General features: G+C 34.0%; 1 protein-coding gene across 2 annotated transcripts; it reads left to right on the forward strand.

Annotated features, from left to right (window-relative positions):
• The first annotated feature begins 18,711 nt into the window (after positions 1-18,711).
• On the forward strand, positions 18,712-66,056 carry TMEM170B (transmembrane protein 170B). 2 transcript variants are annotated; one of them, XM_074271714.1, is made up of 4 exons: positions 18,712-18,755; positions 18,980-19,583; positions 52,138-52,308; positions 58,438-66,056. In XM_074271714.1, the coding sequence occupies exons 2-4, from the start codon at positions 19,226-19,228 to the stop codon at positions 58,566-58,568; spliced, it is 660 nt and encodes a 219-aa protein (XP_074127815.1). In that variant the 5' UTR covers positions 18,712-18,755; positions 18,980-19,225; the 3' UTR covers positions 58,569-66,056. The 2 variants fall into 2 exon arrangements, with proteins under 2 accessions (XP_074127815.1, XP_074127804.1); XM_074271703.1 differs by lacking the exon at positions 18,712-18,755 and having other exon boundaries at positions 18,873-19,583.
• Positions 66,057-144,179: the final 78,123 nt, after the last annotated feature.

The raw sequence follows: 144,179 nt of genomic DNA on the forward strand, positions 1-144,179 counted from the left end.
AATAAATAAATAAAGAAGAGGGGAAATGACCCACATGTGCAAAAATGTAGCAGTTCTTTTTGTGGTGGCAAAGAATTGGAAAATCAATAGATATCCTTTAATTGGGGAATGGCTAAATAAATTATGGTATATGAAAATAATGGAATATTATTGTTCTATAAAAAAAAATAAACAGCCTGATTTTGGAAAGGCCTGTAAAGATTTACATGAACTAATGTAAAACAAAACAAGCAGAAGCAGAAAAATATTATACACAGTAACAATAAGAGTGGGAGATTGTCATCTAATGATAGACTTGCTTCTACTGAGCAGTTCAATGATATAAGGCAATCCCAATAAACTGTGGATGGAAAATGCCAATTCTAGGTTTTTTTTGTTTTTTTTGTTTTTTTTTTCTACTAATTCCAACTCTAATATTCCATTGTTCTGTGTAGAGATAGGATTCTCCTCTTATATTAATGGCAAATTAAATATTCTCAGTGCTAGTTTTAGTTTCTCCATTGATTAGTTATGATCATTTAAAATGACCTTAAATCCCATCATTAATCATAAAATGACCATAAATCCCATAAAAATCATAAAATCAAAAAATTAATCATAAAAATAAATTATAAAATCTAGTTAGGAAAATGAATTTGGAAAGCAAAATTTTCACCAATGACTTCATTTTTTTGGTGGGAACCAAAATCTTTTTCACAGATTTTAGAATTTACCATCAAGTTTAGTTGTGATATTAATTTGAGTACCTAATTCAATTTAAAATACCTAATTTTGTATGTAATTTTCAGAAAAATAGTTGATAATGAGATGACCTTTGGCATAATCTTTATATCACAAGGTAAATGACTGATTCTTCAAAACTTTAAAAAGCTGTGATTCTATTTGTTTTGTATGGATCCTTCTTCTACTGATACTGATTGATATAGAACCGTCAATAATTGCTGCAGCTGAAAATAAGGATTATCTTGTAATCAAACCTCTGGTAATCTGTGACGTAAGTAGGCAGATCCTCAAAAAATAAAATTAAATATCAGTTTCATCAGTGGATTTCTGTGGGTGAATGGGCAGACCTCTATCAACATGAATAATTAATATTCAAATATTTGTAAAACAACCAGAGAGCAGAATCCATATAGGAAACACTTTGGAGTTTTACAATGCTCATTTTAAATTTAAAACAAACCAACATTTATTTTGTAAATTTTGTAAAATTTTGAGTTGCAAATTCTCTCCTTCCTTCCACACTTTCCCCCTTCCACTGAGAAGTTAAGAAAAATGATATCCATTATACATGTGAAATCATGCAAAACATATCTGCATATTAACATGTTGCCCAAAAAGTATGGAAAAATAATGAAAAAATGTACTTCAATTTTTCACTTAGAGTTCATCAATTCTCTTTCTACAATGGTTTTTAACCTCCTATACAGAACTTTTAGATTTATAGAACGTTAAACTGGAGAAATAATGTACTGTGACAGAAAGATGACTAGGCTTAAAATTGGGAGAGATTTGAGTTCAAATTCTGTCTCCAATTTTAATAGCTGTTTATTAAGCTTATTAGGCTATTTATTAATTTCTAAAATGAAATAATTATATCTGCAGCACTTAAATCAAATGATATAACATATGAAAAATGCATGGCCAATCTTAATGTGCTATTTGAAATTATCAGGATAATTATATATATTATCCTTATACTGTAATAATTCTATTAAGTTGATTCTAGGGTCACACATATAGTAAGGGCTTGAGGTCAGATTTGAACTTAGAAAGATAAGCCTCCTTGACTCCAGATCCAACACTCTATTCTCCCTGATTATTTTTATTAATGTGCTTTGTAAAACTTTAAGCTATAGCTAATTATTAAGTAATTTAAAGACTTCCCAAGTGCTTTATATATAAATATATATAAATATATATTATTGCCTAGAGTCTAGAAGGCAGAATCACTAGAAACCTTAAATATAGGAGTGAGCATTACAACACAAAGGCATTTCAGATGGAACAATCAAGTCTTCATACATAGATCAACTGGCATTTTTTTTTTTTCTTTTGAACATTTTAAAATGTGAACCATAGATAATGAGTATGACGCACCCTCTGCTGGACGTGTAATGTAACTTCATTCAAAGAAATGAATTTAGTGTTTCTCTGCATGACAGAATAAAGTTTGAGAGAAGAGTCATGGAAAACGCCAGGAAATTTTGAGACGTTGCTGAGGATACCACATCGGAACAGTTCTCTATCAACAAGCTTTTTGGCTATCTTTTTTAAAATTATATTTTGTCATTTTTCTCAAATGAAGATTTATCTTCTCTCTTTTCCATCTCTCTTCCCCCTCTCCCTCAACTGAAAAAGCAAGAAAAACAAAACTCCTCTTACAAATATGTATAGTCAAATAAAATTAATTCCCACATCTGCCATGTCCAAGAAATTATGTCTCAATTTGTAAGCTGAGTCCATCACTTCTCTGTCAGGAGCTGGGTAATCTTGTTTCAACATAAGTTTTCTGGAAATTTCATTTGATCATTGTGATTATCAGAGTTCCTAAATTTTTAAAGTTGAATGTCTTTACAATCTTGGTGTAATTGCATACATTTTTCTTCTTTCTGCTTATTTTACATCATTTCATACAAGTTTTCCAAGATTTCTCTGAAACCATCCCCTTTGTCATTTCTTACAGTACAATAATATTACATTGCATTCACATACCAAAATTCCTCAACTGAGGAGTACCACTTTTTTTGCTTCCTTAAAAGAGCTACTATAAATATTTTTGTATGTGTATGTATGTGTATATATATTATTTTTCTCTTTCTTTGATCTCCTTGAGGTAAAGATATAAAGCACGTACAATTTAATAGTTTTGGGGTTATGGTTTCAAATTGCTTTTCAGAATGGCTGGAGCAGTTCACAGTTCCACCAACCATGCATTAATATAATCATTTTTCCATAGTCCCTCTAGCATTTGTCATTTTCCTTTTTTGTAAGTTTTGTAAGATGTCTGTTTGTCCAGACTCTTGGAAAAACTTAGCAATATTGAACCTATCCTGGGTGCTTTTTACCACTCCCATTTGAGAAATTACATATAATGTTAGAGCTATTAAGGATCTTAGGCATCTTCTAGCTTCTTATGAAGAATCTGATATCTAAAGAAATAAGTTCAAGCTGATAGAGATAAATAATGAAATATAATTATCAATACTACCCAGCTACTGCCTTACCATAGCCCAAACACACACAGACATACAATACAGAGTCACACCAGAAAGACTATCATAAAAGGAAACAATACATTTTAGAATAGTCATTATATGAAAAAACTTAAGAACAAATAGTATCCTACTTTCTTTTCCTCACTTTTGTCTACTACTGCTCTCCCACTTCCAATCCTACATATTAAATTGTGTGTGCCTGGGATTTTCTTAAACTTACAACAAAATACTGTTCCTTAAATTCCCTAAGTATCTGCTCCATTCCAACCACCAGTAATACAACTTAAGTATTAATATCTGAACCTGCTTTATGAGACCACAGACCACACTTGGGGAAAGATGTCTTTTAGCAAACACAGGGTGAGCATTGTTGGGGTGTTTTGGTATTCTTAATCAGCTACAGGTTTGACTAAAGAATTTCTCAGGTGTTTTACAATTTTGAGATTTCTTCATCATAGAAATTCCTATAATGTTCCTAATATATACCATGCTAGGGATTACTCTAATCTGGTTTTGATTAGAGTAATATGGGAAACTGAGGCTCGAGATTCCAGGTGAAAAACGTTTTTGCCCTCCTGTGACTACAAAATCAATCTTTATGCCCAACGTGGTACACTAAATAACTAAATTTTTCATCCAGATATTTCTTCTACTCTGTAAAGGCCAGAAGGAATAGTGGGCTCTTCTTGCTTTCCTCTATCTCTTATAGGTCATACTTCTATTATTCCTCCTTTGATGAACTTTTCTGAAATCCATGCTGTCTGCTTCTATCTAATGACTTTCAATGATTTTAGCAACTAACTCAATCTCCTGCCCCACTCCATATAATATTTCTGTCAGTGACTTCTATTCATTTCGATGACTCTCCAAACAAACCAATACCTCAATTCCTCAAGCAATTTAACTCTAATGTTGTTATTTATTCCACTATAGTCTCAAACATGTTTTAAACTTTACTGTCTCTAAGAATTAACAAAGATATTAAAAAACCTGTAATAAACTCATTTCACCATTGACAGCAGCTGACACATTTGGACTCAAACATCATTGTGCTGGATATCCTGCATGAGGAAGTACAACTAACACTGAAGAAACTAGAATGGCAAAGTCAGACTAGATCCACTGTGGTGCATGCCTGGTGCTGGGCCAAGCTAACCTAGCACCTTCTGGTGATATGTGTTCTAGCTCAGTATTGAATGACATACACTTTGGGATGATGAAAAATTTCCTTTACTGGTCCCTACTCTGAATCTGCTACTGTTCTAGGAAGCTTTGTATGCATTTCAATACCTCTATCATAATATATTTCAACAACTTTGTCACCTACTTCTTAAAAAACAAAAAAGATTGTTCTATATCTAAAATATTCAACAAAACCAATAGTGCTTATTTGAGCAATAAACATCAATAGCACAATATTCAAAACTGTATGCTATTGATACATTGCAAATACACTGTAAGCAAATATACAAGTTGATATCACTACAACAAATTCAAATTTTGAACAATATCAATAATACTTTTTCCCCTGCACCAAAAAAGGCAACTTTTCTAACAGCGTGTAGTTAATAAAATGCTTCTTTATGCCCATAACCATCTCATTTTAACATCTCATTAATATAGTACATCAACGAATAGATGTATTTTAACATTTTGTATAGAAATATTTTATATGGCAATGCACTGATGAGGGAGGAAGGAGGGAAGGATTGTTCTTGAACCAAAATAAAATTGAACATAAAATTGAAAAAGTAGAACTTTCCTAAAATCAAAACTATAAAAATTAAAATAGTAACCAGAAAGTATAAAATAAGTGTATCTAGGAAATGAAAACCAAAAATAAAAAAATATTTTAAAAATATTCTAGAATAGCCTTGTCAAAATATAAAGAAAAAAATAAAAAGTTCAGAAAGAGGTGGTAAAGAGACATAAGAAAGTTAAAAATAAAAGACTAAGACAAAATTTAAATATCAAAATAAAAAAAGATCAGTGAATAGGCACTGAAATATTCAAAGTTGTATAGCTGAGTTATGTAGGCACAAGAAAGATGAATGCAACAAGTTTCTTCCAACCAGCAGCAATAAAAACTAGGCTAAAAATCAGCTCAAAACTCAAAAATATCATTAACAATTCCAGTTGTAAGAGGATTAAAATAACTTTTCAAAAATGAACAAACAAACCAAAAACTTACCAAAAGGAGAGAAAATAACAGAAAAAAACTGGAATAACACTTCTAAAAATTATCTGTCACCCTGTGAGTATCCCATCACTACTATCACGAGGACCAAGGGACCAATAAAAGGATACTTCATCTTCTCAAAGTTAAAGTCCCTCAGTCATAAACTAGAGCATATCTGGCACAGAGTTACTAGGGGAGCCTACACATTCTTCATGAGATAGTTAAACATGGTTCTATCTCCATGCATAATCCATGAAATATTCTATACTTGAAACCTTTCATTACACAAGGATACAGAAAAGTGATCTATCATAGAGGTAAAATGCTTTGTAGGGCATTGAAGGATAAATTCTTAAAGTATTTGGAAAAAGGGAAGATACCAAAAATGTGGCAGACAGCTTAGGCTTTATTTCCATTTTTAAAAGGTAATCAAGAGGCCAGAAATAACTATGAATACATATCTCCATTTTTTCATCTTTACAAAATTTTAATGAGAGTAATCTATTATACCCATTAAATACATTGTTCTCTGGTATGACTGTTCCTTCTAAGGTTCCTTTACTATATTAACCATAACCAACCTCCAAGTATAGATTGTTTTTGAGCCCTCTTCTCCTTTCTTAGTTATCTCATAAGGATTCATGGATTATCTAATTATCTAACACAAATTCTTGTGACAAAACTTCATTTATGCTCAATATTTCATTTACTCTACTTTTAGTATCTCTCTATCTCATCTCCCGCAGTAACTTCTAAATCTTTTTTCTTTCCTCAAACCATGATATCTTTCCATACTCCATACTATAGCAAAAAATCTAGATGAATCCTTCAGAATGTCTTCCTCATTTTCATTACAATTATCCCTTCCATATAGTGACATCATGGTGTCAATATATCACAGGTTAGCATAAGAAATTAAATGGGAATTTTGGGGGAGTTTTGTGGAAGTTGCAGATAAGGCTGGTAGATGACACAGAAAAAGTTTAGAAACTCAAAAATGCACTATATACATGTATAATATTATATAATATCAACATATTTTATCTTTTGATACCATAACAATTAAGACGTCTTCTCTGGTACAAAATTGGGGGGGGGTGTCAAAATTTTTTATGTAGACTTTCCAGATCACAGGAGTGCTGAGTTCTATAGAATATGGGAAGGATATCTATATACTTTATGCTATATTCTGATAAACTACTTCGGTAGATGGGCTAAATCAGATTAAGAGTAGCCAATTGGCTTTAAACCCATTGGTGAGTTAAGGGGATGCATATTTCAAGTATGTGAAGACTTCTCCTGGCAGAATGGGCAGTCAAGAACAGTTTGTTCTAATGGTTATCAAGGTGCTGGAGCAAGATTGTGGAGCACTTAGAGCAAGACAATGAAGATGCTAAGATTAACCATTGCATCCTGGGCTGTCCCCAGTCCTCCTGACTTCTGTCTTCTTAGTGGACTTTGTTGACTCTGGAAGAGAGAGTGAGGCTGATGATTTGCACAACTCTGCCTTATTTAAATTCAATTCATACACAAGTCAAGACATTACTCATTTGTGATGTCACTAGTCTTCAAAAAATGAAGGATGAACAACAATATGAAGTCCCCTTAGATGAAGCTTTCTTCTGGCTTTCAATTGACTGACACCTTTATGGAATCCAAAGCTATCACTTTTTTTTTTTTTTTTTTTTTTTTCTGCTGTAAAGGTTCAGAATGCCTGATGATTCCTTTTCCTAAACTATTGATACTCCTAATTGAATGTATTATTTCCTGTTTGTCTAACCTCTCTTAGTCTAGCTGTATGCACTATCTGCTACTGGTTCGACTCTTATCTTATAACATAGGTAATGGGAGGGGGAGGAAAGAAGAGATAAATTTTCTTTCCCTCATCCCTTTCTCCAAGACAATTTCTTCTCAGAGATCTAACTCCAACTCTAGGCCTGGAATCCTCCAAAAATGGAATCCCCCATCCCTTAATTGATTTACTATTCCCTGGGAAACTCCAAATTTGCTGGGGGTTTTGTTTGTTGTTTGTTTGTTTGTTGGTTTTGTAGTACATAACCCAAAAGTCATAATTTGATCTTCTCAACCAAATACAAGATATTTTCTGTTTAACATCTTTTTTAAAAAGTCATTCATAATGTCACTAAAGACTGGTTCACACCTACTTAACACTTTTTATCGGTTAATTAAATGACAGTCTGGACTGTCTATGATGACATTAATTGGGTTGAAGATAAAACCCTATCCTTACAACAGTATTGTAAATATAACATGAGTCATTCAACGATTATTTTTGACTATTGAAATTTTTTTTAAAAATTGGTCTGATAAAATTATTTTCAAACCAGGATCTATTTATCAATATCATCTTTTCTTTTCCATCGTTACTTGTATGACATCTGATTAAACTAAATAGACATTTCTTAAACATTTATCACATGTAAGATATATTATTGCTAGAGTATGGGACCCTGCCAAGAGGGAGTATAGAGGCCACCTCGACCTTTGGTGCATAATAAGTTTTCTGCCATGTTGAAGAAATGCTCTTGTTGAGCAAGGAGCAGGGATGCATGGCATAGGAACAGGTTTTGACCTGAGGGTCACAGCTAGTTGCTCATGAACAGGGATGCTTTAATAAGGCCTCTCACCTGTGAGCAAGTTGCTAAATTGCTGGATTGGCTCTCCTCCCATTGGCAGATACCATGCATACACAAAGCCCACAAGCTGCTTCTCTGAATGGTGATTGGGGATTGCCTATTGTCCACAAGCTGATCATGCTTGCAAAAATGTACGTCAAAAAGGCTGTAGGGCATAGTAAACTGGAGCTCTTTTCACACTCTATGAATCTCCTGCCTTATTCATTTCTTCTCTGAGATCAAAGGGGTCATATACTTTGATCTCTTAAGATTGCCATAACATATTATTAGATCCTGTGGATAGGAAACAATAAAAATAAAACAGCCTTTTTGCCCACAAGAAGCTTACTATCTATTAAGGGGAATCAAGATACACAAAGAATAAATTTAGGTTTAACTTGTAAGGAAAATATTACCACTGGAGCTATCAAAAGGTGAATAGACTATCTCAGTGAAACAATTAATTTCTTCTCACTAAAGATCATTAAACAAAAAAGATGACTAGTTGTGGGGTACTTCTAGAGGGGATTGATTTTCAAATATGGGTTATACCTTATGGATTTCAAAGTTCTTTTCTAATTAAAAATTTGTGAAATAAGTATAAATTAATTTAAATAATTATTATACCTAATAGCACTAAAAAAATAGAGTAATAAGGGAAGACTTCACAGACTAATTAGCTCATGAATTAAGTTTTGAAAGGGCACAATTAAGGAAGAAAGTATGTCCCAGGAATGAGAAAACAGCTAGTGTGAATATATGGAAGTAAGATATGGACCACTTAGTTCAAAGAGCAGATGGGAATTCCAATTTGCCTGGAACATTAAAAAAATGAATATGAAGAGGGAAAATGAAATATATGTGGAAAAATAAGTTATAGAGAGAATTGAGGGCTTTTAAATGTAAAACTGAAGAATTTATATTTTATCCAAAAAGGAATAGGGAGCTATTGAAAGTTTTTAATGAGAGAAGCAACATGATCAGGCATGTACTTTAGGAGTTTGGTTTTGTATGCAATATGTGGGAAACAGATTGGAAAGAGAAGAAGCAGATTAATTAGGAAGTTTTGATAGTCTAAATAAGAGATGATGAAAATTTGAGGTAGAGCACTGGTTTTCTAAGTGGAAAGAAAGGAGGAGTGCAACAGATGTTACTGAAGTAGAACTGACAAGACTTGGCAATTCCTTGGATATGGGTTTAAAGAAAACATAAGGGGGCAGCTAGGTGGCGCAGTGGATTAGTGAATTCAGGAGGACGGGAGCACCCGAGTTCAAATCTAGTCTCAGACACTTAACACTTCCTAGCTGGGTGACCCTGGGCAAGTCACTTAACCCCAGCCTCAGAAAACAAAACAAAACAAAACAAAAATCCATAAGAATCAAAGCTAAGTCTGAGGTTACAAATTTAGATGGTAATATCCTTGAATGAAATATGGAAGTTTCAATATAAAGATTTATAGGAAATATTGAGTTGTAGTTTAGATATGAGGAGTTTCAGATACTAGAGATTCTGACACAACATGAGGTAGAAAGGTCTAGCAGGAAGTGGATGATATATAACTAGAGTTTAGGAGAAGGATTTAGAATGGAATTATATATGTGTGTGTGTGTTTGTGTGTGTGTGTGTGTGTGTGTGTGTTTTACGTATGTTCCTATATTAGCATGAGAGATCGACAGAGACACAGAAAAGGATTAAAGGGGCAAGCTATGAGAGAAGATAGGGATCATTAGTAGTTTTGTCAAGAAGGCTGCTTCTTCCTCAGAAATTGAAAAGGAGATCTTAAAACTTCTTATTACAGATAATACTTTCTCTTGGCTTTAGTTAAATAGTACTTATCATTTTAAGAAAAGCTCCATTTATACCTGTGCTTTTCTAGTGTTTTAATAGGAATAAGTATTAGATTTTGCTAAAATCTTTTTCTGTATTTATTGATATAATTATATGATTATGGCCATTTATACTTATAGTTTTCCCAATATCAAACACGCTCAGGATTCCTCATATAAATTCAGTCTGATTATAGGATATGATCTTTATGATACATCTTGTAATGTCCTTGTTAGCTAGGGAAATTGACCTATCATTTTCTGAGTTTCTAATCTCCCTAGTTTAAATATCAAAACATTTATGTCATGGAAGGAATTTGGAAGTATTTATTCTTTACCTATTTTTTCAAGCAATTTATATTATATTGGAATTAATTGTTCTTTAAATATTTGTTAGAATTTGTTTGTAAATCCATCTGGTAATGGATTTACATCCAATCTCTACCACTCATTTTATTTATTTATTTTGTCATTTCAAGGCAATTGGGGTAATGTAATTTGGCCAAAGTCACATAGCTAGTAAGTACTAAGTGTCTGAGGTCATATTTGAATTCAGGTCCTCTTGACTCCAGGGCCAATGCTCTATCCACTGCATAATCTAGCCACCCTGCCTAGGTTTTTTTTTTTTTTTTTTTAATAACTTTTTTTGCTCCCTTTAAAATTTTTTTTTTAATTTTTTTTATTTTTCTAGGAATTCTTGTTGGGCTTTTCTAATATGCACTTTTTTCTTTGAGCTTTTGATTTTAGGTATTTTCAAGTCAAGTCTTCACATCATTTTCTTCTGAGGTTGTGTCTTGAGCTTCCATGTCAACATAGTGGATTTTTGTGGTCAGGTTTTGTTGTTGTTTTCTCATTTTTTCAGACTACTTCTTGACTTAAGGGTTTATATGAGAGCAGATTTCTGCTCACCTCTAGGGGTAGGGATCAGGGCTGCTTTCTGAGCTGCTTTCTTCTGTGAACTTATGCTATTTATAAACTTCCAAAATGGTGTGATTTAGGGGAAGATCTGGTAATTTCTCTCCATTCTGCTCTATGGTCCTTGCCAGATAGGGTCCTGTTCCATTATGATTGTGACCACTCCTCTCTACCTTGAAACTGTGACTTGAAATTGAGTAAAGGTGACAGAGCTGCAAATGGCAGCTTGTGCCTTAGGATCTTTTCTGTTTTTCACCAGATGTTCAATTTCCATATTTGTTTCTAGGGCACTACTACTGCCCCACAGCTGGTATCACTTCTGCTCAGCTACACTTTATTCTCAGCCAACCCCCACATTAGTTTCTGCAGACCTCACTTTCTCTCTTCCTAAACCATCCTGGACCAGAAAAAATAATTCAATCATGACTTTTTGTTCATTTTCCTGCTAAGAATTTTTTTTTTATTCATTTTTCCAAATTATCCCCTCCCTCCCTCCACTCCCTCCCCCCGATGGCAGGTAATCCATACATTTTACATGTGTTACAATATAACCTAGATACAATATATGTGTGTAAGTACCATTTTCTTGTTGCACATTAATTATTACCTGCTAAGAATTTGATATGACATACTTTTAAAGTTGATGTAGAAGGATATGTTGGGAGTACTTGGAAAAAATGCTGACTTGAGATGCCATCTTGGCTCTGCTGATCCAAGATGGTCTTCTAAGTTACTTTCCAATTTTAGAATTCTATGAGTTTATCAGTCAAATGTATTTGTTTTAATTAATTTGTAATAATACCATGAGCAAATGGACTCTTAGATGATGTTAAGGACAGCTCCTGCATCACACTAAGAGATTCAGAGAATCCAAGCAGTAGTTTTAAGCAGATTATTATCAGAAATTATGCATGGCACTATGTTAAACTCTATAGAGATAGATGTATCATTTCCCTTCCCAATTTTCAGCTTCCTACCCCTAAATTCCAAAGATTGCATGAAAACCAAATAAAATGTAATTAAAAAGAAAAGACAGAATATTTAAATTTTCTCACTTTGCCACCTGTCATATTTCTTTTAAATTTTATACATATGGCCCAGTAGCTAATTTAATTTCTTTTATTAGAGACATGGTATCATTTTTTCCATCCTCACTGATAATATATAAATTCAAATAAATCAGAGTTCCTTATTTAGTTTTGAACTAAACAAGATTGTGTAGAAATCAGAGGTGGGGAGATGCCTATTTTGTGTGCAGATATTCATGGAAAAAGTAGGACTATGAAGATACAGGGGATGAAAGTCCAATAAATCACAAATATGCTTACATGAAACTTCAATTCCTACAATAAGGATATGTCAACATCACAAAAGGAACAAGATAAAGATGGAACACATTTGTAGATCTGTAAGCAGTTACCTTCTTTTTCATCTGAAACCAGTATTTCATCTAGCCTGGAAGGAAATCACTAGCTCATTTATGGTTGGTCTTTCAACTTGGTAACTTGTTACCTACTAGGGAGATGGAAATTTTGCAAATTTTTTTTTTACCTGAGAATTTTCAAATTATTAAATCTCTAGCATTAGCAATCAAAAAAGATTATCTTTTCTTTTGTAACTATTTAAGCAATTTCCATTTTCTCTTTAAAGAATACGTATTCCCACTTACTCTTATAGTTTCTTTGTAGAAAGCATATTTTCAGTACAATGAAATTTTATTTTCTCTCTTTAGTTCACTGTAGAGAAATCTCTTGACTGAGGAATATGCTTTATATATATATAAGATCTCTATAGAGATGAAAGGTAATTGTGAGATTTTTCTTCTATTTCTAACATTTGTCCTACTTGAATTTGTTTTTATTCTAGAGAAACAGCTGGCATAACATTTGTTTTTGTGGATTTAAAAAATTATGTACTTGTGTGATGGCAAAAACAAACAAAAAAAGAAATTGGTAAATGACTATCTTGAAGTTTTTAAAGATAGGAGGATAATATTAAGAAGTTGGGTTCTATACCTGGATGTTTGCTTACAGAAGAGTCTCTTTCACTAAGTATTATTTTTAGCATGTTGGACGTGACAAATTATAATATTGGCCTTTTTCTTTTAGTAATAGTTTTAATTTCCTTCCCTTTCCAAATAGGTGGAAACTACTTCCATACTCTATATAGTTCCTTCTCCCTCATCTTCTCTTATTTCTTTGGGAAAAAAAAGACTTATTCCAATTCTTTTTTTTCCCTCAGATCATAAACTCTAATTTTCATAGATTTACGATGCCAGTGTATTCTAGCACTACTGATTATGTAAGTCCATCCATTTATATAATGGAGGTAAACCAAGAAAACATTTTAAGTTAGTTGTTTAAAATTTGGAATGAATACATTTCCAACAACAATTCATATTTCCATAGCATTTGGGGGTTTATAAAATATATTCTTCAAGATAAGTCTATAAGGTAGATAATAAAACATTATTCCAATTTTTCATGAGGAAACTGAAACACAGACTGTTTGTTAATCCCTAATATACTTGAATATTTCTGGAACATTTATGTGAAGCTAAAGGCCCAGGATGTCTCACTTAAAAAAAAAAAAAAAAAAAAAAAAGACTTAAGAGACTTTAAGACTTCTATGATGCTGATTGCAAGAGAGGAATATGAGATTGGGAGTAAAAAGAAGTTTAACCAGGATTTGTTTGAAATTAGTGGGACAGTTGAGGCACTCACCATTCAAGGGGAGGGGAAAGTAAGGCTGACATTTAAATTCTATAATCCTAAATATGCTAGTTGGTAGGATGTGTTAGCCAAAGAGAAATCTATACTACATGCCTTAAATGCTTTAGCTTTTTAAGGGAACTCATAATTAAATCTTTGATGCTGTCAATTCTTAATTTAAAGTTGGTAAATGTAGATCTGGCCCTAATACTACTTTCATGACTTTGAGAAAATCAATTAACTTTTCACAGCCCCAAGTCTTCCATCAGTAAAATCAGCTTTCTATCCCTTTTATTACTAAAATTCTATTAATGGATTTCATTGAAATCTCAAAGTATTAAATATATATATATATATATATATATATATATATATACATATATATATATACACACACATGCATATATATATACACACACACACACTATATAAAATATGTTAACATATTGGCTTATATGGAATAAAGAAGATGGTAAAAAAAGTTTGGCAGATGTTAGATTAATAAATGTATTCTTTAGGGTTGGAGCCATCCTTGTGAGTAGTTTATGATGCAGGGACAAATGAAATATAATGATAGATGCCATGGTTATATAGAGCACCCTTAAAAAACTGGATAGAGTAGGAAATAGATTTGAAAATTATGCTTGTCTTGATACCATAGTATTCTCTGTGTATGTTTTAAAAGCTTTTCTAATGAGCTTATTGTAGTAAAATTAGCAAGAAGAATACTTAATAATATGTGTGTTTTTCTATTTACATGCAAGTATATTTGGAAGGGGTTGTATATATTGGTTAGATAATATATGAAATCACAGGGCTGAAACAATCCTAGAGAAATCACTTGCTCTCTCACTTACTTCCTTACATGAGTGTGTCAAATCCACCCACACTGAAAAGATGTGTATTATTTCAGAGAAAGAAATTCCAAGATTTTCATTTATAGGGATGGGTTTTAAGAAGGGACACTGAGATGTAGATTTGAAGTCCAGAGCAACTCATTTCACTTTCTAGTGCTTTTCTCATTTTCTCAATCAATATAATTAGGGAGTTGGACTAAATGATGTCTAAGATTTCTTTGACCTCTGACAGTCTCTGGTTCTATGATGGATTTTTTTGGCATCTCATAAGCCTTGCTTTTGAAGACAATTATAATTAACTTGAGATGAGATAGTTTTTCATGATGTAGCCTTTAAAATGGTTATGTTAAAAGGTTTCTAGACATAAATAAAATGCCATAAATATATTTACTAAACATAGGTCTGTCTTATTTCTAGAGAGAAATGATGAGTTGCCAGAAAGCATTTATTGTTTTGATATCTTCTTTCATGTTCAGATTTTAAGATTTAAGTGCTATTTCTTTGTGTTTTTTAAAAATACTTGTGAACAATTTTAAAAGTGTGAAGCAAGTAAAATCTAACTGGTTTGGATTTTTTTAAGTACACAAGTACACCCTCTAGGTTATGTGTTTTGAATGAGAATGAGCTATAATGAAAATTTCAAATAAACTACTTAAAAAACATCCTTGACATAAATGAAAAAGTAAATGAAATCTTGCTGGGTTTTCTGTACTATATGTAATCCTGAGTTCTTAGTGTCTTCTACCCCAGATCAATTTATATTTATTTTGTGTATATCCTGTATTTATTGACTGAGAACTTTTACATTCTTTCTCTTCCCTACCTCAACTCCTATAGAATGTAAAATTATCAGCCAAGACCATCTATATGCCTACTACCTAGAATACTATCTGCCACACAGAGGAGCTTAGGATGCCTGTTAATTTATTGATACAGTGCTGTAAAATCATGGATCATATGGATATAGAGGCACCATGGAGTAGTTGTAGAAAGCTTGTCTTGGAGGTAGGAAAATTATTTTTCTCTCTCTGACAAATTTTAGCTATTAGAACCTAGATAAATACCTAACCAAAGGATCTGACTATTGATTGCTCTAGGAAAGTCTTTTAATATTATCAATTAGAGGAAGTATCCATCTATGAAGGGAGAAGGTGAGGAGGTTGGAGGTGAAAAGAATTTCTCAAAAATTTCCAAATCAGTAATTACAAGTTGAGACCAAAATCCAAATAGATATACTGAACATAGATTTGTACAAGACTCAAAACAATCAGCCAAGTTGAGCTGGCTTTCTAGTCTCCTTTCCTCTCCCTCCAAGATCTGAAGAAGATGGTAATAGGACAATGAGAGGCAGTGTGATAAGGTAGAAAGCTCTACAATAGGAGTTGAGTTAACAAAGTTTCAGGTCCTACTTTTGCAGTTATTTGAATGAACTCACCTAAGTCATTTATTTCACACCTATAGGTTTCTGGTTCCTTCTTTTGTAAAATGAGGGAATTAGACTAAATGATCTCTTAAGATCCCTTTGCAAACATTTCAGTTTGATGGCATGAGATTTTAGAGATGGGAGGGAACTTAAAAGTTCATCTGATCTGATTAGCTTATTGTACAAAGGGGAAACTGAGTCCCAGAATAAATAGCAGAACTGACATTTGAACTCTTCTCTTCAGACTCTAGATCTAGTGTTATTAAATTTAGTTTCTTTGAGGCTAGATCATCAAGCAACCCTGCATAGAATTAATTTCAATCATTCTTTTTTTTAGGGCATAGCCACAACTTTTAAGTTATCAGTTCATAAGCGATATGGTTACTTAAACTGCTGTTTTCTAACAAAGATATTGTGACATTTTGTTATATTGCTACAATCTGGGTTTCTTCACTTCCCTAACATCTATTTTGATCAACAGAATGAAGTGTGGAAGTATGGTAAACACATTAGAAATAGGAGAGAAAATGATTGATGTGTGTTAATGTAATGTTCAATACACTTGATTACGGGCTGATGTCTAAGAGGATATCTGATGTTCAGTGTTAAATGTAAGCCCCCAAAGTTATATAAACACACACACATTCAAATACTGTTATCTTGGATAAGTCACTTCATCTGCTCTGTCCTTAGTTTCTTTATCTGTAATTTTAGACATTCAATGATTTCTGAGATACCCTCTTTCTTTAACTTCCAGTGGAGTACCTATGAGAATACATAATAGTGAATAAAATCATAGTTTCTATGGTCCAGTAGTTAGAGCATGATAATTAAAAGTAAAAAATCAAATTGAAAATACATTATATCATTATACTCCTATCTGTTGGTCACTAGGGTAATATCTAATTACTCTTTTGAAAATCAAAGAATATTGCAAATTGGGTAACCTGTAAGGCAAATTTCAATGTGGTAGTGGTGGGGGAAATGAAAGTATAATTTGTTTACGTGATTGTGTGTGTGTGTGTGTGTGTGTGTGTGTGTGTGTGTGTGTGTACTAGTAGGCTGGAGCTGGGGTAAAAATAATAGCCCAGAAGTATCTAGGCAGGATGCAAGAAACTTTTAGGAAAAAAGAGAGGCAATTTCTGAATGATTGTGAGAAGGAAAGTCTGATGAGAAGGAAGAGGGATGAAGGACTGTGCAGATTCTTTTTCTTAGTCTATGTTTTGGGAAACAGAGAATAAGCACAGGAGCACAGAACTGGAGTTGAAAGGAACCTTAGAGACAACCTAGTTCAATCCATTTGGATACAGTCCAAAATAGCATCAGGGGTGATTTGAATTCTGTTACTCTGTAGCTAGAGGGAATACTCTTGCTTTTCTCCAGAACAAAAGAGATCATATGGTAAAGTTCTTAACATAGTGCTTGGCACAGAGCTGGTACTTAATAAATAACTGCTATTCCTTCCCTCTCCTTCATGTTATCTTGATCAGGGTGTCAAAATGATGAATTCCCTTCAGGAGAAAATTAGATTTCTATGAAGACCAGCAAGGAAGGAACATGAATGAAAGAGTTCTATGATCCTAGGTTTAGAAATGGAAGTAACTTTAGAATGTCATGTAGTCCAATCCCATAATGTGACAGATGAAGAAATTAATTTTTTAAAATTTAAGTTATATTTAGTTTTCTCAGATTCATGATTCCTGACAACTTGAAGGAAATTTTAAAGGCCTCATAAAAAAGAAAGTAATAAAATAGTAATGTCTTTTCTAATTTTCTAAAAAAAATCAGATTATCTAGCTGACTGTTTTCCTTTTCTATGAAATTTGATGCAAGCGATTGTTTCCCATCTTGCAATGAAGACATGGCAATGGAATGTATGTAGATTTCACTGCAGAATTGACATGAGAAGACAATTTCATCACTTGCAGTTGATACTTGAATTCATCAGACTTACATTGGTAAGAGTAGAAGTAATAGTTACTTGTAAGAAATTCTCAAATATCTTGTATACTCATGTATCTTTGGAAAACTACACCGAATAACATTAACGTACATATTTAAAATGCTGGTCACTTGTGTTAGATACGTGACAAAATCCATTCATTGTCATGTCCAACCTGAAAGAAAAAGGAATCACTGGAAATGGTTTTTAAAAATAGGACAAAAAATATATTTGTCCAGTGATGCTAGTAGGAAGAAAAAAAAGTTAAATATGTAAAAAAAATGTTATTTTATACTTTTTTGAGTTGTCTTATGTAAAAATATGCTAAAAGCCCTCTGCGGAAAAGTATATGCTATGGTGGCAAGTGAGTATTTTATGAAATTTTGCTTTATTTGGAAGGGAAGCAGGGAAACGAGATCTTCACATTTAGTTGTTAAGGAAAAGAGGTCTTGGATAAACGTTTCTGCTGCTCCTTTAGTATAAAAACACGCTCCTTTTCAGGTAAGGATTCCTATGAAACACTCACGGCACCTCGCCCTCCCACAAACAGAAGGGCGGAAAAAATCCAGCACGGCTCAGATCGTCCGCATTCCCCTCCCCCTCCCCCTCCCCTCAGAACGCCACGGGAAAATCTTTAAACACATCCTTTTTGGGCGATGGGGGAAACCCGAATACATTTTCACAAGGCTCCGGACTGAGGAGGTTTCTTCAAAATGGGAATCCGCTCACCCCAAAGTCTCCGCTGCCGCTTCCCACTTCTGTTCCACTCAGCGTCCATGTCCACCCCCCCGCCACCTGCTTCCTCCGAAGGAGGAGGGATAAGTGTCAAAGGCTCAGGGTGTGTGTGAGCGTGTGTGTGGTGAACAGGAGGCGGAGTTTTCTTCCAACTCCCAATCAGGGCGGAGATCAAACCGGTGGCGCTGCTGACGCTTACCCCAGCCCCTCCCCTACCCCACCTTCCTCCACACACGCTCTGTGGAGCTCGCTTAAGAGAAAAGAGGCGAGCGAGCCGTGGGGGAGAACTGAGTGAGCATGCGCAACAGCTTGAGTAAGGCGGGGTTGGTGGCGCTAGAAATCCTTACGCGCGGGCGCGCAGGTGCGCGCGTGTGCGGGAGGGGGGGCGGCAGGGGGCTGTCGCCGGCCCCGGGTGGAGGGGGCGGTTCCTCGAGTGTCAAGGGCCGGCGGGCGGGCAGGGCGGGTGGCAGGTGCCGCCGCCGCCGCCGCCGCGGCCACCGGGTCCACCTTCTCCTTTGCCTCCTCCTCCTCTTCTAGCCTCCTCCTCCACGTCGTCTTCTGGCTCCCACGGCGATGAGCGGGATCCCGGCGGCCAGCGCACCTGCTTGCCGCTTGCTGTCACCCCGAGCTTCGCGGTCCGAGTCCGGCCTCCTCCTCGTCCCGCAGGGCCCCGCGGTACGCCGCTGCCTCTGAAGAGAAGCGGCGGCCTCCTGGCCTCTCCCCGGTCCTCCAGGGCCTGCGCTCGGGGGCCCCTTCCCTCCCCCGGCCCGCCCGCTGTCCTCAATGTCTTCCCGGCGGGAAGGGGGCTGCCTTGGAGACGCGCTGAGCAGCCCCCCCCGGCGGCCCCGCCGCAGCAGCAGCAGCAGCAGTAGCAGTAGCCGCCCCGGCAGCAGCAGCAGCGGCCCCCGCGGCGCCCCGCCCCCGGCCCCGGCCCCGGCGGCGGTGGCGGCCTGGAGGAGCCGACCCCCGGCCGCTGATCCCCGAGCCTCGCAGCCCCCGCCGCCCCGGAGCCGCGGAGAGAGCGGCGGGCGCCCCCCGGGGAAGATGAAGGCGGAGGGGGCAGATAATTCCATGATCAACCTGTCGGTGCAGCAAGTCCTGAGTCTCTGGGCCCATGGGACGGTGCTGAGGAACCTAACGGGTAAAGTCAGCGACCCCTGCCCCCCGGGGAGCCGGGCTGGGCCAATCCAGAGGGTGGGGACGGCCCCCGGGCAGCGATGTCCCGCCTCTGGGCTGGTGGTGACCCTTCTCTCTCACCCCGTTTGCCGTTTTGGGTCTTTACCTGCCCTCTCAGATGACCTTTTAAAAAATTCTTCCTGATAGAATTCCTTTGTGTTTCATTTTGTGCCTGTAAAAGCATCCAGAGAGAGGTCCATAGACTTTAACAGATTGCCATAGGCATCTATGAAACAAAAAAGAATCCGAACTTCTTAGGGTAAAAAGGAATACCCACTCCCACCCCTCATCTCTCACCCCCTTCTCCCCAGGTCCGTGAAAGATTTCCAATCTTGGAGAATAATAATGATAGTAACAGGAGCATGATAGTTCTCCAGGGTTTGAAGGGCGCTTTGTATTTATCATCTATTTGGTCCTCAATACAGTCTGTGAAGTAAGTTCTCTTTATTATTCTCATTTATAGAATTGAAAATATTGGCAAATAAAGGTTAAGTGAGGGCACAAAAACTAGTAACTATCTGAGACAGGATTTGAACTCTCGGCTTTCTGACACCCAAGTTGAGCAGTTTCTTCATTTCTAGCTAGATGTATTAATTCTATCTGGTCTTTCCTTTGGAGAATCTTAATATTATCTATCTCCCGCAGTCCCATTTACTCACTTCTTTGAGGTACCTTAAGAGTGTTTAGTCTCTGTTCCTCCTAGAGTTTTTGCTGTATGTAGGAATTATGATGAATGACGGAAGTTGTTTTTTTCCTAGGACATCTTTTCTTGGTCATTGTTAGCATTTGGGGGTAGGAAAGATTTTTAAAAAGAGATCAGATTTTTTTTTTTCTTCACATCTCAAGTAGTATAATGGAACTTAAATTGAGTGTAAAAAGTTGTCCAATTACTTCACCAATGTACCTTGCTCATGATGTAGATATTTGATTAATTATATTACAGTGGAAACAGTGCTGGGCCCAGGAGCTAATGAATGTGCTCATTATCTAGAAAGGGAAATGACTTAACTGCCTGTGATTTTGGTATATAATTTTCTGTAGAATTATATTTTGAGTTCACATCTAAGACAAGGAAGTTTGAACCCATATTTTAAAGCATAATAACTTAAATTAGAAACTTTTGCATTTCAGTCTAAGAGTAGTGTTTGGAGGGTCTTCCCTTCTCCCTTAGAAATTTTTATATTACCACATCATTGTTCCTTTATGCATCCACAGTTTTTAGAAATTAGTTTGATAATCGAATAAAGAAAATAATTATGATATACATATTATACATGGGAACTCACTTGGTTTTGTTTTATGAAGTATTTCATATGCAAGTCATGTTGCTTTTTTGTTAATATGCACATCTTTAAAAGCATATTTTTGATTACAAAAGGAAGAAATAACCATAACTATATGCATAGCTCTATAAAATGATTTTAGGTTTAAGAAGTTCAGTTGCTCTTTATGGCTACTCTATCACCAATTCAAAGAATAAACTTGAAAATATAGGATTTAATTATTGGAAATATCTTCGGTGCATTCTATTTTTTTGTAGAATGTGAGAAAAGGTAGTATAAAGAGTGCTTTTCTGATTCTTGAACATAAAATAAATTAATAAATTTAATATTTGATAGCATGTGGAATTAATTTATTCCAGAGAGTGGATAGAAGAATTTAAAGTGAATTATAGATAAGCATGCCTTAAAGGAAGTTATCCATCTTCAATTTGAAATTAACAAATTATTTTGGCTTTTAGGTTACTGATTGAGTTTTGAAACTATGTTATTAAAGATTGTCTTTGGACAAATTAGCATAAAGCTAATAATAGCTTGTAGTCTTAAGCTACGTACACCTTAAGAACTGGATGCTATTTGATGATTTAACTTTTAGTAAGAGCTGCAACCTAAAGAGAATCATATAAATCAAACTATTGCAGATTTCTCTTGTTTCTCCATGATTTGTTATGATTGTCAAATGTAATATCTTCTTCCACAGTTTAGCTAGAAGTAACTTCATTTTTCTGAAAATTAACTGAGGAACTACAAGGAAAAGAAAAAATAGACGTCTGAACAACCAAAATATATGGTCAGTCCTTCATTGGCCTTCAACTCAGAATCTTTTAAATCTTTCTTTACATACGGTTTTAACAAACTGTATTTCACCAACCTAAAAACAGCATATGAGATGGCTTAGGGGAAAACCTCCCATAGGCCCACCTACCACCAGCAGTATGAAGTGGTGAGTTTACTAGGTAGAGAACACAAGATTATAAATTTAGAGCTAGAAAGGTCTTCAAAAATCAGCTAATTCAATCCTCTTATTTTACAAGGGAAGAAACTTCTGAAGTCCAGGGAGGGCAAATAACTTGTCCAAGACCACATAAAAGAGCCACAGAGATATCATTCCAGTCCAGATCCTCTTATTCCAAACTCTGTATTTTTCCCCACAACACTTTGTTACCTCATGATTTAGAACCATTAACTGTGGATAAATAGACATACAGATTTCAGTAGGTTCTGAAAGTATATTTATGCAGTACATTGATCATTATTTAAAATGACCTGAAGTCATCAAAGAAAGGTTGTTAGATTTAACATACTCTGCTTAAGAAGACAAAATAGTATATATAACATTTTAAGAAAGATATTTATCCCCTAAAGTTAAAAAACAAGCTAATGAAATTGCTTTTTCTTTAAAGATTTAGATTTGGATTGAGAGGAAGAATTTACTAAGAGTATATATTTATAATCCTTCTTGTCTGTGAGTTGTTAGTATATCTGAAGTAGTTTAAATATTTTTACAAAATAGTAAATTAATTATTGTATTATTTTCAATGAATTAAAATATTATTCTTCATTAATAGTTCATATTTGTGGAACATTTTCCTTACAATAATGCTGTTATGCAGGAAGGCAAGTATTTATAACTTTTTTAATACAAGAGGAAGCTGAGTTTCATAGAAGTAAAATACTTTGACCAAAGCACCAAGATTCAAACTTGGTTCTAGCACTCTTAATACTGCTTTCCAACTTGTGAGTTTGTGTATTCTGGTGAAACTAGGGTATCCATTCTCTGCCATGTCTTTTTTTTTTTTTCCCAATCCTTGGCTATTTATATTATAATTACTGTCATACAAAGCTGAAAAATTAAAAGATTTAAAGAGGTTGAGAACCGTTGGATTTTATCATGTTGAGTATAGTAATCTTCAGTAATATAAAATGGTTTTATTTGAAGGCTGATGAATATCAGTTCATGAATCAAATACAAACAGTGGCAACAGTAAATATTCAAAATACTGAATTAAGAAGTTCTAACTTAAAATATTCACATAGGCTCAGAATGAATGATGGAAAAAGCATTTTATTAAGCACTGGGAATATAAATAGAAAAGCAAGAGAAACACTGTATTCAGTGTAGATATAGTTAGAACTCTAGCTGTAAGTAAGGAAATCAGAGATTAAAACAGTTTTTTACATTGTTACTTGAAATACTCCTCCTTAAAACATACAACTAATCTGGTTAAATTGTAATATTCATTGTATAATTGTGATCCTGTAATAATTCTTAGATTTAATCCCTGACAATAAAAAATTATATGCAACTCCAGGTCTCAGGACTCTGAAGAACAACTTTCTAGTTCCTAGTTCATAGGAGGGAGTAGCTTTCAAACTGTGGAATTAGGGTTTTTCTTAAATCAATTGTAAATCAAGATTTTTTTTTTAAAGTAAAGCTCTTAGTTTGATATGTCTTGAGTTACCGTTTAACAGGTCTTAAAATTAGGGTCTTCAAATAAATATAATTCAATAGCATTATTTTAATGATTACTAAGTCTCAAAGGTTATCAGTGAGTTGCTATTTGAGTTGTTAGTGGAACTGTCCACACTAATGAAAATATAGTTCTTGGAAATATATTACCAAAAAATGTCATCAGTTACGTTTTGAAATTTTAATAATAATATGATCTATTAAATATTCTGGTTAACATCTGGACACTGTATGTTAATATATAATCTCATCCGTCAGTACAAGTTGTTGTAACTCATTCATGTGTTCTCACTTTGTTGTGATTTATATTCATGTTCTTGCATAGAGAATCTACTCAACAAAAGTAGAAAATTTCTAGTATAGCCCTTGGCTTGTCCATTGGTTCTTTTTCGTTCTACGTGACTAATTCAAGTTTTTAGTTCATATATGGCTTTGATGGATGTTTATGTCACTTTGTGTGTGCAAACATGTTTGGTAACATGTTATCACTGCCTTATAAACTAGTCTTTTTTTTTATCAGGCAACTAAATACTATAGTAGTTAGAATGTTGGGCCTGGATTAAATTATAATTCACCTTCAAAATAGCTATGTGACCCTGGGCAAGTCACTTAACACATATTTCTTTTTTTTTTTTTTCCATTTGAAATCATTTTTTATTTTGTAAAGAATTTTAATATATTTAAATGTTCTGGTTTGGGGATTTTCTTTTTTTTTTTTATTTTAATTAAAGCTTTTTATTTACAAAGCATATGCATGGGTAATTTTTCCAACATTGACACTTGCATAACCTTTTCTTCCAAATTTTCCCCTCCTTCTCCCCACTCCCTCCCCTAGCTGGCAAGTAATTCAATACATGTTAAATATGTTGAAATACATGTTAGATCCAATATATGTATATTTATACAGTTATCTGTTGCACAAGAAACATCGGATCAAGAAGGAAAAAAAAAAGAAAAACGAGAAAGAAAACAAAATGCAAATGAATAAGAACAGAGAGAGTGAGAATGCTATGTCGTGTTCCATACTGTTGCCATGATTCTCTCTCTGGGTGTAGATGGCTCTCTTGATCACTGCACAAGTGGAACTGGTTTGAATCATCTCAGTGTTGAAGAGAGCCATGCCCATCAGAATTGATCGTTGTATATATCTTGTTGCCGTGTATTCATTTCATTTAGCATCAGTTCATGTAGGTCTCTCCAAGCCTCTCTGAAATCATCCTGCTGGTTGTTTCTTACAGAACAATAGTATTCCATAGCATCCATATACCATAATTTATTCAGCCATTCTCCAGTTGATGGGCATCCACTCAATTTCTAGTTTCTTGCCACTACAAAAAGGGCTGCCACAAACATTTTTGCACATGTGGGTCTCTTTCTCTCCTTCAAGATTTCTTTGGGATATAATCCCAGTAGAAATGCTGCTGGATCAATTTGATAACTTTTTGAGGATAGTTCCAAATACTTAGCATGAATTTAGTTAGTTTGCCCATTTGTAAAAAGTGGCTAGAAAATAATAGTTAGAAAATAACTACCTCCCAACAGTATTATGGAGATAAAATGAGATATTTGTAAGCATTTTGAATGTTATCTAAATACTGATTATCTTTTCCATTGCCCTTTGTGTCTCTTGTAATTTTGATTCTTCTGAGATTGTAGTTTTATTATTCTTAAAACACTTGAAAGAAATGAATGCTAGTAGCAGGGAGCAATTTGGGACTGAAATCTCATCTTCATATTTTTTTTTTAGTTATGTAGTTAATCAGTCAACTAAAACTGAACCTCAGTTTTTTTTTTTTTTTTTTTTTTTTCTTGTCAACAGAATGACAAAGTTAATATCCAAAAACATCTGGACTAGATTGCTTTCTGCCTCTTATTCAGTTCTCTGCTGAACTCAGTGTTCTTCAAAAATCATTGTAAAGTGATTTTATTTTTAAAAACTTTCAGTAAGAAAAAAATCTATTTTCTCTTCTTCCTATGTAACTCTTCAGTGGGGAAAAACAATAACAAAACAAAACTCCAGTAACAAGTGTACATAGGCAAAAGTAATTCTTGTCTTGATTATCCCAAAAAACTATCTCACTCTGCAACCTAGAGTCCATGTCTTCTCAACTAGGAGGTAAGTAGCAAATTTCGTCATTATCCTCAACAATGATAGTTAGACCTTGATTACAATTGGCTAAGTGATTTTTCAGAATATATTTACTGATTGACTAAATCAGGGGTCAGAAAACTAAGTCTAAGGACCAAATCTGAAGAAACCAGTTTTTGTGTAATCCTTGAGCTAAGAACAATTTTTACATTTTTGAATACACTAAAGCTTTATTTAAAAATATAATAAAAACATTTTTAGCTTCCTGGACCTTATAAAAACAAGTATAGTTTCCTACCTCCTGGGGTAAATCATTTAACTTTCTATTTAGATGCATTTTATAATATAAGAAATATCATTTTTCACCTCTACTGTTTTTCCAACATGTAAAATGGTCATTCTTTTTTTATGTGATTATGGGGTTAATTAAGGAAGTCAAGTCATGTGCCAGGATATGATACAATCAACACAATGTTATTTGCAGTCAGAAATATCTGGGGAGCTTACCATCCATATATGTGATACACATTTTATAAACTATGCTGAATATCTTTCATGGTAGTGGCAAATACCCTTCATTGTGTCTTCCTGTTTTTATGCCTCACTTTATATAGAAAAATATAGTTTCATGATTCTGGACAATTCTGGAGCAGCTCAGAAAGCAACTCATGTATAACCTCAGGAATAGTCTTTGAGAATAGGTATGGCTAAAATATATAATGCTACTGAACCATATTGATTTGAAAAATCATGATTTTAAGATCTGTTAAATTGTAGTTTATGGAACATTAAAGTAAGTACTTTGATTTAAATTTAATATATCGTGTTTTATAATAGAGGCTTTCAAATTTCTGACTTATTCAGACTGTCTAGCTGAACCACCCAGTGTGAAAGCTACAGTTTTCAAGTAACAATGGGAAGCATCTTAAAGATGCCCAGGAGACCTAGAGTCTTTACATAGTTTGATTTAAAAAATCAAGAGATTTTAAGCATAGGGCATCTTGCATTCTTTATATCTTTTTTTTCTAGTTATATAACTAAAATGTGTTCTGTTTAAAAAATATGTAAAAATATGTTTTCTTCTCATGTGTTAAGCATACAGCAAATATGAGTATATAGATCATTCCATAAATATTTTACAGAGATATAAGAGAATGTATTTCAGTAGTTCCTCATATAATTGAAAGAACTAGCATATTTACTGAGACTCTATCACCGATCCTTAAAAGTCAGTAGTTAAATTAATAAGAATTTTTAAAGAGTCTGCTATGGACTAGACCCTATATTAAGCACTGGTCACTAAAAATGAAGCAAAAGGCAGCCCTTGCCCTTAAGGACACCAAATGTAATGAAAATGTCACTATTTAATGAGAGAATAGGAAAAGTGCTATAGAACTAAAACTAGGCAGAGTGTTGTTGTTGTTGTTGTTGTTGTTTTTTCCTTAAGGACATGAGTCTGAGGTGCTTGTTTTTGAGTTTTAAGAAAATTCTACAATATATTATTAAAACACTGGTGTGTTAACATCTGGAAAGGGAAATGAATTGCTACATGGCTTAAGAAGAGTCAAATCCAGACTAACATAATTTCCCTTTCTTTCTTTCTTTCTTTCTTTCTTTCTTTCTTTCTTTCTTTCTTTCTTTCTTTCTTTCTTTCTTTCTTTCTTTCTTTCTTTCTCTCTCTCTCTCTCTCTTTCTTTTCTTTTCTTTCTTTCTTTCTTTCTTTCTTTCTTTCTTTCTTTCTTTCTTTCTTTCTTTCTTTCTTTCTTTCTTTCTTTCTTTCTTTCTTTCTTTCTTTCTTTCTTTCTTTCTTTCTTTCTTTCTTTCTTTCTTTCTCTCTCTCTCTCTCTCTTTCTCTCTCTTTCTCTTTCTCTCTCTTTCTCCCTGTCTTTCTCCCTCTCTCTCTTTCTCTCTCTCTTTCTCCCTGTCTTTCTCCCTCTCTCTCTTTCTCTCTCTCTTTCTCCCTCTCTCTCTTTCTCCCTCTCTTTCTCCCTCTATTTCTCTCTTTCTTTCTCTCTCTTTCTTTCTTTCTCTCTCTCTCTCTCTCCCTTCCTTCCTTCCTTCCTTCCTTCCTTCCTTCCTTCCTTCCTTCCTTCCTTCCTTCCTTCCTTCCTTCCTTCCTTCCTTCCTTCCTTCCTTCCTTCCTTCCTTCCTTCCTTCCTTTTTTTCTTTCTTCTTGACAAAGCTATTATATTTGTAGATCCGGGGGATATTGTTATAAACATACTTTACTTATATTTGAACAAGGCATTTGACTGTCTTTTTTTGTGGATAAATTGGAAATACATGGTTTAGATGATGGCATAGGTAGATTCAAAGCATGATTAAAAACAGGCTCTAAAGATTAATTATTAATAGACCTAATGCTACCCTGCTGGAAGAGCTGTACTAGAGTAATGCTGGGAAAGAGCTTTGATCCTATATTGTTCAACACAGTGATTTGATTGAAGAAGTGGATGGCATCCTTATCCAATTTTCAGGTGTCATAAAGCTGGTAGATGTATTAGTAACAGCGTGAGTGACAAAGTTAACATCCAAAAAGCATCTGGACAGTCTAAAATGATGGTCTAAATTAGCAAGTGTACTAAGAGGTCATTATTTTTGAGAGAAAGCCCTGCATAACAATAGTTCCCTATCTGCTACTGGGGAAGCAGATTTTTTAAAAATTTAAATTTCTGACTATATATTAATAAAATTTAATCTTGGTGGTTTCAATCCATCTTCTGGATTGTCCAGGTGCTTTTTGGATTTTAACTATGTTACTCACTGTGTTAACTGATACATCTGTCAGCTTCATGGCACCTGAAAATTTCCCAGAATTTTGGTTGGACATGTATACAAGTCATATTCTATGAGGCGTTATCATCATTTTGTTTTATAGTTATTTTCTTCTTGGTTTATTTCTTGAGCTTCCATGTCATCATAAAACTGTTTATATGATAAGTTTCTTTTGTCATTTGTTTGTTTGCTCATGCTCCTAACCTACTTGGCTTTTGTACACTTTTAAGGAGAATATCTGATCTGGGTTTTGGTCCTTTTATCTCCTAATCTATTTTCATAGTTAAAATTGGGTCCTGCAGCCTATTTGTCAGTGCTCCTAAAGTGATGTATGTAATAGGGATGAAGTTTGCTAGCTCCTTTTCTAGTTTAAGTTCTACAAGTTTTTGATCCAGATTTGAGTCTGTCAGATTTTCCTTGGTTTGATATTTTAATAATTCTTGCTAGACTCAGCAATGATAGATCCTTCAAGACATTGAAGGTTCATACTGACAAAACTGCAGGCTCCCTTTTTGTCTGAGACTACTACAACTCTGGTAATTCTGGCTAGAACCATGTCCTCCTAAGATTAGAGCCACACAGCTTCTGTTTGATTCTGAATTTGTTCTTTGATCCGTACATAGGTAGGGCTCCATAGTGATCCTCTCAGGTGTCCTGTTTGCAGATCCCATCCCCCTACTCCTCAGTTCAGTTAGCTACTAAGGTGCCAGATTTTCCCATGCCTGCTAGTTCCTGTATCCTGTGTTTGTTCAAGTATTTCTTGTGATCTTTTAATGTCAAAGTGCACTCCTTCTTGGTGCACATCTTTAGATCTCTTTACATTCCTGGCCAGATCCCATCTTTGGTGTCTACAGACCTGGTGTCTGTCTCTTAAAGTCTCCATGTTCTAAAAAATAATGACTGATAAGTTTTTCCTTGGCTTTCCCAGATAAAAGTTAGTCTGGCGTGTCTTCTAGTTATTTATGTAGAAAGTTTGGTAGGGGAGCTACACTGCAGTTCTTTGCCTCTTACTTGACCATATTGACTCTCTCACCCCTTTTTACTCTCTGTAGAAGAAAATTCAACCTCTTCCACTTTTGTCACAAAACTATGCATAAAAGCCTTCTTCATTTTTTAAAAGGCATTTTATTTTGTATGGACAGCTATAGATACGTCTGTTACTGGCAACTTTATAGAACATATATCTACTGAAAAATGATGAGAATTGACTATATTTATAGTGGCAAATGACAAATATTACACATATATCATTTAATCCTAAAAACTCAGAGGTAAACACTACAATCGTTGCAAAGCCTAAATGCTGCACTAGTATCTGCAAACTATTAAAAGAGCCAGAGGATGACCTCAATGGAAAGAAACTGATAAGAATCATACTGAATGAGGATGGATGGATGGGCTATGAGCTCCATCTTTATAAGTTTCACTGATGGTATAACTGGAAAAAAAGAAAGGTAGAGTCAAGATGGTCAAGTAGGGTCTGAAGAACCTTTTTTCATTGACTAGTTAATAAGTAATATATCATAGTCTTAAAAAAGAGGAATTCTTCATTAACAGCTTTTTCATGTGGATGATTTGGTTGAACTCTTTGAATGATTGCATGTTTCATTTAGAAGTATTTGTAGTTTTTTACGACACAATTCTTTCCATAAACAGGGACATGTAGAGAACCTCTTTATCTATAGATAATCCCTTTTTCATTTAAACATTGCGTTGGCCACAGTAACAACTGTAACAAATTGGAACAGTACACTCAAGTCCTATATTTTAGACTCAAGAGAATAGATTTCACAGAATTCCTGAGTCTTCCTATCCCTATCTCAAAATACTTTTTGTATAAAAATACTCTGTCATTTAATTATCTTGTATATGTTTGTGTTAACTTTATATTTATGTATATTTGTGCTTATTATATGTACTTATGTCTTCCATTAGAATATAAGTTCATTGTAAGTAAAGATTTTTACTTGTATCTCCAAAATTTAATGGTGTTTAGCATGTAGTAGTTTACAAAATACTTGCTGGCTAGTTGATTGAGCTACATCTTTAAAAAAAGAGAGTAACTCTCTATTAGAAGTTAGGGAAGAACCCATTCTAGTTATGGAGAACAACCAGTACCAAGATGTAGACTGAGGAAATGGAATGAGGAGGTCATTTTAGGTATGGGGAGTAGTGTTCACTGAAGCTGGAAAGGTAGATTCGAGCCATGTTGTATAGAATTTCAAAAGCCAAACAAAGGAATTTATATTTTATCTAAGAGGCAATAAAAAGCCACAGAAGTTGATTAAATAAAGGAGTCACATGGTTAGATTTGAATATGGAAAATTACTTTGGCAGTATTTTGTAAAATAGATTCAAGTGAGAGATTTGAGAGACCACTTCGGAAGCTGTTATAATAATCTAGGTTAAAGGTGATGAGAGCTGGAACTAAAGTGTTAACTGAATAAAGAGCACAGGGTTGGGCTGGAAGAAATGTGGAGGTAGAAAAAAAGCAAGATTTGGTAACTGATTAGATATATAAGTTGTCGAGATTGAGAAATTGAGGATAATGCTGAGGTTATGAACCTAGGAGAATAAAAGGGTGGTGGTATCTTCAGTTGTAATAGGAAAATTTGGAAGAAGGAGAAGGTTTTTGGGAAAAGATAGTTAAATTTTGGAGTTACTGATTATGTAGATATGGTTTATCTACCTTAAAATATCCAATAGACAGTTGCCAATGTGGAACTAACTTAGAGAGACTGAAGTTGGATATATATTTCTTCATCTTCATAGTTAAACCCATACTGAGGAGATATGGAGATATGGAGAGAGAAGAGAAGAGGACCTTATATAGATCTTTGGGAAACACTTTTTAATTAAATGATGTGGTAGGAATGATGGGTCAGCAAAGGAGACTTGAAGAAATTGGTAACTTTGGAGAGAGCAGTTTCAGATAAGTGATTTAAGTCAAAAGTCAGGTTACAAAGGCTTGAGGAGTAAGAGAATAAGTGGAGGTTTCATATATAGATAGCTTTTTCTAATTAAGTGAGGAGATACTGGATGATAGCTTGAGATAATGCTAGAATCTGGTGAAGATCTTTTTTAGTATGGGGAAGATTTGGACATGTTTGAAGGCAGAGGGGAAAAAACTGATTCTTAAAAAGAGATTAAAGATTTGAAAGGGGAGGATAATTGAGTTTGCAATTTGCTGGAGAAAATTGGAGGGTTCAGATGAAGTGCACATATTGATGAATTGGTATTTGCAAGTAAAAGGGCCATCTCTTTGTAAAAGATTGAGAGAAAAGAGAGGCATGTGAGAAATGAAGCTCGGGAATTTTGTGATAAAGAGAAGGGAAGAAGAAAGATCTCAAGTTTTGTAATCTCAGTTTTCTCAATATGGAGACAAATTCCTTAGCTGAGAAGAGAAAGTAAAGGCTTTATGAAGGAAAAGTTTTGAAATAGAGTGTATGGGGAATGAGATAAAGAATCACTTAAGGAATATTTAAAATTCTGCTTTGTTACAACCATAGGTGAGGATGAATAATGTGAATCCATGTAGAAGGTAGGTGGCACAATGAATAGAAACCTAGCCTGGAATCAGGAAGACTTATCTTCTTGAGTTCGAATTTGACTTCAGATACTTATTAGCTGTGTCACTCCGGGCAAGTTGCTAAATTCAGTTTCCTCATCTGTAAAATGAACTGGAGAAGGAAATGGCAAACCACTCTAAAATTGTTGTCAAGAAAACTCCAAATGAAGTAATGAAGAGTTGGACACAATTGAAACTACTGAACAACATGCAATAACGATGTGAATTAATGTAACCAATAGGCATTGTTGTGATATTTCCTCCAGTTATAGGGACCCTTGAGTAGTAATAGGGGAAATAAACAGCAGAAGTAATCTAAGGCTGGTGTTTGGCTAGAGATGAGTGGCAAATAGAATAAGAAGGCAAGATGTACGAGAACAGAAAATATTGTAGAATTGAGATATCTAATTATTGAGCTAAGGTTAGAGATGGATGAGAATGAAATCTGAGCAGTGGTAATACCCTAAGAATGTACTAGGAGATTAGAGATTTTGATGAAAGTGAAGAATAGGTTTAAGTGGAATAAAGCAGGGGTAGAATGATAGGAGTTTATGTTTATACAGGAGAATATCAGACTTTTAAATTAGGGAAATATAATATTTATGGTAATAGTGACCTCTCATTTGTAAACATTTTTTTGTGTGTGTGGTTGTGTGACGAAAGGAAGTTAAATCATGGGATTTGAGGAAACTGAAGAATTAAAATTATCAAGGAGCTTGAAAAAAAGCATTAAAATGAATATTAAAGCTTCCCCAGAGTAAGAGCATGGGACATACCCAGTACAAAATTACAGAGATAGGAGATAGTGCTATCTGTAAAGAACCATAAGGTCAGTAATGCTGAACTGTAGAATTTGGAAAAGAAAGAATTGTGTGATGGACCTAGAAAGATAAGTTGTGAAAAGCTTTAAAAGCTAACCAGGTGTGTATCATTTGATCCTAGCATCAATAAAGTCTACGGAGTTGAGTTGGCAAATGTCACATTTATAACTGTGCCTGGAGAAAATCCATTTGACAGCTATGTAGAAGATATATTGGAATGGAGAGAGATATGAATCAGAAAGATCAGTTAACAGAATATTTCACTAGTCTTTGTGAAAGGTAATGAAGGAAGGCTTGAATTAAGAATGGTCTTTGTGAGTAGAGTGAAAGGGCCATATGTCAGAGAAGTTTCAAAGTTATGGAAATAGCAAAATTTGGCTCACCATTTGGAATATGAGATGAAAGAATATGAAAAGAAAGGGATTACACCCAGATTATGAATCTGGGGGGTTGGAAGAATAGGAATGCCCTTGACAGAAAGAGAGAAGTTTGGTAAGAAGTGGATTTTGGGAGAAGAAAGTGAAATCTGTTTTAGACAGAATAAATTTTAAGATGTTTTCTGGATGTCCAGTTTCAAATATTCAACAGACAATTGTAAATGTATAAAAATTTCTTTTAGCATAATATAACAATAAGTTTATTACAAAGTAATAGAACAATTATAGAAAACAAAACTTTTATTTGTTTATTTAAGTTTTCCCCAATTACATTCAAAACAATTTTTTACATTTGTTTTTAAGATTTTTGAATTCTAGATTCTCTCCTTTATCTCTACCCACAATTAAGAAAACACACATGAAGTTATTTCCATAGAAGTCAAGTTGTAAAAAGTAAACCCCAGATCTCCTACCCTAATGAAAATAAAAACCCTCAAGAAAATTAAGTTAAAAATAGAGAAATAGAGACAGTAATAGAGCATGCTTTGATCTATATTCAGACTCCATCAGTTCCTTCTCGGGAATATGGATAGAATTTTTCATCGTAAGTCCCACAGAATAGGTGTGGATGATTGTATTATTGAGAATAATAAAGTCATTTTCAGTTGGTCATCCAAAAATATTGCTCTTATTTTGTGAATGAAAAATTTGATATTTCTTCAAAAGGAAAACTATAAATTAACTAAGCTATGGGATCAGGTTCCTGTTTTCCCTTGCCTTTTCTCATTGACAAGCACTTCCCAGGATATGAGTGGATGAAACAATTCTGGGAAGGTGTAGAGCAGACTGACTCACCCAGTCCATAAGTTGAAAGAACATGTCTCAGGGTCAATAAAAGGTATGTCTTTGTTTAAATTTGAATTTATGTACTGCTCCTCCATTAAATAAAGTTTTTGTCCTTAGAATGTAAATTCTCAGTCAATGAGGATGAGCCAGAGGGGTAGGGGTGGGTGGAGGGGGGGGTTAATGTTGCATCAGGGAGCATATATATTGCTTCTGGTGCCTGTACTCAAGGCCTTACTTTCACTTCTCATATGGTAAGAGTGACTGCCTGCTTCTCATGAGAAATGAATAAATTTTCTCTCTATACCTTGAGAGATCTTTAAGATTTATTGGGTGGGTTGCATACCATACATTTGTATACATATAGTTCACTTTGTTTATGGAGGATTTTCCAGATTTTTTTTTTTTTTTCCTGAGAGCATCCTGCTCATCATTTTTCAGAGAACAATAATATTCCATCAGAGAAACTTGCCTCTTCAAAAAGTGCTTTGCTACTGACAACTCCCTCCCTCAATATTCCCTCTCTTTTATCATCCTCCCCCTTTCCCACATCCCATTCTCCTCTTATTTTCCTGCAGGGTAAGATAGATTTCTATACCTCTATTGAATGTGTGTTATTTCCTATTTGAACCTATTGTGATGAGGGTAAGGTGGATTACTCCTTCTCTCCCTTCCTCCTCCCCTCCCCTCTCCTCGCCTTCCCTTCCATTGTAAAAGTTTTTTCTTGTTTCTTTCTTTCTTTCTTTTTTTTTTTTTTTAAATGGCAGATAATTTGCACTCTTCTACTTCTCCCTTTCCCTTTCTCTTAGTATTTAAAGTATGAGCTAGCTCTCTGGAGGGCCCCAAGATCAGTCAGAGTCAGGATATGTCAAAATCTTTGGTCTTTAGGAGGAGAAGTGAAGAAGTGGCCATGTAACTTGCCAAATATGATTGCTGGATTCTGGAGAATGGAGCCTGAAGTCGTCTCTCCTCAGCATACTGTGGCAGAGAGGCTCTGATCCTTTCCTTCAGCTCTCCAATCCTTGCTTCTGATTTCCTCACAGCACCTTTCCTGAGAAGAGCCATCACATCACCATATGTTTATAGAACCATAATCACATTTTGAGTAGGTAATTAGTCTTAAGTGATCTGCTGTCTGAGATTCAAATATACCCTTTCAGAGTTCCAGCCCTCTACATCAGTACATTCCTCTCTCACCCCTTAATTTCATTATGTTTAAAAAAGATTTTATCTCTTCATATTCAACTTATATCCATGCCTTCTGTCTATACTTACTCCTTTTCTAACTGTCATAATAATGAGAATGTTCTAATGAATTACAAGTATCATCCTCTCATGTAAGAATGTAAACAGATAAACCTTATTAAGTTCCTTATGATATCACTTTCCTGATTACTTCTTTATAGAAAGAAAAATTGAAAAAAATACTATATTCTGTATCAATCACAAAATAGTTTAAAATGATTCCACAGTATTGTTTAAATCATTTCATAAACTATCATAGAGGTTCCTGCCTTCCCTTTCTTTAAATCGTTATAAATTTCCGATAAATAAGCCATATCTACTAGGCATAATTGTATGCTCACATTCTCATACAAAACTAGTATAGTTTGGTGACTTGGAATAGTATCTAAAATTATTCTTTAAACAAAATAACAATAACAGACAAGGGCATAAAGACAAACAACTTTAAAAGACTTAAGAATTCGTATGGACATAGTCACCAACCATAGTTCCAATAAACTAATGATGACATCATCTTGCCTATCTTCTGATTGATAGAGAATTGATGGACTCATTGAATATTGAAACAACATTTTTTTTTTTTTTCCCAGACATGGCCAGTGTAGGATTTTATTTTGCTTAGCTATACATATTTGTAGCAGGGGTTTTGTTTTTCTTGCTTTCTCAATAGGCCTGGAGGACAGAGTGAAGTTTAAGAGGAGGAAGAAAAAAAGGCTAATCTTTCTTTGGGGATGAGGAGAAGAACTAAGATTTAAAAATTTTTCTAGATTCCTAAAGCTAGACAGAAAATATATAGAGGTAATCTGAAAGGGGAAAGCATTAGCAACTGGAGGGACCAAGTAAGGTGAGATTATTTAAATCTTCAAGGAAGCCAGGGAAATCGGGCACAGGGGATAACCATTGTAAAAGGAATTGAGATGAAGTATCATATTTGAGGTATTGCAAATTAGGCCAGTGTAGCAGTAGGCAATCTGTGACAAGAACATTTTCCTTTTCTAAATGCTCCTTTAATAACGCATTCTGGTATTTTTTTCAGAAATCAATGTCAAGTTTACTCCCCTATAGTTTGAATAACCTATATTCTTTCTTCTTTGAAGAGTGACATTTGTCCATATGAAGCCTAGAAAGGTGAGCGACAGCAATGAATCTGAAATATTAAGAACAGCCAGGTCAATAGCTATTGGTTTTGGACTTAATTATTTTATTTATTTTTTGCCTCAGGAGACAGGAGACAGCATAAAATATATCCTAAGAAAAACTGATTTTATTCTCTCAAAATAACAATTATAACCAAGTGCTCAATTATCAAAGGACTCAACATCATATAAATCAACTACAACAGTATCAAAAAAGCAAAACTTTAAACATGTCTGGGATCACTTAAAACTTTTTTTAAAACATAAATTATTTACAATTGAGAAATTCAGTAGTATATGATTATACAATTCACCCCAACATACTATATTAAACAATTTCCATTTCAAAAAAAGAATACTATGCAAAAGGCATAAATAGAATAATATAGACATAATGTAATACAGAAAAATATAAACAAGTGATAAAGACCTATAAGAATAAAGACCCAAATGATGATAGGATTATATATTTAAAATTGAAAAGGACATAAAAGTCAACATACAGATGAGAAAAATAGTCCCAAAGAGTTTAAATGATTAGCCCAAAGTCATACAGGTTGTAGAGGTAAGAAGAAAGCTGGACTTGAGGAAAATAAAACAATAAAATGCATTTTAAAAGCTATCTTTAGTTGAAGAAGTGAAACAAAGAATGGGCTCATTGTACTGTTTGTGGCAGATGGTGTAATGTTAAACAGATGACAGAGAAAGCAGAACCACACAAATAATATTCTACTCTCTAATACCTAGAAATATGATTTTAAAACTTGAAATGATAAAATAAACATAGTTAAGAAGAAGTTATGATGGAAGGAACACTGACAACCATGGACTTTATGGGATTCTTGATTTTACTGTGTAAGTACTCTTTGCATCCATGCATATTGAAATTTCTCCATACTCAATTGCCTGTCATCTAGGGGAGGGAGTAGAGGGAAGGAGGGGAAAATTTGGAAAAATGAAAACAAGGGATAATGTTATAAAAAATTACTCATGCATATGTATTGTCAAAATTTTTTTTTATAATTATAAAATTAATAAAAAAAAGAAATTTCTCCATACTCTTCCATTTTTTGTGAATTATACTTGAGTCTATGTTTTTCCACAAGCTGTCCACAGAAGAGACAATTTATTGTAAGGCTTCTTCTGTCTCTTTTGGTATCTAAATGTTATCAATGTAAAACTAAGGCTATCTATTTCTAATCTCTTATTCTTATGGTATGCCCAACCTATCTCCTTTACTAGTCTTGAATAAGAGATCTTCATAATGCATTTGAAGTGGCAGCAAAGTAGTCTTTGTTATTTAGCATATCACAATCCATTTGTATCCAATTGTGCATTTTTCTACTACAATTTTAGTTACTTTTAATTTTAATTTTCCAAGATTATGATTCTGTGATTGGTAATCATATGGCATCCATGAGAAAACATTGATATTAAAGAAATGAGCTATTCCAGGAGTGAACAATTAAAGATCATTGAAAGTACCATGTACATTCCTCAGTGAGAACCAGTTTGATGTCTTCCTAATTATGAACTCTAAGTCAAGCCTACTGTTATCTTTGTTGTCCAAAATACATACATTAATGAACTATTTTGGCAGACTGTCCCAGAAAGTACCTAGTCTTTTAAATTTTCTTCCTTTATTTTTTCAATGAAGATCAAACTTTTCTTCTGTCTTCTGTTTCCCTCCATCCCTCAGACCTACTGAGAAAGCAGGATGGAAACAAACCCAAAAAACAAAACCTCTGTTACAAACATGTATAGCCAAGGAAAATAAAGTCCTGATCTCTTTGGAATATAGATCTACTAGTGGTATTGTGTGGCCAAAGGGCATAGCAGTTTAATAACTTTTGGGGTATAGTTTCCAATTGCTTTACAGAATGGCTAGAACAGTTCATAATTCTAGCAATAGTGCATTAATTTCTTTTCCATAACACTTTTAGCATTTATTATTTTTTTTTTTTTTGTCAACTTTGTGGTACCATTTTTTAAAAATTTAATTTACATTTATCTAATTATTAATGATTTAGATTATTTTGGTGACTTGATGATTTGCATTTTTTTCTCTGAAACTGTCTATTCATATCATTCACCACTTATTAATTAAGGAATATGTCTAGATATTTACATATTTTCTCCTGTTAGAATGTACGCTCCTTCAGAGTAGGGTCTTTGGGATTTTTTGTTTTTGTTTTTTATATACCCAATATTTATCACATGGTAAGCATTAGATATATGCTTATTAATTTGAGTATATTTTTGCTATAGCCTCTACTATAACATATATTAAATATATTACAGTTGAACTCCCTTCTTCAGTTGAATTTCATTTCTTTTTCCTCTTCAAAATTTCTTTCACACAGCTGCCAAACTGATTTCCAAAAACCCAAATATGACTCTCAGTATATTTCACATTATTTCTATTATTCCCTTAGCCCAGTCAATTGGTCTTCTTGCTGTTCTTTGTAGATTATACTGCATATTCTTCTCCATGCCTTTTCACCCACCATCCTTCATGCTTCTAATATATTCTCTCTTCTCCAATTTCTCTTATAATCCTAGGTATTCTTCAATAGTTCAAGGTTCAATTTTTACATGAGGCCCTTCTGATCCTTTTCCCCCAATATTCAAATATCTCCAGTCCTACCTTCACCCATCACTTAGCTTCTGTCTATACAGATACAAAACTTCCTTAGCTAGATTATAAACTAATTGAGGGGAGTGACTTTTCATTTCTCTTTTTGATTTGAAAAAGATAGCTCATCATTAGCAAAAACAATTAGCATAGTCAAAAATATAAATAGAACTTTCATGATTATTATTTCAAATTATGCAGAAAAGATTGGTAAAATTGTAACATTTTATGTCATTGTAACATTTATGTCAACCCCCCCCCCAAATCTCACTAAACCAAAAGCATATTTGTCATATGGATCACTAGAAGCTTTCCAAGTACAAACAAGAACAAAGCAAGGATGCTCTCTCTTCTTAATCTTTTTGACATATTTCTAGAAAGAATAGTTGTAAAAATTAGGCAAAAAACCAAAAGTAAAGTTATAAGGATTAGCAAGAAGACAGAATTATTACTATTTACAGAGGATGCTATGCTATACTTTGAAAATCTTGTAAGGAAGACTTCTAAGAAGTTTTTTAAGGAACTAATTGAGATAGAAAAAATGATAGAGAATTTTATTTTGAATTCCTCTGAAGTATATAAAATATTTTTGGAAGCTAGCATATCTGAAGACACAATATTTACAGCTATAAAACATTATTATAGAAACAAAAGAAGGCTTAAATAAAAAAAAAAAACTATTCTTGCTTAAATTGGGCCATTATAAAAACAGCAATACAAATTAAGTTAACTTGAATTTTAATGCTGTATTAGTAATATTTTGAAAGGAACACCTCACAGAGTTATACACAACATTAAAATTAATTTAGAGGAACAAAAAAAGTTCTAAGAAAAATTCAACAATGTATGAAGGAGACATTCTCAGACCTCAAATAAAACTGATATTGTTTAAAAACAGAAAAGTAAATCATTGGAACAGACAAGAAAAAGAAAGAAACAAAAACAAAAGCCTATTGTTTCATAAAGTCAGAAATAACCACTAAGAAAAAGATTGACTTTTTGACAAGAACCCATAGAGAAACTAGAAATCATTTCCAGGGAGGGATGCTTGACTTAGGGTCTATGCACTTATTTTTTGTTTCTTTGTAATTCTGTATATTTTTATTTGAAGCATTTAAAAGCAATCTTAAGAAATGGTCCATAAATTTCATTCCACTATCAAAGAGGAACCAAAATACAAAAAAGATTTAGATCAAAGGTAAACAACATTTGTCTTAGACCAGTGTCTTCTTTTTAACTATGTTTTGATCTGTATTTATATTCCACCAGTTCTTTCAATGGGAATGATAGAAGTTTTCATGCTAAATCCTTCAGCATTGTGGATTATTGTATTGTTGAAAATAATCAAGTCGTTCACAATTGATGATCTTACAATATTGCTATTACTGTGTACAATATTCTTCTCATTATGCACATTTCACTTTGCATCAGTTCATCAAGTTTTTAAGAATATTCTGCTCATCATTTCTTTTTTTTTATAGTTTTTTATTTAAAGATATATTCATGGGTAATTTTTCAGCATTGACCCTTGTGAAACCTTCTGTTTCAACTTTTCCTCTCCTTCTCCCTACCGCTTCCCCAGATGGCAGGTTGACCATTACATGTTAAGTATGTTAAGGTATATATTAGACACAATATATGTATATATATCCATACAGTTATTTTGCTGTATAAGAAAAATTGGACTTAGAAATAAAGTAAAAATAACCTGAGAAGAAAAACAAAAATTCAAGTGGACAAAAACAGAAGGAGTGGAAATGCTATGTTGTGGTTCATTCATTTGCCGTAGTTCTTTCTCTAGGTGTAGCTGGTTCTCTACATTATTGAACAATTGGAACTAATTTGGTTCATCTTGTTGAAGAGAGCCATGTACATCAGAATTGATCATCATATAGTATTGTTGTTGAAGTTTATAATGATTTCCTGGTTCTGTTCATTTCACTCAGCATCAGTTCATGTATGTCTCCCCAGGCATTTCTGAAATCATCCTATTGGCCATTTCTTACAGAACAATAATATACCATAATATCCATATACCACAACTTATTCAGCCATTCTCCAATTGATGGGAATCCATTCAATTTCCAGTTTCTAGCCACTACAAAAAAGGCTGCTACAAACATTTTTGCACCTGTGGGTCCTTTTCCCTTCTTTAAGATCTCTTGGGGATATAAGCCCAGTAGTAACACTGCTGGTTAGACAAATCTATTATTCCCTTTACCACATTGAGCTGAAAATGGATTCATAACTTGAATTTTAAAAAAGATTAAAAATCATAATATGATCCTGTGACTAGGAATTGATAGGTCCAATTCTTTTTTAATTAAAGTTTTTTTTTTATTTTCAACATATGCATAGATAATTTTCAACATTCACCTTTATAAAACCTTGTGTTGCAATTTTTTTCCTTCTCTTCTCTCAACTTACTTCCCTAAGTGGCAAGTAATCTAATATGTTAAATGTGCAATTCTTGTATACATACTTCCACAATTACCATGCTGCACAAGAAAAATCAGATAAGAAAGAAAAATGAGAAAGAAAATAAAACACAAGGAAATAACAATAAAAAGATGAAAATATTATGTTGTGATCCACACAGTCCCCACAGTCCTCTCTTTGGGAGCAGATGGCTCTCTTCATCACAAGACCATTGGAACTGGACTGAGTCACCTCATTGTTGAAAAGAGACATGTCCATCAGAATTGATCATCATATAATCTTGCTGTTGCTGTGTACCGTGTTCTTCTGGTTCTACTCACTTCACTTACTATCAGTTCTTGTAAGTCTCTCTCAGCTTCCCTGAAATCATCCTACTAATCATTTCTTATAGAATAATAATATTCCATAAAATTCATACATCACAACTTATTCAACCATTCTCCAACTGATGGGCATCTACTCAGTTTCCAATTTCTTGCCACTACAAAAAGGCCTTGCTACAAAGATTTTTGGCACATAGAGGTCCTTTTTCCTTTTTTTGTGATATCTTTAGAATACAAGCTTAGTAGAGACACTTGGATCAAAGGGCATGCAGTTTGATAGCCCTTTGGGCATACTCCAACAGAACGTTGGATCAGTTCACAACTTCACCATCAATGTATTAATGTCCCAGTTTTCCTACATCCCCTCCAACTTTCATCATTATCTTTTTAATCATCTTAACCAATTTGAGAGTTGTCTTAATTTGCATTTCTCTGATCAATAATGATTTAGAGTATTTTTTTCATATGACTATAAATGGTTTTAATTTCTTCATCTGAAAATTATCTGTTATATCATTTGACTATTGATCAATTGGAGAATGGCTTGAATTCCTATAAATTTGATTCAATTCTCTACATATTTTAGAAATGAGACCTTTATCAGAACCCTTAAATGTAAAAATTTTTCCCTAGTTTATTGCTTCCCTTTTATTCTTGTCTGCATTGGTTTTGTTTGTATAAAACCTTTTAACTTAATGTAATCAAAATTATCCATTTTGATTCTAGAATATACTCTAATTCTTCTTTGGCCACAAATTTCTTCCTTTTCCACAGATCTGAGAGATAGACTATCCTTTGTTCTTCTATTTTGCTTACAGTATCACCCTTTATGTCTAAATCATGAGCCTATTTTGACCTAATCTTGGTAATGGGGCGTTAAGTGTGGGCCAATGCCTAGTTTCTGCCATATGATTCCCAGCAAATTTTGTCAAATAATGAATTCTTATTCCATAAACTGGGTCTTTGAGTTTATGAAACACTAGATACTATTATCATTGACTATTGTGTCTTGTGAACCTATTCCATTGATCAACTACTCAATTTCTTAGCCAATACCAAATGGTTTTGATAACTGCTGCTTTATACTTTTTTCTCAGTGGTGTTAGGTGTTACAAGGTAATAATTAAATAAATAATTAAAGGATTATAATTAAAGAGACTGCAGGACCTTTACAACATAGAACCTACATAAAAATTGACCATAAATTAGAGCATAAAAACCTCAAAATCAAAAGCAGAAAGGTAGAAATAGTAAATGTATCTTTTTCAGATCATGATGCAATAAAAAATTATATGTACTAAAGAAGCAGGAAAAAATAGATAAAAATTTTTAGAACTGATACAGCTAGACCACCGTCATTATTTGCATTTTTTATTAATACCCTTGAAATTTTTGACCTTTTATTCTTTCAGATGAACTTTGTTTTTATTATTTCTAGCTCTGTAAAATAATTTCTTGGAAGTTTGGTATGGCACTGAATAAATAGATTAATATTGTCATTTTTATTATATTAGCTCAGCCTATCCATGAGTACTTGCTAGTTTTCCAATAGATTAGACCTGAGTTTATTTGTGTGGAAAGTGTTTTGTATTTGTGTTTATATAGTTCCTAACTTTGCCTTGGTAGGTAGACTCCCAAAGATTTTATATATCTACAGTTAATTTTTTTATTAAAACTTTTTATTTTTCAAAACATATTCAAGGACTATTCTTTAACATTAGCCCTTGCAAGACCTTGTGTTCTAATTTTCCCTTTCTTCAACCCCATGCCCTCCCTTAAATGGCAAGTAGTCCATTATATGTTAAACATTGTAGAAATATATGTTAAATCCAATATATGTATACTTATTTATACAATTATTGTGCTACACAAGAAAAATCGAAGAAGAAGAAGAAGAAGGAGAAGGAGAAGAAGAAACAACAAACAAGCAACAATGAAAAGAGTGAAAATGCTATGTTGTGAACCCCATTCAGTTCCCATGGTCCTCTCTCTGGGTGTACATGGCTCTCCTCATCACAAAACCATTGGAACTGGCCTAAATCACCTTATTGTTGAAGAGAGACACGTCCATCAGAATTGATCATCACATAATGTTGCCGTGTATAATGATCTCCTGCTTCTGCTCATTTCACTTAGCATCAGTGCATGCAAATCTCTCCAGGCCGCTTTGAAATCATCCTGCTGGTCATTTCATACATCACAACAATATTACATAACATTCATATACTGTAATTTGTTCAGCCATTCTCCAGTTGATGGCCATCCATTTAATTTCCAGTTTCTTGCCACTACAAAAAGGACTGCACAAACATTTTTGCACATGTGGGTCCCTTTCCCTCCTTCAAGATCTCTTGGGGATATAAGCCCAGTAGAAACACTGCTGGATATGCACAGTTTGATAACTACAGTTATTTTAAATGGAATTTTTCTTTCTATCACTTGCTGCTAAACTTTGTTGTTAACATATAAAAATGTTGATGATTTATGTAGGTTTATTTTATATCCTGCAGCTTTGCTGAAGTTGTGAGTTGTCTAGTAGTTTTAAAATTTATTCTCTAGGATTCCCTCAGTCTGCCATCATATCTTCTGCAAAAAGTGATAATTTGGCTTCCTCTTTAACTACTCTTTAATTCCTTTAATTTTTTTTCTTCTTATTGCCAAAGCTTACATTTCTAATACAATATTGAATGATGATACTGGGCAACTTTATTTCATCTCCTTGAAATGATCTTATTATGTATTAAATAAATGCTATTGATCATTTCAAAGAAAACTCCATTTATTCCTATACTCTCTAATGTTTTTGATAGGAATTGGTGTTGGATTTGGTCAAATGTTTTTTTCTGCATCTATTGAGATAATCATATGGTTTTTGTTAGTTTAGTTATTGATATAGTCAATTATACTAATAGTTATCTTAATACTGAACCAGCTCTGCATTCCTGGTACAAATTCTACTTGGTCATGGTGTATAATCCTGGGGATAACTTATAGTCATCTTTTTGCTAATATTTTATTTAAGATTTCGGCATCAAGATTCACTAGGGATATTGGTCTATAATTTCCCTTCTCTATTTTGACCCTACCTGATTTAGGCATCAGCACCATATCTGTGTCATAAAAGGAATTTTTGGTAGGACTCCTTCTTTCCTAATTTTTTCAAATGGTTTGCATAGCATTGGACTTAATATTTAAGTGTTTGGTAGAATTTATGGGTAAATCCATCTAGCCCTGGAGATTTTTTTTTCTAAAATAGGATTATTTAAGTAATTTATTTCCTGTTCTGTTAATTTGGGCAATCTATATTTTTTGTACGTATTCATCCATTTCACTTAGATTATCAGATTTATTCATATAGTTGGGTAAAATAGCTCCTAATTATTTCTCTGATTTTCTTTTCATTGGTGGAACATTAACCCTTTTAATTTTTTATATTGGTAATTTGGCTTTCTTTAATTTTTATAATCAAATTAACTAAAGGTTTATTTTGTTGGTTTTTTCATAAAATCAATTCTTAGTTTGGTTTACTAGTTCAATGGTTTTCTTACTTTCAATTTTATTAATCTCCCCTTTTATGTTCAGAATTTAAATTTGGTATTTAATGGAGGAGTTTTAATTTGTTGTTTTTTAATTGCACGCCCAATCCATTTATCTTCTCTTTATTTTATGCAAGTAGATATGAAACTTCCCCAAGAACTTCTTTGGCTGAATACCATAAATTTTGGGATATAGTCTCATTATTGGCATTCTTTTGGATGGAATTATTGATTGTGTCTATGATTTGTTGTTATTCTTTAGGATTAGATTATCTAATTTCCAATTAATTTTTAATATATTTTTCCCTGCTTCTTTATTACATATACTTTTTATTATCATGATCTGAAAAAGATACATTTGCTATTTCTACCTTTCTACTTTTGATTTTGAGGTTTTTATGCTCTAATTCATGGTCAATTTTTGTGTAGGTTCCATGTACCACTGAGAAAAAAGCATATTCCTTTTTGTCTCCATTGGATTTTCTCTAAATGTTTATCATACCTAACTTTTCTAAAATTCTTAACTTCTTTTTTGTTTATCTTGTGATTCAGTTTATCTAGTTCTGATGGAGCAAGGTTGAGAATCCTCTACTGGTGTAGTTTTTTTTGCTGTCTAATTTTTGCAGCTCTCTTCTCTACAAATTTGGATGCTGTACCACTTGGTGGTACAAATGATATTACTTCATTATCTATGGTATCCTTTAGCAAAATGTAGTTTCCTAACTTTTAAAATTATGTCTACTTTTGCTTTTGCTTTATCTGAGATCAAAATTGCTACCTTTCCTTTTTTTGCTTGAGCTGAAACAAAATAAATTCTGCTCCAGCCTTTTACCTTTGCTCTGTATCACTCTGTCTTGAATGTATTTCTTGTAAACAACATATTGTAGAAATCTGGCTTTTAATCCAATCTGCTATCCGCTTCTGTTTTATGAGAGAATTCATCCCATTCATATTCACAGTTTAAATTACTAACTCTGTATTTCCCGCCATTTTATTTTACCCAAATTATATTTTTCTCTTTCCTTTTCTCCTTTCCCTTCTCCTCTTATTTTGCTTCTGAATATCATCTTCCTCAAATAATTCCCCTCTTACAGCTCCTTCCCCTTTCTTATCCTTTTCCTCTTTTACTTTTGTTCTTTCTTCTGTTAGTTTTCCCCTTTCCTTTCCTATTTTATTACAGGATGAGACAAGTTTCTCTGTGAGCTAAATATGTCTGATAGTCTTTCTTGAGCCAAATCTGATGAGAATAAGATTCACACGATATTCATCCCCCTTTCTTCTTTTCCTCAATTGTAATAAGTCCTTTTTGCCTCTTCATGAGATATAATTTATCCCATTTTTTCCTCCCCTTTCCATTTCTAGGTTCTTTTTTATATCATCACAATAAAATCTAGTTATATCTACACCCTCTAAGTATACCCATAACAGAGATACAGTTCTCAAGAATTAAATATATCATCTTCCCATATAGGGAAGTGAACTTTTTAACTTTTAAAAGTAACAATTATTTTTTCTTTGATCTTTAACTTTTTATGCTTCTCTTGAGTTCTGTATTTGAAGATCAGATTTTCAGTCTAGCTCTGGTCTTTTCATCAGAAATAATGAAATTCACCTATTTCATTAATGTCCATCTTTTCCCCTTACAAGATAATGCTTAAAGTTGCTGGATAGTTGATTCTTGGCTGCAATCCAAGTTCCTTTGCCCTTCAGAATATCATATTCCAGATTCTTCAATCCTTTAAAGTGGAAGCTGGCTGGTCCTGGGGAATCCTGATTATATGGCTCCTCAATAACAATATGAATTGTTTTTTTCTGGTGGCTTGCAATATTTTCTCCTTGATCTGATAATTCTGAAATATTCCTTAGAGTTTTCATTTTGGGGTCTCTTTCAGTTGATGATTGATGAATTCTTTCAATGGCTGTATTATCCTTTGGTTCTAAGACATCAGGGCAGTTTTTCTTTAGTGATTTCCTGAAAATCTAGACTCTTTTTTCATTGTGCTTTTCAAGATGTCCAATAATTTTTAGATTTTCTCCCCTAGATTATTTTCCTGGTCAATTGTTTTTCCAGTGAGGTATTTTACATTTTCTTTTATTTTTTATTTTTTTTGGTTTTGTCTTACTTAATCTTGATGTCTCAATGAGAGATTCACTTCCATTTGTTCAATTCTAATTTTTAGTGAATTATTTTCTTCAGTTAGCTTTTTTATCTCCTTTTGCATTTGGCCAACTGAAATTTTAAATGAGTTGTTTTGTTCGTTAGGTTTTTTTTTCCATTTCACAAATTCTGTTTTTCAACAGGTCAGTTTCTTTTTCCGTTTCATGAGATGTATTTTGTAAGAAGTTATATTTGTTATTTTATTTATTTATTAAGGAGATTTTTTAATTTTTAAAGGAGTTTTCTTCAGATAATTTTTGTTTCCTTTTCCAAATTCTCCTGCAAAGTTCTCATTTCCTCTCTCTCTCTCTCTCTCTCTCTCTCTCTCTCTCTCTCTCTCTCTCTCTCTCTCTCTTTCTCTCTCTCTCTCTCTCTCACTCTCTCTCTCTCTCTCTCTCTCTCACTCTCTCTCACAATTGGGGTTAAGTGACTTGCCCAGGGTCACACAGCTAAAAAGTGTTAAGTGTCTGAGACCAGATTTGAACTCAGGTCCTCCTGACTTCAAAGCTGGTGCTCTATCCACTGTGCCACCTAATTGCCCCCATTCTAACTCTCTTTTAAGATCCTTTTTGAATTCTTCCAAGTGAGCCTTTTGAGATGGAGATCATCTTATATCACTCTTTGGGACTTCATTTGGAGACATTTGCCTTTAGGATCCTTATGGTTAGAGGTCTTCTCTTTATCTCCACGAAAAAACCCAAAAAAACAAAAACAAAAAAAAACTATCTAATGTCACAGCTCTTTTTGCTTTTTTGCTTATTTTTAAGATTGAGGTCTGCTTTCAAACTTCCTCTATAGACTACAGGGGCCTCAGGTGGTGCTGCTGGCTTCCTTCTTGTGCTAGGTGGACATGGCCAATTCATACCTTATTGTGAGGTTCAGAGGTTCCCTATTTGCCTTTTGTATTTGCATTGGATGTTTCACAGCTAGTCTGCTGATCCACTAACTTCTGAACCAGGACAGAGTATCCAACACTGCTGTATTTTGTCTAAGAGCCTCCTGGTAGATTCCTTGGCTCAGAAGCCATACTGCCCTGAATCCTTGCACTCATTTGTCTCCCCCTTCCCCATGCTGACTGAAACAGACCTTTCCTGAAGTTCTTCCAAAAATATATTCTGCTGGAAATTTGTTATACTACATATATTTGTGGGTTGCGTCACTTCAAAACCTGTTCAGAGACTTGATCTGATATTGCTCTGAGGGGTACTAGTAAGAGTTCAGATAAAGACTTAGTTACTTTCTGCCATCTTGGCTTTGCCCCTTCCCAGTTCTATTGTTTTGCAGAATAAGAAACTGAGGCCTCAAATCTTTGTGACTTGCTAATCATTACACAGATAATAGATAGTAGGGCTAAAATTTGAGTCTAGTCTTCCGACTCCATTTCTCTGACTTAAAAAAAAAGCTTCCTACCTTTCCTGACTGTGCTTGCTTTTTTTTAAAGCATGAATACAATTAATGAAGACAAAAAACAATCTGTGCAGTTAGGAAAATAGTTACATTATCACTTATAAAATCATGAAATTAAAAGTATATGGGGATTTAACACAAATATCTAATAATAATGACAAGTAACAGTTAAGCACTTTGCGCTTTTTTTTTTTTTTTTTTTTTTTTTTTTTTTTTTTTTTTTGTGAACAAAGCAGAATTGCTAAAGCTCAAATGAAATGTGAGATGTGCCAAGTTAGAGCCATCGGCACTGCAAATATTCATGTGGAATATTTGTGCCTGACCTGTGGTAGTGCCTTCAAAGCTTTGATTGGTCTGATCAGCCACAGTTGGACACACTGTACCTTTACCATAATCTAGTGAGATCACTTTGGTCCTTTTTGTTCAGGAAGGACAACCACTAAACATCTTTAAAGTTATGATATCAATTGTTCCTCAGAAAAACCTTGGGAAGTAGGCACTATGTTATTGTTATTCCTATTTTGCAGATGAAGAAACTGAGGCAAAGAATAAGTGACATGACATGCCTAGCTTCAGTATAGTTATCAAGTGTCTGAAATCAAATTTTAATTCAGATCTTCCTGATTGTCAAAATATAAGATCAAAAAGCTATTCCCCTCCCTGATAAAGGGTTCCAGGAATGTGAACAAATGTCTTTCTAAAGAAATTCATATTATATTTGAGCATTTGAAAACATATTCCAAATCATTAAAAGAAATGAAGTTAAAATCACTCTTAATGAGTGTATGTACTTAAAAATCATGCATAATGCATGATGAAGACTAGTGGAAAATTATTAAAGGGAACTTGATAGACCTTTTAATAAACCTTTGAAGGAATGGTTGCTGATGTAATTTTTGTTATAGGAATTTAATACCTTGGGAATTGGCAAATAATATAAATTAGACCTTCATTTATTGGATGTTTTTGATTTTCTGAGCATTGGTATCAAATTCAAATAAAAGCAGATCACTAAGTTCATGGGTAAATCACATATCCCTATTATCTATATTGTGTTACATATTTATTGAGTTGATCATTTTCATATAGGCATACTCACTTAAAATTATTGCATTTGTTCTAGTGGCATAAATAAAATACAATAAATAAAATAGCAATAAGAAGTAAAAACTGCAATTGGTAGAAATAGATCAAGTGCCAAAAACTTCTTATAATGATAAATCCAAAATATTTAATACAATCTTATACAATTCTTAGAGTAGTGAAAATATATAGGAGTAGGATGCCATTGGTAAGGCAATCATTCTTAAAGTCTAAATGATAGTGATCATTCACAATTTTATAGTGCTTTATAATTTGCCAAAGTACTTTCCTCACAATATTCCTTTGAGGAAAATAGCATAAATATTATTCTCATTTTACAGATGAGGAAAAAAGGTCCCAGAGAAGATGTGGCTTGACCATGATCACATGAATAGTAAATGGACTGCAGCCAAATCCAGATCTTTTGACCCATGTCTAGTACTTTTGCCACTGTTGACTTTTTTTTTTTCCTCAAGAGAAACAGGTTGAAGACAGTGTCAGGAGTTATTTGAAATAAGTCATGTGAGTAAATAAATCCATAATGACTTTTAAAGGGAAGATTATGGTTTCATCCAATCTTTTTTTTTTTTTTTTTTTTTTTTTTTAAAGGGGCATTTGAGGCAAAGGCAAGAAGGGCAGTTTCAAACAAATTTCCTTTGGTATTTTGGTACTCCTAATGGTACTTTGAGTTATTTTCTCATTTTATGTTGTCTTAGGTTCCTTAAAATTTTAGAACATTGAACTGAATCAAATTAACTGGCTTTAATTTTAACTCATGCTTAATCTCTTCACCTTTTTGTATATCATCATTTGGCTTAAAAAATCAAATACATTTTTCATGTTTGTTCAGCAATGTAATGTTATTTAAGAATTATATACATAAGAAAAACCATCATAATCTGAAAACTGTCTTTATAATATATCAAATAATGAAGTTTTCTTTCCCCTTATTCCTTGAAAAGGTACTCTTTTATAAAACCCCTATTTTACTTGAATATTTTAATAAAAGTTTAACATTGACATCACTACCAGTTTAATTTGCTTAACAATGACATTTAAATTAATGAAGTTGACCGTTTCCCAAATGTTTATTGATAATTTTTTTTAAATTTCATTTTTATGCCACTTATTCATTTGGCATTTGTATTGCAAATTAATTTATGGAATTATGAAATGGGGTAGGCACAGTTGTTTTTCAAGTACTTTCTGGGAAAGATCATGAGCATTCATGCTTCATTCATGTTTTAATAAAACACAGAGAAAGTTGCAGGCTGCACCGCACAAAAAGTAGATATAAGTCACTCCCTAGCTATGTGACCCTGGGTAAGGCACTTAACCCCAATTGTCTCAGCAAAACAAAACAAAAGAACAAAAACAAAGTAGAGATAAATGCCAAAAAAGTGGGGAGTACTGAAGCAGATAGTGTCTTGAAAGATAGGATTGTGGAGTGAGGCCAAGTGTTGTGGGGAAGAGAATGAGAAAGAGGGAAGTCACTTAAGTTGGGAGCCCTGGAACAGCTTGGCCCTTAGGAAATGGTAGAGTGCTCAAAGGAAAGGAATTTGGGGTCTCATTTTTTAGGGTTTTGGTAGGATACAGATTTGACTCATGTTACCTTGGGGTTAGTTCATTAACATAAGTACATAATCTCAAAATTATCAGCAATCTTGGAGTACTGTTTGTCTTATTGCAGAGATCTGGAGTTTATCCAAAGTTTATATCTCATAGGACCAAAAAAAAAAAAAAGTCCTAATAGGTATATAATCGAGGATGTAATTTTGGGGAATTTGGAATTTTTGGGAAATCCTTTCCCCAATTATTATTTTCTTAGGTTTACCAAACATTAATCTTTTGATTCATTTGTTTGGATGAAGGGCACTTCTATTTCGTTAATCTATTTCTCTACTTTTCCCATTTCTAGATAGCTTTGATAATTATTCCTCTGTAATTCATTTTAACGTGTATGTTTTAAACTCATCAACTTTTCTTTTCAATAAGTCTTATGTTATTCTTGTGAATTTGTTTTTCCATATATAAAGTTTATTAAGATTGTTTTCCAGTTTATGGAAAACTCTTTTTACAATAAGAGAAGAGAAAATAATTTTTAAATTTTATTTTTACAATAATAGAAATTAATAAATAAGCATGCAGATAGTAATAACATAAATGTGTATATATATGTATATATACATATATATCACTTTAAAGTTTTAAAAGCACTTTACATATATTTTTGCTTTTAAGTTCATTTTGTGTCTTGCAATTATGCTTCAGATAGATACCTGTTTTATATCAGAAATTTAGCAAAATTAACAGTGCTTTGATTTTTCTTTTCAGAGATGTGGTACTGGATTTTTCTGTGGGCTCTCTTCTCTTCTCTCTTTGTCCATGGTGCTGCAGGAGTGTTGATGTTTGTCATGCTACAGAGACATAGGCAGGGAAGAGTCATCTCGGTCATTGTGGTCAGCATCGGATTTTTGGCTTCTATAACAGGAGCAATGATAACCAGTAAGTTGGTTTGTATAAAAATACAATTTAACACTACAATTTTTCAAAAAATTTGAAAAGAGTATAATGTTCAATTGTAACATCCTTCTAATAGTATAACTTTTTTTAAACAAAAATTTTATTTTTTAGCTGTATTTTATAGCTATTGTTAATATCCCAATAAACTTTTGATTCTAGGGGAAATAGGAGAATTGAGCTGGGAATTTGTTCTTTCTCAAAACCTGAAACTTTGAAGAGAACTCAAACTCAGTAAATAGTTATGCTTCTGAGAGAAATGTTAGATCTAAAATTCAAGGATTTGTGCAACTTTGTAGCTAAGATTGAATCACCTGTCTATGTGAAGGATGCAAATGCATATAAAATTCTTCTCCTTAAAATTTTTGTCTTAAAAATTAAAGTTTCATGGAAGAGAGAAATTAGCTTGCTGAATTTTAGGGACTATTAAAAGCCTTTATTTTTCTCATTTCTTCATTTATTTAATATCTTTTCTTTGCAACACATTATATTAAATAATATCAAGGGTGCAAAAATAATAAAAGACACAATTCCCACCCTAAAGGAATTTAAAAAAAGGAAGTGCATGTGTACAAAAAACTACAGTGTTAGAATATAGTTATAGCTGTATGTTGAAATCGTTGAGGGCAGTAAGGTATATCCTACTGGGGGCAATCAGGAAAGGCTTCATTAATTTGAGATGTACCCAGAAGGATGAGTTAGTGTTCTGTAAGTGGAAATGGGGGAGTAATGCTCCTCTAGGTAAGGGAAACAGCATCTTCATTGCCTCAGACGCAGGAAAACATATTTGAAAATGGTTGAGTTAGGTCAGTATATGGTATATTTTGGCATAGGCAGAATAGTCAAAGTTTGATTGGGGCTATATTCATTGTTATATTCATTAAAGAGTTGAGACTTAATTGAATAAATAGTAGAGAATTGTATTCACATATTTTAAACTTGTGTAAAATTAAACTGTAAGTTTTGTTATATCATTTCACCATAGAATCCTAGATTCCCTAAGCTGTTAGACGCTTCATTGAGGTTTTAAAAACATGCTGAATTTTATATTTTTTACTGAATTATTTTTGAGTTTGTACTAATGCTTGAACCATTTCTAGACAGTGAGACACCTTTAATAAACAAATCTTTGGAAAAGTGAAAACTACTCAATTAAATCCTTATTCTCCAAAACCCAATTTCTTAAACTAATTTGCAACCTCATATGGTATCTCATAACTGAATGTGGGAATTGTGAAATTATGATTTATTATCAGCAAAGGTTTAATTTGTATCCTCATTTTATATACCTACATATACCTGTTGTAAATAAATTTGTCAAGCATAAACGGCTTGGGAGTGGAAAAAATTTAAGAAGCCCTGGTCTAAAGGAGCCGCATCTTGTTTTTGTTTTAAAGAGGCTAGAAATAAGCTTTTACCAGTTGTTCTAAGTCTTTGTTGGTTTAAAAAAATAAACAATATATTGTTTTCAGACAGAATTTGATACTTAGGAAATTTTAATATAGTAATCATTCGTTACATATGTCAGTGGTCCTCAAACTTTTTAAATAGAGGGCCAATTAATTCACTGTCCTTCAGACTGTTGGAGGGCCAGACTATAGTGAAAACAAAAACTCACACTCCGCCCCTCAGCCCATTTACCATAATCCCGCAGCTGTATAAACGTCCTCAGCTGGCTGCATCTGGCTGGTGGGCTGTAGTTTGAGAACCCCTGATATATGTTGTTTGGAGACATGAAATGGTTTGTTTTAGCATATAGGCCAAAGTCAGTGGCAGTAGTAGGACTAGCAACAACCTAGGAAATTTGATTTAGGTTTTGACTATTAACTTTAATTATTCAAGGATGATAATTTTAATAATTCCAGTAAAAGTGACAATTTAATATGTTTAAATTAATGCTAGCAAATGGCTGGTATTAATATACATTATAAATACATTAAATCACTTGAACCTCATGACAACACTGTCAGGTAGTATAATTACAATTATTATCATTTTACAGATGATGAAATGGACTCATAAAGGTTTGTTAATTTTCCTGTGTCACATAATTAGTAATTGTTTTTTGTTTTGGTTTGTTTTATATATTTAATCTTTCCCCAGTTATATTCAAAACAAATTTTTTTACATTTGTTTTTAAAATGTTTGAGTTCTATATTATCTCCTTTATCCACCGACGATTAAGAAACCATATGTGGAGTTATGCAAAACATTTCCATAAAATTTAGTTTGTGAAAGAAAACATATCTGCTGCCCTAGTAAAAAAATAATTATATCCCTCAAGAAAAATTAAGTTAAAAGAAAGAAGAGATATAGAAATAGAGAATGCTTTGATCTGTATTCAGACACAATTAGTTCCTTCTATGGATGAAATTTTTCATCCTAAGTCCTTCAGAGTTGTTGTGGATAATTATACTTTTGAAAGTAGCAAAGTAATTTACAGCTGGTAATTCCAGAACTTTATCACTTTGTATGTAGAACATTTCACTTTACTTGGGTTCATAGAGGACTTTCCAATTTGGTTTGTTTGTTTTTTCTTCTGAGAACATCCTGCTCATCATTTCCCATAGAACAATATTATTCCATCACTATGATAGTTTATCAAGCCATTTCCCAGTTTATGGCCATCACCTCAATTTCTAATTTCTTTTTGACCTGGGAAGAGTGCTGCTATGAATATTTTTTGTACTTATAAATCTTTTTATTTTATTTTATTTTATTTTTTATTTTTTTTTTTTTTTTGCTTTTTCCTGAATCTCTTTTGATACTTATGACTAGTAGTGGTGAAGTCAAAGTATATACATGAATTTATATTAATTGGGGAATGGCTCTTATTCTTCATAAATTTGGCTTAGTTCCCTGTTTGAGAAATGAGGTTTTATCAGAGAAACTTGCTTTGAAATTTTTTTTTTAAAATTACAATTGCCAACTGTATTTTCCTCTCATTTATTCTCTTTCTCTTTTCACCCTGTCCTTCCTCAAAAGTACTGACTATTCTGTTCTCCAATATGCCCTCTCTTTTATCATCCTTCCCCCCCATTCCATATTCCCTTCCTCTCTTATTTTCCTGCAGGGTAAGATAGATTTCTTCACCCCTATTGAGTATGTATGTTTCCTTTTTGAGCCATTTCTGATGAAAGTTAACTCCTCCTCTTCTCCCACCCTTCTCCTCCACTATAAAAGCTTTTTCTTGCCTCTTTTTTTGTGGTAAATAATTTGCATCATTCCACTTCTGCTTTTCCCACTCTTCCATTACATTCCTTTCTCACCCCTTAATTTTATAATTAAAAAAGTATTATCAATTTATATTTAACTCACACCTTACCCTCTGTCTGTATATACTTCTTTTAACTGCCTTAATAATGAGAAAATTCTGATAAGTTACAAGTATTATCCTTCCATGTGGGAAGGTAAACAGACAAACCTTAAGTCCCTTATGATCATACTTTCCTGATTACCTCCTTATGCTTCTCCAGAGTCATATATTTGAAAATCAAATTTTCCATTTAGCTCTAGTCTTTTCATCACAAATGCTTGAAAATCCTCTGTTTCATTGAATTATGATCTTTTTCCTCTGAGGGATTACTCAGTTTTGCTGGGTAGGTGATTTTTGGTTCTAATACTAGCTCCATTGCTCTCTGGAATATCTTATACCAAATCCTTCAGTCCTTTAACATAGTAGCTGCTAAATCTTGTGTTATCCTGACTGTGGCTCCATTATACTTGAATTATTTCTTTCCTGGGTGCTTATAGTATTTTCTCCTTGATCTGGGAGTGCCAGAATTTGGCCATAATATTCCTGAGAATTTTTATTTTGGACTTTAACTTTCAAGAGATGATCAGTGGGGCTTTTAAATTTCTATTTTTTCCCTTTGATTTTAGAATAGTAGGACAGTTTTCCTTGATGATTTCTTGAAAGATGATGTCCAGGTTCTTTTTTTGATCATTACTTAAACCAATAATTTTTAATTACCTCCTTTGAATCTATGTTGGATCTAGGTCAGTTGTTTCTCCAATGAGATACTTCACATTTTTAAAATTTTTTCATTTTTTTGTTTTGCTTTATTGTATTTTGATTTCTTTTTGTTTGTTTTGCTTTATTATATCTTGATTTTTTATGATGTCATTAGCTTCCATTTGCTCAATTCTAATTTTTAAGGAATTATTTTCCTCAGTGAGCTTTTGTACCTCTTGATTTTCAAAATCTCTTTTGAGATCTTCCATGACCATTGCCCAATTCTTATTTTTCTTGAAGGTTTTGTATGCAAGAGCTTTGACTTTGTTATTATCTTCTGAGTGTGTGTTTTGATCTTGTCATCAAAATAACTTTAGATCAGAAATTTTTTCTGTTGTCTGCTCATTTTCCTAGCCTATTGCTTGTTTGGTTTTTTTTTAAACTTTTTGTTAAAGTAGGGTTCTGTTTTCAGGATGAAGGATGCACTGGCCCATGCTTTAGGGTGTGCTGCTGTTTTCAGAGATCCTTCTAGGGGACTTGACTATAAGTGCTCTTTTCTGCCTTAGAACTATTAGGAGTTTATGGGCTCCATAGTAGCTGTAGGATCTAAGCTCTTGTGTGCTAAAGTACTGCTAGGGTTGGGGCTGGGACTGTACTGATATGGCCTGGGCTGGGACTGCACACCAGACTTCTACCTTGGTGCCACAGACTGTCTCCACTGACCTTCTGAGTCCTCCCTGGTGTTCCCAAGCTGAGAAACCTTCAGCATTGCATTGCCACTGATTCAGAGGTTGGGCTGGGACTAGATTCAGGACTCCCATCCTGGTGTCACAGACCTTTTCTGCTGAGTTTCTAAGTTGTCTTTGGATGGAAAATATTATACTCCATATTTTTGGGTGTTCTGATGCTCCATAATTTGTTTAGTATCATTATTTAAAGACATATGGAGGAGAACTTGGGCAAGTTCCTGCCTTTACCCTGCCTTGGTCATTTGATTCTTAATTCAGTGAGTTGATATAATAGTTCTTGTATATGAAACTCTTTGAGTACATTACTTCAGTAGGCCTTAGAACACTTTTCAAGAATTAGAATCCCATTTTTTCATTGAGCAAACTTAGGATCAGATGGCTTTTCTTGTTGAAGGTCATACATATCCATCAAGTAAATCACAGAGTAGGTATTTGAACCAAAACCAAAATCTAGTGCTCTCACTGTGACAGTAATGTGATTAATGGAATGGATGTTATAGTTAACTGTCATAGCGTATATAAATTATTTACTTTTAGAGAAATGTGATATGAAAAATTATAATAGTTACAGCTTATTCATCTCTGAATTAAAGTGAACTTGAGGTACTTTGTCAGATGAATTCAAAGTTTAGCAAATCCACTTAAACTAAAAAATGTACTAATAACAAACCCTGCAGTAAATTGTTATTCGTTCTACCATTTCTTTCTCCAGTGTACCTCCCTCAAGGAACCACTTAAGTTCAGAGATCTATTGCCAGAACTTTGGTCATCAGATAGACTTTTTTTTTTTTTTTTTTGACAGAGAAATTCATGAAGACTTTATAAAGGCATTGATATTAGTAGGTATCAGTAGAGGGATTATCCCAAATCAATTAAATCATAGGTTCTTTTAAAGTAAATGAATTTTAAAATGACTTGAACATTGTCTTTTATAATGCAACATTCATTTAGGTTTTTTTTTTTTTTTTTTTTTTTTCCGTAATGACAATCCAAAACTACCACATCAACTGTTATTAAAAAGATAGTGTAGTTTAGTTTTAAAAGCACTAAACTCTGGGAGTAAAGACCGGAGTTCAGATCTGCTGGCCACTTTGTAGCTCTGTGACGATGGGCATATTAATTAGACTCATTGGGCCTCAGTTATAAAATTAGGGTGCTATACTATATTGTCTCCAGTCCTTTCCAATTAGTTTTGTAATATAGATCTTGAAGTCTAGGACGAAACTTGTCTCTTAAACCTTAGGGTTCAAACATTAGAAACTTTTGCTAGTTATATACCATTTAAATTCCACAAAATTGCAAACTAATGTCTTGTTCCATGAGTAAATAAAATTTAATTATAATTGGATCTGCAGATATCACTAATTAATAAATTAACATGTCGTTTTACTTCTCTCCTTTGTCTTATAGGTGCAGCAGTCGCTGGCATTTATAGAGTAGCAGGGAAAAACATGGCTCCTTTGGAAGCATTGGTATTAGGGGTTGGACAAACTGTACTGACATTAATCATCTCTTTTTCAAGAATCCTTGCAACACTTTGAACTTTTTAATTGTTATAAGGAAATGCACATGCAGATTTCCATGAAGTAGTTCCAGTGGCAAGTGGATAAGAAATTGTTTAAGAATGTGAACTGTGCCCTTCCCTCTAGAGGCCTTGAGCTGTGGGAAAAGACTGCCCTCTAGTGTCCAAATTGTGGCACTACTTACTGCATCGCACCTTATGTGCCTCTGTCCCAGGCAAGGTGCAGCTGTTCCACTGGATGTGAAGGAAGCTACAAAAAAACAGCACCTTGTTTAGCTGCCAATCAGGGTAACATGGGTGATGATCATTATTCTTAACAGTGTTGTGATGAAGTACAGGGACATTTCTGAAGAACTGATATGTGCCAAACTTGAATTTTTTTTTCTTTTTCTTTTCTTTTCTTTTTTTTTTTTTAAATATTAATGATGTGGATGATTTCCAAGTGTAGAAGTAGGATTGCTGTGAACACATTTCACATGAATTCAGGTAAAATAGTAAGATTAACTTTTCTAATGCTAAATCCCAGTAAGAATGCTGAATACCCATTCAGTATGGGTATATATGTTACTTGATTTTTAATGTTGACCATTACAGAGATGTAGGGATCTAGTATAATTGTGTAGGAATAATTGTGATTTGCTTTACTTTATGTGGAAAAAATATTTCATGGAAAGCTCTAAACCACTTTGAAGACTTATAAAGTAGATCTGTATGATATGGTTTTCATTAAGTGAAATAAATCTCTTTTAATGATTTTCCCTCACAAAAAAAAAATATATATATATATACATACATGTATCCTATCCATTTATATTCAGAAGTCGGAGACTTTGTTAGTCAGACATGGATTACAGTTTTGTGTATGCACAAAAAAAATAGAATTTGAACTATTTCTTATAAATTTTGTAAAAAAAATCTGAAATGCATGTTGCATACTTTAACCCTTCTGAAGAAAGTATTTGCTATGTATCTCATAGGAAAGCTTTTCTTTCCTAATATTGCAGTGGGATTACGCTATTTGTTGCACTTAAATCTTGATTTTTGACAATATTTCAAAAGTTTTACATTCAGAAGCATTAACTGTAAAATGTGGCCTAAATTAGGCAATGAGGGAAAACAAAGACCACATTGTAGATGAGTAAAACTATAGCCGTGTGTGTGTATGTGGGGAGAATCATGTTTGGACTATATGATAGCATTATAATTCTGCTGAATACAATATCTGAAATATAGTTCATCAATACTACAATTGGAAATTGTATGATTTCTGTCTGCTGAATCCATTATTGAATTGAGCTTGTACTTTCAGTATAATTGTCAGGTGTTTTAAGATTTGTTTTTTCAAGTTCAAGGATTAAGGTGGTATGCATGTGAAACATGTCTTTAGTATAAAACAAAGGGCTTTAGAATTTGTTATTGTTTATAGGGGGTTAGAAAATAAGGAAAAATGGGAAGATGACAGAATTTAAATCTGCCTCCTACTGAAATATTCTGTACCATTTGTACTTTATAGATGACTGATAATTTGTGCTAATGGGAAGAGAGGTAAATTGCAGAAGATACAAAAAAGGTAGACAATCTTCCAAATTATTTATGCACCACAGGCTAGCCATAATGTAGTTCAAATTGGTGTTAAGCTTGCTTTACATACAGATTTTATAAAAGACTGAAAAAAATGTTCTTCATTCTAACCCTCTTCAAAGTTCAAGTCATCAGAAATCTGAACAAAAGGAATATTAAAATAGAAATTTAATACTTTATGTGAACATAAGAGCTGTTGAGGTCTTAACCCTGTAGTTTAGGAATGTGTAGAAATGGAACATATGAGTTTGATCTATAAATAGAAATATTTAAGCATACTAGTAAATGTAAATTTATTTTAATAGATTATTAGATATATAAAAGAATTTATTGATCATCTAGACAAACCTCAATTATTACAGATGAAAAAATAAAGTGATTTGTTCTTGGTTGTATTTACCATTCATGATAAAGCCAGAACTAACCCCGGTCTCTGGACCCCCAATCCAGTGTCCTCTGCTGCCTCCTCTTATATTCTCTTAATTATAGAGATATGTTCTTTTAGGCACACTAATCTAAAATAATTTTTCTAAGTCCATAAGAAAGGATTTTTCTTCTATTTAACATAGTATATATTTTCTTTATGTTTGTTATTCTAAACATTAATGAAAATTGATCCCCATTTTTGATAGATATCACCAGTCACATTTTGAAGGGTATTTTTTATAAACATAATACTGAAAATTAACTTGTTTTAATGCATTTTCATTTTTAATTTAAAGATGATCACATTAAAATATGTTCATTAAGGGCATATGCTCTATAATGTAAAATTTAACCTAGTTGAATTTATGAAACAGACCAAAGAGGTTTTCAATTCCTGTTTTTATTGTAGTATAAATATATAATTGGATATGTTCAGTAATAGTGCATAAGGATATTATGGTCATCTCATTATCAACATGTTTTAGGTATGCTTTTTTCCCCATTTCGGTTATGTTTATTTTACTAGATCATCAGTTGTGATTTCTACTGTGATTTTGTGAAGCTTATGTTTTAATTTTTTTTAAATAAATGATTAGTGTAAGTTTGTCAATTATTCCAATAGTCACTTTCTCTATGGTGACAGTTTTTAGCTTAGTTTGTCTCCCATAGAGGTTACATAAACAATTAAAGCTGCTATAATTGAAATGTCATTTAAAAATTGTTTCTTAAACAAAAGAACATATTCTAGTGGATTATTTGACTAGTGAATCAGTTGAGTTAAATGTTTCACAATTGCTTGAATTTAGTTTGTAATTTCAAAACATTTCCTAGATTAACAGTGGCAAGATGTTTTCACGATAGAGCAAAATGTCATTAATTTATTTGGTCACATCTTCATTATCTTATAGTTTATACCTTTTTAAAATGACTGTGTTTCCCTTTTCCCCACACCTCAGAAATCCTTCAATATAAATTATATTTCTTGCACTTTTCACCCCATTTTACAAATCTTTGGGAAATCTTGTTTACTATTAAGAGGATTTCCTATCTAAGCAGTTGATGAATACTGAGTATTAAATCAGTCTTTTTTCTGTCCCATAGAATTCATGATATAAACTACAAATTGTTTGGTTTATTATTGTCCATTAGGATGGATGACCAAGTTAACTTTGAATAGTTTTAAATAACTCACTCCTTATGAAATTTTAAAAAAAATTTCCAATGATAAGAAAAGGCCAACGTGTTTGTAATAGTTATTCTTTTTTTTTTTTTTTTTTTATTCTTTATGGCAGACACATTTTTTTTCTTTATTCCAGTAACTTATTCTTCTTATGTCCAGAATATGTAAAGAAAGGGATAAGTTATTCTATTTTAAAGTCAAAATCTACTTATTCTGAGTTTTCTTCATGATTTAAAGTGAGAATTAAGGAAATGAAATAAAGTTGTGAGGATAAAATGATATGGTTTATATAAAGCACTTAAAAAAGATACATAACTGTTAGTCATAATTGTTATTTTAAAATTTGAAAAGAAAAGAAATAGGATGATTTATTAACCAATACATTCTTTTTAAAAGGATAAATCAAATGAAAATATAATAAGATAGTTCCAAGTTCAAAAAAGATATGGATGCTATCTTGGAATCCCACTTCTTTTTGTGTCCAAATTAGAATTTTTTCAGCTTATTCGGTATGAAATATAATTCCATATTTTCATTTTAAGTGAATAAGCTAATAATTAATGATCATTTGTAATTTCTAAGAGATATCATTTGGGTTTGTTGCAATTTTTCCAGATTTATTCACTCACTTCCTTTTTTTCCTTTTGGCATCTCCCACAAGCTTCTTGAGAAGAATCTATTTATTTATTGGTATCTTTCCATTGTAACCTTTAACACCTTTTTGAAGGACCAATCATTATAAGCAAACACTTCAGTAGAACGCCCTCTTCCCCCCCCCCCCCCCCCCCCCAGAATAGACAAATAAGGGAAATAAGGATTTGGCTAGAGTGAAAAGATGACAAAACTAATGAATCCTCAGTCTTATCATCCCTCCAGGGTATTTTTTGTATTATTATCATCTTATCTCTGTTGCCCTCCTTCCTTCTCATTGAAGGTACTGGGTTTTTGTAAAAGCACCTTAGTATATACTGCCAATTATGAAATCATGAGCAGTGAATTAAAAAGACAGCGGCGGCTACTTCCCTTTACTGAATTAAAGGTACTTCAGTCCTAAGTTTGACACTTGAAATAATTTTTTTTTTTTGCACATACAATGTAAATTAAAAAAAATTTAAGTCCTAAAAATAAACATAATTTTGCAAATTTCTTTTACTTTGCTTTTTTGACTCATTTTATTTAAAGCAGTATTTTGTCCTAAGCACAAAGGAATGATGAAAAAATGTTGAGGGAACTATATCACAAATAACTGTAATATTTAATTACTATTTAACTGTGAGTGAATAAATCTATGTTTAATATAAGAGAGTAAGAATTTTAGACTGAAAATTAATGACAGTAGCAGTGAATCAGACCTCAAGCGTTCACAGAATTCCTGTCCCCCCCAAATTCTTAACTCCCTCGAAATTTTAGAGTGAAATTGGAAAGAAATTATGTGAGTAAATAAACTACTATAAAGATTTTTAAATATTTTATACTAATTTACAGTAAAACAAATCATGTTATTGTTTTTCATTATGTTACACACATGCACCTAATATATCGTATATCAGTAGTTAAATTTATTCAGCCTTTCCAGTGAATCAATACTAAAGACTTGGACTGAGATTATAGTCTTATAAAATTTAAGCAACAGGAGAGATCATAGGTTATCTAGTCCTACCTTCTAAGGATGTCAACTGTTACATTTCTCTTTGATGGTCTCTATTTGTAGAGAATACAATATTTTTATTATTATCAAGATTGAATACTGATACTAATTAAATTACTTGATCTATTATCAACTTGCTATTGGAGAATGATATTTAGTTTGTGTTATGTTTTCACTATACCTTAGATATACCAATAAATTTTATATTAACTTAGTAGAAACACTGAAGTCGATTTAATGACTATAATTTTCTTTTGCTTTGAAATTAAGGAAGTCATTTTACTATTTATATAAGTTTACACAGGTTCAACTTTTGTATCTTATGGCTATGTATTTATTGTTTTTAGGGCAAAACAAATATTGTGGGGAAGTCAGTTTTGTGAACCATTTATATGTGTATATATATATATATATATATATATATATATATATATATATATATATATATATACATACATACACACATATATGTATGTATACATATATATAAACCTTTTACATATTAACCCAGTACATTCTTGATGTCAAAGTGACTGCATCCTTTTCAGGAAATATGTACATAAGTAAAATAAAGAATATAATGCCTAAGCATCGAGCTATTGCTTGTAATTTACAATTATCCAAATCCCTTAATTGTTCAGCCCTTTATTTCATCATTTTACATTTTAATTTCCTAATTATTACTCTATATTGGTTATTTTCTATCAAATTATGATTTGACATCAGTCATTGGACATACAATAATGTTAGTTCGAAAACACTACTGTTAAATAGTAGTATTTTCATTTTCTGTGTAAATGAAATTGTTAGTAGTCCATTGTCATGTGTCTTTGGAATGAAATATTTTCAAGATAAAATCAAAATATATTGACTTCCCTGAATAAAAAAAAAAGATTTTCTTTTTAAGTTGAAAGTTTTTTGAATGATGCTTTTACAGTGGCATTTGTTTATTTTTTTAAATGCTATTCTAAGAAAGTGATTATTGGAAAAAACTTTTTAGAACTGGATTTTTTGTAGTTGATGAATATGCCATGTAGAATTAAAAATAACTCTCTCCATTATTAATCGCTGTGTAAACATGCATGTAGTCATCATTTAACATTATTAAAGTGTTTGGATTTGTATACAATATTCATTTAGTAACATGGTTGAATTCAAATTATTGTAACAGTAAATCTAGTTTCAGATTTAATCATTCTAGGAAAAAATTAAACCTTAAATAGTTTCAGTAAAAATCAGTATACTTAAATTGCAACAGTAGGATCAGTAAAAGGCTCACTTTAAAATTGTATTAATTCTGAGGCCACTTAAGAATCATTTAGCAAATTATTGTTCTGTTTTTAGTGCTAAATGGTGTCTTAGTACCTTCTAAGAGTTTACATATTTGCAAAGTGAATTTATTGGATTCAGGACCAAGAAGGGATAATAGGACTTGCTTGAGTTACTTGTACTATCTTAAAGATAGGATGATGAGGTATGATATCAAGAAATTAAATTAAATTTGTAGAGAATAAAATCCTTGACAAAATGATTCATATACTTCTACCAATCTGATTTGGAGGTTATTAGTTATCTCTGCCATTGTCCATTATAAGGACCATGATAGTTGAGAAATACTTTCTTTGAATTTTTTTTTTTGTGTGTGTGTGTGTGTGTGTTTTTGTTGTTTGTTTGTTTGTTTGTTTTTTGGTCTTTGTGCTTTCCTCTACCAGGCTGATGTGTAATGGGGAAGAATGTAGCCGAGAAATTCAAATGTAGATTCTTATTTTATTCTTATTGCCAATGAGAGAATCTAGCGTGGCAGTGTTAGTTTTATATTGAACTCCTGGGGCAGACATTTTATGTAACCTGTAGAAATAATTTTATCATCAGGGATTTATTTTGTTATAAAGATTTTTAATGTACTGTGAAGCTTAAAAATAGGGACAATACAAGCTAGGAAGTAATTCAATGCTGTAAAAATAAATACATCTTTGGAAATACCCTATATTATGTGAAAATGGTTTTCCCCTACAGTTAAGAATATAACCTACACTATGAGTGTATGTATACTGCATGTTTACATATACAGTTTAAATTAATTTGAACGATGGTAAAAGTTTATGTTTATAATACATAACTGAAGTTGTAAATATTGTATACTATTGATTTTTAATTTTATAAAAACAATTTTTTAATTTCCCTATTCATGTATAAACCTCATTATGTATATAGTGTAATTTCTTGGACAATAAAAGTTTTGCAGTGAATTTTATGTATTTTAATTTCAGTAAACATGTTAGTATGGTCTTAGATGTTTATTTTAAGTTCTTTGCACTCCCATTTTCTTCAAAGGGCAGCAATAAACATATGCAAATTATTTTGGTTATAGAAAGTTGGTCTGCAAAGATAGGTTACAGGTTCCTCTTTATTGCTTTAAAGCAAAGATGCACAATTTGTATCACCCAGTGTCTGAACATAAGACTATTTCTGGGATCCATATATGGTACTTGTCATTTGTAATATACATGGTGAATTCTTTAATAACATGGACAAACAACTGTTATAAATGAATCCAGCAGTTAAATGTCATTACAGATTTATTGGATTAAAACTTTGTAATATACAGTATTTTAATAAACTTTGGGTATTCAATTTCATGCACTTATAAATAAACCTGTCTTTAAAAGCCTTATTTAGTGCTTCTATTTTCATGATGTGAGCGAAGGGAGCAAAACTTTACTGATAATACTGCATTGGAGCTTCATTTTTCTGTCCCTGCTATTTTCTGAGTTTTATAAAATAAGATATTTTGACTGGGTTGGTGATAAAATAAGGAGAAGTAGGGGTAGTTATGCTACATATATTGGCTTCAAGTAAAATTATAAAGTAGTCCAAACTGATATTTACCTAAGATTTTATTAAACACACTATACAATTAAAGATTTCTACAGCAGCAGAGGCTTTGTTACCTTGTGGTTGTTTAGTCTATTCCAGTTGTGTCCAACTCTTCATGATACCATTTGGGGTTTTCTTAGCAAAGATACTGGAGTGATTTGCCATTTTCTTCACATTTTACTTATAAGGAAACCGAGGTAAACAAGGTTGAGTAATTTCCCAAAATCACAACTAATTAGTATCTGAGGCCATATTTTAATTCAGGACTCTATACAGCATTACATCCACTGTGTTACCTAACTGCTCTACATTGTTAACTAGCCCTAAAAATAAAATGGTTATACACCCCCGCACCAATAACTGAGTGTCAGATAAGGAATGTAAAGTCAACTTAATAGTTTGTCATGTAATAGATGTTTGTATGTTGGAATATTTATATTAATATACCAATATAATTCCTGGGCACAGATTATAGCTCAATATAAGACCATAGAAATAGACTACGATTTGAGATTTTTTATTTACAAACATTCTGGAAATGCTTTTATCCTTCATGTATGCATATAAGTTTTATATCTATATGTGTGTATTTTTTAAAGTAGGCTTTCAAGATGTAGAATATATTTTAAGTATCTAGAATTGGAAAGAATATTAGAAGACATTTATATTTTGTCAGTGATTAAACAGCTCTTTTACTTGACCAAGTAATAGATAAAACCAAGAGTACAATCCATTTCTCCTGATCAGTCCATTGCTAATTTCCTCTAGGAATTTATAGAAAGTTCTGATAGTACATGAAGCCTTTATTAGATAAATTTTAGATTAGACTGAATTTAAAAAACAATTGAAAAAAGTATTGAATATTGCCATCTAAAGGATTGAAACCGTTTTTAAGATCTACTTGGAGTCTTGCTTCTTTGTTCCTCCTAAAAGAAATGAAAACAGCAAATCAAGTCATCACGTGGAATTCACTGCACATGGTAAGAATGTGGAAGAGTGGATTAGTTAGGTACATATGCAATGACAATACAATTTGGTCTGTAGAAAAGAAGATTTGATGGGATAGTATTGAAGTAAAAAATGAAAAGATGGTGGAAAACCAAAAGGTAGAAGACAAGTTGAAGAAAGCAAAAAGGAAAGTAGATGTAAAAGGCATTAAAATAAAAAATAAAGGTCAGAGGATCATAGATTTCGAATTGGAAGAAGTCAGAAACACTGAAAGGAAGGAATCTGAAGTTATTTTATAATTGTAAAGTGTATTCTCCAAGGCCCTATGAGAATGGACATGCAAGATAAATCTTACCTGGATGCTTTCTCACTTGCTCTTCAAGTTCCTTAAAGAGCTGATATATATATATATATATATATATATATATATATATATATATATATATATATATATTTTTTTTTTTTTTTTTTTTTTTAGAGGCTACAAATTTTATTTGGGCTGTGGCAATTCTTTGTACCACACCAACCGAACAGGCCAAATCAGATATTATATTTATGTCTCCTGGATAACAAATAAGAGCTAGAATGATTGCATACAATTCATTCTTCTGAGTGGATTGAAAAGGAGTTCTGATTACTCTCTTTATAGTTAAGTCACGAGAATATGCAGCGCAAATATTATGTTTGGATGAATCTGTAAAGATAGTTGGTCCTTTAAGAGGAACTTTAGAAACCTTTTCTTCAAGAATCCATTGCCAATTATGTAATAGTCTGGTTATCTTTAATGGAGACCCATGTGTAAAATTTGGAGCCATGGCTAATAAAATTTGCCACTCTGGGATGGTTTCACAGCATACATTAATTTGTGCATTAGTATAAAAAGTGAATATCTTGTCAGGTCTTATCCCAGATAATTGTACTGCTTGCTTAATGGCCTTCAATAAAATTCTAGCCACAAGCACTGGATAAGGAATAAAGCTTTGTTCTGGTTGTGCTCTATCACACTGTCTCCTCCTTGATGAAGGACTGCAGTGGGTGCCTCTTGTGTAGCAAAAACTGATATTTCCAAGGGTTTTTGAGTGATTCAACCACATTGGATAAAGCCAGTTCAACTTGTCTCAAAGACTTTACAGGAATGAAATGGACCTTAGAGACTAGTTAATTTCATCACTTCTTTCTTACAGATGAAATATTTTTAGAGTAGGGTATGGTTTGTCCTGAGCCTCATAGGTAAATAGAATCAGAATTTGAAGCCATACCCTCTAATTGTCATGTGTTCTTTCCATTACACTATGTTGTTGTAAGGAGAAAAAGAGATGACAAGGTAATGGGTCCCCTAGATGGCAGGTTGACCAATACATGCTAAATATGTTAAAGTATAAGTTAAATACAATATATGTATACATGTCCAAACAGTTGTTTTGCTGTACAAAAAGAATCAGACTTTGAAATAGTGTACAATTAGCCTGTGAAGGAAATTTAAAATGCAGGCGGACAAAAATAGAGGGATTGGGAATTCTATGTAGTGGTTCATAGTCATCTCCCAGAGTTCTTTTGCTGGGTGTAGCTGGTTCAGTTCATTACTGCTCTATTGGAACTGATTTGATTCATCTCATTGTTGAAAATGGCCACGTCGATCAGAATTGATCATCATATAGTATTGTTGAAATATATAATGATCTCCTGGTCCTGCTCATTTCACTCAGTATCAGATCATGTAAGTCTCTCCAGGCTTTTCTGAAATCATCCTGCTGGTCATTTCTCACAGAATAATAATATTCCATAATATTCATACACCACAATTTATTCAGCCAATTGATGGGCATCCACTCAGTTTCCAGTTTCTGGACACTACAAAGACGACTGCCACATCTGCATATTCTCCTAATTCTGAGAACAGATGAAAAATAATTCTTTATGACTAAGGAAAATATTTTATTTCCCTACATTGACAGATCTTGAAAGGAAAGTATATCAATAATTTTTCTTTCTGAAATGTTCCCAATTCAATATATGGTTAAAAGATGTGGACCACATTCAAAGTAAGAATTGTAGACTATCAATCACATAAAGGAACATATAAAAGACAACAACCACATAAAAGTGATTTCAATTAATCTTAAGGTGTTAATATATATCCATAAAATTAGCAAAAAAAAATGGTGTTAGGAGAAATCAGATGCACCAAACTGGTCATACATTTTTACCCAGCAAAGAGAATTTGAAACAGCTTGCTTTTTAAAATTGGTTCTAAAATGTTCTTTTTCATGAATCCAGTAATCCCACTGCTGAGTTTATATCCCAGAGAAGGTAGTGCCTTAAAGGTCCTACATATATATCAAAATACTTATTACAGCATAATTTGTATTAGCAAAAAGATAGAATTATTGGCCTAAAGATTGAGATGTGACTGAACAAACTGTGGTATGAATATAATGGAATATTACTGCACCACAATAATTGAGGAATTCATTGAATTATGGGGAAAACGTGTATGACTTGATGCAGAGCAAAGAAAACTATAATGTCATACAAAATGAAGATAAAAATCCACTTACTCTACATTAAATATACATACATATATAATATATGAGTGAAAATTTATGTGTTATTTGATTACATAGATGGTTTTATTTGTTATGGGAAAGAACTGTAGAAAGGTGGTTTATTAAAAAGTGATATGTCAAAACAAAATAATTCCTTGATTAATTAAAAAATAATAAAACAGCTTTTCCTTTGTTCCTCCCTTTTTCACATCTTTCTCAGCCAGAGGTTTAAGTCTTAATTTTCACTGAGTTTGGGAACAAATATGCAACCTTGCCCATAAAATTAGTAATTGTTTAGGACAGAGTGACTTACAAGTTCCATTAAAGCATGGTGTTAATTACTTATGAGATCAACTTTTCAATTCTCTTTAAAATAGAATGAAGGGATACTGAATTCATTACTTGCCTCAGATTAGACAGTAACTAACGTATGAATTTTTACCCCTGTATGAAGTTCTATAGTTCAGACTGACATCATGAAATTAGGTTCTCTTATCATCTGGCATTACTAAGTCAAAGCAGATTAATATAGATTCAAGGTCCCAAAGAAATTAGGCTTTATCTATTTTTTAAATCTGTGGGTTAATAATTTATATAATGGGGCAGCTAGGTGGTGCAGTGGATAGAGCACCAGCCCTGAATTCAGGAGGATTTAAGTTCAAATCTGGTCTCAGACACTTAACACTTCCTAGCTGTGTGACCCTGGGCAAGTCACAACCCCAGCCTCAGGAGAAAAAAATAAAATAAAATAATTTATATAATGAAAAATACAATTTTCATCATCATCTTATAAAAATGCATTAGTAACTTAAAATTGTATGATAAAAATCACCAAATTTCATATTTGATGTACTCATCACACTTGGATTACATATCCAAAAGATACCCAAGACCTAAAGAAAGTCCATTTATATATCAAAATAGTCATCCTATATCTTTGACAAAGAGAAGATCTAATTCAGTTCCAATTGATCAATGATGGAGAGAATCAGCTACACCTAGAGAAGGAACACTGGGAAATGAGTGTAAACTGTTTGCATTTTTGTTTTTCTTCCCAGATTATTTTTACTTCTTCCTGTGCAACAAGAAATTTGGTTCTGCACACGTATTGTATCTGGATATACTATAACATATTTAACATGTATAAGACTTTGCCATCGAGGGCAAGGGGTGGAGAAAAGGAAGGGAAAAATTGGAACAGAAGTGAGTGCAAGGGAGAATGTTGTAAAAAAATTACTCATGCATATATACTGTCTAAAACAAGTTATAATTGTAAAATAAAGAAAAAATTAAAAAATTAGTCATCCTAGCTGTTTTTGTTGCAGGAAAAAGAACTGGAAGCAAAGTAGGTATTATTTAGGAAATTAGGCAATGACTAAACAAATTATAAGAATATTCTGTATTCTTATACTATAAGAAATAATAGATAAAATGAATTCAGAGAAGCCTGAAAGGATTTGTATGAATTGATGCAGAGATCAGAAGATATACAATAACTGCTATTATTTAAATCACTAAAAGGCATTGTAAATCTCCTACCAAATGTTGTGAACACTATCCCAAACAGCTGTAACATCCCAAGGAACTGTAACATAGTTCCTTCTACTAAGTAAGAGTTGTGGATCTACATATGTTTGATGTGATATATAAATTGTTAGAAGTGGTTACTGTGTCTGTTGGTTTTGCCTAAGTAATTTTTTTTTTTTTTTTTTTTTTTTTTTTTTTTTTTGCTTTAGGGGAGGACCGAAGAAGGGAGAGAGGAAAGGTGTTTAAGGAGAAATGACAAATAAAAACAAGAGACATTAATAAAGCTTTAAAAATGCTTTTAATATGTATTATTTATTGATTAGAGAAATACAAATTAAAATAACCTCATACTATCAGATTGGCTATAAGACAGAAAAGGAAAATGACAAATGCTTGAGGGGAAGTGGAAAAGTAGGGATACTAATATATTGTTGATGAAGTTGTGAACTGGTTCAATTATTCTGGAGAACAATTTGGAACTATGCTCAAAGAGCTATCAAACTGTGTATACCCTTTAACCCAGCAATATACCTCTATTAGGTCTGAATTCCAAAGAGATCAAAAAAAAGGATAGGGGGGAGTTCTTAATTTGTGTGTGTATACACACATACACACACACATGATTCCATTAGTTGTGATATATGATTGTGATGGAAGGCTATTGTGCTATAAGAAGTGATAGGACAGCTGGATAGAGCAATGGATAGAGCAGTGGATAGAGTGCTTAGCCTTGAATCAGGAACACTAATTTTCTTGAGTTCAAATCTGGCCTCAGACAGTTACTACCTATATGATCCTGATCAAGTCACTTAATCTTGTTTGCTTCAGTTTCTCACGTAAAATGAGTTAGAAAGGGAAATGGCAAATCACTCCAGTATCTCTGTCAAGAATACCCCAAATAGGGTCACAGCTTGTCAGATATGACTGAAATGATTGAATAACAAGAAAAAAAACACAAATAAAAATCAAGATGATTTCAGAAAAACTTGTTTAGACTTAAGTGAACTGACTCAAGGTAAAGTGAAAAGGACAGGGAGAATACTATAACAACAGTATTGTAAGGATGATTGATTATGAAAGGCTTAGCTATTCTGATCAAGACAATGATCCAAGGCAATTCCAAAGCATTCATGATGAAAAATATCAACATCAAGAAAAAGAACTGATGAAGTCTAAGTGAAGATTGAAGCATATTCTTTTCTCTTTCTGTATGTTTCTTGCCTTTTATTATTTTAATTTTTTCTTTTCTGCAACATGGTTAATATGGAAATATGTTTTCATGACTTTATATGTATATTTGTTATGTGTATATTTGTTTATATGTATAATTGATGACACATTTCTTGGCCTTCACAAGGGATAGGGGAAGGGTAGGAATGAAGGATGAAATTTAGAACTCAGAATTTTAAAAAATAATTTCAAAATTCAATTAATTATTTTTAAAAGATGTATCAGTATTTTTTGTATTAAGGCTTACAAACAGATGTGATGCCCTCTACTATACCTTTATAGTATAATGTAAGAGAGGAGAAGATAAATAATAATCATACATAGAATTCTAGAGTTGGAAAGAACCTCAATGGTCATATAGCTTAAGTAATTTTAAAAAATGAATTATATTTATGATATAAGAATTAATGTAATATCTGGGATAGCTTCCTGGAGGCCTCGGGATCAGCTAGAGTAAGGATAAGTAAAAGTTCTTGGTCTTTCAGGGGAGAAGTGAAGGAGACAGACAAACTGCCACAATGCTTGCCACCAACTTCTCTTCTCCTTGTCCTGCTGCAAAGTGAGTCTCACTTGTCTCAGTCCACTCTCTAATCCTTGCCAATTATTGTATACACCAAACATTGAGCCAGCACTGAAAAACAGTGAGAAGGGCCATTTTTCCAAACATATGCTAGTAGAGTCATTGTGGAATAGATAATTAGTCTTAAGCGCTCGGTTGTCTGACTCAAGCACAACTTTTAAAAGTTTCAGCCCTTTACAAATTAACATCCTTTGCTTGAAGATTTCTAAGAAGGAGACCATTACTTGCTATGACTTTTGCAATTCACTAAAAAAAAATGTTCTCAAAGTATGATCTTTAGACTTTTTCAAGGGATTCATTAGAAATTTTTTTAAAAAATAATACCACCAAGCAATTATTTTCTAAAATATCCTTCTATGTAAGGCTAGATTTTCTTCACATATTTCAACCGCAACAACATGTCACAAGGGATTGAGTACAGGAGCAAATGTGAGAATTTATCAGTCATATTAAATCTGACATTAAACACATTTGAAATAAAAAGGAAGGCAATGCCCATTATAATTAAAAAAATCTTTTTATAGAAATATGTTAACATTTAATGGGCTTATTTTTAAATAAAATAAGTATTTTTGAAATGTGTCATTTTTTATTTCAAATGAGTCAAGATATGTAAAAAATAACCTACATAAACAAAAACTTTATTTAGAATATAAAAGGGTTAGACCAAAAAGTTTGAGAACTATTGCTCTAAAATAATTGCATCATTGAGAAAATTGAGCTTGGAATTATGTATAATAACTTTAAAGACATTATGGAAAAATAGCAATATAAAGACTGCTTGAAATTTTTTTTGAAGTTGGAGCATGTATTCCCCAATATGTGCATTATATTCACATCCTGAGATTATGATAAGGTGGGTAGAAAACTGACCCTAGAGTCAGAAAGGACTGAATGGTAATCTTTCTTACACACACACATAATGGATGTATGAACCTGGGCAAGTCACTTAAACTCTTAGTACTTTTGACAGATGTCAGATTCAAATAGAAATGAAATCATTAAATCATACATGATGATCCCTTTAGGTGACATATAGACTTAGAAAAGAACATATTATTATCGTCTATGTTATAATTTTATTTATTTATTTTGGAAATATTTAAATATTTCAAAATTATATTGTACTCTGGTTCAGGCTGCACTTGGGATGGTTGTGGGCTGTATATAGCCATCAATTACATGTTTGACACATGATCTAGGCAACTCTATAAGACTATACAATACAGAAAAGAGAGTAGACTTGATTGATGAAGGGAGTTTGCTCACCTAGGAATTCTCCTTATCAATGAACTAGAGGCCCAATTCCTATCCATGAAGTGCTATCCTAAAAATTATATAAATTACAAAAATTATATGAAAATATAATTTTAAGAAGAATGAAATAAAGATGAAATAATATTTAATCTTAGAATAGGGGGTCCCTGACATTTGAGTAGGGGATTGTCAATCCTGAACTTTTAGAAAACCACTTTGACATCTGTGTGGAAGACTAAATTGGAGAGGAGAGACTGGTGATAGAGGCAAGAAAATCGATTAGGAGGCTACTGAATTAACTCAAGTGAGAAAAATGTGGTGGCTGTGTGAGCAGAGAAAAGGGGTGAATGTGAGAGTGGTAAGGGTAGAACTAAGAAGATTTGTCAACTAATGTAATATATAGATATAGGCTGAAGAAAAAAGTGTTGAAGGTAACACTAAGATCTGAAAAACTTTGGTGACTATAAGAATGGTGGTGGTCTAATAAGAAAATTTGGAAGATGGGTCTATTTTTTTTCCAAAGAGAAACATAATGTAATAATATCTACAATCCATCCATGCATACTTATCCTATGTAGCTCTTTTTTGCCCCTCATGAAAATAAAGGAAGCTGAGGTCCTTAGCAGTAATTAAAAGCAGAGCAAGAATCATGCAGAGTCAAACCACTCCTTTTGCTGAAATTTCAAGTAATCTTGGAAAATTAGATGAGACTTTGGATGAAGTATAACTTTCCTAATAGCACTTACAACAATTCCTGTGGGTATCAGTTTAATATTGGCTAGAATTACCCTAAGGGGCTAAAACTTATCTCAGGAGCTTGGTAGTTTTCATAGAAGAAGGAAAGGGTACAAAGGAGGACTTTTGGAAGAAAAAGATGTGACTGTTTTGGAGACAACTATCACAGCAAGGATAGGATGAAAAATATATTCCTAATATTCTACTGGTGGAACAGACACCATTTGGAGTCTGGGAAAGTGCGTTTGGGGTGACTTTGGACCCACTGAACCTATATGTTCATATTTATCCTTTCCAGATCTGTCTATGATCATGATGCTATGACAGATTATAAAGACTTATGGCAATGAGATTAATGCTGAATAAGTAAAATAGTAAAAGAAAAAAAAAAGCAGGATCTAAGAGAAATGGACAATGAAGGTATAATTTAGGAGATCTTTAAAAGGTTTATTAAAAACCTAAGAAGTATTTCAAAAGGGGAAAATCAAGTGATTGCCTCTGAAAAGTGTTTCTATTGCTTAAAATCTGAATAGATTGCAAAAATTACAGAGGATAATTATAGCAACTCATTTTGGCAAATCTGAATTGGTGCTCAAATTTAAAAGATGATGATGTTGATTTAAAGATACATAGAGCTGAAGAGGAAGGGCATTCAAACTATTATGAGTAGATTTTTATATTATCTTTCTGGGCCTTACCCTGAGTCCAGGGTAGAGTTATCAAATATTGCAATCTGCAACATTCCTGATTGTGTCCCAAACCAGATTAAAATATAATTGGGAACAATTTAACAAAGTAAATCAAATATAATATGTGGGTAATGTTAATCAATGGTTAAATTGATAAGTATGATTTAATGGCCCTGTTGTTTTTTTTTTTTTTTTTTTTTTTGAGTTTTGACACAATTAATCTAAAAGAACAAGGGGAGCCATAGTAGAATTTGGGGGAATGGAAAGTGAGAATGAAAAAGAGGCTTCCTTGAAGCATTTTTATCTCTCAAACTATAGATTTCATTTGATTCTTGTTACTAAACTATGTATTGATATAACCCTAATCATAAAACCCATTGGCATAGGCCTTTTCTCTCAAGAATGGAGAAGAATGTCTTGCCCATTATGAGGGTTGTTAGAATTAAGAAAGCAGGAATGTTTTAGCCTTGTTCAGTCTTCTTTGAGCTTTGAGTCACTCTGGACATTTCTGGATTTTAGCTTAAAGAAGGAATGTGGAAGATGCTAACCCCATTTCAGGAAAAGACTCTGCGAAGATATAAGGTGAGCTGGCAGTCTCCCTTATGTGCCTATCTCCAGTTTGCTACACCAGAAACTATGAAGAATTTCCTTTTGGGTGAGATCTAGAATTCTGTCTTGGTTGAGTTGAATTATCTCATGCCCAGGAGGAAACCTACATTCACTCTGTATTATTTAGTATAGATCCTCTAATATAGACCTTCTCTGAGTTGTTTTTAATATGTTTTGGATAAATGGATTTCTTTGCTTATACACTATGTGTATATATCTTGTGGAGCTGGCATTTGATGGGAAAGAGATTAAGTCTTGCATATAAAGTTCTGTTTCTTTCCAATAATGGTACACTAATCAGAAGATATATTGACCCAATTAACTGACAACTCTAAAAGAGATAGGAATCAAGCTTGATTACTCCTCTCTTAGGAGAGCAAAGGAACTTCTAATCCCAACCTCCTATTTTTCTTCCTGGCAAGAATAGAAGTCCCCCTTAGGGAAGAGTGAGGACATGCTACACAGGGGATAGTAAAGTGAGGACTTCTGAATATTCTGTCGACTCACAATTTTGTGCTGTGATCTGCAAAGCATTACAATATTCAGAATATGGGGCTGAGTCTGGGAAGAACAAAAATCTCTTATATTACCCCTAGGTATGATAAAGTTTTGACTTGCTTTGGGCAATTCTGGCCTGGAATTTTAAGAAGGAAGATAGAAACATACTTCAGATTGTTAAAAGAAAAGATTCTGGGAAGAATCTGATGTGAAAGGACCAGGCAATGTCCCTGTTCCCATCTAACTACTTTAAAGACTTTGGGGAATTTCCAAGCTGAGTTACCTCTATTCCAATAAAAGATATCCTTCACTCTGTATTGTATGGTATATATTCTCTTATGTATATATTCTTTATGTATAAATTCTCAGATTTCTGTTTTGCACTGGATGTTGAGTTAAGTTAAATTCTAGCACCATAGCTCTGTAGCTGAATGGGCCCTCAGAGATCAACTAGACCAGTTCTCTCCTTTCTTGAATCCTGTCCTATATCCCCAGCCTCAGTTTGCTAAGGACAAAAGAGAAGGAGTAGGATGAGGTGATGTCCAAAATTCCTTCCTTTTTTGGGGGGGGGGGCGCTTTTCTTTTTAAATACATTCCTCTAGAAGTAGATGTCAAGGTGATTATTTATCTTAAATAATTTCTTTGCAGAATGCCAGATTTGCCACTAGATGGCAGAGTAGATCTTTCTTTAAAATTTTTTTCTTTCCCCCCCCCCCCAATTTTTTTTTTTTTTTTGAACATTTTTCATAGCCTGAAAACTCAGTTTGTACATCACACTATCCCTAGTGGAAGAAGAATGTGTTGATGGCAATGCACACTCTTTAAAGAAATAAAACTAAATTAATAAATCAGGAGTAGCTTGTAAATACAAAGGTTACTGACTTTCCAAGGAGTATTTGCAAATCCAACTTGAACGGTAGTTTGCTATTGTATATCTTTCATTGGTAGGTACTCTTGAGGGGCATTTCAGAGGGAAATATTCATATTGTATAGGGATACTAGAGCATTTCTGGATTAGATATTGTTAAAAGAGATTCACTGCTATGGTAGAAATGGCTGGACTCTAGAAAGTCAGTCTAGATTAGATTCAATGACTGTGACTTTGGACAAAATTCATTTCACCTTTCTTGGCCTCTATTTTTTTTAATTCTGAAAAATTAAGAGATCGGTCTTCTAACTTACTTGAAAGAGGATTGGATTTGAAGTCACAAAACTTGGGTTCGGATCTCTAATTTTACCAGCTTAGCACCTAGGTGACCTTAGGGAACTCTGTTTTCTCCTGTATAAAATGAGGAGGGTGGATTAAATGATAGTTATTGTCTCTTTCCCTAATAAATCTAAGTGTAAATGATCTTGCAAATAGTTTTTTCTTTCTTTCTTTTTTTTAATTAAGTTCCGTTAAAAAAGAGTTGTGGGTTTGTTTTTTTTTTACCCTGAAGGATTAGAAAACAATAATTTTTAAAAATTGATTACTATATTTCGATATAATGGTTTCCTTTGTAATGCTATGTTTTTAAATTTTGTTTATTTAAAAACTTTATTATGAGAAAGTTTCCATTGGCTTCACCAGATTGCCAAAGGGGGTCCAGGACATGTAGAAAGCTTAAGAGCCCCTTTTCAAAATGTTATCATTCTATTCCCACAAATGTGGTAATCTTTATTTTACTGTTATTATTATTTTGGTGTGTAAGTTTTGGAAACAAATCACAAAGTGATCGTTTGCATTTATACTGACCTATTTCAGTACACAGTCAAGACATCTTCTTTGTAATGCATGTTTGCCATCACTTAAAAGGAAGTAGACAGAGCATTCTACCTTAATGCTGTCTGGCCCATCAGTGTACCTAGTGACATTACATGATGGCACTTGGCACTTTCAAATGTGGTCTTTTAGGAGTCAGGGCCAGAGTCTTTTAAATGTGCACAGTGAAATTCATGCCTACAGAGAGTTTAATTCAAATTTAAATAGGCTTCTGGAATTTTGTATCTTTGGGGTCATGCTCACTGATGGAATTTTCCTTTTAAAAAAACTTTGTAAAAATAAAAAAAAATATGCATTAGTGGAAAAGGGCCTAGAGACAAAGAGAAAAGAGAATGAATAAATTTGCTCAGCAAGCAAATTCCCTGCATTCCCTAAACCAATATGTACAGGCTCAGGAAGCCAAACCAGCCAACATAAATCAAATCCCTTGAAAGATAATTGTGACTTGCCTATCAGCTAAGCACATGGTCAACACTCATTTCAGGTGCTATTGCCAGTGGGCTCCCCTTCTTTGCTTATTGTCCTGCACAAAAGCCAGCTATAGTCCAATCACAAGAGAAGAAAGTTTGATCTTCTTTTAAATTATAAAGGGCATGACTTTTAAACTTGGCAAAATTCAGAAAATGTAGAGTGTTACAGCTGTGGAAATAAGCATCAATCCATGAACTGCAAAAAAATAAATGAAGACCAAGCTGAGAATTGGTATTTGACCCCAGAGAACTGGCCTACATTAAATTTTTCCTTCCTCTTTTCTCTCATTCAGCAAACTTTTTTTAAAAGTACTTTCTGTGTTTAGAGGGTACTCCTGAGCTTGGGGAAGAAAACATTTTTTCCAGTAACTTTGATAAAGGCATAGATGATAAGTTTATCAAATTTGCAGATGATACAAAAATAGGAAAAAATGGATAATAATGATGAGATAACATTTATGTAACATTTAAGGTTTTGCAAAATAATTTTATAAATTTTTTCCCACATTAACCATGAGATAGCTTTTATTATCTTCGGGTAAAGAAACTGAGGCTGGGATAGGTCAGATGACTTGATCAGGGTCACACAATAAGAGTCTGAGGCTGAATTTTATAAGGTGTTAGATGACAATGTCAAGATCCAAAAAAATATCTTCAAAGGCTAAATATAGAACTTACTCTAACAAGATGAAATTTTTATGGGGAAAATTACTCTTTATCCACTCTGATACCTCATATTAACTTATGTGTGATTCCAAGATCTTGAAAGTTATGCCAACAGAAACTCCTGAAGGATCCCATATGATAAAAAGTGATCATCTGAGGACAAGGATCTCTAAATTCAAAGAGGCTCATTATCAAGTTAGTCAGAAGTTGATTAATATTAAGCCAAAGAACCCCTCAATAGATTTTTTCACAATTTAATTAAGTAGCAGATGAGTTAGAATCTACATTGTTGTAGAAAATAGCCATAATGAAAAATTACATAAATTATTTACGTATTGAAATGGAAGTTTTCTTTGGGCCTTGAAATCATTTTTACAGGTATAAGATGTAGATTATATTGTTATATATTATTGTTATTCAGTTGTTTTTTAGTCATATCTGACTCTATTGGAATGGTTTGCCAATTTCCTTTCTCCCAGTTCATTTTGCAGATGAGAAAACTGAGGCAAACCAAGTAAAGTTATTTACCCAGGGCCACAAAGCTAGTGAATGGAGCCAGATTTAAACTTGAGGAGAGTCTTTCTGACTCTAGGCCCATCATTCTATGCATTATGCAATCTAGTTGCCCCCTGGCTATCTATTAGTTTATTTGAAAAAAATCAATGAGTCAATAGGGCAATATTGTAGCTCTCCCCCCCCCATAGAGGAAAAAAAAATGATTGGATCATAGGCCATATAAATAGATTAACAGTGTGTAGGGTGATAGATCCATTGCTCTCTGCTTGGAGCAGACCAAACCTTAAAAAGGATATTCTTTGAGAGCTACTACATTTTAGGAAGGACAGTAATAAATTAGAGGGTATCCCAAAAAGGAGTATTTAGGATAATGGAGGGGACTACAAGCTCATGTTAAGGAAGAATGATGGAAGGAAGTGGGGATATTGGACCTGAGAAAAAGTGACTTGACAGCTCTCATGTTTTCTCCAAGTACAGGAAAGATTATCAAGTAGAAACAAAGAATTGACTTGTTCTTGGTTGCAGAAGGCAGAATTATGAGCAATGTGTAAAAGTTATGCAAATGTAGAATCAAAAGAAAAAAAAATCCCAAAGACAAAAGCTATCTGATAGTAAAATAAGCTTTTTTTTTTTTAAAACAAGATGTATGCATGTGTGTGTGTAATTCATTTGATGAATTCAAGTGAATTATATAATTCATATCTAGAAAGATGACCCTCTAAAACTTTGGATTGTAGAATATTGCCCATCTGTTTTAGAAGAAGTTTCCTCCCTGGGATTTTCTCACACTGCTGATATAACAAGTATACACAAAAACTAAGCCAAACCAAATCCCACATTTTAAAGCATGCAAAACACTTTCCATGCCACAACTCTATTGAAAATATTATTGTCCCCCATTTTACAAATGAGGAAACTGAGACTCAAGTACACTGTGACTTAAAGTCAAAGAACTAGTGTCAGAGAAAAAGCTTGAACCTAAGTCTTTATGTCAGTGTAATATCATACAAGTAGCCTGGATTTAAAATAGAGCATTTTTATTTGAATGCCAATTCAATCATTGTAATGTGAGACAAGTACTTTCATTTCTTTGGTCTTCATTTATGATAGTCTATGAATTCCATTACCCTAAAAAAGGTAATTAGACTAAGGTCATATAGTTGTGACTATTTTGTTTGTTTGATTTTTGACCTTGGAAAAGAAAAAGGTAGCAGAGGTGGGTAGGAGGTAGGAAATCCAGAAATCTTTTTTAGGGAAGATTGGAGCTCAGTTGTAGAAATTCTTGAATACCAATAACATGACTTCAGTTTTTTTGGGGGGGGAGGGAGGCAATTAATGGGGAGCCTATGAAACTTCTTCAGGAAGGGAGTGATGTGACCTCATTAGCTTTGATGAGGACATTTTTTAGCTATGATGAGGACACATTTGAAGGTAACAAGTTAGGGTAGCTAGCCTCTGTGATCCATTCCAATTCTTGAGTTTTTCTGATTCTGAGATATCACCTTTAAATAAGATAACTATTCTTCCCTTAAGAGAGCTTACATGTGATACAGCATAACCAACAATTCAGGCATGTAGTGTGATGCCATAAACATATCCTGGATTTATAATCAGAGCACTTTGGAGCACCTCAGTCATTGTAATGTGAGACAAATCATATAATTTCTCTAATCTTCATTTCTGATAATTTATGAATCCCACAATCCTAAAAAGGTGATTAGGTTAAACTCATTACAGTTGTGATTATTTTTGTTTGTTTTTTGGCCTGGGAAATAGAGAAAGATGACCAAGGTGAGAGATAGGAGCTTTGATAAATGGGGATGTGGCTCATGCAAATTTAGAATAAAGGTAGAATTTTGTCAGATTTAATATATTTTGGAAGGGACCTAAAGAACTTACTTACTGAGCTAGGCAGATCTGTGACAGCAGAATTCTCTTCTCAGGATACTCAGGTATCCCTATGAGACTAGGTCAAGTCCCAAATTATACCCTTCAGTTTCTGTTCCAGTAAATGAAAAAAAAATTATCTTTTTTTCCTCTTTTCCTTAAAAGAAATTTGTGAATATGAATGAAAGCTATTATCCTTAGAAACTTTTCTGGATGAGGATGGATTTGGCTGTACCATTAGTTACTCTGTCAAACAAGCAACAAAATAAACTGAGTGTCTACTGCATTTGTTGTTCTTGTCTGCTGGTGTCTTTGTCCATTTCCAAATTTGCTATCATTTGAACTTTAATTATCCTACTAAGGGAACTAAAAGATAAAAAAAAATCCAAGTCTAGACAATAAGTACAGGTTTCTTTGTTTATACCATCAGTTGTCTGCATTTGCAGAAGTATCCAAGGAAAACGATGTTCAAGCCCCAATATCAGTAGAATAGAAATAATTGGCATTCTCCCATAGAGTTGTACAGCATTTTACTTTCAAAGCTTTTTCCAATCTATAATCTCACTTTATCCTTCCAACCAGATAGCTATTCTCATTCTTGGTTTAAATTAAAGTGCCTGTTATCAGAGTTATTCATTTGGTAAGACAAAAGCCCTTTCTGAGACACAGACTATGCTTTTGGGCAGGGGCCAGTAAAGCTTTCTGGCAAACTTAAAATGGCCTCTGGAGTCTGTTTGGCTGCAAGTAGGTATTGCCCAGGGGGCTCAGATGTTCAGTCTGGGACCAGGGCACATTCCTGGTGTACCCAAATTCCCAAAGTGCACACTCATTCTTACTTGCAGAAACAGGCAACTTCTGAGCCACAAAGAGGGGAAATAAGGAGCTCAAATGTATTTGCAGAAAATTTTTTTTGGGAATGCTCATTAGTGTTTTATTTCTCTTAGAAGCATCTAACAAGGATAGAATCATTGGATTATAAATTTCAGACTGGAAAGGGCTTTACAATTCATCAATGCTTTCATCTTAATGGATGAGGAACTGAGATCTATAGAAATCATTTACTTGACTAAGGTCACATATTACTAAGAATCTAGATTTGAATCCAAGTGCCTTGGATGTCAAATTCAGTACCCTTTTCTGCTATACCTTGCACTTAAAAAATTTTATTAGATGGAACAGGATGGAAGCTCCTAAGTCTAAGAGACCCAAATCAGTATCCTGTATACTAGAATCACTAGTGCTTTATTAGGACAGATGGTACAAGCAAAAACTGTTTCCTTGGGAAGTCAAAAGGTTTGCTTTTCAGACTTTTGAAGTACCATAAACTTGTCCAAACCACAGCACTAATTATCTGGGCAGGAAAAACCAACCAAGTCAAAACAGAAAACATTGTTAAGGCTTCCTGACATGCTGAGCCCCTGTACTACAAAACTGAACAACAGGAAAAAAGGAGTGTGGCCCCTTGCATCATGAAAGTAGGAAGCAAATGGCAAATGTTTGGAGATCACTGTTGAGCAGAAGTTTGACATTCTCCTTGCTGTCAAATGATACGTGGAGGAATTGCAGCAGCAGGTTCATTGTTTAGGATGGAAAAAATGAGCATTCTACTACTGATTAAATTGAGAATCAATGCCAAGTATAGCTCTAGAAATCCATGACATAAAGAATCAGATGTGAACAAAATTAGAAACTTCTGATCTCCCCTAATTCAAGACTAAATTTGAAATTTAGATGATATTAATAGATACAAATTAGTATTAAATTAATTTGAAATTACAATTAGTTCTCAATATTCTGTACAAAGGGAGGACACTAAGGAGGTAGGAATCATTCAAAATGACAAGTAATAATGAGAGAAATTCCCTTTGGCTTTAGAATGTGTTTTTGACTCAGGTTTGAATGTGGGTGTGTCTGAGGTTTTGGGAATACATTTCAATCAAAACACTTGTGACTCAGACTCAGGAGTAGGGGAACCCAAGACCTTTCGTGAGCCATTTCAGAGGCATGAAAGAATACTAGTTTTGAAGGCAGAAAATAGGGGTTCAAATTCTCATTCTGTTGGTTACTACCTTGCAGTAATCATTGGAACTCTCTGGGCCTCCATTTATGCATTTATAAAATAAAAGGGTTTGTTTGAATAATATTCCTTTTGGCCCTAAAACCATGATTTTTTTAAAGTTTACCTCTCTTAAACCTTCCCCTAAAAGAGGGAGTAGGTACTTAGCCACATAAGAGGAAATTAGGAATTAAATGGTTTGCTGACAACATTGGTCACAGAGATCAACAGAGCAAATAAAGTAGATACTATCAGTGAAACAATATTTCCTTCCAAAAACCTAAATTAAGGATAAACAACCCAGTAAATGACTAAGACTTGATGACATATTCTTAAAATTTGCCACTGAAAAAATGAAAACATAAGCAATGTTAAAATCTTTTTTTGATGTATTTGAGATGCTGTATCACATAGTTTAAAGGATTCTGTGGTTATTTCAGTTTCTTCTTCAGATCAATATCATTCTCAGATCTCAGTGTTTTTGCAAGCATGCTTTCTTTTCATTTGTGTGTATATGTGTATGTATGTGTCTGTGTATGTGTGTATAAAACCCTAGTCCCCTCCTGAGCTATAATCCTGCATCACCAACTGTTCCACCTAGATGTTTCCTTAGTGAAGAAGTAGCAAAGACAGGCTGGAAATAGATTATGAAAGGCCATGAATATCAGAATCAAGAATTAGAATTTATCTCATAAATAATAGGGAACCTTCAGAAGTTTTTGGGCAAGGAAATAACCCGTTCCTCTATTTAGCATAAGAAGAAAGGATGGATATTGGGTGCTTTCTCTCTCCCTCTCTCTTTAACTAATTTAATAAACACACAATTTGGAAATGGAAATTAACATAAATAAATCTACTCTGTTTCACATTGTCCTAATGAAAGCATCATTACTAAATGACAGCTATATACACTGTTTTTTTTTTTTTTCTTTCAGACACAGGTCTGTCTGGTCTGTGCCATTTGTCATGATGTTTTCTCTGGGGTTGAGTGACCTCTGCTAATTATTTTTCGACTTGGTTTACTCTACTTTTTGAGTTGCTATATGATCTTTCTTGATATAATCCTTTATTTTGGACTGAGACAATTATAAAGTGTTCATCAAGTTGCCAGATGTCCAAGGGCAAAAGCAGATAACCCTTGCACCTGTGTTTGACCATCAACTTGCTGTAACACAACCCAACTAATTACTTACTTTGACTGAAGGACAGGTTAAATCAATTGACCCCATCCTGACATCTAGTCTGAAACCTGAAAATAAAAATTATCTTTATAGATTAAAGTGTAGAGTTTTTTAATGGTAATTAATTAGAAGCATGATGATGAAGGGTCCCAATTTGTGGTATCATATGTAGCTCATTAATAGAAAACTAATGATCTGAACAATACCATGTAAAATGGAGGAGATAACTCAAAAGATAAGAAAAATTATTTCCTTTCCTTTATTAATGTGTTGAAGGAAAATGGGCTTTGGTCAGTTGTGATGACCTCCCTTCTTTCCTTCCATTCTTTTTTCTTTTTATCCTCCTCCTCCTCTTCCTCCTTGTCTTCCTCTTCCTCCTCCTTCTCTTCTTCTTCTTTCTCCTCTTCCTCCTCTTCTCTTCTTCTTTTCCTTCTCCTTCTCTTCCTCCTTCTTTTCCTCCTCCTCCTGCTCTTTCTCATTCTCTTTCTCCTCTCCCACCTCTTTTTCCTCCTCATTCCTCTTGCTCTGTCTCCTCTTTTTCTCTTTTTTTTATAATTTTGGGGGGTTATTGTTACAAGGGATATCATGCTGAGCAAGAGATGAGAGAAAGATATATTTGTAAATAAAAGTGATATAAGAGATACAAATAAAATAGGGGGCAGGATGATAATGGATAATGGAAAGAAGGCAGAATTATTCCATTCTTTTTTTTCTATTTTCCAAGCAAAGTTATCTTTAGATTTGAAAGCACAGGAAAAAATAGTTTACAGGAAATTAAAAAGCAAGATAAATGAGGAAATGGTAAGATAGCATCTAGGTCCCCTATATAGATTCACAGAGCTAAAGAACTGAGCTTTAGAAGGGATCTCAGTGTCCATTTAGTCCAATCCAACATGAAAGGCATCTCCACTATAATATCCCTGAATAATCATCCAGTCTCTACTTGAAGATCTCCAGAGGGGTGTCATTGAGTCTAAGTCATTAGTTCTAAACAAATTATATTTCACAGAACTGAAAGAGAAGGAAGACTAGATTCTTAATTTGGGGTTACTCATTAGACAATCACCAAAATTGGCATTTCCTAAGTAATTTCCATAAGACTGGAATCTAGAATTCTCAGTCTTGAGACAGCTAAAAAGTTCATTCTAGGGAATATCCTCCAAAAAAAACTGGAGTTTCAGAACACATAGTATCCTGGAATTCTATTCTTAGTCAAGTTAACAAGCATTCATTAAGTACAGACTATATACCAGGAATAGTGATAAAAAAGAAAGATAAAAACAGGGTTCCTGCCTTCAAAATGATTCAATTCAATAAACATTTATTAAGTGCTTACTATATGGTATTGTGACAATATCTGGGGATACACAAAGGGGCAAAAGACAATCTCTTCACACAGGTAGTTTACAATCTAATATGAAGGAAATGGAATATAAATAGGTAGGTAATAAATAGTAGATGAAAGATCCACTGAGAGAGGAAAGCATTATCAATTGTGGCATATAGAAGGTTTCCTGGGAGTATGTGAGAACCTAAATCTTCAGTTCTTGACTTTATACATATTTTGTACCCACACTTTAAGAGTTTATTTGGATTAATTGTGAAGGCCAAATTAGATAATGTATATAAAGTACTTTGTAATAATGAATTACAATGTAAATATGAGTTATTATACTTTTTATATTTAATCTCATTTTCCACTTTTCTTCCCACACATGAGGCTTTCCTGCAGTTAGCTAATCCCTATTGATTTGACATTTTATTTATGGTACTGGCAAATTTGTATATTTCACTCACTGTATGAATCCTCTTCTGATAATGTATAAATGTTAAATAGCACTGATTCTTGGAGGAACCCCACTGTTAATACTTATCCATCCAGAAACACATTTATTTTCATCCTTTGTTTTTCTTCTAAGTCAGTTTCCATTCCAAGATAAAACATTTCTCCAATCTCATAGTAGTTAAATTTTTTTTAAAAAGTATTAAGAAAATTTCTTGAATCAACCATTCTTTTTTCTTTCCAGAGGAGATTCTTGCACAGTGATGTAGCAAAAGTTTAGTTATGTAGCCATCCAATGTTTGAATTAGCCATAACAATGAATCCTGATGGGTATATATGCTTCCTATTCTTATAAATTTTGAAGACACATCTTCATAAGTGGACGAGCAATTTGGACTTTTTGGTCCTATGAGAAGCGTTTCTACTTAACATAATTATATGTTCTTGCCTGGGAAGCAGAAATTTTGCCAAGACATTGAGGTTACATTTTCCCCCTTTGGCAGTTCCTACTGATTAATTATGTTTACTGTGAAATATCAAATCACTTCAATCAATTTGAAAGCAAGAGAAGTATCAGAATGCCTTCATAGATCTATAAATAGGGCTTTAGATGGTCCAAATAAGTTTTAGACACTAAGTAAATGAGAAACAAATTGGCAAATTGATAATTTATGGAGAGAATAATTCATTCTTGGGTTATACTGGAAAATCTTCAGGATTTATATATAAATAAATGTTTTGAAATTTATGGATTTGTGAAATCATAGATTAATAGAATTTTAAGGTAAAAATGGATCAGAGATTGTTTTTCTAGTCTAAATTCAGCTCCAAAATGAAATGTGTTATTAGTCTTTCCACCAAATGACCATTCAGCTTTTGGCAAATATCAGTAGATAGAACACTGGGTCTCAAGTTAGAAAGTTGTCTATAATATTGAATTTTTTAGTCATTTATGACTCTTTGTAACCCTATTTGGGGTTTTCTTGGCAAAGATACTGGACTGATTTGCAATTTCCTTCTCTAGATCATTTTTATATATAAGGAAACTGAGGCAACCGGAATTAAATGATTTATTCAGAGTCACACAGCAAGTAAGTATCTGAGGCCATATATGAACTCATGTTTTCTGACTCAAGGACTTGACACTCCATTCTTCTGGCTGTCCCAAATCAGAAAGACTTGAGTTTAAATGTGGTCTTCAAACACTTGTGATATATGTGACTTTTGAGAAATCACTTAATCTGTCTGCCTGTTTTCCTTAACTTTAAAATGGGGACAATAATAACACCTAGGTCCTAGAGCTATTATGAAGATCAAGTGAGATAATATTTTCTTTTTTTTTTTTTTTTTTTTTGACTTGCCTATTCACTACCTTATTTCCTATCACTCCTCCCCCCTTCTCTCAGTGGTATTTTTTAAACCCACTCTGTTTACTACCTTATCTTCTGTCAAGTCTTCCCCCCTTCTCTTGCCTTTTTTCCTAGTTTTTATGCCCTCCCTTCTATTCAGCTCCTCCCTTTTCTTTCCTCTTTCTCCTTCTATTTCTTTATAGAGTTAGATAAATTTCTATACCCAATTGAATGAATAAGTTATTCTCTCTTAGAGCCAAAACTGATGAGATCAAGCTTCAGACAATGCTGGTCCCCCTCCCTTTTCCCCTTAATTGTAGTAGGTCTTTTGTTCTTCTTCATGTGATCTATTTTGTCCCATTATACCTCCCCTTTCCTATTCTTCCAGTACAGACCTTTTTCCATCCCTTAATGTCTTTTTTTTTTTATGTCATCACATCAGGGACCATTCACAATTACATCCTCTGTCCATGTAATGGCCCCTCTCTGTCTGCCCTAGAAACATATACAGTTCTCAAGAATTACAGATATCGTTTTCCTATCTAAGATATAATCATTTTAACCTTTAAAGAATGAATCTTTTCCCCCTGTTTATCTTTCTATGCTTCTCTTGAGTCCTGAGTTTGTAGAGTAAGTTTTCTGTTTAGTTTTTGTTTTTTTTCAATGGAAATAATTGAAAACCTCTCACTTCATTGAAGTTTCATTGCTTTCCCTGAAAGATGATGCTGAGTCTAGTGGGGTAGTTACAACTTTTGCCTTCTGGAATATGTTATTCCAGGCCTTTTAATCCTTTATTATATAGGCTGCCAGATCCTGGGTAATCCTGATTGTTGCTCCTTGCTATTTGAATTGTTTTTGTCTGGCAACTTGCAGTATTTTTTCCTTGAGATTGTAGTTTTGGAGTTTTGCAACAATGTTTTTTGGGGTTTTCCTTGTGGGATCTCTTTCCAAAGATGATTGATTGATTCTTTCAATGAGTATTTCTCCTTTTGTTTCTAGGATATTGGGGAAGTTTTTCTCGATGATCTCTTGAAGAATTCTATTCCAGGCTCTTTTTTTTTTTTTTTTTTTTTTTTTGGTCATGGCCTTCAGGTAGAGCAATAATGTTTAAATTGTCTCTTCTGAATCTAATTCCAGGTTGGCTGTTTTTCTAATGAGGTATTTCACAGTTTTTTCATTCTTTTTAGATTGTTTGACTGATTCTTCATGTCTCATAGAATCATTAGCTTCCATTTGCCCTGAATGTGTTATTTTCTTCATTTAGCTTTGTATCTCTTTTTTCAACTAGTTAATTCTACTTCTGAAGATTTGTTTTCTTTAGTGGATTTCTCTCTCTCTCTCTCTCTCTCTCTCTCTCTCTCTCTCTCTCTCTCTCTCTTTTGCATTTATTCAATTGTATTTTTTAAGATATAGTCTTTCTTTTCCAAGCTGTTGATTGTCTCTTGCATACCTCTCATTTCTTTTCTCATTTTTTCTTCTATCTCTCTTATTTGCCTTTTAAAGTCTTTTATGAGCACTTCCCAGAAGCCTCTTTGGGCTTGAAACCAATTTATATCACTCTTTGAGATTTCCTCTGTAGATATTTTGTCCTCATCTGAATAGGTGTTTTGATCTTCCCTGACCCCATAGTAGCTTTCTAAAGTTAGATTCTTTTCAGTTTCCTTCTCATTTTCTTTCTTTTCTTTTTTTCTTTTTTCTTTTTTTTTTTTTGGTACTTCCTCTTTTTAAAATTTATTTTTATTTTTATTTTTATGGTCAAGCTCTGCTCCTGGGGTAGAAGGGACATGGACCCAAGCTTCTTGTGCAGCAAGAAGCCAAGGCTTATGGAACACAAGGGCCCCTTGTGTTTTTAAGGAGTAGCTTTGCCTGATATTTTCACAAAACAGCCTGGTTTCCCAGAGTTTGCCTTCTGAGCTGGTACTGGAAGCTGCCCCACTGAGCTGCTGCTCTACTAAGACAGCACGAAGGCTCTCAGTTGCTGCTTTGCTGTGATTAAGACCTTCTCACTGGCTTTTTCAGACTGTTTGAGCTAGCCTAAACATCCCTCTTCACCACAGTGAGACTGCTCTTTCTTAAAGTCCTTCAACTGTGTTCAGAGACTTGGTTTCATGGTTTTTGAGGAGAGTTTGAACAACTTCCTGGCTTCCCTCTGCTATCTTGGCTTCACCCCTAGAATCATATTTTCATTTTAAAAATGTTTATTTCCTCTCATCCTACACTTCCTTTTCTTGAAGACTTTTAGTTAGAAACCCCTCCCTAATTGCTAAGATATTTTTCCCATTGTGCCTGTGGATTCTCTAATTCAATCCTATTCAGTACATTTTCTATTAAGCATCTTCTCAGTACAAAGTACTTGCTAGGATCTGCTAACATGAAGATAAAAAAATAAATTATTAAATGTCTTTTCCAAGATGGGGTCACGAAGAGTTGGACACAATTAAAAAATGAATGAATAAATAATTTTAACAAGTGGAGAATTTTAACAGCATGGAGAGAATTCACTTCATGGAGACATTATGTAGAAATGCGCATAAGAAAGTACATTAAATCACAGAAGAAAGTATAATTTGGCTGAGATGTAGATATAGTATGTCAAGGAGAATGATGTGAGAAAAATTTTTTTTTGATTCTTAGATTGTGGGAGTTCTTAAATGCCCTTGTAAAGAGTATGACATTTTACCTATTAAGTAGTTGCGATCCAGTAAAGGTTTTACAATGATGGAGTAACAATAACACAATTCAAATGGATTTTGCTAGAGCAAGTCAGCAACTAGACCCCAAGCCCAATACAATTCCATATATTTATTCATTTTGTCTTCCTTTCCTCTAGTCTCAGATTACTTTCTTAGCAGGATAAAGTGGCTAGCACTTTATTTGTTATTGGCTAGCAGAAAGATTGGAGGCAATGACACTAGTTGAGAGGCTCTTCTAATAGTCCAAGTAAAAAAGTAGTAAAAGCCTGAATGAAGATAGTAATAGTAGAAGTGGAATAAAAGGAATGGACCCAATTGATATTATAGAAAAAGAACTTATTATTGAAGTAGAATAAATGGAATTTAGGATAGAGAAGTTGAGGGAGAAAGAAAAGCCTATGTGACCTTGAAGAATGATAAAGATGATTGTTTTATCAACTAAAACAGAAAAAAATAGGAGTTCTAGGTTTGAGATAAGTAGGCAATGAGTTAACATGATTATGTGTGAGGAAAAATGACAAAACATTCAGGTGGAGATGTCCAATAGGAATTGGAAATTCAAGAATGGGAGGTAAAGGGAAAGATGACATTAAAGTAGATAAGCTAGTTAAAAGATAATACAAAGAAATAATAGAAAAATAATCCCCAAACCTTGAGGGGATACTAATTTTTAGCGAATGGAGACTGGAGACTGAGAAGGAATAATCATATGTTGTAGAAGGAAAACCCTTAGAGGGAAGTGATATGGAAATCAAAGGAGGGGAAAGTATTGAGAAAATCGTCACTAGAAATCTTTTAGAAAATCTGGTTGAAGCTTAGCAATAGTGAGGACAGAGCCTGGATATTCAAGGGTAGCAACAAAAAGAGAAGTAATTTTTTAAAATGAGGATACTTGAAAAGAAGGAGTCAAGATGGTATAGTAGAGGCAGGAACTCATGCAAATTTCTCAAATTCCCCTCCTACACACCACACACACACACACACACAATTCCATCTCAGTACAACTTAGAAAGGTCTGTCTCAAGTGTAAGAAGGGAATACAGTCTAGCTCATGTCATGCCTGATAAGCCGACAAGAGTAACTAGGAAATTAATGTTTTAATTTATATATGTGTATGTATGTATGTATATGTGTATATGTATGTATGTGTGTATATGTATGCATGTATATATACATATATATAAATTAAATATACATATAAAATTGAAATATTCTTCCCTATAATATCAACTAATTTTTCCTAGTTCTGACCAAGCAGATCTGTCTTCTACATGACAATTCCTCGAATATAGGGAGACAGCTGTCCTGTCCCCCTCTATTTTTTCTTCTCCAGGTTTGCTGGTTATTCAATCATTTCAGTCTTGTTTGACTCTTAGTGACCTCTTTTAGAGTTTTCTTGGCAACAATATTGGAATAAATTGCCTTTTCCTTCTCCAACTCATTTTACAGATGAGGAAACTTAATAGGGTTAAGTGACTTGCTCAGGATAACATAGTTAACAAGTGTCTACAGCCAGATTTGAACTTCGGGAGATGGGCCTTTTTGAAACCCAGTCCAATATTCTATCCACTGTCAAGCTACCATTAAAAAGTACTCAAGAATCTTTTCCTTCTCTAGGTCCTGTTTAACTTTTTACTTTTCCCTACCCAATTTATCCTTTACACACTACAATAAAAATTGATTATTTAATTTGTAATCAAATAAAAATCAAATTCCAAAGGAAGATTTAAAAATATTTCTTTCCTTAAACAAAAACTACAAAAAATTGCTTAGAAAGAATGCTTATCTTAATTCCAGAAGTAGATGGGACTATTTTTTGTATATTAGATTAGAATTAAGTTTAATTTTTGTAGGCTAATAGTATCATAAGTTTTGAGCTAACAAAGATCTTGGGGGCATTTAGTCCAAAACCTTCATTTATAAATAAGGAAACTGAGGCTCTGAGAAATTAAGTGATTAGAAATTAAGGTTTGCCTAATGTCACCCTGGTTAACAGTAGAAGAGAGATTTGAACCAATACCTCTGCCTCAAAATTTAGGGAACCAGACTTAGACTATATGGTTTGAAGATAAGCCCCTCTGATGATCTTCCATCTCTTCTCGGGGCCCATTCCCCAATTTCCCACTATCTAGGTCTCTTTATTCAGAAACCCTACCTTAATTTGCCCTTCCTAGCAGTACTTCATAGTTCTGGATTTTGCCCTTCTATCTCTATGCCATTAAAACTTCTGCCATGGTGGGTCTCATTCCTATCATCTCAATTCATACTAAAATGTTGGTTGCCATGGTTGATTGCTCTTCAGATAATCATGTTATTTTTCTTTACCTCTCCGGGAAAAATGATGGGGATTTGAAATAAAAACTTCAGGGACTAAAGCTTGAAAGAAATGATTCCAACTCCAGGAACTGGCAAACTAATGAAGAAGAGATTTCTGGATAGGGAGCTGTTGGGGCTACACCATTCTCTCACCAAGCTAGAGTTCCTTGACCTGTTTGCTTTCCAAAAGCTTGCCATGCAACTACCCTTTGCCTTGGTTTTTCTAAAGGACACGTTGAAAATGTACTTTGACCTTTTGCCTCAAAGAGTAATAGGAGTTTATGTTTAACCCCTCCCCCCCAACAACTTTTGTTCTTCTGAGGGACACTGATAAGACAAAAGGAGGTAAAACTGGGAAGGAAGGGTAAGAAGAAAAACATTGGCACAGATGGTTGGAAAAAATATTCCCTGGGGATGGAAAGAGTTTTAATCATCTTTTCATAGTCAAGAATAGAAGCAGAGCACCATCCAGAAAAGTACATGGAAAATAAGGACAAATGACTTTCACTTAATCCCCCCTTGAAGAAGGACTGAACTCTTCATACATATACTTCACCCTGGCCCTTAAATGGCAAATTAGAAGTACTTTTATGCGATTAGCATTCTGAAAGGGAAAGTTCCAAAATCTAAATTATCTTCCATGGGATCTGCTTTTGAGGGAAGGTTTAAGCCAGTGCATTTTCTGAACAGTTTGATACTGTCCTTCCATCTGGCATTGGAAATACCTCTTGCCACTTGTAATGAGCCAATGGAAGCATTTCTCAGACCTTGGAATGTTAGCCCAGCTTCCTGCCTGCTTAAGTTTCCCTTATCAGAGTCTGCCTCTGGTCAGAGCCTGGGTACCTCTTGCTTCACTGAAGGGGTAACCCAAGGTTACACTTCTCAAAATATAAACAAACTCAGGTCATTGCTACCTACGTGCCTTTTCTCCCATTGACCACAGGCAGCCCCAGCTTCCCTTTGGCACCAGGGAGGATTGAGTTCAAAATGTTATCAGGAGTTGTTTGAGGACTTGATGTTTTGCCAATGCAAAAGAAAGATGGAGAGATAGAAGAGTCTGATGAGAGGATGAGTGAGAAGTAGCAGCTAAGAGGAAAGTGGAAATGACCCTTAGATTTATACATTTAGAAATAAAAGGGATGAACTCATTTTACAGATAGGGAAACTGAGGAGTAGAGACTTATTCAAACTTAGATTTTCAGACTCAACATTTTCTGCTCTTTGCATTGCACTAGAATGTAACAAGAGCTTTCATGGGAAGGGTTGGTGCCTTACTGCTTTTAGCAAACAAGGTTTTCTTTCCACATAGAAAACAAAAATGACATATCTGTTAATTTGTCTTCATTAAGTTTAGCTAAGTTCCCTATGAGTTTGGATCTTTGAACATCTTTGGTGGTAATAACCAGCCTGTCTTCATAACTGTCATGTTTTGGTTAATAGTTTATAAATACATGACTCAAGGACCACAGCTCTGGTTTACACAGACTCTAGTCAGATCTTGGGGGGCTGATGCCCCCAAATTATTTATCCTTGGTTCTTACATTTCCCTATTCAGAGTTTACCCTTAGGAATCTTGTGCTATGTCTAGATCTCCACATTTGTGGATTAAGTGGTACTCTTTGATCCTGTATAAGCATATAAAATATATATGTAGTATATACATATATATATATATATAAAATAAAATATAAATATAAGTTACAAAACTGCCTTAATTTTAGCTTACAGAAAGTGAAAAGGACATAGAAGTAATTAATATTAATACAAGTAATATGTTTTATTTATATTTATATATATTACATAATTATATATATATTAATATAAATAATATAATTAATTAATGAAAAGAACTTAAAGTAACCCATAAATTATAAGTATCATTCTCCTATTATAATGATGTTTATTTCTAGGTAGGTTCTCAAATTCTACAATTTAGTTTTCACTCTCTGACTTATTCCCCTCACCAAAGGGAAAACACACTTGGGGTTGTCAGTGGAAAACTATCACAACATCCTGATGAGTCCCCTTTTTGACAGGAACTTATCTAAATAAATATCCCTTTAGACTTATGGTAATACTCTATGATTTAGAACTTCCTGGAAAGAAAACATGTTTGGAGTCACTGGCAAGTAACACTCTATATTCTTGTGGGTACTCCTTTTGTATCACATATACATTGTCTTACTGTACTAATGTTGGTACTTGAAATCTGCTGAGATAATCTAGGAGCAGGCATAAAGTAATGTTTCTTTTCAGATCCATTCCATCTGAATAAGTTATAGTAGTAGTAGAAAGACAATTCTAGGTCCCTTGCTTTTATCTATCATGGCTTTTAGCCCCTTAATGTTCCTCCTGCTAACACTAGAAGCCATATATTTTATCCTTTTTTTTTTTTTCTAAGAGGCATATGTTGCAGGGAATTCCTCTTATCTTTATAGATAAGATCTCTCAAATTCGGTATTATTTTTGAGACAACCTAAAAGCCCTTGAAGTTTACCTTTTAACTATAAGGCCAGATTCCAAAACTCTTGAACTTGGGGTGGTTAAAGACAACTCATAGGCATTCTCACAACATGTTCAGATGCCCTGACTCTCCATGGCTGCCTTATGGTTGAGAGATGAAGAGCATTGTCTGTTTAACTCTAGGACCGGGTTCTCAACACTCTCTAGACATTGGAGTGTGTAGGTGAGTATACCTACTTTTGTATAAGGCATCCATTAATATTGTTCATGAGATCTTTTTGGAAGAAAGCAGGAGAGAAAAGGTGGGATTGATCTGCCAGCTTCCTTTTAATGGCCAGCATAAAAGCATGGCTCCTCTTAAAACAGTGAGACCCATAACAATGGCAGCAGCTTAGAATTAGCTCTCTTTAGTTAAAAACTATACTCCAGGAGGTCCCAATAAGCATGTCCATACCCCTCTTTAGAGAGATGAAGGCAAACTTTTCCTACAAAGGCTCACCATCTAGGTATCTATTAAATTGATCAGAGAAATGATTTAATCAACCTCCTCCTACCCAGACCAAGAAACTGAGGCAAAAAATTCACATTTAGTTCCTCTGACTTAGAAAGCCAGTGCTCAGAAGGGCACAGTCAGAGAAGCTGCATTCAAATCCTATCTCTGCTACTTGTTGAAGTGACATTAGCACGTTCCTTAACCACCCTGGTCTTCAGTTTCCTCATTTATAAAATAAGGGTCTTGAACTAGATGAGATCCCAACTCTCTTCTAACAATAAATCCTATGATTCCACCAGGTGTCCTGTACTCTTATGCTGGTCTGTGATTACCGAAAGCCTTTCACTGTGGCAGTCCACCCAATCTTATTCTCGCTAGGCTTGAAATCCCTTTTCTTATTCTCTTTCATTTCAATAAATTTTGACCTCTTCAGTACCTAATTTAAACAAGTTATTAAAAGAAATATTTTGTTAAACTAATTCTTACCAATGCATGATATGACTGAGAGCCCAAAGCTCCTCTGATAGGGGAATTTGAGGAAAAACCCTTTCGTGGTACAACTCTGACTTAATAAAGTAAAGAATGTTTGATGGAATGGGAAATGTGATTCTGGTACTTCATAAATGACTGTGACTATGTAGGAGACTATCATATTGCATTGATAAATTAATCTAGATCTATGATAAACAAAGCAGTCCCTTACACTCAGTTTACTCATTTGTTATATATTGATTTAGATGATTTTTAAGACCCCTTTCAACTTTAATATTCTACAATTCTGTAACTTTATGACTAGCAGCAATAGATCTATGGCATTGAAGCATCCCAGCAGCTTTATGGGAGGTAGCTTCTCTTGTGAAGGAAGTTGTGGACACAATCACAGCAGTGAAAAGAAAAAAAAAACCAAACAAAAATACAAATAAATAGACCTAAAATCTGTAGATTGAGCCAAGGAACACTGTAGGTCAGTTCTAGCAAGGACCAATGGGGTTCCAAGCTAATTAACCTCCATGGCAGCTGACTTTGCTTCCTATAAAAATCACTGGAATAAATTCAAAAGTCTCCTCCTTAGTTAGAAAGCATTGTTGAATACACACTGTGCCCAAACTTGAACTTAAGCATCTGGAAAAGCATCCATTTCCCTGAAGATCTGAAGTTTGATCAGAGTTTTCCTCTTTAGGATCAGCAATATTGCTGATGATGGAACTGGCTTGATTCCATCCCCTGAACTAATTTTTAGAAGGCATATGATATACAGAATTACAATGAAATTGGTTGGTGAATGTGTTTTTTCTTTCTTTCTTTCTTTCTTTCTTTCTTTCTTTCTTTCTTTCTTTCTTTCTTTCTTTCTTTCTTTCTTTCTTTCTTTCTTTCTTTCTTATTTTCATAATAATAGTTAACATTTACAAACATACTTCATTTTATTGTGTTTTGCAGATATTGGGTTCTAACTGACCTGGATATTGGCACCTTCTGCTCTGAAACCCAGGCAGTTTGGCTGAGCAGATACAGCACCAAGAGCTGTGAATAATGTGGAGCAGGGCTTCAAATGAGATGTCCAAGGATCCTATATCTGGAGGCCTTTTGACACCATTTATTATCCAAACCAACAACCTTGACCTTGATAATGTTAAAAACAAAATACATTCAAGGAGAAGCTAGGTAGGGTAGTGGATAGAATGAAGATTTGAAATCAGAAAGACCTAGTTATTCCTCAAATGCTTATTTGATGTCAACTAGTCAACTAGTCTCCCTGAGCCACAGTTTCCCCATTTATATGGGAATAATAATAGAATCTATCTCACAGAGTTGTTGTGAATATCAAATGAAATGATATATGAAAAGTCCTTTACAAATTTCAAAGCATTATATACAATCAAATCTTTGGGATGTTGCATCTTCAGTTCCAGACTACTGTAATAAAGCAAATACTAAAGTAAATCACATTAATTTTTTGATTTCCAATGCATATGTTAGGTTTATATATTGTCATTTATTAAGTGTACAATAGTATCATGTTTTTAAATGTACATATCTTAATTAAAATATTTTATTGCTAAAAAGTAATAACTACCACTTGAGTCTTCAATGAATCATATTTTGTTTTTTGCTAGTGAAGCAAGTCTTGCTTCAATGTGGATGGCTCCTGAGGATTAGGATGGTGGTTGTTGAAAGCTGGGTGGCTGTGGTAATATCTTACAATAAGGCAACAATAAAGTTGCTGCATTGATTGACTTTGCTTCTCACAAAAGATTTCTCTGTAGCCTGTGACGCTGTTTAAGAGCATTTTACCCACAGTAGAACTTTCAAAATTAGAGTTAATTCTCTCAAACCTTATTGTTACTTTATCAACTCAGTTAATGTAATTTTTTCATTATTGTTGTGTCATAAGGAATAGGGAGGCCCAAGGAGGGGAGTGAAATAAGGGAACAGCTGTTAGGTAGAGCATTCAGAATACATATAATTATCGATTAAATTCACTATCTTATATGGTTGTGATTTGTGAGGCCCAAAACAATTACAATAGTAACATCAAAGATCATTGATCACATATCACCATAATAGATAAAATGATAATGAAGACATTTGAAATGTGAGAATTACCAAAATGTGGTGCAGACACCTATATTTGAAAAATGGTCCTGATAGACTTGCTTGATGCAAGGTTGCTACCAACCTTCAATTAAAAAAATGTGTCAAAAGATCCTCAGGTATAAGATCCTTGGATATCACTTCAGAGTATCTCTCATTTAAAATCCTGCTCCATGTTAGAGCTATGTATACTTGGGTAATTATGACCAAAAAATATAATGATTTCAGAAGAATCGAAATTTCAGGTGACCCATCAGACACTGAAAAGATGTCTCGCTGCACAATAAGTCAACAAATATTTATTAAGTGAATAATACATGCCAGGCACTGTGCCTAGAAGTTACTACTGCTCATTACCAAGTGATATTTTGTGTTCAAAAAATGGTGTAAGAGATATCATGGAAGTTAAGCATGATTAGATAAGAAGGGAAGATAATCCCATGATAAGAATAAGGGAACTTGTATAATATTAAAAGAATCAGAGGAAGGTCATGGATAATTTATTCAAAGACATACAAGAATTAGAAGGTTTGAAATCTGAGTCAGTGGAGGAGAGTTCCTACACTAAAACAATTATGAATCAATTAAAAATACCTGATCAGGGAAAACTTTGCAACAACTAAGACTGTCCAAAAAATCAAATAGCTTACCTTTGTAGAGAATGTAGATTTTAAGTTTAGATACACAATACATGTTACATAAAATACAAATGATTGTATCATCTGAAAAATATCTGGTTATTTGAACTGCAAGTTCAATGTTAGTCATTAAATCACTGAATTTTAGAATGTGAAGGTATTTCAGAGGTTATCTCATTCAACTCAAAACCTCCTCAAAGGAATCTGCACAACCAAACTTCCCTATAAGTGATCCTCCATTCCTTGTTTGAGGACCTCTCTTGATGGGGAGCACACTAACTCCTGACACAATCCATTCCACTTTGAGATACCTCTCATTTTCTTTACATCACATCTAAATTTGCATCTTTGCAATTGTGAATCATTACTATTGATTCTTAACTTAAAAAGAAGAATATTTGAAGATATCTTTCATGTCTCCTCCTCTGAATTTTCTTTTCCTACTTCCTCCAATCTTCATTACCACCTTGATAGTCCTGTAGCTATCAAAGCCAATTAGAAACCAACGGTCCCCACCTCCCAAAACTTCTCTACTTAATCTTAGATCATATTATGAGAAGCCCAGGGCCCAGGGCCCAGGAAGGTTTAGTTATGCTGTGCTCTACATTGACTAAACCATACCTAGTGTTTTATGTTTAGTTCTGAGAACCTGATATTTTGAAGGAAATTGGTAAGAGAGTCTAGAGGAGGGTTTCCAGGAAGATAAAAGAAAAATCTTCACTTCATGCTATAGGAAGATTAGTTGAAGGAAGTAGGAATGGAGAAGAGAAAGTTTAGAGGAAGAATTGATAACTGTCATTAGACATTAGACATTATTATTATTAGATAGGCTTCCATGTTGAATAGAGTTACTTACATCACTTACTCCAGTTGGTCCTAGAGGTAAGTAATGAGAATATTGTGCAAAAATTGTAAAGAAACTCATTTGGGCTTGTTGAAAAGGAAAAACAAAATAAACAAAAGAACCTTGCAATGATTTTAGCGATTCAAAATCAGAATCAGGTCATATGAGGAGGTAGTATGTTCTCCTTCCCCATCCCCACCCCCACTCCCCACATTGGAGGTCTTTACAATATAAGGTATACTGAAGAAAGGTGACTTGATCAGTTACAGATTGGCCAAACAGTCTCTGAAGTCCCTTCCAATTCTGAAATACTGTGATTCTGTCAAAAAAAAAAAAGTAGAGAGGGAGAATTTGAGATTCATCATTTCGGACCTTATTGGTCATGGGATTGTTAACATACAGGTAAAGGATTGTTTTGATTCTTTATTTAGATCAATTAATGAGTATTCATTAAGAGACTGTTAAGAGTCAGTGCAAAATCCTGGGGATATACAGGCAAAAATGAAACAATCCCTTCCCCCACAGAATTTACATTCTATCATCAACATTCCTGGGACCAACCATGGCCTTTTCAAAGTCACCTAATTCATTAACAATGTTCAATTCTGGAAAATTTTGTCAGGTATCAAATCATTCTTGTTTTCCTCCCCTCCCAAAGCCGTTCATTCTTTATCAGTTTTTCGGAGCTTGATTAATCTCTGGAGTCAATGAGTCACCTTTATTTTTGTAGCTTGTAGGGATAGCAAAAGGGCTCATCAGAACATTGCAGATAGGATGGGAAGGAAAAATACTGAACTTACATGCAAAACTACCATCAGACCACATGTCCCTTAACAAATCCTCCTTTGGAATCTTGAACAGGAAGAGAATAAAATAAACCAGTTTCCCCCCTTCTTTCCTCTGTAGATGCTAGAGAAAGAGGGAGTCCAGTGACTTGCTTAGCTTCCCCATTTTCCCTTCTCCAATACTATTTAGACACTCTTGAATAAGATTTGTTCCTAAGCTGAGGAAGAAAATATATCTATTTGAAATTCTCAGTATGTCTGAAAATAATTATACATGGCTATGGTTTGTTTGTAGGGGTATCTGCTTGTAAGGACTTTTTTTTTTTTTAGAGACGGAGTAGGTATGACTATTTTCCACAGAAATCAACAACCTAAGAGATATAAAACATAGATCTTGCTTATACTTCTTTGGAATCACATTCCCTCTAAAATAAATATACAGAAAGACAGAGAGATTATAAAGGAGGAAGGATGCTATGTCAATGTGTGGGCTACCAACAGAACACAAAGGTTATCGTTGGTGGCCAAAAATAGAACTATCACCACTGGCTAGATATAGGGCTGCCCAAGGAAAAAGTCAGTGAAGGGAAATTTTAACCTCACCACTGGGTGTAGCTGGGGTAGATTTCGGTCAACCAGAAACTTGAAAGTCCTGCTTGAGTGATACTATTTGACAGAAGAAAGAAAGAAATCCCTAGTCCCTAGCTGCTATTATAAGCAGGAAAGCCCTCAGTCTCCAGCAGAGAGGTCCGTTTAGAATCCACCCTACTTTATTGAACCTAACTGCTGCTAGGGAGGTGGGTAGCAGCCTTTGAGATGTCAGCCAGGCTTACTAAGCAGGAAGCTCTAGATGTTTATTTTCCAAACAAGATAAATTTTTCTTTCTTTGTACTTAAATATCTTTTAAAGACAGACCACGAAACAAATCTAAAACAGTCCTCATTTTTTTGGGGGGAGTTCATATTTATTAAAACCCACTGAACCAAATCAGTAATGTATCTGCTGGCCATTAGTGACCTTCTCTCATGTAATGTCTCTTCCTTTTCAGATTGGGCAGTTAATGAAAGCCCTTTTTGGAAAGGTCATTTCTCATTTTATTCTCTGTTTCAATGGGTGTTTAACCTTTGATTCAACTGACTCCTAGAAACCATCCTCCACCCCTCACACTCTGCCATTTACCAAGCTTTAATTATAGAATATTCTGTTTAAAAATCACAAAGGTAACCTGGTACCCAACTGGCCACTAGTTGTCTTGAATTAGAGATCGGGGTCTGGTAAACTCAGAATGTTCAGCTGTGAGTACAGCAAATTACATGCAAGAAAACTGCCCTTTAAGAAATCAGGCCTTCTGATTATAGCAACAGATTATTATCCCAGTTGTTAGGTTTTGCTAACCTTTTCAAACAGAGCCCTTTGATAGGAGGTCACATTGTATAACTTTTTGTCAATGGACCAGAGTTGACCAGCTACCCCCAGGTTACCTTTGGGGTCCCTGTTCATTCTCTATTCTTAAACTGCCCAGTATTTTGTTCTCTATTCTCAAATTACCCAGTGTATTCTTAGGCTCTGGCCTTTCCCCCTCAATCAAAACCAGATCACAGCACAATTAAAACCCTACCCTTAAAGAGATCACTTCTATTTATATTAAGGCAAAAACTCCTATTTATTAAGGTTATCCCAAGATCAGATAGACTACCTTGATATCTAGTAGAATGTCTCCCTTTGAAGGTCTTCAGGCAAAGGTTAAATGACCTCTTGTCCAATATTTTGTAGAAAGGAGTCTTTTCCTTGTACAGGCTAGCCAAATTGGCTGCTGAATTTTCTGATTATTTTATTCTAACAGTTTAACAGAAAAAAGGAACTTAAGTTTAAAGGGATGAAGCTGGGAGGATGGATTTTGAGGTATCCCTCTCTTCTTGTTCACCATCTCTCCTCCAAAGTAGGGAAGAATGGTTTGAGGACATTTTAAAATAATGCCATACATTAGTAATCTTCTACTCTGCTTAGATGGAGTGAGCACTTAATAATTGCTTGTGGTCTAGCTAACTGATCACTAACTGACTTTCAGGAAGCAAAACTTGTTTTTCCCTTTAACCTTCTAAGTCTATCAAGTCTTTGTCAATCAATCAAATAATCAATCAACAACCACTTAGTAAACTTCAATGGTAGGTTAGGGACTCTGGATGAAGACATAACTGAATTAGGCACTTGTCCTCAAAGAGCTTTCATTCAATTGTCTATCATGCAATGAAATTTCCCTCTTCCTCTGCCCCATTTCTTTCAAGGGAGAGAATATTTTCATCTTTGCATGAGGTTTTTGTTTTGCTTATATTGTCATCTTGATAATCCTTCTGACAGTGATTTGTACATTATTTAGACAATAAGGCTAAAGGCAGGACGGAAAAAACAATAGCTCTTGAAGTCACAAGATATATGTTCAGATTCTGCCTTTGATGTCTGTGAGATCTTGAGCAAGTTACTAATGTCCTCAATAGTATTTACCTTGCCAGCTTGTCTTGAGGATCAAATGAGATAATATTTGTAAAGAAACTTATACAAAATAGATGCTTAATAAATACTTCTTTTCTCCTTTATTTCCCTTTTCCTTTTCTATTTTTGTTTCTTTTCATTCCTTCCTTTTTTTCCTTCTCTCCTTCCCTTCCTCCCTCTCTCCCTCCTTTTTTCTTTCCCTTTCTTCGTTCCTATCTTCCCTCCCTTTTCTTTCCTTTTTCCTTCCTTCCTTCTTTCTTTCCTTCCTTCCTTCCTACCATCCTTTCTTCTTTCCTTCTCTTTTTTCCTTCCTTCTTTTGTCCCTTTCCTCCCTCCTTCTTTCTCCTTCTCCTTCCTTCCTTCTTTTCTTTCCTTCCTCCCCTTCCCTCCTTCCCTTATTCCTTCCTTCCTATCTTTCTTTCCTTCTTCCTTCCTTCCTTCTCTCCTCTTTCCTTCCTTCCTTGCCATTCCACCTCTACTGCCTATTGTCTTGGCACAAATTATCACTGATTCCCAGAATCCTTTTCTTTCTGGATTTTTTTGTCCTTCATTTTTGTCCTTCAAGGGGTCAGATCAGGAAATCTTCTCTGAAACTCAAAATGATGAATGTTATTTCCCACCTCAAGTTACTTTGCTCATTATTACTTACAGGAATCAATTCTAATGGGAGAGATAGCATACAAAAGGAAGAAAAAGTACCTGGAAAAATCAAGGGACTCAGAAACATAGCCTGTCTCCAAAAGGTGGTTCCCTAGAAGGAACTTACTTACCAATAAGAGAACAGAACTGGCATGGTAAAGGGATCTTCCAGGGTGAGAAAACTCCAGCTTTTTCCAGCTGAAAAAGCAGCTAGTCATGGCAGTAAAGTCTAGAGTCAGAAGCACAGATAACAGGAGAATGAAGTACAAATTGACTTGGGCTACTGAGAGAGAAAGAAAAGGGGAATTAGGGAAGGGAGAGAGACACACACACACACACAGAGAGAGAAAGAGAGAGAGAGAGAGAGAGAGGGAGAGAGAGAGAGAGAGAGAGAGAGAGAGAGAGAGAGAGAGAGAGAGAGAGAGAGAGAGAGAAAAGGAAAGGAGAAGGAAAGACAGAAGAAAAGGGAGAGGGAGAGGGAAAGAGAGAGGGGAAGAGATAGGCAGGCAGGCAGGCAGTTAGACCAGAGAGACAGAGCCAGAGAGTCAAAGAGACAGACAAAGAGACATACAGAGAGAAGAAAGAAGGAAGGAAGGAAGGAAGGAAGGAAGGAAGGAAGGAAAGGAGGAAGAGAAAGAGAGGGAGGGAGGGAGGAAGGAAGGAAGGAAGGAAGGAAGGAAGGAAAGGAGGAAGAGAAAGAGAGGGAGGGAGGGAGGAAAGAAATAAAGAATATGGAATCTGTAAGTTATGGGTTATTTCTGGCACAATCCTGAAATAAATTATTAAAGGAATGGCTAATGACCATTTAGAAAAGAAAATGTGACTTCAAAGAATTAGCATGGCTTCAAGAAAAGCCCATGTCCAGCCAACCTCATTTCATTTTTTTGAGATGCTATGAAAATAGTACCTCCCTTACATGTCAGTTATAGAATATTCATTGAACAACATAATCTTATTCACTGCCTCTCTGATTATTAGTATTAATTAAAATCAAAAGACACACATTTGCTATCACTGAGGAACTTAGAGATCCAGTTGAACTCTAAGAGTTCCAGTTGAAGTGATTCCCTTTTTGGATGGTGAAAGTCTGAAGATATTCTCTTGATTAGATGATATTGTGCAAATTGGACAATGCTCTGAAACATTGCACAACGTCTTAAATGAAATCCATGATCACTGGAAGGAATTTGAATTAACTATCCATCCTAGAAAACTTAAGTGTCTGACAAATGCCCATTCCAGGTTATGATATTCAGTTAGATGGGCAACCTATGGAGCTGGTCCATAAGTATATCTCTTCTTTCCAGGCGCTATGAATAGACAAACAAACTTGGAAGGGGGGATAGGAAGGAAGGAATAAAAGAAAAAACTGGTCACATGATAACTTTTTATCTATGTTAAAGGAATAGGAAGTTATAAATAATAATTTGCAGTTTCATGTACAATCATTTTTTTCTATTCTATTGTTACAGAAATGCTTATTTTATTTTTTTAAATTCAAAATAAAATAATAACAAAAAAAGAATTAAATGAGACCAGGGAAGCGGGACGCACTGTCTTTAGAGAATTACAAAGTTCTTTGAATGACCTTAAATTTATTCCTGAAGTGGGCATCATTTTCAAAGTATCAGTGGTTTCCCTATGATGTTGTATAGAACTCTACAAGAATTTTAAGAATCTGAGTGAAAGATCACCCAAAGACAAAAGTTTGTTGAACCCATTTGACTCTAGGGAGTCAAATTTTTTTAAATAAGCATTTGTCAAATGATATAAATCAGTTTGATTTATTGTTTTATTGATCTTCTAAACCTAAGAAAATGATGGAAAATATGAATATTGCATATTAAATTTATTTTTTCTTTCAATATTTTATTTTTCTAGTTCCAAGCAAAACAATTTTAACATTTACTTTTAAAACCTTTGTGTTCCAGATTCTTTTCCTTCTTCCCTCCCAATTCCCCTAATGAGAAAACACATGTGAAGATACACAAAATATTTCCATAAAAGTCATGCATATTAAATTTTAAAGAATGCCATGTGTACATTTTTTGAGAGCCCATTATTAAACATTTGCCATCACAGAGTGTGACTGCTAATTTTTTCTCAGGATTGTGATCATCATCTAATATTAGAATCATAAAATAGGTCCTTATTTTAAAAATCACCTGATATTGCTTCACACCTTTCAAGACATAAAACCATCAAGGCCCATTTTTTTTTTTTACCAGTCCCTGGCTTGTTGTCGTAAAATAGGGATGTTGTAGCCATGTTTTCTTCCATCTATTTTCTCTGTCACAACCTCAGCTGCTATCTCTTCTTCTTCCCTTCCACCCCAGCCCCCGAGACCTTGCAGCTGTGGGCTCCAGCATATGAAAAGGGTTTCTACTCAGGATTTAAAAGAGCTTTGGATAATTTTCTATATATTCTCTCATCTCTGTGAAATAGTTATAATGCCTTTTTTACAGAAGTGGAAACTAAGACACAAAGAGATTGAGTTTTTTTCCAAGGTCATAGAGTTATCAGTGGGGAGCCAGAAACCAAGCCTTCCATTCTTGGATGAGTCCAATACTGCTAATCGACTTCACCTCCCATTTCTAATCTTAGAATCATTATGCTACATTGACTTATGTTCCATTCTTCTACCTCACACAAAAGAGTTTTATCTCTGGGCCCAGCCTGTGACACTGAGCCAAACTGACTCAAATGGTTACTGGTAATGTCTTGGTGACTTCAATTGTGCTGGGTTGCACCTTTGACTTAGGAGAGACTGGATAGATAGATAGATACAATGAGATTTTTCACAGGCTCCTCAAACATTTCTGGGTTCAGCTGGAAATAATCCTTGGCCCTTACAGAGTACCTTAGGTTTTTTCCTATTCTTCTATTATATTCCCTTTTGTATTGTAGCTATTTGAGTCTCTCTCTTATCTCTCCCACTGGACCTAATCTCTTTCAGGACTGGAATCAGGCATTATTCATCTCTGTCTCCCTCTGTGCCTAATTGCCTATTACCTCTAGGATGGAATATAAACAGCTCTGCTGAGCATTTAACATTCTGAATAACCTGGCTCCAATTTATCTCGCCATTCCTATTGCCTCTTACTCCTCACCTGGCCTACCTGTTACTCTTCACATGTAAGACTTCAACTCCTACCTGTTCATTTTTGCTCTGCAAGCTTTTACCATTCAGGTAAAGTTCTAAAAATCTTTTTGTGAAGATGGCATATAAATCTGCCAGTGATTTCTATACAAATTATAAATACTGCTAGAAAGCGTGCATATGAATTGATTTACATATATGACCCATGGCTTCAGGGCTAGCATTTATTTTCCTTTTCACGTAGGTCCTTAGGTAATAAAGCTGAAATAGAACTCTGACTCTCCTAGTCCAACCTCATCCTTTTACAGGTGAGGAAACTGAGATCCAAAGAATTTAGCAGCTTGCTCAGGGTCACACATAAAAAGGATCAGAATCAGGGTTCAAACTTGGGACCTCTGACCCCCCAAACCAAGACTTATTTCAGCAGTGTGCACATGTTTCTCCTTTAGTCTAACTCATAGCAGAAAAGCCTCTCCTTACTCTTGATCTCTAATGTGGACCAGGTTATGTTTATAAAGGCATGGCTCCCAGAAGTTTTCCAACTTGGCCATCTGCCTGCGATGGTTATCTGGAATGGCAGCCATCCAAAGGGGCACGCCAGCCCCGTGACCAGGAATGTCCATAGTCAGGACTAGGATGTGGTGGCCAAGAAGGAAACCATTCTGGGGAATTCAGCTCTGACCACCTGACAGTCTTAAAACCTTTTGTCCCCTCCTCCAGCCTTCAGCCCCAATTGAGGGGGACACTAATTCCCCACCAAAGCACTTCACTGTTGCACAAATAAGCAGCCCCTCAAACAGGAATGTACAATCATTGTTTGAGGCTTTTTCTGGAATTTGAAACATTGTTATTGTAGTTGCTTAGAAAATGCTTTGCTTGCCTGTTTATCATATAGTGCAGGCTGGAGAATAATTTCCCGGGGGGGTATCTGGCCTGCATTCTGGACGGAGATGGAGTCTCTCGCCCAGTTTGGCCCATTCATTGCTTGTCCTTCCAGCATCCTGTCTTAGAGAATGACCTTCTGTTCCCTACTTATTAAGCTCTAAGTCTTGATTGAAATGACTGTCCTGTACAGGAAGGTTATCTGTGCTGCCTGGCAAGAGAAAACAGCCCTGATTTCTAGGAAGTTTCACATGCATAAGCATTCATGTTCCCTCTATGTACCTTCTCCTCTAGCCTACCCCACCTCAAACCTGTATTCTTTTATCTTTAGGAAAAGTCAAGTTGTTGGTATTCCTACTTGGAGTGTGATAAAGAATTCCAAAAGATACCAAAGAGACCCAAAGTTTAACAGGAACACAGCTATGAGTTAGAGAGAATGAAATCAATCCATTTCAGGAATATAGGCTTCAGCTAACACAGGACTCTGACCCCTTGACCCAGTTGTCTTCCCTCAGAACCAGGAAGGAAGCAACAGCTCTCATTAAAAATGATTATTTAATTTTTTAAAAAGTTAAAATGTAATCAATTTCTCATTTTTATAACCCTTTGTATTTACAACCAACAATTTCAAGTCAATTTCATTTAATTCAATAATCTAAACTGCTAAAATACATTAAATGGTTTAAGAATAATATTTTTAAATTCTAAAATGAAAATATTAATATGATTTATTTTCAAATTTAGACTTTTAAAAAATATTTTTGCACTTCCAGTGATGATGAAGGAAAAATGAGGAAGGAATCCTCCAAAGTACTCACAAATTCCCCTCCAAACAACTAGAAAACTGCCTCAGAATTAAAGTTGGAGCAGGAAAGCAGTTAACAGCATGGCAGGAAAGGTCTGTCTCACTGGGTGGGAGGGGGAACTAGATCCAGTAACAGCAGTAACAGCAGCAGTTAGCTTCACAACAAGGGACCTGCAACAAGGTTCCAAACCTGAGGCAATCCCCCAGCAAGAGTCCATCCTCTGCAAACTAACAGCCCCTGATTTTTGTTCTTCATTCTTGAAGAGGACCAAAGTGACATGCTAGAGTCATGATACAATGTATCCGACTATATGACCAATATGACTTGGAATGCTCTGCCACAAGTCAGACACAAATTGTCCCTCTGAACATTTGGAGAAGCTTCTCTAACTTTGCACATCTCACGCTTCCGTTGGGCTAATTCAGTTCTGCTTTGCTCATTGAGCACAGGATCTTTGCTGATGGGGGCACACCATGCTGGGAGATCCTGTACAAGTGTCTCCCATCTCATACAACTGATTCTAAAGTTGTTTAATTTTTATTTATTTATTTATTTATTTTTAGATTGATAAAAAAGGTTTATTATGGGGTTTAGAAGTAAAGTTAAAGTTAGTAAAAGGTGAATGTAGAGATAAAAGGGCACTGGAAATAAGATTCCAATGGACAGAGATCCTTGGCAGCCAGATGTAAGGCTGCCATGTTAGGGACCTCTGCAAAGAGACAGAGCTCCAGCTTGGCTCTTTTATAAGGAGCGATTTAGCCAAAGGGTCTGTGGGTGGTTTCCCAAGTTGGCTCAGATAAGGGTGGGGGTTGTGAGAGCCCAGATCTATTGGAATTCAAAGGGATGTTTTTGGCAGGATTTGTGAATCAAAGGTCCTAGCTTCTTGAATTGATAATGCATCAGCTAGGAGGGGCTGGGAAACTGATTCTAAAGTTGAGAGATTATAAGAGAGTTCTTGTATCATTTTTCTGAGCACTTGCCCTGTGTGAGTTCTCCATAAAATAATCTTTTTGGCAAGCACACATTTGGCATTCAAACAATGTGTCCAGCATTAGAGTTGAGCTCTCTACAGCAGTTTGAATGTTTGGCAATATACTTGGAGAAAGGACCTCAGTGTCTGGTACCTTATCCTGCCTTCAGAATCTTCCTAAGACAATCCAAATGGAAGTGATTCAGTTTCCTGGCATAAAATACTGTCATAAAACAGTGAGTCAGCACAATGGCTCAGCAGAAGTTCAACGTCTTCATTGTCGATCTTTTTCTTTGTAAAGAGAACAGATTGTCCTGTAACAGTCACAGGAGAGTCTCTCTCAGTTATTGCTGGCTAGATCTTGCCAGAATCTTCCTTAATTAGGCTGAATTTATCCCTGGAAAAGTATCCTCCACCTGAGAGACAGTGTGGCTTCAGAAGAGGCAGAAGAACAGTCTATCGTATTTACAGCAGCCTCTTAGGCAAGTGAGCAATTTGTATATCATCAAAGGTTTCATCCTAGCAACTTCACCCCAAGCATAAGTCATGAGGCATTGACCCCACTGCTGCCACGTAGTTAAGTCCTAACCTGAGGCTAGCCAAGAGTGGTACTCTGCCCTTGGAGCCTACCAGCAGAGATACCCTGTTTCCATAGCAACCCAGCAGCAGGCTTCACCCCTGAAGCACATTAGCAATAATATCCCTCCTCCAGGTCAGCAACCAGAAAGATTCTGTTACCATAGTAACCCAGCAGCAAGTCTCCTCCTTAGGAGCAGGCCAGTAGAGGCCAATAGAGAGTCCCCACCCTCAGTACAAGCTAGAAGGGAAGCCTATACTCCAGAGAAAGTAAGCAACTAAGCCTTGAAGCCAAGTGAAAGCCAGCAGTAAGACCCAGAGTCCCAGCATAAACAGCATGGGATAGTGGAGGACCCTAGCCCAACTCTAACAGAAAAACATCACATCAAAACAAAACAAATAAACAGAAGGAAAAAAAAAACCAGAAAAAAAATTAACAAAAAACAAAGAAAGATATTGATCATCAAAAGTTAGTGTGATGATAGGGAGGATCAGGGCATAAATTTAGAAGAGGAAAATAGTGTCAAAATGGTTCTATGTGAAGCCTCGAAGAAAAATGTAATTTGGTCTCAGGCCCAAAAAGAATTCCTGAAACAGCTTTAAAAGGATTTTTAAAAAGCAATTTAGAAAAGTAGAAGAAAAATTGGAAAAATAAATGAGAGTAATGAAAAAAATAGCATGGGAAAAGATATGCAAAAATTTATCATGGAAAATAACTCCCTAAATAATAGAATTGGCCTAAAGAAAAACACTAAAGCTCACTGAAAAAAAAAATTCTTTAAAAATTAGAATTGAACAATTGGAAACTAATGATTCAATGAGACATCAAGATACAATAAAACACAATTTTAAAAGTAAAAAAAATTAGAAGAAAAAATGAAATTTTTCATTTGAAAAACAACCTGGAAAATAGATCCAAAAGAGATAAGAATTTGAACTACCTGAAAGCCATAATAAGAGAGAGAAGGGAGGAGAAAGGGAGAGGGAGGAAGAAAGGGAGAGAGACTGGATGAAATTTAAAAAAAAAATTGTTGAAGAAAAACTTCTCTTATATATTATAACCGGAAGGCAAAATAGAAACTGAAAGAAATCATCAATCACTGACTGAAAGAGATCCCAAAACGAGAACTCCCAAGAGCATAGTCAAGAGCTCACAAATCAAGGAGAAAATATTACAAGTAGCCAAAAAAAAATATCATGGAACTACATTCAAGATTACATAGGATTTGGCAACTTCTAAATAACTGGAGGGTTTGGAATATGCTATGCCAAAAGGCAAAGGATTTAGGATTACAACCAAGAATCATCTACTCAGTAAAATTAAATACATGCTTTTAGGAAAAAATAGATATTTAATGAAATGGAAGATTTTCAAGCATTGCTAATTAAAAGATAAGAGCTGAATAAAAAAATTTACCTGCAAATACAAGACTCAAGGGAAACGCAAAAAGTAAAAAAAAAAAGAAAGAGAAAACATAAGAAATTTAATAAAGTTAAACCATTTTATTTCTATATGGCAAGATAGTATTTGTAACTCTGAACAACTTTATCAATATATTGCAATTAAAAGGAGTATATGTAAACAAAAGGTGGGAATATGAGGTGAATTTTGCTGATACCCCAAAAAAATAAAATAAAAGAGTGAGAAAGAAAATTGTACTAGAAGAGGAAAAAAGGGGAGATTTAATGGGGGTAAGTTATCTGACATAAAAGATACATGAAAGAGCTATTATAGTAGAGAGGAAGATAAGGTGTATGGATGACAGACAAAGCTTAAACCTTATTGTCATCAAAATTGACTCAAAAAAAGAAATTAGCATACTCCAAAAAAGTAAAAAGGGATGGGAATAATAAAAGAGAAGGGGATATTAATAAAAGGGAGAATATATTGAGGAAGATGATTATCAGAAGTAAAACACTTTTGAGGAGGGAAAAAATAGGAAATAAGAGAAAGGGAGCATAAACAAAAGATAAATAGAATTAAGGGAAATACACGGTTATCATAACTATAAATGTGAATGGGATGAACTCATCCATAAAAAAGAAATTGAATAGCAGAAAACTAGAATCTTACAATATGTTATTTGCAAGAAACATATTCGAAGGGAAGAAATATATGAAGAACAAAGGTAAGAAACTGGAGTAGAATCTATAATCTTTGCTTCAGCTGAAGCAAAGAAATAAGGGGTTGTAAGTAATTATGCTCTCAGGTGAAGTAAAAGCAAAACCAGATCTAATTAAAAGAGATAAAGAAGGAAACTATTTTTTTTTTTTTTTTTTTTTTTTTTTTTGAGGCTGGGGTTAAGTGACTTGCACAGGATCACACAGCTAGGAAGTGTTAAGTGTCTGAGACCAGATTTGAACTAGGGTTCTCCTGAATTCAGGGCTGGTGCTCTATCCACTGGGCACCTAGCTGCTCCCAGGAAACTATATCTTATTGAAAGATATCATAGACAATGAAGTCATATCAATCCTAAACATATATGCACCAAATGGTGTAGCATCTAAATTTTTTCAGGAGAAGTTGAATGAGTTAAAGGAGGAAATAAATCATAAAACTATACTCCTTGGGGGCCTCAAATTTTCTCTTTCAGAACTAGATAAATCTACAAAAAAAAAAAAAAAACCCAAGAAGGAGGAGGTGAATAAAATTCTGGTAAAGTCAGATATGATGGCTCTCAGGAGAAAATTGAATGGGACTAGAAAGGAATATGTCATTTCCTCAGTCGTATGTGGCAACTACACAGAAATTGATCAAGTGTTAGGACATAAAAACCTCACAATGAAATGCAAAAAAGCTGAAATAGTATATGCATCCTTTTTAAATCATAATATAATAAAAATTGCATTAAATAATGGACAATGTAAAAATGAAATTAAAAATTAATTGAAAATTAAACACTAATTCTAAAAAATAAATAGGTCAAAAATAAATCACATAAACAATTGACAATTTCATTTAAAAATGACAACAATGGGACAACATACAAAAATTTATGGGATACAGCCAAAGCAGAGCTCAGGGGAAAATTTATATCGTTAGTTGCTTACATTAGTAAAATAGAGAAAAGTCAGATAAATTAATCAAGCAGTCAAGTAAAAAGAAAAGCTATAAAAAGAACAAGTTAAAAATGCACAATTAAACACCAAATTGGAAATCCTGAAAATCAAACAAGAAATTAATAAGATTAAAAGTCATAAAACCATTGAATTAATAAAATTAGAAGCTAATTTTATGAAAAAAAATTACACTCAATAAAAAAGGCAAATTATTGACTATTTGATTTTCAGAAGGAAGGAAAAGACCAAATTTCTAGCACCAAAATTTAAAGGGGATGAATTCACTGCCACTGACAATCCAAATGAAATGGATGACTAACTGCAAAAATACAAATTACTCAGATTAATATAATGAACAAAATATTTAAATAACCCAATCTTAGAAAAAGAAATGGAATAAACAATCAATGACTTTCCTAAGAAAAAAAACTCAGGACCAGAGGAATTCAAAAAGAGTCCCATCAAACATTTAAAGAACAATTTGTTCCATTACTATAAGTTATTTTTTAAAAATATGTGGAGTACTACCAAATTCCTCTTATGACACAAATATAGTGCTAATACCTAAACCAGGAAGAGACAAAGCAGAAAAAGAAAATTGCCAACTAATTTCCCTAATGAATACTAATGCAAAAATTTTAAATAAGATACCAACAAAGAAATTACAGTGAAAACCACAGAGTATACCATATGATGAGGTGGGATTTATACAAGGAAAGCAGGGCTGGTTCAATGTTAGGAAAACTATTAACATAATTGACCATATCTATAACAAAATCAATAATCATATGATTATCTCAATAGATGCTAAAAAACAAAACAAAACAACCCTTGACAAAATACAGTACCCATTCCTATTAAGAACACTAGAGAACATAGAAATCAATGGAGCTTACCTGATAATGATAAATAATAGTTATTTAAAACTATGAGTAAGCATTATCTATGATGGGAATAAGTTAGCAGCTTTCCCAATACAATCAAAAGTAAAGCAAGGATGAGTCAGTTAGATGGTGCAGTAGATAGAGAATCAGCCCTCAAGTCAGGAGGACCTAAGTTCAAATCTGGCCTCTGACACTTAACACTTCCTATATGTGTGACCCTGATCAAGTCACTGAACCCTAATTGCCTCAGGGAAAAAAAATAAAAAAAAAAATATATATATTAAAGCAAGGTTGTCCATTATCATCTCTATTATTTAATATTGTACTAGAAGTGCTAGCTATAACAATAAGAGAAAAAAAAAGAAATTAAAGGAATTCAAATAGGCAATGAAGAAGCAAAATTATCACTGCAAATAAAATGATTGTGTATTTAGAAAACTCTTAGAGAATTAACTAAAATATTACTTGAAATTATTAATAACTAGATACAAAACAAACCTACATAAATCACCAGCATTTCTATATGTTACAACAAAGCATCAATATCATATACTTGGGAATTAACCTGTTAAAACAAATCCAGGAATTATATGAAGACAGCTATCATGCACTTTTCACATGCATAAAGTCAGATTTTATAATGTTCTTTTTTGGTTTTCTGGAGGTCTTGGACCAGTCTTTGTTTCAGTAGAGTAATCACCACAAGAATAACCAGGTGTTAAAGTCCAAATCCTTTATTTATCTCCTTCACAATCTAATTTCCTTGCCTGGGGCCCCAGAGTAGTTTTCTTAGAGGCCTTCTGGAGTCTTACTTTATACTAAGGTATACTTTATACTATACTACTTTATACTTACTTTATACTAAGCTAAGGAGGAGAGCCTGCCACCAAGGTGGTGTGAGATGGGATGAATGAATCTGACTTTCCTTGGCTCCAAGAGCTTGAACTTCTGCCTCTGGCTCTTTTGTCTTTTCTAAATCTGTCTTCAAACCTCTCGGTCCTCCAGGAGAGCCACCAGGAACCTGACTGAAGATGGAATAAATGAATCTGGCTCTGAGTCTGAGTCCCCCCTGGCTTATATGCTCTATTCTAAGTATAAACCAATCATTATATCACTAGGAAACCATTATCTGTTATAAGATTAAATCAATCACTTTGAGAGCTTTGAGAACTATTAATCACCATGCTAAACTAGACAACCATTATCTTTATCAATTCCACTGACTTAAGCACCTTGTAAGAATCCTTGTTTCAAGTTCAGAGTTCTGGCCCATAACAAGATCTAAACAATTGAAAAAAATATTAATTGCTCATAGAGAGATCAAGCCAATATAACAAAAATGACAATTTTACTTAAATCTCTTTATAATAATGATCTCAGTTTGCCAGTGTCTTTACAAAATAAATTATAAGTACTGCTCTAGGGCTTGAGTGTAATTTGATTTACAGAGTAACCCATGGCCTCAAGATAGAAGGAGCTGAGATTCATTCTCCCTTTTATATAGGGCCTTAGATTTAAAGTTGGAATAGATCTCAGAATTCATCTAGTCCAACCCCCTCCTTTTACATATAAGAAAACATATGCACTAAAACAAATATGTAAGAGAAAGAGTTATTTTTCAATACATGTGGTTAAGGAATTTGAATAAATAGCTCTCAAAAGAAGAAGTGCTCCAAATTACCAGAGAGGAAATGCAAATCAAAAATAACTCACACCCAGTAAATGGCTAAAAATGAGAAAAATGGGAATAGTCATGTTAGTAGGGCTTCAGAAATATGCACCCATTAGTCCACTGTTGAAGAAACTTTGAATTGCTCCATTTATTCTAGAAAACATTTGACATTATGCTAAGAAAGTGATTAAAATGCTCTGAGATCCTATTTTAAGCATATACTCCAAGTGGAAAATAAAAACAGAAATATCTCACATTCACCATAATATTTATAGTAGCACATTTTATAGCAAAGAATTGGAGAATGGCTAGAAAATTGTGGTAATGAATGTAATGTAATTTTCTTATATTTTGCACTGTCAGAAAAGAATATGAAGAAAAGGAATATGAGAATATCTATGAACTAATGTAAAATGAAGCAAGTAGAGTCAGGGAAATAATTTGCACCATTATTATAACTCCTTAAATGGAAAAAATGATGACAACAAAGAAATGAAATTGAACTTGATGAAATTACAATGAAATTATAAAGAAATTAAAAATATATATATTTCTGGGACAACTAGATAGAGCAGTGGATAGAGCATTGGCCTTGAATAGCAGCATCTTAATTCAAATTTGGCCTCAAACACTTAACACCTGCTAGTTGTGTGACCCTGGTCAAGTCACTTAAGCCCGATTGCCTTGCAAAACAAACTCCCCCACCCACATGTATATTTTTCCTTTTCTTTGCAAAGGAAGAAGAATATTGACAGAGAATTCCAAATTTAAGATTGTCTTTGCTTTATTTTTGCATGTTTATTTTCCCTCTATTTTGAGGGGAGAAGGATATTATGGGTAAAAACAAGGATATAAAAGATAAAATTTTAGATTTAAAGAAGAAAACAAAAATAAATATGTTCTGAAGTTCTTGAGATTATTCTGCTTTCTTGAATAGTAATGTGGACCTGGTGGTTAAGTGCATGTTCAATTGAGTTGAATTAAAGTACAGTAAGATAATACTCTGGGATATTTTCTAAATTCATCTTGGACAATCTTGAGCTTACTTTTAAAAATGAATAGTATAAGGAACATGCATAGATAAATACTATTGAAAAGCAATATTTACATTTACATTTAATTTATGCATACATTAAATTAATGCATGATGTTTTCTCAATGTCTGACTCTTTGTGACCTCAATTTTTTTTTTTTTTTTTTTTTTTTTTTTTTTTTTTTTTGGACAGAAATACTGGAGTGGTTTGTCATTTTCTTCTCCAGCTCATTTGTCAGATGAGGAAACTTAGGTCAAAGTTGAATTCAGGTCTTTATCCTTTACACTATTGTTGTTTTAGCTATGTCCACCTCTTTTTTGACCTCATTTGGGATTTTCTTGGCCCTTCCCCCTTAATTCTAGTACCTTCTCTCTGTTGATTATTTCCTATTTATCCTGTATACAGTTTGTTTGTACATAGCTGTTGCATGTGTTATTCCCCGTTAGATTATGAATTTTCTGAGGGTAAAAATTGTCTTTTACCTTGCTTTGTTCTCATAGTGATCATCAGAGTACTTGGCACATAGTAGAATTTAATAAATTTATATTGACTGACTGACTACACTCTGCTGTTACTTTCTCTCTATACCATATCTCTGAAAGAGAAATTTTTGATGAAGACTTTGTAATAGAGTTACATTCAATTTCCATATCATATGATGGAAATATGCTTGAGAAAAGCACTTGGAACAATGACAAATTAGACTAATAAATTGCTTTGTGAAGTTGCGGTTACCCTAAAGGCAGCCAATAGCACCAGTTGTAAGATGTTTTTAAAGAAGATCTGAGTGGAGAAATTGTCAAAAATCGGATGTTGTGGATCAAAAATATAAAATTCCTTTGAGAGAAATGACATTACTTGAAGAAAAGGATGTTCATTGTGAACTTCTTCAGCTTCCTCCATCATACTTCAAAACTTTTTAGAGCCTTCACTATCTTCTTGCTATTTTAAACAAAATCCCTATTATTTGTCAAAGCTAATCTTGACCCTTATACCTGTGGCCTTGATCCTGCTTCTTTCATTCTCCAGAACCCTGCTCCAATGACTATTTTGTTTTTCATCTATCTTCAATCTCTCCCTCTTCATTGGTCCCTTCACATCAATATATAAATTAGTTCAAGTTTCCCTAAAGCTATTACTTTGATAAATTTGAGTTCATTTGAGGGGAGCTCCCTTTTCTCCCCCCTCTTCATCTTAAAACCTCTTGACATCATCTTCTATTCTTTTCCAGCCTCTGAAAATGGGGTGACCTTTTTTCTTGCCAAGGTTAATCTCTTTACATATATGTTTGACCCATCTTCTTTTATCTTTTCCCTGATAGTGCAACCTCAATAGTTCCCCTACTTCTAATCCTTAACCTCTTCTTACCTAAGAGTTCCTTGCCTTCAAACTTCAAACACTCCTGTCTTTTCCATTGTTAAAAAAAATCACTAGGTTTTATTATCCCTTCAACTTATTGCCCTGTATTTCTCCTCCAAACTCCTAGGGGGAAAAATAACCTGTATGTGCTTGTTCTCTCTCTTTCCTCTTTTCTCATTTACTAAAGCTATTGCAAGCTGGCTTTTAATCTCATCCCAAAAAACTGAAACTGTTTTTATCAAGCTGGACCACTTCTTTTTGAAAACCTCTCTTCTCTAGGCGTTCTTGCCACTTTTTTCTTTTGTTTCTCCCCTTACCCCTCTGACTTTATCATTCATATTACACCAGCCAACCAAGGATATTTCTCAGGATATTGTCCTGGGCTTCTTCCTTTATTCTCTTTTCCCTTCCTTTCTCTTCTTTGTCCGCCCCCTCCCAAAACCACACTTCTTCCAAACTTTTCTATTTCTACTGAAGGCACAAAAATTTTGGAAAATATCCCCTGTCCATAAACTTTGTGTTATTCAAGATTGTTCACTTTCCCTTATCCCTCATATTCAGTCAGGATTTTTTGAAATTTAAACCCTTTTTCCTACTCCTGTATGTACCTCCTTAGTTCAGACCTTTATCATCTTTCAGCTAGATTATACATCATCCAAACTGGCTTGTCTCTTATCACTCCACTTCATCCTATAAGTCAAGATGCATTTATTAAGCACCTATGGTGTGGCAAATAGTATGCTAAGTGCTGGTGCACAGTACTGCTGAAGCAATAGTTAATAAGTTCCAGTGACTTCCTATTGCTTCTAGGATCTAGGTTATAATCTTTCTGATATGCCCAGTATATGTTTCCCCTTCCCTTATCATACATCCTATGTTCAAAAATGGTGGAAAATTCCTATGAGATGTGTTGTTTAATATTCAATTAACCTATTAAGCAGGCTCATTAGTGATTTGGTCAAGTCAGGTCATTGTTCTCAATTAGTTTGGGCTGGATCTACGATTATCTTGAGTTTATGATTTTCTCAAAACCTCAAGATTCATCCACCTGTGCCTTCCTAGCTATCCAATTTCTTGTTTGCTCAAGATTTCTATGGGATCACTTAATTATTCTATGGAATCTTAACCTTCCTTAACCTCTCACATTCTGAAAATCTCTTGGTCAGTGATACCCATTATCCTATACTACCTTAAAGCTTGTAACACTATAGAAATACATTTCAGCATTTCTCACATATATACACATTAAATATATAGTATATACATAAATATATACATGGATATATGTTTATATACATACATACATATAAATATGTGTATGTATCTGTGTATATTTATATGTATGTATATACCTACAAACACATGCATGAATATATTATATAAAATTTATTTATATGTGTGTATTGTGTGTGTATACTGTGTGTGTGAACATACTTGCACACAACCAAGGCTTATTACACACACACATACACAGGTTATATTAAGTAACTTCTTTAATTTAATTGCTCTACTGACCTTGGAATTTCCTGATGTCAATGATTTTATTTTTTCAGCATTTGTAATTTAGCATTTGCAATACAAATCAGCATATACAACAGCATGTTTTCTGCATTTAATTTTGCAGTTTAGTTTTGCCTGAGGGGTTGAGATTTTGTTTTGGTTTTGTTTTGGTTTTTTTGATAAGATAGTAGGTTGGATGAGCTTAGGAGTGAGTGGAGCCAGTACTAAAAACTGGTGAATGGGATAAATCCATTTGGAGGAAGAAATACAGGGATAGAAGGGTAACCAGTTCTCTAGAAAGTCTAGCCCTTGCTGGATTCATGATCTAGTTAAAGAGTTCCTTCCTGCTACTTCTCCCCATTTCCCACTCCTAATAAGTACACACCTGAAATAGAAGGAGTTGTTCTGGAGTCACAATCAAACTGAATATACAACACATAATAAAACTGACAACAACAGACAACAAGAAAGTCAAAGATCAAATCAATCAATTAATATTTATAAAGTGCTTACTATGGTAAGTAAAGGAACTAAGCTAGGTGCTGGGGATACACATGCAATAAATGCAATGAGCTCTATTTGTAGGGAACTTGCATTCTAAATATCAAGGATTAAAAGGATATAAATAAATGTATATAGAATAAAATTATATACAAAGTAGTTAAATAGGATCAAGTAAAAACTCCTCTGTTAATTTTTTAAAAGCCCCTCAATAATTTGCCTCAAATTATTTTCCTAGACTTAATGGGTATGACTTTTACCTCTCTCTCTCTCTTTTTGCTGAGGCAAAAGTGACTTGGCCAAGGTCACACAGCTAAGAAGTATTAGGGGTCTCAGGTCAGATTTGAACTCAGGTCCTCCTAACTTCAGAGCTGGTACTCTATCCACTGCACCATCTAGCTGTCTCAAGCCAATCTGTTCTCTGAAGGGAGGGATTGTACCAAATTAGAAAGTGTAAATCATCTCCCACTTCTGTACTCATGGCTCCCTTTTTCCGAAGAGGTGTAGAGCCCACTTCTGACCAAAAAAATTAACATAATTCCTTAAGATTCTTCTTTAATGAATTTTTCTCAATATCTGATTTTTAGTGTCAAGGGTATATTTCTAACACATATGTACATGCAAGGAAGGTTTATAAATGACTTAGTAATATACACTCACACACACACACATATATATTCACATAAATATTGGTGACATTTAGACATGTGTAATCACCAGACTCTGTGTGCATGTGTGTGTAAATTTTATCTCTAGTCATACATATCAGACTGGCACTATTTCAAATTCATTGATAGAGGTAAGTGCTTTCATAAGGGAAGATATCTTTCTGAATATACTGCAAATTTGAGAAAAAAAAAAGATCCCAAATGTGGGAAGATCTGGGGAGTTATTTATTTGTATATTTATTTGGCCGATAGATGGATGGAGTTCTAGGTTTGGAATCAGGAAGATATGAATTCAAATCCGGCTTCAGACACTTACAAGTTGTGTGACCCCAAGCAAATCACTTAATCCTGTTTGCCTCAGTTTCCTCATCATGGAGAATGGAATGGGAAATAATTCATGTTTTTGCCAAGAATATCCAAAATAGGGTCGTGATGATTCAGACAAGATGGAAACAACTGAACAACCACATGCATCTTTATTACACAAGGTTTGTTTTGTTTTGAAGATGGGGAGAGGGGAAGGAATTGGGAGCTAGGAATATAATTGTCCCTCCTCCCCCCCCCCAATAAAGGAAAAAAAGCAGAAGGGAAATAGCATAATGAAGCATGTTTTAGAAATGTATAGAAGAGGACAGAAGGAAAGCCAGGAGGCATCACAAACATGCAGGACAGCTTTTTAAGTTATATGTTGAATTTCTTAAGAAAAGAAAGCTGTGTATAAAAGAGATCCATAGTTTCATACATAACCCTCTATTTCTGTTCTACTGTTCATATGGAAAAGGTGGTTTTAGTTGATAGTTGCTAAATTCGGAATAAAATAAAAACTAAAAAATAAAGGGAAAAAGAAAGATCTGGGAAGGAGGAGTGTCATGAAATGGAGATTAAAGAGGAAATTAAAGGGAAAGAATCAAAGTTATGATAGTCATAAGAATAAGCAACTGCTCATGCAGCTAGGGAGGGATAAGTGAGAATCAAACAATTTGATGCATTCATTAACTTAACAAAACATTTATTGAACACTTACTGTTTTCAAGGTATTTTACTAGGTGCTGAAGAATTAAAAAAAAAAAAAGGACAACAGAAACAAACACAACAATAACAATAACAACAAGGTCCTTAAAGTCACACAGATTATAATTCAACAGGGAAAATTAAGATATAACTCTAAAACAGAATAGAATGTGAAAATGCAGCAGGGGATAAAACACTGTGGAAGTCCAGAAGAAAAGGGAGCATGTCTGGCTGGGGAGAGCAGGAAAGGCGGTTTTTTAAATTTTTTCCACAGAGGAGATGATATTTGGGTTGCACTCTGAAGGATTAATAGGATTTTCTTTTCTTCATTTCTTTCTCTTTTTTTTTCCAGGAAATGGAGAGTGAGCATGAATATTTTATACCTACCTGTAGTATACCTTTGTTCTTTTTACCCTACTGAGATAGAAAACACTGGAAAGAAGTGATAGTGAGTAGGAGAGGGAATAAACAATGCCTGTAAATATAGTAAATTTGTGGGCTGAATAGAATTTATACAATCTAATGACTTTTGAAAACAATTTGTAAAATGGATCTATGAGGTTAGCAAGGTGGAAGGCAGGAGCCTAGAGAAACTATGAACCATGGGTATGAGTTTGAATTCTAGGAAGAATAATTAACTTAAGTGAATGTTCATTTTTTAAATAGCTTTTTATTTTTCAAAGTACATGCAAAGGTAATTTTCTACATTCACCCTTGCAAAACCTTGTGTTCCAAATTTTTTCTCCCTCCTTCTCCCCCTTATCTCCTCTAGACAGCAAGCAATCCAATATAGGTTAGACATGTGCAATTCTTTTAAACATATCTTCACATTTATCATGTTGCACAAGAAAAAATCAGATTAAAAGAGGGAAAATGAGAAAAAAACAAATAAAGAAACAACAACAAAAGTGAAAATACTATATTGTGATCCATATTCAGTCCTCATCTTCCTTCTCTGGATATAGATGGCTCTCTTCATCATAAAGCTATTGGGATTGGCCTGAATCACCTCAATGTTGAAAAGAGCCATGTTCATCAGAACTGATCATCATATAGTTTTGTTGTTCTCTTGGTTATACTCACTTCACTTAGCATTAATTCAAGTCTCTCCAGGCCTCTCTGAAATCATTCTGCTGATTGTTTCTTATAGAACAATAATCCATAACATTCATATACCATAAGCCATTCTCCAACTGTTGAGCATCCACTCAGTTTCTAGTTCCTTGCCACTACAAAAAAGGCTGCTACACATATTTTGGCACGTGTGGGTCCCTTTCCCTACTTTATGATCTCTCTGGGATACAGACCCCGTAGGGACACTGCTGGATGCAAGTTTGCTAGTCCTTTAGGCATAGTTCCAAATTGTGCCACAGAATGGTTGGATCAGTTCACAACTCCACCAACAGTGTTTTAGTGTCCCAATTTTCCAACATTCATCATTATCTTTTCCTGTCATCTTAGCCAATCTGAGAATTATGAAGTGACACTGCAGAGTTGTCTTAATTTGAATTTTTCCGATCAGTAGTGATTTAGAGCACTTTTTTCATATGACTAGAAATGGCTTTAATTTCTTTGCCTGAAAATTGTCTATTCAATTTCTTTGACCATTTATCAATAAGAAAAAGGCAGGTTAAATGTTCATTTTTTTAGAGATACTATTAACTAAAATTACGATACTATTAATAAAATTAATTAAAATATACCTATTTGTGTACAATTATCCCATGAATTAAATATGTGGCACCCCACAATGTGACTAAAATATTTTGGCCCTCTCTTTGTAGCAGAGGAAAAAGTCTGAATTTTTTCTTTTTCTTTTATGGGATGTTTATGTAGTACCTTATTGTAAAACTTGGGTTGATATTATATAATACTATACATTTATTTATGCACTTCTGAATTTCTGAATTTTTTCTGTGTCATATGCTGGCTTTTGAGTATCATCTGTGGCTTCTGCAAAACTGCCCCCCCCCCCCAATTCCCATTTAATGTCTCATACCTATCCACAGTAAATTGAAATTGCGATGGAGAAAGTAGTATGCACTCTCATTACTCACTTTCTGAATGGGTCATACTACTTTTTGGAACGGGATATCAGCTCAGACTTGTCAGAGAGCCCTTTGTGAAGGAGCTAAGTCTTGATGGATGGATAGAATTTGGAAATTTCACTAAGAGAGTGTGCCCCAGACACAAATGTGACACCTTTGTCCTGAGGTAGCTCACTATTTGAAGCTCTTCCATAATCCTGCAATCCATGACAGACTTGATTATTCCTTGAACTCTGGTTTGTCATGTTACAGATCACAGGTTGTTCCAGGCCATTTTTTCCCTCAGGAAGGCTTTCTTTTAATTGTGCCTAATGACTGGTAAGAAATAGTCCCATCCCTGTAGGACATGGGAACTTGACACTGTATCTATTGAAGCCTAATGTGAATTAGAGATCTATGACCAGACTGACCATCAGCTCATGAATTTCTTTGGTCACAGTAACTCAGTAAGATGTAAAGGGAAGTTGTTGATATTCATCCTTAATTTTCATAGAGGATCAATGATATTCATGGATAACAGGGACTGAAGACTCTGATAAAATCAATATATTCTAAATATAAACGAGTAATGCCCCTCTATCAGGAATACTGCCTACTATAAGATCTCTCATGTGCCAAGGGGGTAGTGATGTATTCTTTAATGCCATCTCCCAGGGGTCCCATGCCTTTAGGACCCACTGCTTTATCATTCTTTTAGATAACTTACATAGGGGGAGGTTTAATTTACTCTTTCCTCATCTCCTATTCTTGTCACATTTAAAACTGAATAGGACCTTAGGGATTTTCTTACCCTAACCTTTCATTTTATACATGAAGAAACTGAAGTCCTGGGAGATTCAATAACTTTCCCAAAGTCACAGAATAGAATGGCTGGGATTTGAACCCAGGTGTTCTGGGTTCAGGTATAGAGCTCTTCTGGGTTCAGGTATAGAGCTCTTCTTACTCCACCAGATTGCTTTCTATGGGACTAAGTTGAGATAAGAAGAGGAGAAAAATTTTTGGAAATAGACCTTGATGTGTAAGAAATACCTGGGAAGAGTGCCCAAAAGATATCACCATCATTCTCTTTACAAGTAGAATACTTGAAAATATTTCAGCCAAGAGCAAAAATAAGTGAGGGTGAGGACAATATGATCATGAGTTGTTACTGTTCTGTTGTTTCAGTCCTGTCTTATTCTTCTTGACTTCATTTTGGGGTTTTCTTGGCAAAGACACTGGACTGGTTTGCCATTTATTCTCCAGCTCATTTTACAGATAGGAAACTGAGGCAAACAGGGTTAAATGACTTTCTCAGGTTCATATACAGCTGCTGAGTGTCTGAGGATGGATTTGAACTCAGGAAGATGAGTTTTCCTGACTTCAGAAATGGAACTCTATGCACTGTACCACCTAGGGGCCCTGTAATAAAATCTCTCTCTCTCTCTCTCTCTCTCTCTCTCTCTCTCTCTCTCTCTCTCTCTCTCTCTCTCTCTCTCTCTCTCTCTCTCTCTCTCTCTCTCCTGTCTATCTTTTTCTCTCTCCCTCCTTCCATCCCTCCCTCTCTCCCAAAAATCCATCAACATATTGGAAAAATATGCAAATCTCACACTAGTAAATACCAACCTCTGCAAAAGAGCAGGTATGATGGGGGGAGTCATTTCATGCATCTTCTTAGAGACCATGCTTGTTTATAATTTCACAACACTCATTTTTGATTGTTTGGTAGTTATTTTTCATTCCACTTAAATTGCTTTTGTAATTGTAGTATATATTGTTTTCCTCCTTATTTCACTTTGTTTCAATTTTTTAAGTTGTTCTCTGCTTTTCAGTATTCATCAAGTTTGTTGTTTCTTAATAGCACAATAATAGTTAATCACATTCATGTGTATCAAGCTGTTTAGCCATCCCCTCATTGATGGGCATCTATTTTGTTTCCAATTCTTTGCTCCAGCAAAAAAGTGCTGCTACAAGTGTTTTGCAGTGTGTGTGTTCCCATACACAAAGTATCTATGAATAAATGTATATTGTATACACATATATGTATATACATACATGCATACATGTGTAGATCATGCATTAAATACATACATGTGTTATGTGTGTATGTGTGTGTGTATATAGATATAGTCAATCACCATTTTAATATACATACCTAGCAGTGGAATTTCTGGTTTAAATGGTGTGAATATTTTTTTGTAATTTGATTTTCACAATTCAAAATTGCTTTCTAGAATGATTGTAGCAAGTGATAGTTTCAACATTACTTCAGTGTGCTTAACTTTTCATTGTCCCTCCAATATTAAATATTCCCATCTTTTGTCATCATTGTCAACTTGATGGTTGTGAGGCAAGACCCCAAATTTATTTTGCATTAAATTTCTTTTATTAGTAGTAAATTGGATCATTTGGTTGTTAATAATTTGAAATTCTTTTTTGAAAGCATCTATTAGAGAATGACTTTAGTATTATATAATTTGAAAATTATCTTTTCAGAGATATTTGATTCAACATTTTTTCCATTGAACTGTCACTCTTCTTTTTAAATGTTAATTTTGTATATATTAAAGCCTATTAATTGCATGCAATCAAACTTATCTATTTTCTCTTTTGTAATTGCCTTTATTCTTTATTTGGTTAAGATTTCAACGTGGTGCATATACTTGTAAAAAGATATAGTCTGTTCCACATGTGCACACACACACTCTTTAAAATTTAGGTCATATATTCATTTTAAATTTATTGTGATAGGATATTGACTCAAGTCTAATTTTTTTAGACTTCTTTTCAGTTTTCAAGTGATTCTTTCAATATTGTCATTAGGTAAAAAAGTTATTAATTATATTAAAATGAAAAATATTCGAACTGCATGATTATCTCAATAGATGCTCCTCCCCCCCAAAACCTTCAGAAAAACAACATTCATTCATGTTAAAAATTCTGTAAACTATGGGCTAGAAGGAATTTTTTATTAAAGCTTTTTATTTATAAAGCATATACATGGGTAATTTTTCCAACATTGACCCTTGCATAACCTTTGGTTCCAAATTTTCTCCTCCTTTACCCCTACTCCCTTCCCTAGCTGGCAGGTAGTCCAATATATGTTAAATATGTTGAAATACATGTTAGATCCAATATATGTATATATATTTATACAGTTATCTTGTTGCACAAGAAAAATCAGATCAAAAGGAAGAAAAAGAAAAACTGAGAAAGAAAATAAAATGCAAGCAAATAACAACAAAGTGAGAATGCTATGTTTTGTTCCACACTCTGTTCCCATGATTCTCTCTCTGGGTATAGATGGGTCTCTTCATCCACTTGCACAAGTGGAACTGGTTTGAATCATCTCAATGTTGTAGAGACTCAAGTCTGTCAGAATTGATCATCATATAGTCTTGTTGTTGCCATGTATAATGATCTCCTGGTTCTGCTCATTTCATTTAACATCAGTTCATGTAAGTCCCTTCAGGCCTCTCTGAAATCATCCTGCTGATCATTTCTTTCAGAACAATAGTATTCCATAGCATTATTCAGCTATTCTCCAACTGATGGGCATCCACTCAGTTTCTAGTTTCTTGCCACTACAAAGAGGGCTGCCACATTCTTGCACATACAAGTCCCTTTCCCTCCTTTAAGATGTCTTTGGGATATAAGCCCAATAGACATACTGCTGAATCAAAGGGTATGCACAGTTTGATAACTTTTTGAGCATAGTTCCAAATTGCTCTCCATTTGGTTTTGATGACTGCTGCTTTATAATATAGTTTGAGATCTGGTACAGCTAGGTCACCTTCATTTGCTTTTCTTTTCATTAATTCCTTTGAAATTCTTGACCTTTTGTTCTTCCAGATGAATTTTGTTGTTATTTTTTTCTAGGTCAGTAAAATAGTTTCTTGGAAGTTTAGTACAACATTGGTATAGTACAAAATAAATAGATTACCTGTAGGGAGTATTGTCATTCTTACTATATTCGCTCATCCTGTCCAAGAGCACTTGATATTTTCCAATTGCTTAGATCTGACTTTTTTTGTATGTGTGTGTAAAGTTTTGTAGTTTTGCTTATATAGTTCCTGACTTTCCCTTGACAGATAAATTCCCAAATATTTTATATTATCAACAATTATTTTAAATTGAATTTCTCTTTGTATCTCTTGCTGTTCGATTTTGTTACTGATGTATGAGAATGCTGATAATTTATGTGGATTTATTTTGTATCCTACAACTTTGCTAAAGTTGTGGATTACTTCTAATAGCTTTTTAGTATAATTAGTGGGTTCTCTAAGTATATCATCATATCTTCTGCAAAGAGTGATAATTTGGTTTCCTCATTATCTACTCTAATTCCTTTAAACTCTTATTGCCAAGGCTAGCATTTCTAAAACAATATTGAATAGCAATGGTGATAGTGGGCAACCTTGTTTTACCCCAATCTTATTGGGAATGGTTCTAGTTTATCCCTATTACATATGATGCTTGCTGTTTAGATACTACTGATTATTTTAAGGAAAAGTTCATTTATTCCTATACTCTTTAGTGTTTTTAATAGGAATGGGTATTGGATTTTATCGAATGCTTTTTCTGCATCTATTGAGATAATCATATGGTTTTTGTTCATTAGGTTATTGATACAGTCAATTATGCTAATAGTTTTTCCTAATATTGAACCAGCTCTGCATTTATGGTATAAATCCTACTTGTTCATGGTGTATTATCTTAGGGATCTCTTTGCTAATATTTTATTTAAGATTTTTGCATCATTATTTATTAGGGAAATTAATCTATAATTTTCTGTCTCTTGTTTTCATCCTACCTGGTTCAGGTATCAGTACCATGTCTGTGTCATAAAAGGAATTTGGTAGAGAATCTTCATTCCCTATTTTTTCAAATAAGTTTATATTGTATTGGAGTTAATTGTTCTTTAAATGTTTGGTGGAATTCACATGTAAATACAGCTGGTCCTGGGGATTTTTCTTAGGGAGTCAAGTAATAGCTTGTTCTATTCCTTTTTTTTAAATGGGACAATTTAAGTAATTTATTTCCTCTCCTGTTAATCTGGGCAATATATATTTTTGTAAGTATTTCTCCATTTCACTTAGGTTGTCAAATTTATTGGCATAAAGTTGGGCAAAGTAATTTTTGATAATTGCTCTAGTTTCCTCTTCATTGGTGGATAGTTCTCCTTTTTCATTTTTGAGAATAACAACTTGATTTTCCTTTTTCCTTTTTCTAATCAAATTAACTAAAGATTTAACTATTTTGTTGTTTTTTTTTTTCATAAAACTGACTCAGTTTTATTTATTATTTCAACAGTTTTTTTGTTTCAATTTTATTGATATCTCCTTTTATTTTTAGAATTTAAGTTTGGTATTTGATTGGGGAGTTTTTGTTCTTTTTCTAGCTTTCTGAGTTGCAAGCCCAATTTATTGATCTGATTCTCTTTCTCTATTTTATGCAAGTAAGCATCTAGACATATAAAATTTCCCCTTATTATCTCTTTGGCTGCATCTCACAAATTTTGGTATGTTGTTTCAGTCTTGTCATTCTCTTGAATGAAATTATTGATTGTGTCTATGATTTGCTGTTTCACCCATTCATACTTTAGAGTAAGATTATTTAGTTTCCAGTTTATTTTTGATCTATTTTCTCCTGACTATTTATTGAATATATTTTTTATTGTATCATGATCTGAAAAAAGTGCATTTACTATTTCTGCCTTTCTGCATTTGATTTTAAGATCTTTATGTCCTAATATGTGGTCAATTTTTGTATAGGTTCCATGAACTGCTGAAAAGAAAGTATACTCCTTTCTGTCTCCATTCAATTTTCTCCAAAGATCTATCATACTTAACTTTTATAGTGTTCTAGTTACCTCTTTAACTTCTTTCTTATTTATTTTGTGTTTTAATTTATCTAGTTCTGAGAGAACAAGGTTGAGATCTCCCACTATTATAGTTTTACTGTCTATTTCTTCTTGCAAATCTCTTAACTTCTCCTTTAAGAATTTAGATGCTATATCACTTGCTTTATATAAATTTAATATTGATATTGCTTCATTGTCTATGGTACCTTTTAGCAAGATATAGTTTTCTTCCTTATCTTTTTAAATTAGATCAATTTTTGCTTTTGCTTGATCTGAAATCAGGATGGTTACCCCACTTTATTTTATTTATTTATTTAGAATTTTTTCCCACAGTATATATGCATGAGTAATTTTTTTTCATAATATTATCCCTTGTATCCATTTTTCCAAATTATCCCCTCCCTCCCTCCACTCCCTCCCCCCTGATGACAGACAATCCCATACATTTTATGTGTGTTACAATATAACCTAGATACAATATATGTGTGTAAATACCATTTTCTTGTTGCACATTAAGTATTAGATTCCTAAGGTATAAGTAACCTGGGTAGATAGACAGTAGTGCTAACAATTTACATTCACTTCCCAGTGTTCCTTCTCTGGGTGTAGTTATTTCTGTCCATCATTGATCAACTGGAAGTGAGTTGGATCTTCTTTATGTTGAAGATATCCACTTCCATCAGAATACCTCTTCATACAGCATTGAAGTATACAGCAATCTTCTGGTTCTATTCATTTCACTCAGCATCAGTTGATGTAAGTCTCTCCAAGCCTCTCTGTATTCCTCCTGCTGGTCATTTCTTGCAGAGCAATAATATTCCATAACCTTCATATACCATAATTTACCCAACCATTCTCCAATTGATGGGCATCCATTCAACTTCCAGTTTCTAGCTACAACAAAAAGAGCTGCCACAAACATTCTGGCACATACAGATCCCTTTCTGCTCTTTAGTATTCCTTTGGGATATAAGTCCAATAGCATCAATACTGGGTCAAAGGGTATGCACAGTTTGATAACTTTTTGGGCATAGTTCCAAATTGCTCTCTAGAATGGCTGGATTCTTTCACAACTCCACCAACAATGTATCAGTGTCCCAGTTTTCCCACATCCCCTCCAACATTCATCATTATTTGTTCCTGTCATCTTAGCCAATCTGACAGGTGTGTAGTGTTACCCCACTTTATTGACTTCACCTGAAGCATAATAAATTCTGCTCTAGTCTTTTGCTTTTATTCTGTATGTATCACCCTGCTTTAAGTGTATTTCCTGTAAACAACATATTGTAGGATTCTGTCTTTTGATCCAGTCTGCTATCTGCTCACTTTTTATGACAGACTTCACCCCATTCACATTTACAGTTACATTTCCTGCCATCTTACTAACTCCAAATTATACTTTTCTCTTTACTTTTTCCCTTTCCCTACTCCCTAGTATTTTACTTATGAGAACTACTTGCCTCAAGGAATCCTCCCCTTTAGAGACCTTTTCCCTTTCTTATACCTTTCCCATATTATTTTTCTTTTCCCTTCTATTTAGCCTACCCCTTCCATTTCCCCTTTACCCTCCCACTTTTCCATAAGTTGAGAGATGTTTCTCGGTGAAATCAAATATATTTAATATTCTTTCTTTGGGCCAAATGTGATTAGAGTAAGATTCACACAATATTTGTCACCCTCCCTTCTTTCCCACAATTATAATATATTTTCTTTGCCTCTTCTTGAAAAGTATTTTCCCTCATTTTACCTCTACTTTCCTTTTTTCTGTTATAGTTCCCTTTCCATCTCTAGTTTCTTTTTTGTATTATAACAGTAAAATCATATTATACATATACTCTCAATTTATACCCACAATAGAAATACAGTTCTTAAGAGTTTTTTTTTTTATTTCTTTTTACCTTTTTATGTTTCTCTTGAGTTCTATATTTTGAGATCAATTTTTTGTTTAACTTTGGTCTTTTCATCAAAAATATATGGTTTCATTGAATGCCCATCTTTTTCCCTGAAAGAAAATGTTAAGTTTAGCAGGGCAATTTATTCTTGGCTGCATTCCAAGTTCCTTTGCTTTTTGGAATATCAGATTCTAGGCCCTTCAATCCTTTAAAGTGGAAGCTGCTAGATCCTGAGTAATCCTTATTGTAGCTCCTTGGTATTTGAATTGTTTCTTTCTGGCTACTTATAATATTTTTTCCTTGGTCTGACAGTTTTCAAATTTAGCCCTGATATTCCTTGGGGTTTTAATTTTGGGGTCTCATTTCAGGAGACATTCAGTGAGTTCTTTCAATGATCATTTTACTTCTGTTTCTATGGTATCTGGGCAGTTCTCTTTGATGATTTCCTAAAAAATAGTCCTTCTAGGCATTTTTTTTTCATCATATATTTCAGGGAGTCCAATAATCCTTACATTGTCTCTCCTAGATCTACATTTTCCCAGTTAGATATTTTACACTTTTTTCTATTTTTTCTTTTTTTTTGGGTTTTGCTTAACTGATTCTTGTTGTCTCATTGAGTCATTCATTTCCATTTCTTCAGTACTGATTTTTAGTGAATTATTTTCTTCATTTACTTTTTAAAATTTCTTTTTGTATTTCTTCAATTGAATTTTTAAATTAGTTGTTTGTTCTATTGAATTTTTTTTTCCATTTCACAAATTATGTTTTTTAAGGAATTATTTCTTTTTCTGTTTCACAAATTTTTTGTTTCAAAAATTCTTTTTTTCTGGGAGAGTTTATCAAATCTATTTTTAATGAGTTATATGCTTTTTTCCATTTCACTAAGTTTATTTTATAGTGAATTTTCTTCAGATAATTTCTGTGTTGCCTTTTCCAAACCCTCTTGCAAGTTTTTCCTTTCCTTTCCCCATTTTTCTCCTCGCTCTCTTTTAAGATCCTTTAACATTTCTTCTAGGAGAGCCTTGTGTGATGGGGACCAGGTTATATTGCCTTTTGGGGCTTCATCTGGAGACAATCTGCCTTTAGTCTCCTCAGGGTTTTTAATCAGTTCTTCTCTTTTTCCATAAAAGCTGTCTATTGTCCAAGTCCTTTGTACTTTTTTACTCATTTTTTTTAAAGTTAAGGTCTGCCTTTAGAGTGGGGGAGGTTTTCCAAATGGCCACAGCAATGCTGGGTCAATGCTGACTCACTCCGAGTGCTGGGTGAGCATGGCTAGGTCCGTTGACATTCTGGCATTTTGGGGCTCACTATTTTGTGTTTGTGTTGGATGCTTTATAACTTTTTTGCTGATCTACTGGTTTGCAACCAGGGCAGAGTGGCCAGCACTGCTGTAGATTCCTCTCCGTACATTCTCTGCCATGTGGAGTCTGAACTGTCTGTGAAGTTAGTAAAGCCCTGGGACTCTGCATTGTCTGTGCTGGCACTTGTGGTCAGCTTTTTGTGTTAGGCTGCCTCCCTCCCATTTCTGATTAAAACAGACCTTTTCTGGTCTGTTTCCTCTTTGTAGTACCATCGTGGGACTCTGTGCTGTCTCCTTGGTGTTTATACTCAGCTGTTTGTGCTTGGCTGCCTCCCTCCTGTTTCCAGTTGAAACTGACCTTTTCTGGTCTGTTCCTCCCTATAGATTCCCCACCAGTGGAGTCTGCACTGCCAAATAGAGACTGCACAGTCCTAGGACTCTGTGCTGTCTCACTGGTGTTTGTACTCAGCTGTTTGTGCTTGGCTGCCTCCTTCCTGTTTCCAGTTGAAATTGACCTTTTCTAGCGATCTTCGAAATTATCGATAATTTGTTGCATACCCAATATTTATGGGTTCTGCCCATCCAGAGCTAATTCAGAGGCTGGATTTCATAATTAGTGTGAGGGTTGTAGAGAGAAGGTCAGAGAGAAATGTGTGTTGTCTCCGCCATCTTCAGAAATTTTTTTTTACATGATAAACCAAATGTAGACATTAAATGCAATGAGAAATAGTAGCTTATTCCATCAATAGAAAAGTCTAGCAGAGATGCCAACTTATTTTACTAATTAAAAAAATATAGTTCTATAGCAATTGTAATAAAAGAGAAAGAAATTAAAAGAATTAAGTTAGACAAATGGGAAACAAAACTATTCATTGAGGACATGATGATTTACTTAGATAATTGCAAGGAATCAACAAGAAAATTAATTGTGACAATAGCTTCTGTAAAGTTGTAGGCAAAACAAAAAATCTAGGAAAATCAATAGCTTTTCTCTACAATAATAGCAAAAGTCAGGATGCAATAATAGAAAGAGGAGCTTCATTCATAATAATTGCAAAATGCATTAAATATTTTACAGTCAATTAACCAAAATACATTTTTATTTGTCCAGATTCAATTATAGAATATTTCTTAAGAAAATAAACAATAAAAATGATATTACCAAAGTTAATTTATAGCTTTAGTGCTATGTGACTCAAACTTCCAAAGAGATATTTTATGGAGATATTTTTGCTATTGTTGAGTGATTCAGTTATATCTGACTCCTCATGACCCAATCTGGGGTTTTCTTGACAAAGACAATAGAGGGATTTGCCATTTTCTTCTTTAGCTCATTTTAGAGATGAAAAAACTGAGGCAAATAGGGTAAAGTAATTTGCCCAAGATCACATAGCTAATAATTGTCTGAGATAGGATATGAACTGGATATGAACTCAGGAAGAGGAGTTTTTTGACTGCACCTTCAAGGGACCCTGTAATAATTTCTCTCTCTCTCTCTCTCCCTCTCTTTCTCTTCCTCCACCCTCTTCTCTTTTTTCCTCCTTACCCCCTCTTCCACTCCCCCCTCTTTTTCTTTCCCTATATATTCATATTAATATATATCTATGTGAAATTCAAAAGAATTTTTTGTTTATTGGCAAATAGGTAATAAAGAAAAAAATATATATGATAATTTTGTTATATATTTAAAATGCATAGCACATTGTCTTTTTATTCTATTATGCTATGGAAATGCTTGTTTTATTTCATAAATCAAAAATAAAATACAGGTTAAGGAAGGACTTTTATAACTTGGCAAAATAGCCTGCTCACAACTCCAAGGGATAGGCAATGAAAATATCATTGTCCTCATCTTATAGGCAATAAAAATGAGCCTTGGGGGAAGTTGACTAGGCCAAGAGCCTGTGGTTAGTAGGTGGCACATGTGGGTGTGTGACCCATTCTCATCATTCCAAGTCCACAATCTTTGCACTCTGCCTTTGTCTTTAAGGAGTTCCTTTCGGCACACAGCGATCTAACAAATGCCACTTGAAGTCTTTGGCTATAGAACAGAGAGTCCTAGAACAAAGCATGTTGTGAGGTTTTGTCTCCCTTAGAGCAGATAGCAAATCACAGGCACGGAATCTAGTGCCCATGTTTTTTGCACTCTAATAATAAGGAATGAAAACACAGCCATGTATTTTGGTTAGTTTTGGTACACACAGTTCAGGCTAGGAAATTCCCTCCAATTTTGGCTCCTTACTCAGCGTTTCCTTTTTTCCCTAAGTGTTTCGGTTTTTAAAACACCAGCAGTCCTTGATCAGGGGTAATAACAAAGAATTGAACATCCTGGAACTTGGACATTCCAGGACCTCAGCATCATGGCCATTATTGTAATAAAGAAGATAACAATGTGACCCAAAATCTCATTTTGCCATGTAAGGCTCCATGGAGATACAGAAAGAAAAGCAGAGTTGACTTTCCATTTAGGGTCAAAGCCAATAATTCAGTGGGATTTGGTGTTTAAAAATAGACACATTTGTGTAAGTGGTCACAGCTGGCAAAAGTCTAGCTTGTGGGCCTCAGGGCAATCTCTTGCTAATCTCTTTGGCATTTGGCCAGGTGGGCCTCACCATGGAGATTTAGCTGCCTTCTGCCTTGGGCTTCCTGGAACAGAGATCATCAATTACCCAGGGTTGCTTGGAACCCAGTTGCTTATTTGTGTGTGGTTTTGGCTTAATAACTGGAATTTCTATAGCACTTATATTTTAAAAAATATTTTCCTTACAAAAATTCTACAATGCAGGTACTTAAAGTATCATTATTCACATTTTACAGATGAAGAACTTAAAATATTTTCAGTGCTTTTCTAGGAAGAGTCAAGATTTGAAAGCAGGTTGAAAATCAGGTCTTTTGTCTCTCTGTTCAGTCTCACCACTGTTCCAAAATCACCAGTATAGACTTTCTTCTGATTTATTCATCTGAAGCCCATTTATTATCAGATAAACTTAGAAAGCTCATTATAGCAAATACTACAAACTTAGGAAGTTAAAAAAGTTCCCTTTCTGGTGATCTTTCGGATAGACAAATCTCTTGCCAATAAGAGAAAGAATTATGGTTGGCCATTTTTAAAGAGCTGATCCTCTTTGATTCTCAATATAGTCTAACTATCAGAACTTTTTAGTGTCCTGTCTCTCTCTCCCTCCCTCCTTCTTCCTGATCATGAAGAAGTCCTTCTGTTCACTGAGACCTACATCATTCAAAAATGAGGCATCAAGATCAAACTTTGATGCTGCCAAATATTCACATACAATTCCTACTTTAAAACTAGAATGTTTAATGTCTACAGGAAGGTTAAGGGATTATTCATTAAATATTGTACTCAGGAGATTAACTATAATATACAACAAGACTATTGATTTCACTGTCAAATTCCATCCAACCCAATCCAAAAGGACTGCCCAAATCCAGCTACTGCACATGGCAGCAAGGTTCAATGGAGGCTACTACTGAGAGTAAGAATACCTGGATTTGAAACCTATTTAGGTCTGTCACTTATTAGCAATATGTTTTTGAGCCAATCATGGGATCATTGTATTTAAAATTGATAAAGATACTAGAGATCTAAACCCTTTGCTATACAGATGAGTAAACTGATCATGATACAATGGAAAGCGCACTGGTTTTAGAGACAGAGAACTATGTTCAAATTCTGCTTCTGAAGGTTTCTAATTGTGTGGATTTGGGGGACAAATTACATAACTTGTTTGGGTCTCAAATGTGGATATACCCTGATGAAGGGAGTTTCCTCACCTAGAGTTTTCTAAACCAATGATAACACAGGTGTGTGTGTATGTATATATAATGCATATATCTTTATATCTTTATATTTATATACCCATATACTTACATATATACATATTATCTATATTTATATTTATCTATCTATCTAGGTCCATTCTCAAAGAAGACCAAAATGATATCACTATGCTAGAGTTGAGTTGTTTGTCCTACTGTGATTGATCAGATCAATACAAGTCTTCCCCCTCCTCCATCTCTCTAGGGAAATGGATCTTAAGACCTTGAGCTAGATGAGAATTTAGAGCATTTCTAGTCCAACTTCCTCATTTTACAGATGAGGAAACTGAGATCCAGAGAGGCCTAAGGCCATATAGGTAATAGATATCAAGGATCTGACTTAAGAGCCAGAGGTTTTTCCCTCGGAGGCCCTTCTAACTCTTAATTCATGATCTTCAGAGTCGTCAAGAAGTGACTCACGGAGGATTATAAATAATAAATGGCAACCATTAGGGCATGATGATTTTTAGAAATCTTTGAAATCACTAGAGCTTCTATTTTCTTATTTTAAGAAAATGACGTCAATACCTGACAACCTACATTTATATAATACTTCATTGTTGATGGCATTATTATTGCTAAAATCTTATGGGAATGGAACATAACATCAGAACACTCACTATTGACTGCCATAAAACAATCCTTGTTTTGTATAGATATTTGTGTGATTAAGCAACTCCACCAATGTTTTATTTCCACAGTCTGTTTGACCATTTTATATTTCTAGTTATACAAAAGGAACATATACTAGTAATGAGATTTGATGCAGTAAATATCCTACCTCACCATCAGGAACTAATGGCTTTCTGTTATGGAACATCCCCATGGTTTCATCTCAAAATGAGCAAGCATTAGAATAATCATTTGGTAATTGCCTTCCAGAACACTCTCTGATCTAGCATCCTTTCAAGATGTCCAAGTGAGCCATATGCTGGCATTTGGTACAAACTGGCAGGCCTGGAGGCTAATTGGTGCCCTGAAGAACGAGTACTTTCAATTGTATTAACAGCTCTGTTTAAAAAGCATTTTGTTTTAAGAAACAAAATCTGGGACCATGACATTTGCAAAATATTGACCAAAGAGAAGTCTGATCTGTTTGCTAAATGATGGTCTCTTTCTCTAGTTTTCTTGTCTAGTTCTCTTTTAGTCACTGATGTGAAAGAACATTGAAGCAGCCCACTGCACTCCATAGCCTTTTAGTGTTTATACATATTTATCTCCAAAACTTTGGGTAGGTCCAGCTAAGAGCCTAGAAATAGAGGCAAAAAGTTGGATGAAGTCACCCAAGAGTTCTATTCATCTTGCCAGTGGAGGATTAATTTCTTACCTAATATTTTCCATTGATTTTATTTTTATTAAATCTTAGCGGATTTTAAGATGGAGCATCTACTCCTTTCCCTGGAACATTATTCCATGATCTAATTGGATTCCTTATTTGCCAAGTTCCCCAGAATGTTTGTCCAAAAAAGTCTTTGCTCAGTCTCCACAGCTTGCTTATAGTTATTTGTATTCATCAGAAAAATTATAAAAGAAAAAAATCCTCTCAAAGGAATAGGCCTTAGTTTATTTCTAAAATATATAGAGAAATAACTCAAATTTATAAGAATGTAAGTCATTCTCCAATTGATAAATGGTCAAAGGAGAAAAGGTCAAAAGATGAAGCAATTGAAATCATGTCTAGTCACTACTGATCAGAGTAATGCAAATTAAGAGCATTCTGAGATATCTTTGCACACTTCTCAGATTGGCTAAGATTATAGGAAAAGATACTGATAAATGTTATCATGTGGATGTGGGAAAACTGGAACACTAATTCATTGTAAGTAGAGTTGTGAACTGATCTACTCTCCTGGAGAGCAATATGGAACTATGTCCAAAAGGCTATCAAACTGCATATCTTTTGATCCAGCATTGTCTCTATTGGTCCTGTATCCCAAAGAGATCATAAAAAAGACCCACATGTACAAAATTTTTGTAGCAGCCCTTTTTTTGTAATGGCAAGAAACTAGAAACTAATTGAATGCCATCAGATGGAGAATGGTTGAATAAATTATGGTATATGAATGGTATGGAATATTATTGTTCTATTAGAAGCAATCAGCAGGATGATTTAAAAAGGAACTGATGCTGAGTGAAGTGAGTAAAACCAAGAGACCATTATACAGTAAGATTATGTGATGATTAATTCTGATGGAAGTGGCTCTTTTTGTTTTTTTTTTTTAATTAATTTTATAATTATAAAATTTTTTGACAGTACATATGCATGAGTTATTTTTTAATAACATTATCCCTTGTGTTCATTTTTCCAAATTTTCCCCTCCCTCCCTCTACTCCCTCCCCTAGATGACAGGCAATCCCATACATTTTACATATGTTACAATATAACCTAGATACAATATATGTGTGTAAATCCAATTTTCTTGTTGCACATTAAGAATTGGATTCCGAAGATATAAATAACCTGGATAGAAAGACAGTAGTGCTAACAGTTTACATTCAATTCCCAGTGTTCCTTCTCTGGGTGTAGTTGTTTCTGTCCATCATTGATCAACTGGAAGTGAGTTGGATCTTCTTTATGTTGAAAATATCCAGGAAGTGGCTTTTTTCAACAAGGAGGTGATCAGACCAATCCCATTGGCTTTGTGATAAACAGAGCCATCTGCACTCAGAAAGAAGATTGTAGGGATTGAGTGTGGATCACAACATAATATTTTCACTTTTTTGTTATTGTTTGCTTGCTTTTTATTTATTTTTTTATTTCCCTTTTTTATGATCTGACTTTTCTTGAATAGCATGATAATTGTGGATATATGTATAGAAGAATTGCACATCTTTAACATATATTGGATTATTAGCTGTCTAGGGAAGGGGGAAAAGGGAGGGAGAAAAAATTTGGAATACAAGATTTTGCAAGGGTGAATGTGGAAAACTATATTTGCATATCTTTTGAAAAATAAAAAGCTATTATTTAAAAAAAATAAAAGGTATAGAAACATAAAAAAAAAGAAAAGGAAAAAGGCCTAAATAAACACACAATAATGTGTAAAAGCATACATAATAATATAGATAAATGTATTTCTTCTAAAGTTGATATTGATTTAGTTTTTATTAGAAATATTTTTGTTATTCATAATGAAAAATAGAAAAGTAAAAGCAACTTCATCTTGGAGTCAGAAAAGATGGCGATTAGATTTAATGCCAGAATGTACTTAAAGGACATCTGATCCCTTCATTTTTTTTTTTTTGTTTGTTTGTTTGTTTGTTTTGTTTTGTTTTGTTTTGATTGAAATATTTTATTTTATTTTATTTTATTTATTTATAATTTTTTTTCACAGTATATATGCATGAGTAATTTTTAAAATAATATTATCCCTTGTATTCATTTTTCCAAATTATCCCCTCCTTCCCTCTACTCCCTCCCCTTGATGACAGGCAATCCCATACATTTTACATATGCTACAATATAACCTAGATACAATATATGTGTGTAAATACCATTTTCTTGTTGCACATTAAGTATTAGATTGCGAAGGTATAAGTAACCTGGGTAGATAGACAGTAGTGCTAACAATTTACATTCACTTCCCAGTGCTCCTTCTCTGGGTGTAGTTATTTCTGTCCATCATTTGATTCCTTCATTTTTTTGATAAGGAAATTGAGACCCAGAGCTGGATGTTATGTTCCTAGAGATAGCCTGCCTCTTCCCAAACCCTCAGAGTATTTTTACTTATTACCTCTGCTTTTAGAAATGTGGTTTCTTTCCTGACTCAACTGAAATGTTCTCTTCTAAAGGAAGATCTACCTAGTCTCTTCAACTATTAGTGCTTTCTTCTTCAATATTATCATGTATCTGTTGAGTTACAGGGGAAGAAACAGAGGAAGGAGAAGGGAATAAGCATTATAAGTTGCCGTTTTTCCATCATTTTCCTTGTGTTTCTAACTCTTTGTGATTCCTTTTCAGATTTTCTTGGCAAAGATTCTGGTATGTTTTGAATTTCCTTCTCCAGTTCATTTTACAGATAAGAAAACTGAGGCAAACTGAGTTAAATAATTTGACCAAAGTCATACAGATAGTAAGTGTCTGAAGGCAGAATTGATCTCAGAAAGATGAGTTTTCCTGATTGTAAGCCTGATTGTACCCACTGTGATACCTAGTTGCTCTTAAACATTTATATAATGCCTATTATGTGCCAGGTATTGTGTTAAGCACTTTACAAATTTTATTTCATTGAATCATTACAACACTGCAAAGAAGTGATGTTATTATCTCCATTTTATAGTTGAGGAAACCGAGGCAAAGAGAAGATAAGTCACTTGCCCAGGATCATTACATTTGAGGCTGTATTTGAACTTGAGTCTTCTTGAATGCAGACCCAATGCTCTATATATTGAACTACATGGTTGCATGCAAGTGCATACATGCAAACACATACACACGTGTGTGTGTATGTGTATATCTCCCCTATTTCAACGTAATCTCAAACTTGAGGGTAAGGATTATTTTGATTTTGTCTTTGTACCCCAAATGCCCAAGATAGTGTTTGGAATAATATATGAACTTCAAAAATACTTTTAGATTTATCATCTAGTCTGACTTTTTATATTTTCCAGATTAGCAAATGATAGTGATTGACATTTTATAGTATTTAGCTTATATTATCTTATATAAATTTCATAATAGATACAACAGGTATATACTACAAGATTTTTAGTTTAGTTTAGTCTCCCAAAGTAATTCTACTCTGGGGCTCTAAGAGGTCTCCTGATGCTAGAACTACATAGGACAAGAGCATTTTTCAAGTCTAACGGCTCCAGCCCAAATGGATCATAATTCAGAAGCATCTCTCTTACAAGATAACTGGATGGGACACCTGATGGGACTGTGGAGGAGCAGGCACAAGACACCACAAAAACTTGGTGAGATGCAGATGGCAATTGTAGAGATGATTTAGGCACCCACAGCTTCCAGATTTGGGGGAGAACTGTTCCATTTTGGATTAATTTCTAAAAAATGTTTCCAGTCTTGGTAACCCAAGTTAACTTGGTGGAAGCCTCATTCCTCACCTCCTTGCCCACCTCATTGTCATCTGGATCAACTGTTATTCCTACCACAGTTAGGATATTCTCAAGGGTGGTGGTTGGGGGGAAATGTGACCGGTAAAGGAAAAGGTATTCTCTGTTCTTTCCCCCTTCCCTTGCTGACCCTAAATAAAATATTTATTTATGTGTGTATGCATTTATATATGCATATATTTATTTTATGTATGCAGGTATGTAGTCATATACCCATTTTTTAGGTGAAGCAATTGTGGATCCAAGAATTTAATTGCCCATGTAAGGGCAAATTTATAAGTTTTAGTCAGAATTTGAATCAGATTTTCCTCTAGCTATGAACTATCTAATCCAGAGAACATTGAGAATGCCTTCCTTAGCCACCCTTTCAGGCTGTGATTCCTAATTGTATCCACTTCCTTGTGGTCTAAAGAGAATAAGAGCTTTTGGAGGTTAATGCCTAAGGCAAATGTAGGCTTCATTTCAGGAGGGAAAGCATTACTATCTAGCTAGTCAAAAATGAGATGACTTGTGGGAGATACTGGGTTCTACTTATTGGAGGTTAATCTGGGATGGATTACAGAGTGCTGGGTTTGGAATCAGGAAGTCTCATCCTTCTGAATTAAAATCCAGCACTGAATTTACTTGGGTGACAAGTCATTTAACCCCACTTGCCTTAGTTTCTTCAACCCCAAATAAGATCATAAAGAGTTGGAAACAACTGCAAAATGACTTAACAATAACACATAATTCTAAGATCACATCTAATTAAAACATTGTATGATTCTGTATTTTTATAGGAAGTAGATAGTTAAAAGAACTCTAACCCTCATTCCAACTTCCCAGGCTCTACTATGGATCCCTTCTCAGAATGATGTTTTAAAATGTATAAATGAAAACGTACAGGTTTATAAAGGAAACCAAATATATTGAAATATAATTACTAGGATATATATGTATATGTATATGTATATATACATATGTATGTATATATACATGCATATATACATATATGTGTGTGTGTGTGTGTGTGTGTGTGTGTGTGTGTGTGTGTGTATATATATATATAACCAAAACATCTAAGACCTCAGGTTAAAAACCTCTGTCTTGGAAGTTTTTTTTGCTTTTTCTAAAACACCAGAAGATATTCTGAGAATGGATCCATTTAAAAACACACACTATATCTTGTAGGTAGGATGACAGAGACTCTGGGTACTACTATTTCCTCAGTTATCCTTCTACCAATTTGCCTTCCCATTCCTGTACCCCACACTGAGCCAGATGAACTGTGAAATGAACCCAAGTGAGGTCAAGCATCTCATCCAATATTAAATCACAGATGTCACTTTCCCTTTTGCAGTCAAATGCACACAGAACAATGGAGGTCAAGGGCTAGAATCATGCATAGTTCTTGGATGTTGTGTTCCTAGAGATAGCCTGCCTCTTCCCATACCCTCTAGTGTTTTCTTTCTTTGCCATTACAATTCCATGGCTCATAGAGAGATGCTTGGAATAGAGAACAAAATCAATACATCAAAAATGAGCTCCAATGTATTCTAAAATTACTTTGGCAAGTTCAGTTCCCTCAATAAAGTGATTCTAGTACAACTAATTTCAATGAGAGGGCAGCTGCAGGAGTTCTTTGAGCTTCTGAAAATGGAATTTTTGGTTCAATTCAACTAAGT

This window comes from Sminthopsis crassicaudata, chromosome 1 (genome assembly GCF_048593235.1).
Source record: "Sminthopsis crassicaudata isolate SCR6 chromosome 1, ASM4859323v1, whole genome shotgun sequence".
Taxonomy (NCBI): Eukaryota; Metazoa; Chordata; class Mammalia; order Dasyuromorphia; family Dasyuridae; genus Sminthopsis; species Sminthopsis crassicaudata.

Bases quoted from the DNA above. Each gene is read 5' to 3' on its own strand.
- TMEM170B (XM_074271714.1), top strand. From the start codon at position 19,226: ATGTCTTCCCGGCGGGAAGGGGGCTGCCTTGGAGACGCGCTGAGCAGC. The intron at 19,584-52,137 runs GTAAAGTCAGCG...TTTTCTTTTCAG, and splicing joins GGTGCTGAGGAACCTAACGG to AGATGTGGTACTGGATTTTT. The intron at 52,309-58,437 runs GTAAGTTGGTTT...TTTGTCTTATAG, and splicing joins AACAGGAGCAATGATAACCA to GTGCAGCAGTCGCTGGCATT.